The sequence below is a fragment of the Cyclopterus lumpus genome, chromosome 10 (assembly GCF_009769545.1).
Source record: "Cyclopterus lumpus isolate fCycLum1 chromosome 10, fCycLum1.pri, whole genome shotgun sequence".
NCBI classification, from domain to species: Eukaryota; Metazoa; Chordata; class Actinopteri; order Perciformes; family Cyclopteridae; genus Cyclopterus; species Cyclopterus lumpus.
This window is the reverse complement of record NC_046975.1, coordinates 9033378-9177556: the sequence shown is the minus strand read 5'-3', so window position 1 is coordinate 9177556 and position 144179 is coordinate 9033378. Positions and strand designations below refer to the sequence as shown.

The 144179-nt window shown below is 41.0% G+C and overlaps 3 protein-coding genes across 5 annotated transcripts; 1 reads left to right on the top strand and 2 right to left on the bottom strand.

Moving 5' to 3' along the window:
- Positions 1 to 328: 328 nt before the first annotated feature.
- LOC117737922 (melanin-concentrating hormone receptor 2) lies at positions 329 to 3503 on the bottom strand. Its single transcript, XM_034544170.1, has 2 exons — positions 3106 to 3503; positions 329 to 968 (listed from the first exon to the last, which is right to left on the bottom strand). Exons 1-2 carry the CDS (start codon positions 3501 to 3503, stop codon positions 329 to 331), a joined length of 1038 nt encoding a protein of 345 aa, XP_034400061.1.
- A 29938-nt stretch (positions 3504 to 33441) lies between these two features.
- On the top strand, positions 33442 to 102544 carry ctnna1 (catenin (cadherin-associated protein), alpha 1). Of its 3 annotated transcripts, none has more exons than XM_034542903.1 (18): positions 33442 to 33537; positions 35491 to 35600; positions 35832 to 36027; positions 41127 to 41293; positions 41776 to 41895; positions 43353 to 43622; positions 47229 to 47432; positions 67722 to 67802; positions 68202 to 68354; positions 74889 to 74981; positions 76032 to 76188; positions 77095 to 77295; positions 79648 to 79799; positions 83687 to 83797; positions 85633 to 85814; positions 90474 to 90579; positions 100753 to 100887; positions 101582 to 102544. In XM_034542903.1, the coding sequence occupies exons 2-18, from the start codon at positions 35496 to 35498 to the stop codon at positions 101870 to 101872; spliced, it is 2724 nt and encodes a 907-aa protein (XP_034398794.1). In that variant the 5' UTR covers positions 33442 to 33537; positions 35491 to 35495; the 3' UTR covers positions 101873 to 102544. The 3 variants fall into 3 exon arrangements, with proteins under 3 accessions (XP_034398794.1, XP_034398795.1, XP_034398796.1); XM_034542904.1 differs by lacking the exon at positions 33442 to 33537 and adding an exon at positions 33544 to 33759; XM_034542905.1 differs by lacking the exon at positions 33442 to 33537 and adding an exon at positions 34454 to 34574.
- lrrtm2 (leucine rich repeat transmembrane neuronal 2) lies at positions 61031 to 63482 on the bottom strand. The gene is made up of 2 exons (XM_034542906.1): positions 63413 to 63482; positions 61031 to 62712 (listed from the first exon to the last, which is right to left on the bottom strand). Exons 1-2 carry the CDS (start codon positions 63414 to 63416, stop codon positions 61082 to 61084), a joined length of 1635 nt encoding a protein of 544 aa, XP_034398797.1. The 5' UTR covers positions 63417 to 63482; the 3' UTR covers positions 61031 to 61081.
- Positions 102545 to 144179: the final 41635 nt, after the last annotated feature.

Sequence of the window (144179 nt, the reverse complement as noted above, 5' to 3'; positions counted from 1 at the left end):
TGATCATGAGGGAAGGTTTACACATGTCATCAGGCAAGTGTGTGACATGGAGGTTCATCCTGCAAGGATAAGTAAAGAAAGATAAAGATCAGCTTTAATAATAATCTTTTTATGTGACAGTGAGTGGGTGTTACACTGCATCTTTGACCTTACTTGTACTTTACCTACTACTTACTTCTGCTCAAGCATACACTGTTTTTTGTATGGTATCAATTTGAAATGTGAAAAAGCTGCAGAGCATGACTTCAGAGGCAACACCATTCATCAAACTACTTCCTTTGGGGGCGACCAGCAAAACACATTTACATATAAAAAGACATCTCTTCGCTTAGATGACAGTACAGCGGTAGTTGGGATCATTGGTCCCATTGGAACCATCCGTTTTGACCACCGTGGCCTTGGATGAGTGCTGGGAGCTGTGCTGAGTGTTCCTGGAGCAAAGACGCTCCCGGTAATTCTGGGCAAAAATGAGCAACATAAGCGGGTTGATGCAGCTGTGGGAGTAGCTGAGGCAGATACTGACGTTGTAGGCATAGACGAATGCGATAGTCGGGGTGTTGTTGGTCAGGTTGACCACCTGAATGACGTGGTAGGGCGACCAGCAGATCAGGAACAGGGCGATAACCATTAGGACCATCTTGGTGGCTCTTTTAGCACAAGAGGACTGCTTCCGCTTGACGCGACGGATGGAGCTGAAGACGTGGTAGAGGGTGAGTGAGTAGAAGGTGCTGATGATGATGAGGGGGAGGATGAAGCCCAGGATAGACTGGTAGAGTGTGTACCAGTACATGTCCTCAGGCCCGTCCAGGTACATCATGCACACCTCAAATTCCTGTCTGCGCACAACCTTAGCGTACAGCATGACGGGGACTGTGAGGAGGAAGCTGCCCAGCCACACCAGCAAGTTGATGATGATGGTCCACTGGATGGTCCTCCTGTCTGAGGTGGGGTGAACGACAGCTATGTACCTAAGAAGAAGAGGTCACTTGTTTAAAGTTGAACTGTAGTCAGAAACAATGAACGACGAAAGCAGCTTTGCTGAAATGCATGTGAAGAACTTTAGTTTTGCTTTTAGAGGTCATTTTCATCCTTTACAAGTTCAGGGAGTCAAAGTAAGCACAGGGGGAATGATGAAATCCGGTACCATGTCACAGATGCACTCTCAATGTATTACGTGCTCAGTAGAGTGTTGAAGGCAGTTAGACAAGGTGACAGCGGTAGAGAAGGAACACATGTACATTTGGATCTTTGCATTTTATTGTGTTTCAATTTGAGGAGCTGCTCAGCGAGACAACTGACCATCTTTAGTACATTGAAAGGAAACGAATGACCACTTCATCATCATTTACACTAAGTGCCATATAAGTGGAGCAAAATACGTATTTCCAGTTGCTGTCGACGTGGTACATGTTACTCTGTGCACTCAGCCGACCGGTCTGGTTAGCTATAGCAGCCGTGTAAACTATGAAGAATCTATCTTTTGTTTGCAATTCTCTTCAAGACATCCTCTATCTTAAACTATGAATCACTTGTTTGGTATTGTGGTCAGCAACATAAGCTTATTAAAAGTGATTGGATTTGGGGGGGGGGCAGTCAAAGAGATACTTTGAATGCCTCCACAGTCAAAGTATCTCTTTTTAATATTGAAATACCTCTTGCATTTATATATATATATATATATATATATATATATATATATATATATATATATATATATATATTGTATATGTACTTCCTTCTATTAAGGTGCTTCTCAACAAATTTGTATACTTTTATTTTACATAGCTGCTGTGATTTGGAAACAAGAACATGTTGATATCTACATAAAGATATATACCGGTAAGTGAAATAATATTAAACAGCATCCTGAGTTAAAGTGGAACAAGCACAAATCAGGTTTTCCGATGATGATTTAAACAACACGGTCTTTGTTGGTGCCACCAGGAGAATAAAGAAGATTGTGAAGTAAGATCATAATGCCAGTTTGGGACGTGTCTAACAGCTAAGAAGGAGGAGGAGAATTTGAGTTGTCATGGATGGACATTCATGTTTTTAACAGATATAACTTGGTAATAATAAAGTTACACTTTTCATTGTGATATACGTTGCTCCTAAACTCAGAAAACTGTTAAGAAATGTTATTTTGATCGTATGGGACAAGGGGTATCATTGCAGCTGTCAAACAGAACAATCTAATCACAATTTCTTTGAATTACTTAATAACAACACTGAAAATCAGCCATGGCTGAGATTGTAAACCCCATAATTATGTTGATTTTCGTGTTATTTCTTTTGAGGTGGCATGCAATATAGTTTTTTGTTTGTTTCATCAGAGTTTATAATTAGTTTGATCTCCTTTTAACTATTTTTTACAATTACTCATATTGAAGGGCTTGAGGTTTAGTTTCTTTTTTTATCTCTTTTATTTTGTATTTGCCACAGCAATCCTTTATAACTTAATAATTCATTGTTTTATTTGAAAGGATAGTGTTGAATCATTGTGTTGTCAAGGATACAAATTAGTATTGCTGAAAAAATATAATTGTCACTGCAGGTGGTGCTGCCCATCATAAGACAATTAGCTGTTCCAGTGGCCCTAGAGAAACGCATTATGCATATTATTTCTGAACGTGTGCGACATGATAGCCCTGAGAGCAACTCCTGCCCCGGTGATTACCATCAAACGGAGATGTTTATCAGTCTAACACTTGGCACCCAGGCTCATTTAAATGTACTCGATGTGTCCAGATCATAAACATGGCACATCCATCATTCATAGAGAACATTGCACAGATTACCCTCCTCAAATGATATATTTTTAGATGGACTGTGAAGCTCTTTCTAAATGATAGCACCTGTAAATACACTTGATAAAAGGGGTAAATGAAATACTTGTGCATTGTATTAGTATGATGATTATTCAAACGTGTATTATATATGTATGTAAAGCATGTATATAAATGCTGTATTTTGTTGTCAAAGTGTGGTACTCTGATGCTTTTGACTAGCTCTTACATTTTCTCCCCAGCACTTCCTGAAATTATTATAATCAACATTGGCAAAAATAGTCATCACACCTGTGCTACGGCTGGATTAAACACTTACCGATCAATGCACAACACAGTAACAATTCCCACTGTGGTGAACTGGTTGCTGACATCCACCACCACAACCGCTTTGCACATAAAGTTTCCGAAAGCCCACTGCCTGTCTCTGACCAGCTGGTGGATGTTGAAGGGCATCACAAGCAGGAACAGCATGTCGGCTATTGCCAAGTTCATCACGTAGATGTCTGACACCATTTTCTTCTTGCATGTCTTCACCGCGTAGATGACCAGTCCGTTGGCGATGACTCCCACTGAACACAGGATGCCGTAAATTGAAGGGAAGATGTGCATGAACGTGGTGATGTCGATGTAGTTGTACGACGAGGGAGTTGAATTCAGACATGTCAAGTCCGTCCAGTTTTCAGTTTGGTTGTTTTTGCAAGAAATGTTGATCATCTTCAAACCCCTCTTAATAATCGCCTCAGTGCTGTTGTAGTTTAACGCGCGCGCACCGTGCGTCCGGTCTCCAAACTTGGGCAGCCAACTCTCCAAGAGTACACGTATCCTCTCCTTGAGTTCGTCCGTGGATACCCCCGAACAAAGACGATATGATTTAAAACAGGAACACGTGAAATCTAATCAAGGCTGACTGCTCCCTGGAACATCTTTATCTCGGGAGGCAGAGCGTTTCCTGCGCGCATCCGACGTGCGCTTTACCAAACACAGAGTGCGCCTCGGGGGACACTAGTTCCCTCCCATAAAAGTATAAATCGCTGTTATGTCAAAACAAGCAAATGAAAAGAAGGCACTTTAAAGGCCAGAAGTCTTGGTTTGCTTTACGCCTCCGACAACACGTGTAAATTAGGGAGCAGAGTGAACTCTTTAGTGATGCACTGTCAGGCCGTTTCTCCAGCCGTTGGCATCTTGTATACTTTGATAAGTGTTATTTCTGCAGTGTGGTAAATACACAGGCCTGGATGACAACGGCTTTCATGTTTAAACTTTAAGATACAAAAATGGTGAGTGAATTATTAAAGAGTTAGAGGAGGAAGATAAAACAGGGACCCATAAGAGAAAGAATATATTACAATTAAGACACCTGGTCCAACTAATATGACACAAAAGGAGATGTGTGTTGCTTTTTGCATTTCAACTCCACAGCACATTTCCGGACAGCTTTTAAACTTTCCTTTTTTGTATGGACATTCAATTAAAATTCTCCCAGCAAAGGTCCGATTCCCAACCTCATAATGTCTACATTGTGTCCTGTACCATATGTCAACAACATTTCAATAATATTTATTGTCAATTTTCAAAGTTGGATATTACCATACAGACACATTAAACTTGTATGGAAAACCAATAACTTAATTATCTTCACCATGAATAAAATGAATCTATTAGTCTATCCAAACATGGTCACGCTTCCCTGGTATTGTAGCTTTGAGTCTGGAATCACAGTATGTTACAGGCCCACAAGTTTGAAACACAGGACGGTAATTAACATTGAATAGCCTGTTATGGTTTGTCTCTGACCCCAAGCGCACGACAACAGCAAGGTTTAGTTCTAGCCGAACACACGGCGTAGTTTATTGAGCACAACAAGTCGCTTAGAAAAGAAACACAAAAAACTCAAAGTGTCCCCTTAGTCCACGGGTGATCGAACATCAAACCCCAAAAAATCCAAGAAAATACTCCACACAAAAAAAGTCAGCAAAGACACGAGGGAAAGTTCAGTGACGACACAAGGAGGAAAGTCCACGGACATCATGGCACGAACTCGCAACGTCAACACAGACAGTCCTGATCTTTATCCCCCCGAATACAACGAGCTGACGAGCTGCAGCCGTGGGACGAGCTGAGTGGCTTCAGGTGTGAGTTGGAGCGCCCCTGGCTTGTCCCCGCCTCCAAGCCCGTAGCTCCCTGGCAGCGCTCTGAGGTACCGGGTGTCACTGTGTGAACGGGCTGAGGAGGGAGTCCGGCTGGCTGAGTCCTGACATAGCCATCCTTATACTAACATTTTTCTTTTCTTTGGAGCTTTGTTCTGACATCATTGGGAACGAGCTTTAAAGGACAGTAACTGAGCCACAGTGTGATCCAGCACTGTGAGGCCTCGGCTAGGATCCGGCCACAGGTCACTGATACACGTGAGCTTTCCTAAGTTGGAAAACCCATGATGCTTTCTTTCAAAGTGCATAATGTAATTATTTTAACTCAGGTTTATAATACACCTAGAGTGGCAGACCTGCTCCAATGAGCTATATGAACTCAGCTGTCAGTTACGGACCCCCCCCCCCCCCCCCCCCCCTAATTGAATGCACTTTATTATTTCTAATTATATTATGTTGATCTCTTCAATTTAAATCTGTGACTATAAATTCCCCTTAGCCAGAGGAGTTATCCAGTGTGTCAATGTGTATCAAAAGTCAAAAAAGGGTGTCAAAACGTCAGCATGAATGTGAGCATAAAACCGTTTGTTCCAGTTGTTTTGACTTTTCAGAGACCTTTCAACTCGAGGATCCAGGATGGACGTCATCTGCTTTGCTAAAGGGCTCTTGGGTGTGTTTTGTCTTTTTAAGTGCTGCATGGTATTTGTCATCAGCTCTGTACGACCCCTCAGGATGAAGTAGCGTCAGATCAGAGTTTTCACACATTCTGTGAAATGTCTCAACATCTACTTGATGAATGGGTTCAAGATTTTGGACATGTATGGTTCCCAGACGGTGTATTTCAATTACTTTTGGTGATACTCTGACTTTTCATCTAGAGCCACCATCAGGTCATCATTTTAATTTGTCCAATATTTTGTTTTGTGACCAAATACCTCCAACGTTAAGGCCACGCCTATCAGCCTGTGTTTTTCTTTGTGTTTCGTGCTAATTTGTTAGCATACTTAAATGCTAAACTAAAGTGGCGAGCATCCTACATTATACTTGCTATACCATGTTAACACAGATGTTGTTATTTACCTCAAAGCACTGCTGTGCCGATAAGTGCATCCTCACAGGGTCACGAGCATTTCTCAACACAAATTATTATATTGTTCAGTTGGTGCTGGTGCCATCCTCAAACTATTGTGAGTTTTGGATGCTGTTGCTGTGAAAAGAAAAAAACTGAATGATTTTAAATGACCCCTTTAAAGGAGGCGAGGGGGTTGAATCATTATGTCAGTTTAAAAGTCAGGATGAGTGACTGCGTGTTCATCCAAGAAAAGGTTAATTTCTCAGCGAGGTATATAATGATGTTGTCGGAATAATGATGCAACACTCCTCCACAAAAGGGACTGAAATGTTTGATTCCATTAACTGCTGATTATACCTTCTCTGGTGTGCATCACATTCAGCCTGTCAGATTTACACATATTAAAGGCTTACAGCCTCCACAGCTATCTGTCTGGTAAATGTGACATAATTGCACAAAATGCTTAAGTCAAGATTTAACCTATAACGACCCAAAACTAGCTTAAAAGGTTCCCCGTGGCTATTATTCCTACTAACACACACACACACACACACACACAAACACAGACACACACACACACATATATATATATATATATATAGGTTATTTTAACATTTAGTTTTTCTTCAAAGAAATACATTACTCCAGATCCATCGATGTGTCACATTATTTGTTAGAAGGTGCTCATACGTCACCTCTCCGTGTCCCTAAGACATGATAATTGATTTTAGAAACATGGAATGTGGGAAATCCTACAAATATCTTGGCACAATTATTGACCCAAAACTGAATTTTGATGCAAACTGTGAAGCCGTGTGCAAAAAGGGGCGCCAGTATTTGTTTTGTTTGTGGAAACTGTCCATTTCCACATTGACAAAACCATGATGACTTTATTTTATCGTGCTTTTATTGAATCAATTGTATCTTTTTCTTTGGTGTCATGGTTTTGGAGGCCTGTCTTTAAAGAACAGAATCTCTCTACATCAGATTGTGAAATGGTCTAGCAGGCTGATTGGTGAGGCACAGCTGAGCCCAGAGTCCCTGAACACCACACAGTTACAACAGATAGCCGGCCCCATCTTAAAGGACGACTCCCACCCGTTGCACAGGGAGCTTCAGCTTCTTCTTTGTTCCTTCTCGACGGAGGTATTTAGAACCACGGTGTAGAACAAAGCGGTATAAAAACAGCTTTGTTCCCGCAGCCATTATTCAGGTGAACACATTGGAATAATAACAGTGCACTGATTTGTGGCTTTGTGTACTTTTAGCATCATGTCTGTCTTGTTGTCTGTGTAGATTGTAATGTGTGTCGAGATGAATGCCTCTTTTTCCACTGAGAAACAAGTCTACCTACGGGTACAAATAAAGTAACCTGAACCTGCTATATATATATATATATATATATATATATATATATATATATATATATATATATATATATATATATATATATATATATATATATATATATATATATATATATATATATATTAGGTGTGTGTGTGTTATTTTAACATTTAGTTTTTCTTCAAAGAAATACATTGCTCCAGATCCACCCATGCGTCACGTTATTTGTTAGAAGGCACTCATACGTCTCACTCTGCCTCTCCGTGTCCCTCTTCAGACACTTCTCCCACGTCCTCAAAACTATGTATTGCCATAGATGCCCTCGTACCTTTTCACCAGACTTCCTCAAATACAAGCCCAGTTCCTTTGTTTCTTTTCGCCAGTTCAACCTAGTTGCCACGTGCATTGTCATCTGGATTTAACAACCTGAACTCTAACTCTGAATGTGCTTGTCGACAAAGACCTGTATTCCTGCCTGCCTACCAACAGCTGCCTAAACCTCCAATCCTAACACATGAATTGGGTATTCACAGCTAAAGTATGTAGATAAAACATTATAAATAAATAAATAATAATATAAATAACCACAATTGCAAATGTTTGGTTTTGTACGAGTGCAAAGACAAACCTGAAGTCTTTGCAACTGGCCCTGTTGGCACTAGTATGAACTGCAGTGTGCTTTGGTTACCCAAAGCTTGAAGATTTGGCCTTGTGGCTGCAACAAATCTCCTGAGGTCGGTCCTTTCCTTAAACAGCTGCCGCTGCGAGTGCTGGGCTCGTAGGGTCGTACCCCCCATCTGCTCAGTGGAGAACGGTGCTCGCCCTGGTCAGCTCCTGAGTGTGCAGGTGCACACCTGCGTGAATGTGAAGCAGGACATTGCTGAAAAAGAGCACAAGCGGTCAATAAAACCCCAACCGGGATCAAGTGAGGAATAAACACGACTGCTTGTTCAAGTGTATCGCCTTTTATGGCCAATTCAGGTTATAAATGAATCCCAAGTGGGTATTAATTGGGAATAGTTAACTCTAGCTTGAAAAGATTTTAAAAGCCATCTTAAATATGGGTTAGTGACTTCTTGACAGTGAAGTCCTGGACTACTTAATTGTAACCACCTACTATATCATAGTCCTCATCAATGAGATAATGTGCTTACGGCACAAGCTGGAGGCGGCTCATAAAAGCTGGAACAGATCACATGAAGCCCACAGTATGGCAGCATCGGAGGAGTAAAAACAGACAACCGGAGCAGATACAATAAGAACAGTCATCAACACACAACCATTCAAGTGATCAGCACGTGGAGAGGGAATACTGGCTTTATTCTTTGTGATGATGATGTTATTACAATTCACTGCTTTGTGATAACTATTCACAAAGCAGTGGTTCAGTGACCGATTTCTTTTATCTGCATATAAAAACAGTGCCATCAGCAACATGTTTAAGTGCTGTTCCTGTCAGTAATTAGTTTTCGGGCACAGATCTCCTAATGTACATTAACTAAGTATAGGTATAGAGATGTACATATTTGTAATTGGAAGAAAGGATCATAGACTGTAGAGATTTATGGACATGTGTGCATCATCACCATCTTTCCTATGAAGTTTCTATGTGGAAAATGATGCAAAAAAGGTATAAAATTCAGATGAAAATACCTCAACGTTGAGGTTTCTGAAGAGCCAAAGTGAAGCTCAAAGTGGGGGGGCCCTGGGTGTCACTAGCTAGCATATTTGGATGAGAGGGTGGAGCTGGGGATGAGCGAGCCTCGTGGAGGCGAGTCCCGCTAGCTAGTTGGCAATCTGTAATCTGTGTTTAAAACTGCAATATAAATTTCTGCTTGTGAAAAACAGGCTTTTTTAAATTGACCTTTACCAGAAAAAAATGACCAGCTGACTCCTGTCTGTTTAGTATAATGAGCAAACACTCCAGGTATGGTGAGCACAAACACCAATACCTGCTAATTAGTGCTGTCACGTTATCTTACCAAAAGCTTCACATTTTCTAACCATCTGTTGGCTCAAGCTACATATTTAACGTACAGACGCAAGAGGGTTATCGATCTTGAAACCCAACTCTCAGCCAGAGATTGATCACGTTTATTTCCTAAAATTCCTAACTAATCCTTTAAATGACTAAATCCAATTTCCCCCCGAGACCCAAAAGGCGCTACCTGTTTTGCTTTATTCCAGTGGTGATTCAACGAGGCGTAAATGTCAAACATTTTGAAAAAGTCTATCTCAAAATGTCAAAATGGTTAAAATACTGAAGAGTACACGTAATTGCTTGTGACAGGAAGTTATTTGACAGCATTAAGGAGTTTGCACTGATTTTCTAGTTTCTTTCTTTATAGGGAGAGAGAACATGCTGTTGCTCAGCTCAGGTAAAGAAGGAAAGGGCGGCTTAGAGCTGCTTCATGTATTTTACAGTTCTTGTGCCGGTTCCATCTGTGCAGGGAGTATTTAGTGAGAAGTGTTTTCATGGTAAAGAGGATGTTCTGTCACTGGGTGTCAAAGGTGCACGCAAACAAGAAAACCTAAACACACCGGTGTGTGTGTTTTTCATTGACTTTTTTTGTGTCACTTCAAGGATGATGGGATAACAGAGCTCTCTTGGTATATACACGTTTATTTTCACTTGGTTGACTGCCCAAATTATTCATGTGCACAAATAGAAAGCCACACATCTCCAGCAAGACTGTGTGGCACACAGTGTGCACAGTCACGTATGAATACGTGCGCTCATATATTGTGTATGCATTTCCGTCACCGCATTTCCTTTGGATGATTTAATAAACTCCACATCCAAAAAGTTCCCTTTGATAGACAGACTCGTAATACTGATCAGCGACTTGCCAAAGCGAATTATTTCCTATCATATCCAGGAGCACAGACCTGAGAACATCCTGTCCCTCGTGTACATGAATAAAGTCTACAGACATGGGGCTGAAAACAGTGAGTGATAAGTGCTGTCTGCTAATGAGTGGTAAAACCTGGACATAGCGGAGCGTCTAGCTAAGTAAGACCATCTTCAATAGTGATGCGCTGGTATGCCTGAGGCCTATAACTGAATTAGGAAAATGTGAACTGAAATGCCAGTTGCCAGAGAGTGTCTGTATGCATCATAGACTTTGACATAATTTTAATGATTATTTATCGTGGTAATTAGTGCAATTTGCTATACATTGGCTGATGCTGCACATTCAACAGAGTCAAAAGTGTCTGTTGATGTTACATGAGTAACAACACACAGTTGTTAGCTACAAACAGAAGCCTGCCCTGTCTGGTTCCCAGTCACATGCCTCATAGGATGTTTTGTCAAGATAAGATAACATCTCTAAATCCTCGAGATCGTTGCTCTATAGATAATTGCATGCTCTGGTCAATGTTAAAGAGGAGCTAACCCCCCCCCCAACCCCATACCATTTTATTCAGCTGAAAAACAATGAACAAGGGCATTTAGAGATGTTGTTCATGGATCCAGGTCCTACACATAATGCATGTCAGTTTATACTCCTATGCACCTAACCATAATCATAACAATAGCCAGCATGCCAGCTATTTGCATAAGCTAATTAAAAGGGCAACAGCCATTATGGCCATTTTTCCTTCATATATGACTAATACGATTAATTTATTATTCAAATTACAATACATTTTTTGTCAATTAACTAATCAGTTATTTTCAAGTAATAGAGTTCTTTATAAAATATATGTTGTGCAGTCAACTGTGATAGTATTGCAAGGTATAATGCAATAAGAAACTGTAGATATATAATCAACAGAAATCCAAACATCAAAGGTCCCATAGCAGACACCTCTACAGTAGCTGCATCAGTTGGATTTGGTCCTGATAGACATCACTGGGTTATTTAGTTGTTGACATTTATTGAATATTCATATAACAAAGTAGATACCGTTATAGATACCCGTTCATCTTGAATTCGGTGTGCTTTAAGCAACTCTGTGCTGGCCTTCAAGTGGAATTAGGATTATCAGTCACTAAGCCTGCTGAATCCTTGGCTAGATGCTCTAAGGTCAGAAATAAACAACTGAACTATAATATATGCTTATCCAAATATTTAGCTATCAGTGCTCGCAATAGTTATACTGAAAGGTTACACTGAGCTGGTAATCATAGTTAGCTTATTACATTGTTACTAACAAGTCTGGTAGCATCATAGCATAAGTAAAAAATATACAAAATATATATATATTTTTTAAAACACAATTTAAGTCGATTTTGCCTACTTCAGCTATAAAAACAGCAAAGTCTGGCTACATGCTAAAGTAATGTAGGCCAAGCCAGATCCAGCTGGCCATTTTTCAATTGCAGGGTGTCGAGGCACAGCAGCCACAACTCTGGGGTTTAGTTCCTCTTTAATAAGTGTGTATTTCACACTTGGAGAAAAATAATGCAATAAACTGGATGCATCCTAAGTCTCTTAAATTGCACCCACATTTTCCTCGCTTGCGTCTTTACCTCACCTTCAAGCACGGAGAAACCATGCGAATAGAGAGGAAACAAGGACATAACCCATGCTACCATACTATTTATAAAGCCAGAAAAAAGATCTATTATGTCCAATGCAGTTTGCCAAAAGTACGTGATGTCCTCCTCCATACGCTCTCTTTGCAGTATGCAAGCCAGCATGTTCTTCTGGATAATCCTCTACACAATCCTCTACACAGCCATATGTGCAATAGGGTCAAAGTTCAGGGTGCAATATGATGACGAAGTACTCCCAATGGAATGTATCTGTATGCAACAATCTGCACTTTGCAAGGGCACCTGCAGTATGTCCTAAGAGTAAATAAAAATCCGGAGCGCAGAATGTTTCCTTTCCTCTGAAGCGTTGTGTAAGATTTGTGTTCAAAGCTCCGGGTCCCGTGGCCGCAGGAAATTCAGGATTCGAGTTAAAGTTTAACAATATTTAATGGCAAAGATAATACTCATGTAGCGTTCACGATCGTGGGGCCAGAAAGGAGGAACTCTCCACAGACGGAGTGCAGCTCCCAGGGAGCCACAGACCGGGGCTGTCTCGAGTCTCCAGACCAGTAGAACCATGTCTCCAGACCAGTAGAACCATGTCTCCAGACCAGTAGAACCATGTCTCCCCAGAACAAATGCTCGGTCGTTAGTATGGTCATGCAAATGAATTCACACCTAAAGGTTAGTTCCATTGGTCAGTTCAAAGGATGCAGCAGTTCTGTTCGCTACGCCAATTAGTAAAACTAGCGGGGTCAAAGCTCACTCTTCCGGTCAAGGACAGGAAGTTCCCCTTCACAATAAAACCCTATTATCCTGCCTTCCGAATAAAAGCAACACATTAGGTTTCAATCGGCATCCATTTTAACTATTGTCTAAACAATAAAACATTCATTCATTCCCATGCATCATACAGTTAATCATTACATTTGTCATTAAAACAGAATAATAAAACAGTGATCCTCTCTTATGTTTCACAATACATTCCTCCAGAATATTCCTCATAATATCCCAAATTAATTATCATATCTTTCTTTATGTATTAATTTAAAACATAAACTTCTCTTATCTACATGTGCAAATATATATAAAATCCACTACAACCTAACAGTTGTGTGAAACCAGTCGGCCTTAACAGCTGTAGAGACTTCTGCACACATGTGCATTGTACTAATATTAATAAAGGCACGCAGTTATCACTGCGCGTTTCCTCTCTGTAGCCTGTTATTTGCTTGAAGTCCTGCTTAAAAAGACATCAACCATTTATTTTTTGTTCTTCTATTTTGTCTGGCTTCAGTGATATCTGATTGTGAAATCATTATTCATGAACCCAGAACATGATAATGGTGTCTGTTGAACACTGGCAATAATTTATTAGGCTAAATGTGTAGAGGAAAATTACAGTTATATAACTCACATCAAAGCCGGCACTCTGGAATTATCAACCCTCACGTCATGATGAATGATGTAAAAAGTGTTTTGCGGACAAACACTCCCGCTCTCGTTGGCTTTATTGTGTCCCGAAGAAAAGTTAATGGGGGAAATAACAGATCGTGAAAAGACATATTGCTCAACTTCGGAGAGATGCGCTTGAGTATAATCTGTGATCTGTCTTCTCACCATTAGGAAGCTTTGGTGATACTGAGATGAATCAAATCAGCCCGATCAGCTGCAGCTCGTTCACGGCTCCTCAGAGATCCCTCCTCGCTCCTCGCTCCTCTCTCCTCAAACCAGAAATATGAGATTTGAGACGTCTTTCACGAGAACGACCTCCCGTTCAATAAGAGATTTGGGAAGCACCCATTATGTCCAGACGCATCCGACATGTGACGGACACAATGGGAAAGGTCAAGGCGAGCAGAGGAGAGTTCAGGGTCACGATGAAGTCCTACAGTGTTGTTTGGGGGATTCCCATTGGTGTGCATATCTCCTCTGGCTATGAAAGCCAAGTTTACCTGAGAATGTTTATTGTGTCTTTTCACATATATATATGTCTGAAAATGTGAAGGAAATAATAAAGAATACAATTAACTGAATGTGACAGAAAAATGTATTAGTCACCATGGCCTTGAGGTAGTTTTCTTCTGTCATAACATATAGAATTAACATCCTCCGTGTGTGCCCTCTCACACAAGTTGCCATTGAAGCGCAGTTTCCTCTGATAAGGCGGTCGATCGGATTATGACTCACTCCCAGCGGGACAGTTCTGTCAATGTTCTCTTCATCTCGATACAGTCATGTGTATTATCAGATTTGTTGAATTATGTAACTCACGTTCAGGTCAAATTAGATTACTTCATGTTTGTTTGAATGGAAAAACAGATGAGCTTTGACAGGGGCCCCCCCTGGAATCTGGGGAGTCTGAGCAGGAGCCTCCTCCGTTTGGGCTTGTTTTGTCCCTCCCTTGACTGCTGGATTACACAGATCTTGTGGACAATCATATGATCTTCATCTGCAGCCCCTGCGGGGGATCGAGCAGGTCCAATTCACACAATGCGGTGAATCCAATCTTTTGTGAAGTTACCGCAAACCTACTCACAAATACCACGTTTCACCAGAGACTTACTTTCTGAGAATTAACGATCATAACAACATTGTGTTCTCTCAGAGGCTTTTAACAAAGTAGGGAATTGCCCACAGTTTATCTGTGCTTCTTTCGTGTCAATAGCCTGTTGATTTAGACCACAAAGTACTGCATGTTCTTAGAAGGCAAAGAGACACGGAGGACATGATGGGATAAAGTCAAATTCAGAAAACAAAAGATTGCCTGTACTGCGTCTCAAAACCTTTTTTAGTTCTGGTTGAAGCCTGGCTCTCGCATGCCGACAATAGTGTCTCAGCTTGCTCTGAAAGTGCACAGATTAGACAGCAGATTGATTCTGATCTTGTTTGATTTGACTCGTTTTTTTTACCACATTGGTTAAGGAAGCGCAGAGTTGTCCCTGTGAGACAAGAACTAGTTGTTTTTACTTAGTTGTGAATAGTGAAAGCTCTGTCTCCTAACACTGGTGACATACAGAGAATGTACTGTGGGAGAGAAAATGCCCTTTAGCCGCATATTCTTCCTCATGTATTTTTATTGATGAACACATCAATAGTCATCACTTTGAGTCAAACGCATTTCATTCTACCGGATATGGAAAGAGAAATATGACATCTGAATTCTTCCTGGTCTCAACAGCCATGTCAAGCAGGTAACCTTGTTTTTGATGTCTTTATGGCAACAAAAACTTGGAGCTCAGCTTATTTTGTAATATTTGTACAGGAACAATATGCATTAAAAACAAAGTGTCTGATGCCAACAAAGCTCCTCTGAGCTGTTTTTGACTCTTATCGGTGATAAATCCGTTGATTGATATTCCTCGGTTTATTTTAAAAACCTTATAAGATGGATTCTTGTTTTCCTTGAACCAAGGTTTTATGTTGGAAGGAAAACAATGTTAATGATTTTACTCAACCTTTTTGACCCTCTGCAGCTATTTCTGTGCCCACCATGAGTCTCACTCTAAACGCATGAGAGATGGATTTCACTTTAGATGTGCTTTGTGGAGCATCTAAAAAAATATTGTGTCAATTGTGTATTTATATTTAGAATACTGTAAACAGTTTAGACTGTTGTTAGGATGATTGTTAAGCAGGAAATAACTTAAATACTATACAAGAAGGACTAAAGACTACAAGGCACCACTAGCAAATAACAAATGTTTTTTGTTTGTTTGTTTGTTTGTTTGTTTGTTTGGGGGGGCTGGAGCCGATCCCAGCTGACATTCAGCGTGAGGCAATGCACATCTCGGACAGCTCGCAATTCAATCACAGGACTGGCACATATAGAGATCGACGATCATTCACACTCACACTCAGCAATCTAGAAGCACCCATTTAGCTAATCAGCACCCTGATTCTAAAACATGAAGCAATAAACTGAGCTCCGAAAGAAGCCACATAATTTGTGCCCAAACAGCAGATGTCTGTCAAACACAGAGTCAAGAGAATCAAGATGGTACTACAACTTGGCCATCATGCTCTTTTTCACTAAGGGTTTATGGTTTATGTTGTGTATCTCACATCAGTGGTATTGTTAACGCTAGTATCTTATGTGATAACTTCATTAACCCCAGGGCCTACTCTCTCTCCCTGGTGGCACTCTGCCTTTATTCCTTGTAAATATCAAGAAGGAGTTGATCATGAGTGAATTTTTTCATCAATCTTTTGTTTGTTCCATTATTTCACGTTGATGAAAACCCTGAAAGCTCTTCCTTTCTGCTCGAAGAACAGTGCTCTCTTTCGCATCTGTGTGGTAATGACTGAGCACTGATAGCACATGCTGATGAAAGCTTAACCCTGGATCACAATTGTGACACCAACAAGTAGATTTAAAAGGCTGAACAAGGCTGATAAAAAAACAAACATCTTAAAGGAGGAATGGCAGGCAACAAGGACATCATGTGGCATCAGAGTGCTGCTCTCTATAAGAACTGAGTAGATGAGGAGCGACACGTCTGCAGCAGCAGGAGACTCCCACAACATCCCCTTTTCCCAGAAGATATCCTGGCTATGTTCAGTCTGCAGTCACATCCGATGTGATTATCAAATCAGATCTTTAGACCGTCCACACTGGGTTTTTGCAAGCGATCAGATTTTATGTGCGTGACCTTACATTCCCTACCTAGCTATCTGCATGGGTTGCCGTGGTAACGGCGTATGCGTCAGTAACTACATAGCGACAATGGGGATGCCAGGAAGCATTCGCCCAGTCAGAATAATCGCGCTGTCAAGTCGTTGAACTAAAAAGAAAGAGGTTATTGACAAAAGTGCTGAGCCGAATCCATACTGCTACTAGCGGAACTCTGTGGAGGACAACAGAGGGAAACAGCTGTTCGTGGACAGACGCCAGACTAAAGTGTGTACATACTGTATACCAGCTTGCACAGTCATGATTCAACCTTGCTCAGCGTTTACACAGTATTCCAATTTTAGCTTCTCTTCTCACAGCAGACATTGAGCTAATCAGAGCAGGAGAAGCACAAGTACACATTTATGTATATGTGGCTGTGCTATATTGTTATGGTGCATGTGTTGAATTAGTTTCACCTGTGCTTTTCCTCCTGTGACAAGTCAACATATCTGCCATTGAAAAGGCCTTTTGACTCACTTTTACTTATCGGATCCATTTAAAACTTTACTCTTGACACACAAGGCAATAAATCTGAAAACCTATTGGGTTCCAATTTCTTTGGCTGTTGATTGTATATCTTGAATCGTCACTTAACTCAGGCACTGTGGTGGGAACGCACACCCTCAGTCTTCATATGAGCGTAAAGAGAGCGAATCAACTGAAAGGGAAGGCCTCCATTCAGTATGGAAGCAGCTGAGTGGAGATATGCTGACGTAGATATTTATCCATAGTGTGCCTTCCTGTCAATATTACCAGCCGGGACAGCAACACTGGTATTGTTTTCACTTGCGTGCATGTGTGAGTCATTGTAGCAATATCTGGTCGTGGGGACTGTAGTGAGAACTACCACAGAGGCGGTTATTGAGTACTTTGCTGCCATATCTGTCCATCAGATGTTGTCAACGCGATAGGGTCTTTACAGGTGTGAAGATGAGACCAGAGTTTGAGGGAGCGCATGCAGTCGGGAGTGGGGAAGGGGCCATTCCCCACCCTCATTTTATGCCCTTGGCCTTCACACTGCATGTAGACATCAGTGGAGAAATGCTGAATTAGATGATTATCTAGAGCTAGAGTGCATTCCTGGTATTATTACCTTTCCAGTCCATTTCGTATGTTTACCATATGAATATATAAATCAAGCAAACCAAAATATTTATAAATATTTTTGAAAGAGGCCTATATCCATGTGTTTTCTGTATAGCACAGATAAAGGGAGTGCAGTACACTACATTGTGTTCTTCTTAACCGATGTGGTTTTGTTGCCTAAACCTAACTTTGTTTTTAATGTAGTGTCCCAGACAAGAACTGACTATTCATGTACCTGGAAACGAAACCAATAGTTTTATTGCATTTTGTGACTAACAAACTTCAGTGATGTAATATAGCATCTGGATATAGCGGAATGATGTCTCAAATTACAGTCCATTTACCATTTACCATTTACCATCCTTGCATTGTAGACTGAGTCTACTGAACGTGGTTAATTTAGTGAAGCTAGATAACCAGGTGATCCTGTAACTAAACCCAACTGTTACATTGTTGTAAGATATGTTGGAGAACCCCAGGTATTGATATCTTAGAAACTAAACCAGAATCAGAAGCATAGTTTCCCAACCGAAGGTCATCATCATTTATCTTTGCCTTTCAAAACAGTTACAAATAATTGTTGTAAGTAAATCGCTTTTGTTTTTATGATGTGACAACGCAACGGGTGAGGTGACACAACTTGCTTAGGACTGGGAACATTTTTCTTTTTTTGTTTTCATGGTTACATTAGGTGTGAATGTGAGAGTGAATGGTTGTATGTCCCTACATGTGCCCTCGATGGACTGGCGGCCTGTCCAGGGTGTCCCCTGCCTTCGCCCTATGTCAGCTGGGATAGGCTCCAGCGCCCCCGCGACCCTAATGAGGATAAGCGGTATTGAAAATGGATGGATGGATGGATGGTTACATTTTAATAACCACTTGGTTAAGGTCAGGGGGCGATTGTGATCACGATAAAAAAGAAAAGAAAAACAATGTTGACTGTCGGTTTGGAAAATGGGAAATGAAAACAGCCTTTTGCTACAAGCACGAACACTGAATCCCTGGGATTGTTTATCCTACGGATCACGCAATCTACAGCCGGCCACAGCACAGTGAACTTTATTACCCATAATCTAATTTAGATAAGCATATATATATATATATATATATATATATATATATATATATATATATATATATATATATATATGGGGGGACAATATGTATGTGTGGGTGTGAGAAGACATTCCAGTGTAAGGAAAGAGCAGAATGAGGTGAAAAAAACTGCTTGTGGCAATCTGCCAAACTTGTGTAAGAAAAATAAAGATATTTTCTGAAAACAAATGATTTCACTCCTGCCTGACTCACTTTGACACTACTCTGTAATGACATCTGTGTCACTAGGCAAATGATGGAGAACTTTGATTCATTCCTCTTTAATCACTGCTCCAGAGCATACCTCTTTCATCTCTATTTATTCCTCCTGTCTGGGCTCCTATTCATGTCCTGGCTCCTGAGGACCCATAAATGCACCAAGGAGTGACTGATTTTTTTTTCAGATTTTCAAAAACAATATCTTTGATTAGGTCTGCCAAATTTGCGGGATTTGGCAAATACATCAGTAAAACTGTGTAATAGTGTGCGTAACATTTGGTTACAGAGTACAATTAAATTTAAGAACCCCAATTTGTCTTTCTGCTGTTTGTTTCACCATGTGCAGTGCCAAACCCAACATTATGGAAGTGACACATTTCAAGTGCTCTTCTTTTTATGTCACTTTTTAATGGTATAATTAATATATTCTTCATGCTTCAGGGGAGGGTACATTTTATTTTTTTTCCTGACAGTCTTCAAAGTGCTTTTATTCAAAAGTATAAAATGTCTCCATGCGGTTCATCCCCTAGCAGGTCTTTTGATGGTTGTGTAAAGAGTGCGAGTGCCCATCAGTCAGTTTTTGGGAAATAAACAAAATTCAAACAGCTTATTTTTACCTCGAAGATGGAAAAATAAATCTGTATGCTGTATTGATCGTGCTGTGCCCAGTGGGCTTTATGAATTAGTGCTCACCGTCTCCACAGCGAGAGCTCTCACCTCACTGAAGCGTCTGGGGATTCATGCAGTGTCTGTGGGCTTTCAGCATTATCAGTATGCAGCACGCATGCCTACAGGTCTGCAAATAACTCTGTGACATGCCCCCCATACACACAGCCGCCCCTTTGTTGATCTATACTTTATTGCTATATTTATGAGTAATACACAGGCTCCAACACTGTCGTTCCAATCAACCGGTGGTTGTGCAAATATTTTTTTCCTACTAGCCATAAAATAGTCATTTGAATAGGAGCTGGTGGTCAAGTGGGATAATCTGATTAGTTTTAAAATATAGTGTGCTGATAACATGACCACTACTTGAATCGGTTGAACAAAAGATACAATCTTGTTTGTCTGAAACTGCCCAACTGTCAGCTTGTGAGATTGCAATTACCCAAAACTTACAGCAAAACTCCTGAATCATGTTTACCAGAAACAACACTGTTGTGTTTTGGCATTGTGAATATATTTTGTGTATTAGTAGTCCATACATATCAAACCATTCTAGACTCAATACCTGTTTTTTAATAATTGATCTTGTTTGTAATTAGTATGTGTTTGCCTTAAAACTTTAAAGGTTGCTCTTCCTACTCCTGGCACTGCAGTAAAAGCTCTTTGGCAATGACTCAGCCACTTAATATGCATATATTTCCACCTACTGGTCAACAGATAACACTGCACGCCCTCCTGGTCCTTTTTATTTCCCAGTTTGTGATACAAATCTAAATGACTGCTGCAAAATAGAGATTTGGGCAGATAGTAGGCATGCATGTGACATTTTAGCATATTTATATAATAGATTGCAGTCAGTGGAGCATATCACTGGCAGCCTCGGGGGTTTATAGCTGTTATCAAAACAGGCTGAGACAGGCCTGCGTTGATTTGTGTCTCTGTTCTCTGGTGTATCTGCATGTAATTTGTCCGGTCTGTCCTGTTTTGATCCATATTGCAAATTTCCTTTTAAATAGGGGATTTTGTCACCCTGCTCCGATGTTCTGCTATTGGGAATAGAATAGGTGGTGCCTCCCCCTCTTGTGGTTTGATGCAATATTACATTGGTTTGAAGTTGTTGCAGATCTTAACTGTGCCGGGTCATTAAAGCTTTTGATAACAATAGTGAGGCTGATGCTGAGCTTGAGCTCTGCATCGCAATCTACAATTCCTGAGAAGAATGCTAAGTGCATCGACAGAACCGCGTTTAATCTGAGCAAAAAATCATAGACACTCACATTTCCGTGCGTATATGTGACCACTGTGATCACATAGACAATGTTTGAAAGGAGAGAGAAGGAAATCAATGTCAGGATTGAAGCGGTTGCCTTATTTCCTTTGGAGTGCAGTATATTGCTGATTGAGCGTTCAGACCCATTCAGAACCAAGATTGCCTCTCCTCTTTATAGGCAGCTCCAGCTTGGATTGACTCTGAGTCTCACGATGCTGGTAAAAATAGCTTTATTCTCAACAGGCTGGATTTAATTTAGCAGGCCCGTGTCTTCGCACTGATAGCTGAAGGGAAAGAACTGTATTCGTAGCAGAGGAGTGGACGAATCAGTTTTGTGTCGTTTATCATGAAAAAACATCGACATTGCAGCAGCATCGTTTGCACATTTGTGCATGCAAACAATTTCCTCTGCCTTCATGTGTCAGTGTGCCTGTGTTTTGAGGGTAAAGACAAGTGTTCAGGGTGGTGAATGTTTCTCCATGCGTTCTGAATTTTCCTCCTTCCGAGGAAGCTCCTGGGCTTGACTGAGAAGCATGGGTGGCTGTGTGACTTATGGCATGCAAGCTCTTCAGGAAGGTTTCGAAGAAAGAATGGATTTCACCGAATAGCGTGTCCTCTCAGATACTTACTGGCTATAAAAAAAGCTACAATATAGGACAGACAGTACCGTGCACAAGGGAGCATCGGTCCCTCAGGGTGACAGTAAAGAAAAACTGGGTTTTTTTCTCTGACAATGAAATGGTGAGCAAGGAAGCCTGGGTTCATTCTTCTTCGCCCTCCTACGGGCACCAAATTCATGCCTATCTTTCTTTTTCTCTCCCTCCTCTTGTGTGTTTACGTGAACGTGCATGATACACTCTCGTCTGTGTTGGTGTGTGCATCAGGTGAGTGTGCCGGGGCTTCATTGGGTTGAAGCTACGTCGAAAGGAAGTTATCAAAGTCAGTGGAGCATTGTGATGATGAGAGCTTTGTGAGGAAATGTCAAGCATGACTATAGCCATGGTCCATTATATAGCGGTTAGCTTTCTCTTGCTTTTTAATGAAAATTCTCCCCCGCTATTTTGGTTCACAGGGTCTCAATATAGCTTTAACCTTTGCTGTTTGTACTATTAGCTGAATTGGCGGGTGCCATCCATCCGTCCAAGTTGTTTCGCATGCTCCGAACTTGACCAGACGTCTATCTATCTGCTGGGTCCCCGAGACAGATTCTCCATTTTCAATTTGTATTTTGAAAGTTCCAATTTGAAAGCTGATTGACTCAGTGCCTCCCCATCCACCATAATCACCAAATAATTGACCTTGTTGTCAACAGGCAGATAATGGAAATGAAAATAAATCCCAATCTAAACTTTGTTCGCTCAGAACATTACAAGCAAATGCTTGAGTTGTTTGTTAGGAAACAAGAAAGGAAAAAGGAGCACAATACTCTCCATGTAACAGTTATTTGTGTGATTGCTTTTGAGGTTTCTCACCTGTGCTTTGTGTCCAAATGACTTCCCATACCTAAGGCCAGTCATTTATTTATAACCCAGCACATTACTGTAAATGGTACGACTGAGACCAGCTATGATGTCCTGTGCTTCTCAGCGAATGAACACAGCCCATTGCCCATGCATTTACCACCTCCAGGTAGAGCAAATGATATACAATTGGAATTAACTCACTGCCCCTGTAAATGGACCACAGTAAACACGTTTATGATTGCACCACCAATAGCACTGCGTTGGAGCATAATTGATGCTTCGCCATAAATATATTTATCCGATGATAGTTTTGCTCTAACAGTTTTTCATGTGTCAGTCAACATAATTTTCTTATTTCTTTTCATCTTGTGTGCGCTGATGTGGAATTTAATTTTTTGCTGTGAAAGTTTTCAACAGTCAATAGTTATTTTCAGATTGGATAATGTAATTCGCACCATGCCTACAGATACATTATGATTATATGTAATATAACTGCAGTTTCATCAGCTGCACAGAGACAGAAACACAGCTTTAGGTTTCTACTCTTTTCTTTAGCAAGCACACACACACACACACACACACACACACACACACACACACACACACACACACACACCAGAACAGCAGGGTTTTCTTGCCACATACTTATAAGTTTACATTGACACATTCATGCCAGGCTCCAGACAGATTTCACAACACAACATTGACTGCTGTCTAAAAAACTATATTTATATATTTATATATATGTATAATAGACTTGCATAAAAAGATGGATAGCATTATTATTTTTTTAAATACATCATTACTTTTATAACAATAGAACATGCCAATCATTTAGTTATCACCTCATGCTATCTCTTATCCTCTTTCTCATACAACAGATTATTGCAATCCATTAGCAGAAATTGTAACGCCATTAGCTAACAAGCACTGAAAATGCTGGCAATGCTTTCTCCCACTCATACCTCTGGCAACCATATCTGTATTTCAACTCTGCTACTCAACATTCCTGACCACTCTGCTCTTGCTATCTTATGCATTTCAGTGCAGTGTAGGGAGGAAGGTCATACAAAGAACATACTGTAATCCTATCAGTGAGCAAACCGGTGTCAAAGACACAGAATTTGTTCCGTTCCTTCTGATTCTGATTCATAGTTATGATGGAGTAAAATGCAAAAGAATTATCTGAAATGTTCAAATGTAAAGATAACACTCAGTTTACGGTGTTTAGACACGCTCAGATTCACAACTGCAAAATAGCAACTCTATCTTTAGGTGGAATATCTGCACAGTATATCATGTTCCGAGTCAAAACACGTATTACCTTTGTTTACTCAATCATTACAACTTGTATTTTTAATCATGCCTCGTTTCCAACAGCACTGGCCAACTTAATAGCACTGCAACACAATTTATACATGATGAGTTCGGAGACACACAGCTTAGCTTCATGTTTTACCCTCAGTCTCAAAAAGAGATGTATAAATTGTAATCAACAGAAACACACAGAACTGGAAAACAGAAAAGGCAAAATCAATTTCAATCAGCAGGAACCCGGCCTAATGCTATAACTATGAGGTACTGAGTCAAATGCAGTAACTGTAAAGCACAGGCTGACCACATTAGAGGTGAAATAAATACCATTTTCAGTCCTGCTTTCAGGAGATCTACACAATTTCCCTCCCTTATCTCAACAGACAGACCATTCTGATGCAAGGGAGTGTTGTTAAGGCCACCTGGTGGCATTGATTGATAGCAATGACCCTGCGTGGCAGTGTATATGATCCAAAGACCGAATGATGTTATTAGTATGCTAGCTGCCCCTGAATGTCACCTCCCAACAAAGATTGGACAGGAATAGTCGCCAGTGTCCTATCAAGCTAAGCTGAATGTCTCTGAACTGTGGGAAGGAAACAAAGCATCTTGAGGAACACTAATAATGGAGAATATGGAGAATATGCAAACTCTGTGACGAAAAGGATCGGTTCCCAAATTGAAACCGCCTTCCGTTTGAATTTAGTGCATCTCTAGGATTAGACGTCGCAAAGAAGATAGTCCGTATTAAAGCGGAGATGAAGTTGAGTCATCTGCATAGCAGAGTAAAAGATTGAAGGCAGAATTTACAAATGATTACTCAAAGTGAAAGATAGAGAACAGGAATCAGGTTTATTGTGATTTAAGGTCATATACTATTTTATACTTAAAACCTCCTTCTTATTTGAAAAAACATTTCAATATGTTTGCTGTTCAACACTAGAATGTGGGCATGGCCCTATTCTCTTAAGCCTGTTGCATTAATAGCATCACATTTTGTTTTAAAGTTTAGAGAGTAATGAAGGACAAAATGGAATAACACTGGAATCTGTCAAGCGTATTAACTGTCCTACTTTTTTTTCATCAAGAGATTAAGAAAGTGGCTCATATTTCTGTATAGAATGGCATCTGATGACGTGTGAAGGGCACTTATTATGAAAAATGTGTTGACTCAATCTACCAGCTCAGAACACTCCCACACTCACCGACACACACTACCAACATTGTCATCGAAGCAAGTCATCATTTTTAAAGAATAAGTGATTAAATGTCTGGATTTTTTTGTACACCATCTCCACATGGATTGTCATAGTGTGCAACCTACACTTGACATTGAAGTGAATCATACTACAATGCCAGGAATGCATTTAAACTGCACAAATTGGCCGATAGGGAGCAGCCACACAGCCACTATTATGTTATAGCATTATAAAGTTGGAGAAGTTAACCTATTAACAAACAATTGCCACTTACACAGAAGTAGACATTGAGCAAAATTAGCAGTAGAGTTGTTCCAATATCCTTTTTCATTACCTGCACTTGTGTACCGGCCCATACTGAGTACCGATCCAACACCAGTGTGGATGATATGATAACATGATAACGGATCACATACTCACATACAATTATTTTAATTTTGGAGATTGTTTGTGTATAACTTGTGTAGTAACTCTCCCTGTAGCTCTGTTTCTGGGCTTTTAACCAATAGGAGCTCCTTTTTCTCTGTGTTTAATGACAGTGACTCCTTCTCAACTTTAGAGTAAGTCTGTGGACCATAAAACCAAAACAATGAGCGAAAACAGTCTAAAAAGATATGAAGCTGAGACCTGGATATGAATGGATATTATTCTTCTATCTGAGTGAAGAAGTATTAAAAAGAATACGTACGCAAATGTTCAACTTCGTGGCTCAATAACTTTGATATTAAGGATTTGTAATGTTCCTTTTCAAATGCAACTGGATGCAAGGCAGCATTTGAAGGATGTGTCCACACTGTGAACATAGTTAGCTTTCTAATCAATTCTCTGTTGGCTTAGATGAGCATTGCGTGGCAGTGGAGGCAGACCTAGACATCTGTTGGGATACATTTTTCATAAGGAAGCCCTTCTTGTGGGCATATCCTCTCCAATAGTGTATGAAACATTTACCACAATCAGTAAAAATGAAGCTGAGCAATCAGCAAGAAATGAGTGGAAGGTGCATGTCTGTGGTCCTGCATGTGAGAGAAGGGCCAAGCAAAGCTCATTGACATGCAGGGCTGATACAGCAAAACACTCAGGCCGGCCGCAGATCTCTTACATATTCCTGCGCTTTGATCCCTGCCTCCTCTTAAAGCTCGGGTTGGTAACCTTCTTCAAAAACTGTTTTTCGTTGTATTAGTTGAAGTTACCATGACATCCCAACAACAATCAATGAATCCAATGCTCTGGCAAAAAAAAAGAAAGAAAAAAAGATAAGAAAACCTGTGTCTCTGGCTGTCCCAGGACTGGAATAAGCTCATCCAATCATTTCATTCGGCCTGACTGAAATGATTGGACGGGCTACCTACCTGCCTGTCGACCTGACACAGCTGGGTCATTCTTCTCATTGCACTTGTTTTTCTCATCTTTTCATGCTTCATAAGTTAATAACTTCATTATATTATATAGACACATCATTATTGAATCATTTGTATTCATCACAGGCTGGTTGTATTATTTCCCAATGCTTGTCTCCCGTCACTAGATAACCTTGGCATGTTAAATGGAGCAACAATAGTTCTTTCCGAGATGAAATTGCAATGCGACAGTGTCTTTTGTTATCGCTTTGTCTTTCTTCAAAGACATGTCAGTGCCACACTCAACTGTGGTTTAACCCTGGGATTAGTTTTGCTGCCATGTACTTTACTGTGGATGAGCGGCTACACGGTGGCTGTCAGCTCCGTCACACAATTTGTAAACTGACAGGCTTTCTTTTTTTGGACATTAAAACCTGTATTTCAGTTTAGGTTGTTTGTACACATCCAAGTGTAGCTAAGATACTTTTCAATGAAAGGTCATAAAATGAAATGTCATTTTGCAACACCTCTAATTACTGAACAAATGATTACAGTTATTCAGTGTTTGGACATTGGCAGTTAGCATCAATTTGGAGTATTGTTTCTGGTCAGTCAAGCAAGTAACATTGTTTTCACATTGATCAGCTTGTAAGTGTCTCAGTACATTACTGAACCTACTCTGTGCAGTATGCTCTCGAGCTGAATCAATTAGTTCATTGTCAAAAAGTTTTACTACAGATTTAAAAGATGAAATAGAATAGAAACATACAATTACTAATTTAAAGTATTGTAAACTGAAGAGGCAATCTGATCCAGTTTGAAGGCGACAGATTTTCTTCTTCCAGATTACACGAATTCCGTAAGTATTATTGTTTTGTGAAGAAATATGTTCACACTATGATGGTTGTTGCTTACAGTAGTTTCTTCTTGGGGTCCCGGTAGTCCTTGTATGTTCAATATTTTTGTTTGGATGAGAGTTAAGTCTTCATCGGCTCTTTCTTTCTGCATAGACTAAATACTTAATAAAAAAAGAAGATTAATCGATAATAAAATTGTTTGTTGCAGCACGTGTAATGTGTACAATAGGAGTAAAAAAGTACAAAAACTATCGATTTAAACGGTTGAATACAGCAATCTTGTGGTCAAAATCAGTGAATCAAAATTACCCATTAGTTGTTTGATTTTCTGCCACAGCAGAATTGATCTCCTCCTATGAAAGTTTGATAATAGACGCATGGGAATCCCTGTTATTGACAACATTGACGTGTCAAAATAGGAATCCATAAACCTCCCGTGACAGTGCATTAAAGTGGACTCATCCCCATGATTGATTGGACATCCAGCTGACACATACCCTACAATTGTTTACTGTGGTGGACCCTCACAACGACTGGGCGTTTATTGCTGTCTGGTCCAGCAGTATTTTAACATTAAATCTCACTCCTCAGAGCCGTCAGACACACACATCCAAGGGAGCGGTGCTAGTTTGTTACCAAACCGCTTCTTTCACTTGCAGGTGAATCGCATTAACAGAGAGAGTAAATGAATGTCACTCTGGATAATTTATGAGTAATTATGCATCACACTTTGACGATCAACATCGTTGCTGAATTCCCTTCAGGTTTGTAAGCACTCTTAGAGGAATAAAGAAGCGCTGTATGCCATGTTAGTATTGGGAGATGGTAGGCACATAAAACATTCAATGGATAATCACTTCAGTTGTAGCTGGTGTATTTTTTATTCCGTACAAGATTCCTGCATAAGCGTGGCTCAGCTTTTCTTCAACCTCGTATTCATTATTCAAATCGTAGCTATCTTTTGCAAGAAATGCTTCTTGAATTGTAAAGCCCTGAAGAGGGAGGGGTGTGTGTGGGCGGTTGCATCTCTCAGGTGCTGCTAAAAACGTGTGCACCTCATTATCGAATCAAATCACAGCAGCACATCAGGTGAAAGTGACTCAGCAGCAGCTCAAGATGGAAAACCCCAAATAAACGACGCCAGGAGTCCTTCCATCGGATAGAATCAACGTCAGACTGACAGAGCATCACTTTCCCTCGCTGCAGTTTCTGTGATGTGTGAGAATTTCTTTGCTTTCAATGACCCATGTTTTTTCCTGTATCAGAAATGAGCAAAGTTACCCTTTTCCGCTGGTTCTGTGCCTGGAGGAAATGTACGTGGTCATGCGAAGGTGATTGCATATGTCATGTTGAGAGAGAATTTTATTTTACAATACATTGAGGGAAGTATAGTTTCAAAGCAGGCCAGTAAACAAACAAATGTTTGTGGGTATCAGTTCTGCCTGAGAGAGTGAGAGCGAGAGAGCTAGAGAGAGAGAGAGAGAGAGAGAAAAAACATTTATAAATATGCTGCATTTCAAAAAGACATCATCAGCTGCGGGGAGAGTGGGAGGATGTTCTCATTGAATTACTACATTTCTGATGCTGCATTCAATAAAAAGTGACCCAACCTTAAAGCGTGGTAGTTGCTTTGATACATCTTTATTAAAGTAAAAATGGCATAAATGGTGCCGTGGATGAGCTGGCTCTATAGTCACATCTATTCATTGCCCATGCATCACATGGCCCCAAACAGGTTCTGATGATGTCATGGTGCTCTGCATCATTGAGAGGTCATTTCCCCTACTTGGAAATCGTGTCGATCACATGCTGGGTTCAATTTCCAATTTGCCACAAGACTGCCTGGGTTATTCCTACTATTTATTTGGGAAAAGACTACCTAACAGTGTTATAAAATTCCCCTGGATACCAACTGACTACTTCTTTCATTGTTTCCTATGGCACAGGCAGCACAATGTACCACCCACTGTTTTCCTGCTACTCTGACACAAGTCAATTTTCAACAAAAGAGATTTTGATGCCCAAAAATTCTGACAATGTCACACATATTATCAAAAGGAAACTAAAGCAGAAATATCCTGAGCTAGTGCATAAAACAACAACACACCATATGCACTAATGTTAGTTTCACGCTTCAGTAGTGTTTGAGTCATTATGAGCACAGATTTGTTGCCACTTCTGACATGTGTCACCTATTTTGGCACAGGGCAAAGTAACTAGCAACAACACACTGACAGGTTTTTTTTCTCACAAATTCAAAACTCAAAAACTATATTTTTTTGTATTGGCTGCTTTGGAGAGTTTAGAAACCTGAGGTACAACGTTACTTTTATAGGCATCCTTTGAAACCCCAGAGAAGTCTCACTTTCTATCATCCCATATCTTTAAGGTATACGCTATACTCTACAAAAGTCTGATGACATATCAATTGACAAATGGTACATTTGTATCTACATACTGACACAATCAAAAAATGTTTTTTCTTCCAAAAGTCACAGATTCAATTCTATTTTTAAAGCCTATGGATGGCAGATGTTCTCAGGTGTCCTGATTAATAAATACAATCTATACCGCAAAGTATCGTCTGATTTTATACACACTCTCCTCAGCTCTTCAGTAATATTATGACCTTGTGCATGTTTAGTGATGACAATAACACTGTGTATATCTGAAGCATCTTGTTTAAAAGCTGTTTGAAAAGCATTCTTTTTCATTTTGTGGCTTCCTCCACATTATTCACCTTCCTTTTAATTTGAATCCCATTTGAAAAGCATGAAATTAGGGCAGTAGCTCCCTGGAGAACTTTGGAATAAAACAAGGTTTCTGGATTAGTGCGTGCACTGTGAGTGACGAGTGAGTGTTCAGTCGCTGGTCTGCTGGTAAATGCACTTCAATCAGTATTCATTGACCAGTAAAAAATTATTATAAACATGTTATTTATTGTTTCCCCGCCTGTGGAACACATCTGGAAACAGAGGTAATAGGATCCATAAACAATGTCAGGGAGAGACATTTTGTCAGCAACACGGTTTCCTGTGAAAGTCAACATCACCTCTTCAGGCAGAACTCGCTCTGCAACAAAAACTTGTTTGATTTTGAAGCCCCCTCTCAGACTAAATACAGCTTGAGATGGGCACTTACAGATCTCAGTTTTATAAGTAAAAAGAGACCATCTGAGGGAGAGGATTCACTATCTAAAGATTACTCAGTGCTCCCATGACAGACGTGTCATTCAGTTTGTTGCTCAGGCTCAATAGTTACAGAACTAGAATGCACTCTTATGTGCTCCGAGACTTGATGTAAATAATGATGCCTGAGACCGATGATCAGTTTAATGCAATACACATTTGCCAGGAATGCAAACATCGGATCAACTGCCAATAATGTGTGGCACATCAGCCCCAAGCAGATAAATAAAATTACGCTGCTCCCTCTCGCGCCAATAACTTCTTGTGAAATCACTGTGATAATGTATGTTTCTTTTCACCTCTGCAAGAAAGTCACAGTGAACGACTGCTCGGGAGGATAATCATTAGTGTGGCTGTCCTGTTGACATTCCTGTCCAACCCTTGGGTATGTTGCCATGGGAGAGTGACGCCTCCATCGCCGACACACTCATTTCCAATCACGGCAGTATGGGTCTCACTCGGGGAGGGAGAGCCTGCAGATGACATCATGCAGCTCCATGGACAGCTGTCAGGATGAGTCAGGTGAATGTGGGCAGACTGAAAGTCGCTGTAAAGTCGTTATGTCAGGGAACAAAATCCTCCTTCAGTGAGGGAGCTTCCATTTCAGTCAGTGTCAAAAGTATGAGTAACTGCAGGAAGCCATAATGTACAGTAACTCACATGCCTGCAAAACAATAGATAGCACAATTATGAAAGAAGCTTACCTGTGGCTGCAATCCCGAGTGTTCCTCTTATCAGCCTGGAGCAGTGCCATTCGATAAGACACTGTGTTTCCTGAATAGGAATGCAAAACTAATCTATAGTACGACTGAGCAGAAAGCTTAACACAAAAAAGCTAATAAACATTTCACAACATAAAACATTATTTATATATTTTAGAACACAAAATTATGCTTTCAAACACAAAATGTATAGATTTTCCGGCCCTTCTACTTTAGCTATGCACCACAGTGGGCCACATGCAACAGATTTGCATGCACTCAATTATACATTCAGTGTGTGACAAACATGTGCACTTCCCCATAATGAGAAGGAATTATTTATAGCATGCTGTCCTCTTATCATTTGTCGGGCCCAAAAGGTACAATAAGATTGAAGTTCAAGGACACCCAAACTTGTCCTCCCAGCAAGCTGTTACTTGGACAAACATTCATCATTCAAGCACACAACTTCATCACATCCAGTCCCTCTTCACTGCAGAGTATTAATTGGATGAACAAATCTCTGCTACATTATGTAAGTGGCAGGTCCTCCTGCGTCTGACTGAAATGAATATTGCACACGGCATAGTCACTGATATATTTCAGTTTGCAGGAGTTTAGTATACCTATTTAATGCATGACCCTTCAGCATAAGCATGGTCAAAGCTCTGTGGAGAAAACAATTACTTGGAAAATTATTATTGCATGAAAAAAAGGAAAAGATTCAGCAGTGTCTTTGCATGAGATTCTGAGGCCTTCATTATTTTTTCAGGACTATAATTTGTGCTGCACTGGTGGAGCTTCTTAATTAACACCTACTCCAGCCAACAAATAGAAGTGTGTTAGTTGTACTAGCCCGCAGAACAAAACACCATTGTTGTCTGTAGTGTTCTTTGTGGCCACCTCTTTGAATTGCTGATGACTGTGTCTCCTTTTTTCCCATCTCTCTCTCTCTATATATAATTGGAATTATGACCTACCTGCTTGCATTCCTTTGCCATATTTTATTATATATTTTCGGATATGTTTTAATTAAGCACCACCCTACCAAATGTCAGACTCTTTCCAGTAACTTTATGCAATCATGAGGTGAACTCTATATGTTACCTTAACATATATCAGTTATCAGTCACAGCTGCAACAAACCATTCAGGGAGTGACAATTGCATACTGATCACAGTGTGTGTAGTTTTTCTTGACCTTGATGTTGTAAAATGTGTGGCATCTGCAAGTCGTCTGAAACTACCGTACTAAAAAGGCTTATCTGAAATGTCAGTGCTGCTGTAGTTGGATGTTCGTTACATATTAATAAAATATGAGAAACCGAAGCTCCAGCCAGCTCATTATGTGTGTGAACCTGATGCTGCATCAGCTGACTTTGGAACCCTATCTTTTTCTGGGGTCTTCTGTTGAATTTGTTCATCCAACACTTGAACCCAATGATTAAAAAATATATAATTGTAAAGTTAAAGATGGGCATGGGATTATTCCATACTATTTATTAGCAAACTAAAAGGGAAGAAGGACAGGTAACAGAATGGGTCCTATGGAGGTGGAAGATGGACTATAAACCACGACTATCTGACACTTCAGCAGCGACAGACAAAGGGCTCTGTTTTGCATCCTTTGAGTTAAGACTCTAAATAGACAAACAAGAAAATAACTGAACTTCCAAAAGAAGTTTATAATATAGATATAAATTATGTGTTTTGTATTAGCCACATAACTGTATGTGGATGGGAAATACATTGGAGATTAGAGTCATGTGACTTGAAAAGATTTAGTACTAGACCAAAGGTAAGATTTCCCCCAAGTGGATACATATAAATCCTTAACCTACATCCTTTTTTCCATTGTTGTGAACAAATTAAGTGTAATGGGGACTAAAAGCATATTATGTATGATCCCATTATTCGAGACTGGAATAATGGGATCATTTTTTGATTAATTTGGGTTATGAGTTTTAACATGGTACAGCTGGGCAGTATTAGAAAACTGACAGTGACAAAGAAACAATTACATTTCCTCACAGCAGAAAATAATTTAAATATCGTATCCGTGAAATTATTAACAAGGTGACAATATGGTACTTTGTGTTTCCCTGTTGACCGTAAATGAGTTATGGATCAAACACCAGCTTCCTCTATAGTAACTCAAGGAGGACTAGAGGCCATGTGAACTGCTGCGATCACGATTAAAAGAGATCCTCACTTTTGTCTGCGGGGATCAAAAAGACAGAAAAACCTTTCGGGGGGAAAACAAATGGATACATTTTTCATGAACATATTCCAAGGTTGCCAGATATTTTTGTAACGCTCCGACGTTGTTACTTCAAGATGTGTCATTCCTTCAAGACTCCACGTTAACTAAAAGGTACTACTGGTTTGCGGCAGCTTGGCCTGGTCGTGCACTAGATTTATGGAAGCAACAATTAATCCATATATGGGTACATGCAGTTAGCGACACGCCCAAAACACCTCCTCGCTCATGTGTCCTGTGGTTGCCCTGCCCCGCTGCCAGGAAGTTCAGGAACTCGGTCACCGCCCCAGCCCCCCCCCCTCTCGACCCCGTCCATTGTTGGGCAATAATCTGCGACATCGAATCACTCTTGACCGAAACTTTCCAGGTAACTAACTGCTGAAGATCAGTTTAAGCCGCCCATTGTTGCTTCTTCCCGAATATTTCGTTTCTCGAGGAGAAGTAGCTTGTACACGGTTAGGATCCCAACTCAACGGAGTCAGTGAGGGGAGCAAAAAGGGAGGAAAAGTTTTGAAGCAAGGAACTCCGTGATTCCCATTCCTCCATTTTGAACTTTTAAACTACAGTTTCTGCCTGTGGATTGTTTTCAGTAAGTTTTAACAGCGTCGCCTTTCTACTCTTGTCGTGTAGCACGTGTCTCACTCCGCGCATTGAGGCGACGGCTTACGGGTTCCGCAGCGTTAAATAAGCTAATCGTTAATGTCTGTTGTGTCGGCTAGCGTTAGCATTAGCAAGGTGCCGTGTTTGGACCGCTGTAAGTCAGCAGGTAACGTAACGTACGTTAGAGCTACACGGTCTCGAGCGTCCTCGGTGACATTAATAAGAAAACGCCCGTTTAAAATTGATTATTTTTGTCTACGCTGACTTAACCCGCACAGTCCCATTGTTTACTTTGTTTGTGTGTCAGTTAAAGTCAACATCCCCTTTAGTTACGTGTGGTGAAACCGACGTTTATATTATGAAAAGTTAGCTCGCGCTGCAGCAGGTGCAGCTTAAGCTACTTAACGTCGGTATTAGTGGCCAGCTAACGTTCGGTAGGAGCTGGACCTGCACTGTAGCCTCTCCACGAGTAATTAGTGTTGGCTTTAACGTGTTGTACTATTCAGGGCGTTACTATTTTTGGAAATGACATATCTGTTTATCATAAACTACACATTGTTTCTGTTTCCACTTCGTACAACTGGGTTTATGTTAATTTCTCGAGATATTTAAGGGTTGTTTTAAACTCAAATCACATGCGAGTATCGTAACCCCCACCAGTGGTGTCTGGCCTTGCACACAGTTTTGGTTTCATCGGAATAGATTTTGAGATCTCTGGCCCTGAGACTTCTGCCACACCCCGCTCAGAGGACGTGGGCGGAATTTCACATGCATCGTCCCAGTTAACGTCCGTTGACAAACCAGGTATATGCAGCCGTTTCTCAGCAAGAAGCAGTTTCGGTTGAAAGAGATACCAACACGGTCGGCGTGGTTGGATTGCGATTTGTGTGAAGTGACCTTTTGAATTGTAGTGGATGAGAAACCTGGCTGAGGTTGTAAGTACTGATAGTTTAAAGTCTCTGAGTTGTAGGAAGTGCTTCTAGATTTATGTCCACGGTGAAATGAGTTGTAACTTTGCAAGACAATCTGCAGCCAGATTTTGGGCATTTTGGAATTAACATTATCCATGCAAATGTAACATTACCTTGTTTTTAGGCCTAATTGAAAAGCACACACACCGTATAAATGAATGGCAGTTCAATATAACATTATTCACATTATGTTGTCACGTTATGATGTTTTTAATATCTTAGCCTCTTTGTTGACTACTTTGGTTAGTGGCCATCTACAACATCCTTCTCATAATGCAGCTGACCAACTTTTCAGTTGAGGCACCGCATCCCTCAGGGCTTGCTGAGTATCCAACCCCTCCCTTTTTAGACAGCTAATCAATGGAAATGCACTCGCTGCCTCAAAAGAAAAGACAAAAATCGAAATTTGGGCCACAGTATAACTTTTGGCATTCATTCTGCGAGGGATGGAGCATTGCTTTCCCAAAGAAAGAAAGACCTTTTATATTTTGATGAGACACTTTTTCAGACTAGTCTGAGAATCATAAAGAAAGCTTCATTTAGTAAACAAACATCTCTGTTTTCTTGGCAAACTATACATCTGCCCTCTAACATACAGCTACAATCATCTTAGATATATATATATATATATATATATATATGTGTTCTCGAAGACAACGATGTTTGGTGCAGTGTACTCTTTATTTCATCTGAAGAATGAAATTGACTTTTTTTCTGACTTTGCCAATATTTTATGTCCCGAATTCCAGACACCATGACAAACATCAACACAGCCAACATCAACTTCAAATGGGACCCAAAGAGTCTAGAGATTCGTACTCTGGCAGTGGAGAGGCTGCTGGAGCCTCTGGTCACACAGGTAATGTAAACACAGTCTGCATTATTATATTTAGAATAATAGGACAGGGCCAGCTAGCTCAAAGGTGGAATGTCTTCGTTACAATAAGTACTCTAAAATACAATAATTTAAACGTGATGCTAAAACAAAGTTGATAAACTTTGAATAAAAAACGTTTTCTGAAACACTAGTGACATGTTTTCACCAGAGCTTCTGTTTCAGTTGTTGAACCATTTTGTACCCCTGACACAGGTCACCACGTTGGTGAACTCCAGCAACAAAGGCCCATCTAACAAGAAGAAAGGACGCTCCAAGAAGGCTCATGTTTTGGCGGCGTCTGTGGAGAATGCCACCCAGAACTTCCTGGAGAAAGGAGAAAAAATTGCAAAGGAAAGTCAGTTCCTAAAGGATGAGCTTACTGCTGCCGTGGAAGACGTCCGCAAGCAAGGTATAGCATGTGTGGGTGTGATTTCCTGCTTGTACAGAGTGCTTCTAGGAGGAATGATAAATAAATCATACGCTATGTACATATTCTCTGCCCCTGTGGAAGACCTTAAAATAAGAATATGCTTTGAGCCTGATAGATTTATTTTTCCTATGGGGATATTTAGGGGGGCTATTAATATACATTTAATAAAGACATGCAAATGGTTATCATTCATATCCACAATACACAGTCATTACCCGTCCCTCTCCAATAAATCACAATTTTAAATGGCAATGTTAAGCCTCAACCTAAACCCGGTAATAAGCCACCTTTTTGTTTTACAAAAGCAAACAAGTTAAAACTAAAGCTGTCTGTATGTAGTCGAAAAATGTAGCTTAGTTTGCCATGTATCTTCTGATGCTGGCTGAGACCAAGCAGCCCTCCTCTGTCTACCAACGGTCCCTTCTGGCATTGAATCAGCAGAGGGAGGACAGGATGAATGACTGATACTCACTAATGTCTGTTTTTCAATATTTCTAAACTTCACTCAGTATTGTGTTGTCAGACATTTTATTGACATATTCAATCTGTTTTCGCAAGATGGTATTTAAGTTGATATTGTAACATCGCTGCAGTAAACATTACTGTTGCTTCTCTAGAAACAGATGCACATATTCAGTCCCGAAAAAGGATCGATAAGAGTATCCATTAAGAACCAGACCGAATGAGAGCTATCAATAACAGTAGTAGTGTTTATAAAATCTTAATGATACCCAGCATCATCTTAAGTCATAACAATAGGATTTAATAATGTAGAATTAAAATGACATGGACAGTTTTTTTATAGCGATTATTTATCTTAAAACATGTATAATGCATGATTTGATGTGAATCTAAAATGTCAATGAAACTGAGTGAAGTTTAGAAAGATTGAAAGTTGGACTTCATACGGAGCACTTTTGTTTTAGCTTGTTAGGAACAGTCTGCTTTTAGCCGGACAACCGCGCTGTGCTTGTGTAAAACATGGCAGCGGCAGCGCACTTAAATGAGTGAATGTAGTCGTCATAGTTATCTTAACTTGACCTGCTTCACTTCATTGTGTGTGTGGTTTGTAAGGAAGTGTGCGCTGCAGCATGATTTTAAAAGAAATGCAGAAAAAAGTATTGATAACTTTAGAGCCTATCAATATTCTGGTTTTACATAATTTAGCACTGCTGCCCATTTAATCCCGGGTGTATGTTCCCTTCCCATTTTTATCTTGATGATGAGGCGGCGTGGTGGTGGAGGAGATTTGTCTCACATTCTATGAAGGTTATCTGTTGGGCTGCTTTGTGCAGTACCAGTTCATTGTGTGACAGAATGAACAACTTGTGCACCGCAAGACCAAAATCTACCATCAAATCATCAGCCAATTACCCAATTAAATTACAAATTGTCTTGCAAAAGCTCATTCCGTCGTCTAACGGCTGCGATTGCACATTTAATTTATTCCTCTCTGCTCCAGATAGCTGGCTGTCTTTTGACACACTCGCAGAGACTAGGGAGCTATGACTCGAGGGTGGCGGTTATCACCTTTTTGAAGACGCATCTGTGTCACTGTGTTGTTTCTCCCCAGATGCCCAGCGAGTTAGATGTCCCCTACTCGAGCTCCGCTCTGAGTAGTTAGGAGGTAGATGACATGTGGCCAGATAGCCTGTGCAGTGCTCAGTGCCCAGGAATGTTACTGTAGTTGTGCTAAGCTGTCACTGGGCTGGAATTCACTGACTGTTGTTAGCTGGTGCCTCGGCCTGGCTGTCAGCTATGCCACGCTGCTCAGTGGAGCGTGCCCAGACTGATAATACGGCCATTGAGTGGAGTAACACCCTCCCACCCCCTAGATTCAGAAAGCATTTTCCACCCAGCTGTGACTTACCAGCTGTTTATAACTGCAGAAAAAAAATTCTGACATTATCATTAAGATTGCCAACAATGCATGTTGAAGTGGCTACTGGATCAAGTTCTCTTTCATTCTCAAATCATTTGAAATTAAATAATGTTTTCCCAGAGCAAATATTTTCTCTGAATATTTCAAATGATATTTGATTTGCCACATGCATCAGTATAATCAGTAGATATTTCTTTCCCCTCGTTACAGACTTTTTTTCCTTTAACGCAGCCGCTGCTGTTGCTCTTGTCCTTGTTCTCTCTGCCTTGCCCTTCCCTTGTGTCTTTGTGGCCCGGTTGGGCAGGGTTATTGTGTGATGTACATTTTAATCATTTCATCATGCACTTAGTCAGCCGCAGGTGAACGTTGGATGGATGGAAATTTATTAAAGGAGCTCTGATCACTATCTGCCCCTGAAAATGGCCATATTGACTTTGTTCACGGGAGGGGGGGATATAACAGCCTGAAGGGGCGGGACTGTGTTTGAGGTCCATGTTGTCGATCATTCCCACAAACTGCTTTCGCTCTGTCGGTGATCTCTGTTCCACAGGTTTGACGGTGCAACTTTTTTCCTCCCAAGTTATTGCTTTACTGAATTTGAAAATTAACTGTGAAATGCCCATTTGAAAAACACATTTTCTTCACTGGAATAATGATTGTTGAGTAAAACAGAATTGACAAGTTAATAATCATTCAGTCATTTGAAGTAATTTCACTTGAATCTTTGTGTCTCATTGTTATTATCAGGTGCTTTACTCTTTTTCATATCGCTGTAAATCAAATATCAAAGTTCCATTGTGGATTAGTCAATTGTCAAACAAATAATATGCAGCTACTCGCCGGGTTGATAATGATAATAATTGTTAGTTGCAGCCCTGTTGGTTGACTGTCCTGGGTGGATTTCTATATATTTTTTTTTAGTTGCAGCTGATGTGGACCGTAGAAATTGTTATTTCGTTGTATTAATGAGGATTTGGAATGGCACTGAAATGGCTATCAAACTTTTTTTATAACTGCATTCAAAACGTGTTAGTTATTGTTTTTGTGACATGGTGATGTCCCCTGAGATTTAACATCTTGTCATCGATGGATTATTTGAAGTGCAACACTGCGATATAGTTAGTTTTTCTCTGGTTGGTAGCGGTGCTTGTACACATCTAAACCTCTGATTGTTGAGTAAGTGACTTTAGAGTTTCAGTAAGTAATTGTTGAAGTGCACATATTGAGCTGAACGTGCTCGTGGGCATGCGTGATGGGGGGTGTATTAGCAAAGCAAACGACATTTATCAGGGGTTCTCGCAGTTTGTCAGTTTACCTACCCTAGGGGGGAGGAGGGGAGCAGCTGATGGCTTGTTATTGATGTTTCATTTACTAAGCTGAGTAGCTTCTATTTGTTTTCCTGTCCAGTCAAGCCTGTACCATTAGCTAAGACTTACACTGATCAGTCAGGTTGCATTTTAGAGTTTTTCTTTACAGCAGCATTGCAGCATCTCTGTGTGACAGGGACTATAGACAAAGACGCAGATTTGCTTTTAGAAGCTGCAAATTATTTCTGCTGAAGTTTAAAATGTTTCTACTCAAGGGAAAATATGTAGTTATTCATGAGATGCATGACTCAATGAATGTTAAAACACTGGAGCAGAAGAGAGATAAGGAAATGAGGAAACTGAAGTTACCGTTAAATTAGAAAATCTGTCAATGCGAGTTGTCACGCATACAGTCACAGCAAACTTCAGTCGGAGGACTCATCCAGTGACTGCTTGTGGCCGGAGCACACGGAAAACATTCCAGAGGTCAAAGCCAGAAAGTCACTTGACATTGTATCTAAATACAGAATCCTCGTTATCTTGGAGCGATAAAGTTCACTGAAACTTTGAAGTTGAATTGAAGAAAACAAAACAGACACTACTGCATTCGCATCCTACTCTGCACCGCTTGCATTTCCAGTTTATAAGATTAGGTTGGTATTGGGATTTTGCGGCGTCGCCTTTTTTTGTTTCAGGAAATACTATGGCGCGACATTCTGTCAACATATTTTCTTTGAAAGCATCCATAAATGTCTACACGGCTTACCCTGTTTGTCGTTGTGGTTGGACTCATTTCCAGCACACATTGGGGAAAAGGGATGACGTACACCCTCTATCATAGCACGTCTTTGTTATCAGGGAGCTCCTCTGCATACATGATTGTCATAGAAACAGTATTTAGCCAGATGACAACAACTGTTTAGAAGTGTGGCTGCAACCAACGGCAATTTTGATTATCAAAACGAGCATTTGACCATGAATAGCTATCGGCTTTTGAATTTAGCTCGAGGTGGTTTTAAACGTGTGCAAACTAACGGCAAAGCCAAAAAGTATTTTCACAAACTTTCCTGTTAGAAAACAGTTTGTGTTGCTGCCTGTAAACTTGTATTTGTTGTTCCAGTCTCTGTAAACTCTGGACCACATCATAGGAAAGTGGACAAGAAAAGTACTTGTCTCTTTTTCTTCTTTCTTTTTTCGGCTTTTGATCTCCAGTACACACAAAGGTGTTATAAGGCAATTCTTCGTGTTTGAATTTGGCTGTCCCTCCACTGGAGTAAACTATTTACGGATTTACTGTCCTGTTCATAATGTGAGCTTACAAAGTCTATTTGTGTGCCCAGTCAACTGTGCAGGCCCATCCAATGTGGGACAAAGCGTGGCGCTGGACCAACCAGACAGTGAGCCCTTTGTCGTGGCTTTGACCTCTTTTTTTCCCCCTTCTTTTTTAGAGGGCTGTGTGTGCAAGCAGAAATTATTACTGGACATTGAAGAGGTGTCCGAGAGTCTGTGTATGTCTTTGTTGCTCTGTGTGAAATGTGTCACAATGTTGCTTCTCTCCCGCACACTCCTCTTTGTCTCAAATGACGACTTTGACGCAATTAACTTGTAGCCTGGAACGGACGGTGACTCCTGTCAGTTCCAGGAGACCACCTCTACAACTTCTACAAGTGTAGCCTGCTACTACTGCTACGACTGCTAGTAAAACAGATTTAAGCAGGAATAATTTCTTATTTATTTATTTCAAAACACACACTTTGAAATCTAGTTCATAGTGCAGTTTTGAACAGTTGCCAGGTTTAAAAAGTGTGTTTTTGAACCCCTTTTCATTTGAAGTTTCAGTTTAAAACTTGAAGTTACATCAGATGTTTTGTCTTGTCACTCCTTGTCAGGTGAGTCAATGCGGCAGGCTTCTGGAGAGTTTGCAGAAGACCCTTGCTCATCTGTGAAGAGGGGCAATATGGTCCGTGCTGCCAGAGCCCTCCTGTCGGCAGTCACACATCTGTTGGTGCTGGCAGACATGTCTGATGTCTACAAACTTCTGCTGCAGCTTAAACTGGTGAGATGGTTATATTCCTCTGGATAATAGACATTACATAGAAGCCTACTTCCACTTAATGGAAACATGGCATACTATATCCCCTCTATCAAGAAACAGTGTTTTGAACAGTTGTTTGAGCCCTGACATTGCTTTGAATTGTCTATTTGCACATACCGCAGTCTGATGCCAACGATGACTACATTCTGCTGTTCATTTGATTTTAGTACCCATGAGTTTGAGTAACTCCTTTTTAAAAATGTATTAATACATAAACCTACATTTTTGATTTTCTCTCTGGTATCACCTCAACTGTTCACCTCTTGAAACATAAGATGAAAATTAAAACTGTGCAAACATTTTCTTAAGTTGTATATCATGAGTTCTAGGTTACCGTTGTCCAAATTGACCATTCATTCTGTTTTAATTATTCTAATCTGCAGTAAAGGACTGTGCTATTATTCCCTTAGTATTGTCTAACTTTTTCCACCTACTCGGCTCAGGTGGAAGAGAATCTTGTGAAAGTGCGTAATGCCGGAACAGAGCAGGACCTTGGGATCCAATATAAGGCCTTAAAACCAGAGGTGGATAAGCTGAACATCATGTCCGCCAAGAGACAGCAGGTAATGTACAGTTTGTTCAAAAAAAAAGAAGACATTGTGGGAGCAGAGGAGTCAGATGGATTTAATTGGGTTGAGAGGTTATCGAGTACCTGAATGGGTGTTGGTGGTCTTTTCACTCAATATGCTCTCGCAGAGCAAATGGAAAGTAAACCAGCTGGAGTAAGCATGAAGAAGGGCGCCTCATGCTTCAGCTGGACGATTAGATGCAGTAAGCATGAACAATCTACTTATTACCAATTGCAGTGAAGTAGGCCAGGGGTGCTAGAAAACAGCATAAAGACGTGACTCCAAATGCGACAAAAGAATTCCTCGTGAAATCACTGCTAATAAATTAAAATTAAGAATGCTTTGTGAATACAGCTTTTATATACATATACCTTTCTTTTTCATAATTTGTCAGAATTATCATTAAACTCGAAGTGCGAAGGATTTAGTGTATGTTTTAGTAATTTCTTTAACCTGTCCTGTGGAAAACATCATGTATCGATGTTTACGGCATATAACAACCACAGTGAATAGTGGCAGGACTTAAATGTTTAACTGCTAGTTTTACACAATGCTGTCAGAAACGTCATGAACTTCAACCACAATGTTTAGAACATTTTGTCATCTTTCTATGGTGTGCACATTTGTGGACCATCTAAAATCGAGTCAAAAATGTTTTTTGCACCGCCTCTCCTTGGTTCAACCATGATCCATTGCATGCACACAGGCAGTGTTACAATACAGTAATACAGTTTGTGGTGCCAGTGGCAGTACTACAAACAACGGTTGTGGTGTTTGGTTGAAAATAGTTGACGCAGTGATGAATACCAGCTTCATGCTTCAATAACATGGTATCTGCTAAATCCACCTTAAGACCAGACAGTTCTTGTTCTTCATATCCTCCTCCTTTCAATGGAATGCCAAAATAATCACAGATTATCTTGGGATGAAATTGCTTTTTTTATGGATAGCAAAATCATTTTTTTAACCAAATTGAATTCCAGAAAGTAATGGGGCCTAAAGACCATTGCTTTTTTTTTTTTTTAGAGCGTCACACGCACTAGGGAAAAAAATCCCTGGAAGTGTTCCATTTGGAGAAGCTTTTTTTTTTTCTGTATGCAAGCTGGTTTTTTTCACGCCAATAAGTCTATGCCAGTGATCTCTATCTCCTCTCCTCTCTTCCATGAATATATATTTGCAATATAATGCTGAGGTCTGAATAGAAATGCATTAATTTGCAAAGGCGTATTATAATGGCCTGATTATGACTGTTGTGTTAGAGCAGGAGACATAAATAAATCTGGGTCATCCAGAGCAAACTCTGTCACACTTAGTGTCTCCATAAGGGCATGTCAGGCCCATTTTGGATCCAAAGTACATTACCAACCAGCCCCCTGTATGTACTCCATCTCCCAGTTAACCCTGTCTGTTTTTTGTCCTTTTCCACTTGCTTTTTAAACTCCTTCTGCTAGGAGCTAAAAGACAACCACCACAAGGACCAAATGGCTGCTGCTCGCGGTGTGCTGCAGAGGAACATCCCCATGTTGTATACAGCGTCTCGTGCCTGCCTCCAGCACCCTGACGTGGCAGCCTACAAGGCTAACCGTGACCTGATCTACAAGCAGCTGCAGCATGCCGTCTCCGGCATCTCCAACGCCGCTCAGGCCACGGCCTCTGAGGACTCGGCACTCAATCAGCCAGCAGGCGGTGGAGAGCTTGCCTACGCCCTCAACAATTTTGATGTAAGTCAAGTGGCTTACTTTTTTGTCTTTTTGAGTTAGTTTTTTTTGCGAGTCCACACGGACATCCAGGTATCTGGCAGATTAATGAAAACGGGAACTTTCATATTGTTTCCCTACAACAGTATGGCTCAATATGTGTGGTACCCAAAGGTATGATACTACTATTTATTAACTGAGATGGATGAGGGCGTTTACAGAAAGTTAAGTTAGATCAGAGTTTCTGTTTGTAGAACCTACCAACTGAATCATAAAATGACAAAAACCCTTGAAGGGTTTGAGGTGGAAATAAGGACAAGATATGTGGACAAATTGGGACATGGCTTTGGGGTACATTGAATATGTTCTTGAGTCACTACTACTTCATTCCTTGGTTTTGCTTCTATGTCAAATGAAGGAGGTTTGCACAGATCTTGTAAATAACTTGACCATTTCTCTGCTGGTAGATGCTGACCTTTGCTCTACTGGTTGTTTTTAAAGAATGAAGCTGATGTATATTGTATTCTCATTGTTATTGGAAATAGATGGCAATCTGAAATGGGAGCTTTTCAAAAAATATATTTTTACTTAAGCAAGATTCTAGAAATGCACTATATGGTCCTCAAGGTGTCCTTCATTTTGACATTTAGTACAAGGGTGAGCCTGGAAACAACCCGCCAAAAATAACAGTTTAATATTGCTGTCTGGTCTCTCATATTCATGCTTAAAATATTCATACCTCTGAAAAGCGGTGTCATCCAGAATTTACTCCATATCCAGCGTACCTCTAAAATCCACAGTTGACTCACACAAACTAAATTTAGTTTTGTAATAATTTATATTGCTCTATTTCTGTGCACTTGCTCTCTAATTATGAAGATAGCTGTGATGGCGTTAAAACTGTACTCAGCCTCAACCTTAAATTAAATGATGTTTTAAATGTATTTATTAAAATATATCTTAGTATTAATAAGAACGTGAAACTGAACGGGTATATGAAACATAGGACCTACTAGTCATCATAATATTGACATTAAACAACATCAAGATAGCAGCTGGATAAAACATTGAGCTAATCATCTCAATGCTGCCCGGAGTGATAAATGCAAAGAGGATTCACTTTATTCCTTTTTTACATTTCTTTATTTCTGCGTCTGACTTTTTTTTACAGGAGATTTGTTCACATTCAAGACGGCTTCCAACGATTTTGAACACCACAATTATCCATAATGACAAATTAAATCTTGATCAGTGAGCCATAGAAGTCCACGCTTTCATTGTGCCCTCTCCTTTGCTAGACTCACTCTTTAGTCATTGACAACTAGCAGTGTATAACTTGATGTGTTAATCCTGCTGTGACTGACTGATGCAATCTGCATAAGCATATTTTACGTGCCCATGGTCATATGATGCACCGTTTAATTATTTACTTGTGACCTTTTGCATGCATCTTAAAGGTGGTTATTGCAAATCAAGGGCTTTCTTTTAGTGAAGCCTGGGTTGGAAGTTTGTATTTGTTTGCTATAGCCAAAAGGAGAGCGACCTTTGTAGTAAAGGGATGTTTATAATAATTATGTAATGATTGGATCTCTGGCAATTTACTGGATGCCCAGGTTCACATGTGTAAATCCTCTGTTCACATTGACAGCAAGACTTTCACTTTCCAATTTAATTATTGTATACTTTCTATTAATGCAGTATACTTATCTAGGATCCTAACATTTGTTTAAAGTATTCTTGCCTCTGACTTCAAAGTGCCTATATGATCTTTAAAAAAAAAAAATCTTCTAAAAGAAATGGCATAGTTCAATACTTCATGTTCATTCCAAAATGCTTTGCCCTGTTACCGTCAGTAAAAATGCTTAGGTCTTTTATTTGAGTCAGTAGCTCTGAGAAAGACCATTACAAAATTTACTTAAACTAAGCTTCTTTTTTTTTAGTGCCACAAGTGGTATTTAGGCATTCCGCTTAAAGCATCCTTCATCAAGTGAACATTCATTTTATATACTTAGCACTGAGTATATAAAAGAAGGACATTATAGCTTCCTACAAATTTAGTGAAATGATATCCTAATGGGTGGAGGAAGGGAAAGTTGACAGCAGTAAGTTGCGAACAGCAATTTGTGTGTTTTTGTAATGGGCTGACCATTCGGGCTGAGTGGATTACAGTCATGGAAATTTATGTGACTCATAAATTATGAAAGCATTTCTCTCTGACACATGGCATGTCAAAGGAATAACTTACATAAAACATGTGTCAACAATGCACTCTCTCAGAGCGGTTGCACCATTAATTGTCACAGGTAGCCAAGCAAAAAGTCACTCCCCAAAAACTTGAGGCAAATGAGTAAAAAAAGAAAAGAAACTACATTTCTCTTTCTTCTACATCTTTCTATGTGCCTGTTTCCATGGCGATATGACACGAAGTGAAGGAGGTCAGATGAGGGGGGCTGGAGGTGGCTTTGATAGAGGGCGGGCTGCCTAATAAACCGTGTTTCTAACAGATGAATTGTTTAATATTTTCTAGCAACACGGCATCTGAGGAAGCGCCGAGTTTGTCTGCCATGACTTTCTTTCTTCCAGCTGCCACAAGCGCCATGGTCATACCGTAACTCTCTGCAGTGCCTCTCCAGCATGTCAACTAGTTGCCTCTCAGCAGACTTGCTCTGTGAAATCAGACATTTAAGTGTTCTCTCTCATCCTGCAGACATAAAAGAGAAGACAGCGGATTTACGACAGCACTTCTGTGCCTCAAAAGAAACCTAGTGAAGACGATAAAGTCCAAATCCTTTAACAAAAAAGGGCATATATATTTATACAAGTACATCTTCATAGGCACATCTTTTGCCTAAAATTAATCTTGTAGTCTACATTGCAGACACGGGGCTACTGCTTCCTTGTTGATTAATGTGTCAGGTCCTTGGAGGAACTTTTCTCTCGCTGTCAAGCAAGTGATTAATAGGACAAATATTTGATCTGTGCACTCTTTTGTACTTTGTGACTGAATAAGGTTTTTGGATAAGCCATTGTCTTTTTGTCTGCATGACACAGATAAACAAAGGGCACTCCTGAGTTCAATTTAGAGGAGCCAGTTATTTTTGCACAAGCAATTAAAATATTTTTGCAATGGGGTATGTACATTGTAGTACTCTTGGATAGTTAAAAAAAAACTTCTGACAACAGCATTTGAATTTAGACATGTTTGTTTTCTGTTTTCATGCTTAGAACGGGTTAGAACGTTTTGGATAAATAGACATTTTTCCCAGCACAGTTTTCTTTTTTTTTGTCAGAGCAGTCCCTCGGGATCAGACTGCCGGCTCTGAGGTTTGCACTGGCTGAAATTGAGTCGCTACACCTGCTAACTGGGTCTACTGAAGGATATCGCTGCAGCACGATGCATAGATGTCTTCGACATAGTGTCAACACTGTTACTACTTCATATTCTGTTGATTGCTTTTTCTCATTGTTTTAAACAAAAATTCTGGCCGAATAATACACATTGCACCGTTAACACATTCTTCCCTTCAGGTTTTTCAGATTTCTCTCTTCGGTCTCGTAGGGAGAGTTGCATTTTGACTTTTAGCATTTTTTGCTCCCTGTGTAATTTCCCCTCTGACCTTTTCCTTACAGAAACAAATCATCGTGGACCCCCTGGCGTTTAGCGAGGAGCGCTTTCGTCCCTCCCTGGAGGAGCGCCTTGAGAGCATTATCAGTGGTGCTGCCCTCATGGCCGACTCTTCTTGCACACGTGATGACCGCAGGGAGCGCATAGTGGCCGAATGCAATTCTGTGCGCCAGGCTCTTCAGGACCTTCTGTCTGAGTACATGGGCAATGTAAGTGTCTTACCTTTCCATTTCCTACCTCTTGCCACCACACCCACTCTGTATGCGCAACACAACCGCTCTCTTAATTTAGTTTTGCCTTAATTGGACAGTTGGACAGAAAGATTTATAAGGTCAAAAGACGCATATAAACAAAAACATTTGAGTTCTTAATTTCAGCCAAGATAAACATAGAAGCACATATAAGAGTTACCTCCATGTTGAACCTAATGAATAAATAGTTTTTGATGAAGTTAATCTGCTTTACAAATACTGTCATACTTGGATCTGGGATCCAAGTAAATCCATACTTATCTGTTCAACGCCCTTTGGGAAAATCCTAGTCCTAGGATTCTTTTTCATCCACTTTACATCTTACCTTACTTTATGTCCTAAATAGAAATATCAAGAGTCCTCTAATTCTTAACAGATTCTTTTCCCAATATTTATTTGTGTGCAGTAATACTTCCAGCATCTTACTTAACTTGTGTTGAGAGAAAGAGTTAATTGAGAACAAATGAAAATCCCTCTCTCATTGTCTCCATAAAAGCGCCATCCTGTCCATTAAATTACATAATTAATCTATGGAAATTAACACTGTCACTGCTTTAAATGGTTCTCAATACAGGACTGCAACCAACCGTCTCTCTTGGTAATCAAGTCTTTGTAGACGACATCAAAATGTGAAATCGATCTTTTGTTAAGTTGTATAATGCGCAAACTGTAATGAGCCATACATTAAAATACAAAAGTCACTGGTGTATTTATGGAGGGGACTCTAAGTATGGAGAGAAAGTATTTGTATTTATATTTATATTTAATTTCAGGCAAATGGCCGTGGGTCTATTTATGTGCATACTGTGGATGGAGGTTTGGATGTTGCTTGAATATCTTTAAGATAAAATGTCAGTGATTTGGTTATTACACTGCATACTTATTGTTAATATTCTAATAATCACATAAGTGCTGTTTGTGTTCTTAACTGGAGGTTTGGAAGTGGACTGTTGGCGTGTGTGATCTAGTTGGATTTTAAGCCATTATGTGGTGTCAGATGCCCCAAGTGCGATGTTTTGCACTATGTCTTTGTGTTTACATTCAAATCAGGGTCCACCCTTTCCAGTGTAATACACCTCAAGCTGTTTGGTAACTGCCAAAAATCCAGAACGAGAACATCTCCTGAATTTGAGCAGTTTGGTTACCATAATGGATTAGTTAGCATTAGCTAACTATCTAAACCCAACACTAACGCATAATTGAATCCAATTAATAAACTATTGAGTCCAACATTTTATTGTCTTTGCAGACCCAAACTCACTGCTGCCTCATCCACACCTATCAGTCAGTGGTTGAACTGAGCAGCTCAGAGCACCTTGTATTTGATCATGTCAGTAATTAAGTAGGTATTTCGATGGACTGTTCACACTGACATAGTTACGCTATGGGGGCGATGAAACAGGGCATATGTGCCTTGGAGAGATGGGCACTTTTACAACTTTTTAAAATGTATTATCTGACCAGAATGTATCAGATTTCCTTGGATTTCAATCAGTCTTGAGTGCTTCTCGGATACCTTTTATACATAGCTTTTTTGAGATCAGATGGCTATCCAATCCGCATGAAGCGACTAGGTTCAAATGAGGTTACACAAATGGTTTATCCTATTTTTATCTTATTAATCAAACAATAAGCTATTATCTCACTGAAATGTACTGAAATGTCTTTTTTGACTGACTGTTTCTATCGAGGCAGACACTTTTAACCACCCCAGGTAACAAGGAAAAGCACTGGATTTTGGCTTTTTGTTTCCCATCTGCATTTGCCCATTTATTCATAAGAGACAATTTGATTTTGATAATGTCTGTTTGGTCTGCGTCTCTTCCTATAACTTTCCCAAGAGATAATTTCAGGCGAACATCTTGCTGTGGCGAGGACCTTTAGTTAAGGAAGGAAACCCTTTCTTGCTCCGATTCTTCTTTTCTCTTTTTTGGAAACAGTTCTGTTAAACCACTCCTGAATATCCTCTCTGTAACAGCAGAATTTCAGTGTGAGCCATTCACCCAGTGGTAATGACTTATTTATTACTATCTATGAGCTTGAACGTTATCTGTTTTCTGCAGTTCTTGCAGCCTTTTTCGATGTACAATCGTGAAGGGCACATCTTTCCCATTTCATGTGTAGACAGTGGTTCTGTGGCTGTTATGGATGTCTGGCCATACAGGGTGTGATCGTAGTACAGATTCTAACTTTCACACACACACTGCAGCCTACCAGAGCACAAATGTCTGAATGATGCAAATGCTGCAAATTGATCTCCAATTTGTTCAATGACCTGCTATAGGCTTAAATGGTGGCTGCTAATTTTGGCGTGCCTGGCTAACTTGCTTACTTCCTAATAGTAATAAGCCTTCTAAGTCAAGAGTAACCTCACATTATCGAAATACAGTATTTTGTAGGTCTTTCGGTTATATTATAAATAGGGCAATTTAGGAATAGCACATCTGCTGCATGGCTGCTGAGCCAGGTTATTTACTATAGGAGAGAATTGGGCAATGTCCTACGCCTGCCTGCTTTATAAGAGGGCAGATCTGCACCCACAAGTCTTATGTCTCTTCTTGGCCCTTGAACAAATTCGCCATGGAATGTCACTGAAATATTTTTATGCCACTTGTTTTTATAAACAAAAATGACAGTTGCAATCACTCTGTAGTTTGACAAAATTGGCTTTGTTTCAATGTTTCAAAAAAATAATATTTTGTATTAGAACGGTGTTAGTTTTGCTTAGTTTGGTAGTACTTGGGGGCAAGTATTTGATAGGCATGAATGTAGCCTTTCACTAACTCCGTGTTTTTGCCTTTTGCTGCATATGGAAATAGTTTACATTTGCCCTCAATGGTGTCTTGTGATTTTATTAAATTGAATGCATTGAGCATAAATGGCACATATTTAATTCCGTCGCCAATAGAATCTTGTGGAGAGTTATCACATAAACCAGCTTTGAAGTACAATTGTAAACAGTTTCGGAGCTGTTAAATAAAACATTTGTAACCTGATAAATATTCAGTCAGTGTCCTGTTGTCAAGAACGTTTGATTTGATAGCTGCTCAACTTACAAAACTCTGTTTTTGTGTGTCTTTCACTGGACATTGACAGACAAAATGACAAGCAGTCAGATGTCAACTAAGTTTACATGTCACTTTCTCTCAATACCTTTCCTGCCCATGCTCGGTTATCACCGCCATGTTTTGCTCTCATTGCTCATCCAGAACACTGCCAGTTTATTTTAAGGTTCAGGCCATTCATGCGCCATCTCTGGTTCGGTTCAAAACATGTTTTCTCCTTGACTGGACTCCTCCATGCCCCTCCTGTAGCCCTGTATGACTTACGATCTCAGATTCACAGAGGAACACATCTCATCCCCACAGTGATGGTGAGTGGACATGACAGGGATTTGGCCAGATGGAAGGAAACCAATGAGAAGCATAATATCTGTGTCCACCTTCTGCATTTAATGGCCTCTTTGAACTGCGCCTGTCATGCAGTTACAGGACTCCAGACTGCAACCAAAATGGTCACACATGCAATACATTTTTTAGTTCAATTCTAACATGGCCCCATCTGTGCAATGCAAGTGCTTGACTATCATTGTAAATGGGAGACATCAGCACATCAGCGATTGTTTATGCCATTCTTGCCCCGCCTCCAAAGACGCAAAGGTTAACTTGACAAGCCAGTGTTTAGCAGTTAAGAGGCAGGGTCGCGCCCTTGTGCTGGTCGCAGTCTCATGTTCGCGGGGTAGAAGTGCTCCCTCTCGAGGACGCTTTGCTCCTCGCATCACGTGCATGTGCCCGTTTTTGTGTGCGCATCTTAAGACTTATTAAATGCAATACGCATGTATGTGGGGCTTGAAAGCTTTTACGAAGCAAATCCATCTAGCTGTTACCGTGTTCCAAAAATGAAATGGTCTGAAGCTGTTATTTAAAATCCAAATGAAGAGGCTGGTGGGGCGGGAGAGCCAATGATAAGTTCTGACTGAGACGCCACTCATGTTGAAAATACAGGCAGTTAGTGTCATTGATTAATACCAGTGGTGGAATAAGTACAAATACCCTGATTTTAAATAAGTGTGTTGAAGTAAAATATTTCTCTCAGAAATGTAGTGTAGTAAAAATTGTACATGATTATAATATTACTTGAGTAAGTGTAGTTGTTACGCTCCACCACACAAAAAGGGTGTGAACAAATCATGGGTTGGTGCGACCAACTGAGACCGTTGGTAGCTCCCAGTGGAAAAGTTAGTCCTGAGTACACCTAATGAGATAGCTGGTCCCTTAAAACAACAGTAGACCGTGTGATGGGTAACTCGATTGTATCTGTGATAAACCTTGGCAGACCAATCAAACCTCACATTGGTTAAACGAGGATGTGTGTGTGTGTGTGCTCCCATTCTAAAGCCGAGCTTTAGAGGTGCGATGATATATGTAATTCATGCAGGAAAGGAAATGCCTTCCTTGAGCAGAGATGCACTATCGGGCCATACGTCCTGATTTGGCTATATGTGTTTTGATGGCCACAGTTCCGTCCGCATCTATTCTTATCATTGTAGATGGGGCAGTGCAAGTCATTAAACCGTATGTTGCCATTACAGCATATGGGTTTACGCTCACAGCCGAGGCTGTTGGATGGACTCCCAACTCATTCTCTTTCTCTCTTGTCCCTTCTGCTTCTTCAAGCCCTCCAGCTACAAGTTGTGTTTCCCTATCTCAAATTTCCTTCCTCTCCTTTAGACTCTTTGACAAATATTCTGTTGGACATCCTTACCTCATATTTTTATGAAAACATTTCAAGGATTTAAACTTGTGATTTGTTCAAATTAATTCACGAATGTAGCCTGCCAGTGTGTCAGTCATAATTTAGTCTTTATCTTTTTTTACAGGTAAAACCAAATCTATATACTGAACTTGAAGTACTTTGATCTGAGCTCTCAGTAGACTCTAACAGAGCTAAGTATGGAATAAGTTATTTGCTTGTTAAATGACGCAAATTTGTTGCCATGGCTAAGGCAATGTCAAGAGTGATTTTTAAATAAGACACACACACACATTCACTTGCTCACACAGCTACAGTCTCTTAAAGAAGACTAGTGGAAAAATCAACGAGTATAAACAAAGTGTTCTTACTACATCTGTTCGTTGAAAAGGAGAGATTAGACTCTGAGGGATTGAACATTTTAAAATATGCTTTTTTACAGCTAAGTTATCTTAGAATGTCTTTTCATATTCATGCAAACTTTGTATTGTAAAGGAAAAATACTTAATTGGATCTGTATTCGATTAATCAGAATTGGGGCCTTGTGAATCGGAATCAATTTTGGGAAACTACTGGTGAAACCCAGCCCGATTGGCAAATGTCTAAATAGATAGAGCACATTATGTCGTTCTATTACTGGGGTAAGGCTAAGGTTCCTGAAGTGGAAATTGTGTCCTGTGTGATAATGATCATTTAACAAGATTAAAGCTTGTCTGTTCAGCCAGCGAAGGGGCAAGGCAGGGTGGGGGTGATGAAGACCCGGCCGGCACTGTCACATAGCGTGGCCTCAATTATCCTATATTGTCATGGCAGTTTGGCACGGCCCGTGTAAAATGTAACCGTTTCTGCCACTTTTTTATTATTAATGCATCACTGGTTCCCGGCATCTGTCAGGGTTTTGTGTAGCACAAAATGCAGATTCTGTGTTGCGTTGACATATGGAGCGACTGACATTTACATTCCTTTTAACTTGAAGTGATACAATATAATTTTGACCTGTATGAAAAAGACTAGTGCAGTGGGACCCCTCTGTCCCCCCTCACTGACCCTCTTTCTGTGAGACTCAATATATCCCCCCTATTCTGAGCACTTAAACATATCTTTGCGTTCCCGTTTGGGGTCCTTTTCCTCTCGACAGCGCACCTTGACTCGCGCTGTCTTTTAGCCTTGGGCATCTACATTGAGTGTCAGACTTTTGCTTTAGCCTTATTCCTCTGCCTGCCGCTCCCTTTTTTCTTTTTTTTAAACGTGGGTTGATTTGATCTGAGACCATTCACTTTGCCTAACTGAGCCTTTTATATTATATTTAGCCTGTGTAACCTAGCCATAGAAAACCATGACTAATTTCAAGTTCAAAAGAACTGTGCACAAAGTTACCTCCTAAAGGGCACAGATGTGTAAAAAAATCAATAAAATATTTACACATTCTTTTGGAAGAAGGTTCGAGACCAGCGTGAAAGCAGTTCAATTTATACATTCGTAATCTCATCTAAATGCATAATTAAAACGAATTGCACTCCACAAAATGTAACGGGGACAAGATTTAGTGTCCCCAAGGCTTTTTGTATATTTGCATCCTCCATAAAGCACTGGTCTGTCAGTAACAGCCTGTCAGGCAAGGTTTCCCAGATCTAGCCACTTGATCTTTTGCTGGTGAATTCTAGGCTTTGCGATGGGCTTTGCTGTCATATTAGCGAAGATGTGGCATCACCTCCCCCCCTCCCCCTGCTGTTACACACTAAAGAATGACACAGCCTCATGAATTGATATGTTGTGATGCTACAACTGAATTTTAACTTCCCCTTTTTCAAAGTTGTATGTGCGAATGAACTTAATGCAAAATGCTTGCTGTTCTTATAAACTTGTTTGCAGCTTTTGGTAATGGATGGTTTTATTAGCGATTATGGCAACATATGTATTTCTTCAGATCATTTTATTAGTTTGCCTGTATGATCTTTTCTTCCTTTATTATATAGTCAGCGGCAGACTGTTTTGTCACCACTTACAGCTGCAGTACTGCTTTAAGTATACAACTTGCCTACCATCCTAAAAAGCTCTCTGTTTGGTCTTTTCGGATAACTTAATTCCCCACATATTCCTTTTATGCACACACAGCAGATATGTTGCTGCAGAGCAGTCTAGTTCTTCTCGCATTCTTGTTTTTTTCATCCTGAGAAGTAAGGAAAAGTAGTTCAGAAGTTTTCAAAGGACACCCTTTGTTCACCCAATAATCGTCTCTGGTTTTACGACATCATTCCAGCTACGTGTCTCAACTTTATTATATTTTCTAAAATAATTACATAACAAGCAATTTAGAAAACACTGACAACTACCATTTAACTGGCCCATGATGCATGATACAACACCTCAAGCCCCTGACATAACCCCTCTTTGTTATCCTCAAATTTCAAAAATGTATTTACTTTCAATCTATTCCACATCTACTGAGAACCCATTAACATCTTATTTCTGGTTCAAAGGCCAAATTTTAATCTGAATTGCAATTGTTCAAAACCTGTAGCTACAAGTGTGAATTTGAGATATACAGAATGTATTATGACCAAACATATTTCATTAACATAATAAACCCATTGACATAGAACATTTTGCACACATTTATTTGCACTTTAGCATTAACTGCAGACTTTTTAGCATTTCAGTGGTCGTAGGGCTGCAGCAGTTCAGTAAAGGAGTATTAAATGGTTTACATTAATCTTGCAGCTATATTCAACATACATTTTAACATAATTTTTCAGCACATTAAATCAAATGCGCTGAAAGAAATCTTATCTGTGGCTGTCACAGGACTATAATAAGCTTGTCTACCTGCGCACACTTTGCCTGTGCACTCATTGCGCATCACTGGAGTCTACTGCTAGCTTGACAGCTGCGAGTACTAATAGCCATGTTTGTTGATTTACAGTTTTTATGATAATTTTGGCAGAGTGTATTTAGACGAAGGCCTGAATGGACAGCTGTCAGTGTTACTGACTTAGTGACTTCCTCGCCACCTGACATTTCCCATTGGTCATATGCTGGAATAAGCCCTCATATCACTTTTTCATAGTTGCGCTGGCCATCTTGCTAGATTGGACGTGTCAACATTTCCAGCTGTAATAAGTTTTAATCACGAAACTGCCTTATCACCGTTTTAACTTTTATGTATGGCGAACTTATTAGCAGTCTATTTACACACATCACACTCTGGGTGTTTAGAGCTATTACATGCTGATGAGTGGTGAGAGTAAACCCTAAATGGTGAGCTAGAAAACCAAAACGACATGACCTGCTCCACAGCTCCGTAGAGCTGAGGGAACTGCAGAATTACATTGAAGGTCAGGTAGACTGAATTGAGCTTTGATGGACATCTCTGAATAGTAAACCAACCACATCTACGCATGTTTTAACACATTCACACTCATTCAGACAGATGCACAGCTGTAGCGAGTCCCCTTTTATTATCATCAGACATACCACTGACCTTAGCAGCAGGACATTACTGTTCAAAACTCGATTAAATTAATTGTATTAAATTAATCAACAAAGGAGAATGGCGATTTTTCTTATATATTTAAACGAATAACCCTAGAAATTCAAAATAAACTGAGTATATTGAGTGTAACAATATCCATCCAGCCATAACCTATATCCTGTTCAGGGTCCAGGGGACTGCACCTTATCCAAGCATACATTTAGAGAGATGTAGTGTACACTATGGACACGTCACCAATCTATCGCAGGGCTAGCACGCATCCTTACAGACAAACGCATTATGCAGGAGACGCCAGCAGACATAGGGAGAGCATATAGATTCCACACAGAAAAGTCCCAGTCTGCATTGAAATTGATGGTGAGTAAATGCTACAATTCCTCTCGATATAAGGGCCAAGCCCAGTTGTCTTCAATGCTTATTTTCTCCCTTGGTCTTTTTTCCTACCCTTGACATGAGGAACGATTTGATTATATATTGGAAATCAATCAAAATAAGCTTGATTTGGACTTTCGAATTCAAAAGCAGAATTGGCAATTCTCCCTGTATATCTTTCTTTACCCCCGCTTTATTGTGGGCGTGCAACAAAGAAATCACTGCAGCATCCTTACCAGGTGAATCTGAGATGAAAAAGAAACGGAAATGGAAATTTCTCCTGCTTCCCAGAATTCTTCTGTTTTCCAACATTTAGCCTTCCCTTTGAGTTATGTGAATCTGAGTAACTCTACTTAAGTACCCTCCTGCCTATTGTAGGGGATCTTCTTGTTGTTCAACAGTCTGTTCCCAATTAACTGGTCAATTATTTTATTTGACTTTTTTTAGTGTGGTGCATTCCCCAAAAGGATCCGTTATGGTAGCATGTAGCATCTCTTTTGAAAGAAGAATTTGAAAATGTAAATGACAGTGCTTGAAAACCCCCTCTTACTTAGTAAGCACTTTCTCAAATTATTGGAGGCCTCGTACTGATTGTGTGAAGCATACATGGGCCGGAGTCCTTGAACCCTGAAAACTACTGATGCCATTTAGTCAGCCTTAGGTTTAGGGCCTCCCCCACCTGGGTACTCTGCAGGTTAATTACTGAAGCCTGCTTTCTGTAGGCCTCATCAAGAAAGAGCAGATAGAATTGAAGTGGTTCTTACAGATGGATAGGCCTGTCAGTCTATATTCCTATATTCATTAGGATTGTTATAGGAAGTTTCTGACAAATCAGAAAAAAGCTATTTCGGGATGTCTTGGCAGTCCTTGCGTTTTGGTCCCCAGTCTGATCAGTCATGAAATACTAAGTATTTGCCTGAGCTGATATAATTCTAAACTTATACAGATGCGTAATGCATATCTGTCTATGCTTGATGCAACAATATCATAGCACCAGGGCAAGTTTAACAGTATTATGTTAAATATCATAATCCAAATCATATCCATAATGTTAACAACTCCCGTGGCGCACAGAGAAAAGTTGGTGAGCTGGTATATAGAAAACCGAGATACAAGGTCTCAGATTTAATAGAAAAGAGACTGAAAACTGGTATCTAATTAGGGATTTAAAAATTAACTTGCGCTGATTATCAATGCTCAGCGGGAGGACATGCAGCTCCACAAGAAACAACTCTAAATTCATCCTTTTAGTTCTGATGGTGAGTTAGTTTAAAAATGGCCTTAATATCAACGTAGGAAAGACTTGGCCAAACATCCCCACAAACGTCAATATATGATCTGATCCGAAAAAGGGATTTCTGAGAGAAGTGGACAGAAAGGTCTTCAGTATGCGAGTGAAGGATTTATTGATTATGTCAAACGTATTAGACTGAGAAAATGGGCTGAAAAGATAACCTTTAGCCTTCAGACCACTGTGTAGAAGTGACGCATCAACTGGTTAGCGTAGCATGGTAGTGTTTACGCTAGTTGATGCTGTGCTAAAGTACTCGGCTGATGTTAGCGCAGCAGGTTTTTACGTAGAAACGGAACCGTTAATAACCGTATATCTTACTTTGACATTCACCCCAAAGCTTATACCAGGGTAAACATATAATATTGGTTATCAATTATTAATCTTGTATAGATTGTTCCCAAATTCATATACAATTTCCACATTGCAATACACCTGATAATTTACTTTTCAAGCTGTAGGTTTTCAAGCTTCTTCACATTGTGAATCCCAGAAACATGAGTTATGCACAGCGGAGTAATTATAATTTTGACCTCATCAAGTAGATGATCTGATCATTATGTTGAGATGCATTGATGGAAGGGAATTGGATCGCATGAACACATACTGTTTTACAATATACTGATGCATGTATCAACGTCGTCAAGGGTTTGATTTTGTTTGTCTTAGGATTGCTTCAGATTTATTCATTGAGCCATACTGTAATGAAAGACCACACCAAGTTGTGAGTATCCACCAGTTAGCAAACATTCTTTAAATTATAACCATTTTATTTAAAAAATATATGTTTTGAGGGGAAAATGTTTTTTTTCTTCAGTTTGGCACATCTTATCCACTATACAGATATGAAATTGTACATATTACAATACAAAAGGAAAATGGAAAGAGAAAAAGCATTCGTTTTGCACAAAGAGTTGGGTAAGAGAGAGGGGATTGGTTCACTTGTTTTTTTTTTCCTTTTTTTTTATTTTTAGGCAGGGTGGGGACCAGGGCTAGAGGGTGACAAGAGGAAACAAAAACAGTTTACAAAGAGCCAGAGTGCAAAGGGATGCATATTTCTACAAATTGTGGATTTTCAGTCACTTAGTACAACCGCAGTCTTAAACAGTGAAATGTCAAATGATTGACAGAACTTTATAGGAATTCCACATACATCCCCATTATTGGTGTTATCAAAAAAGAGGTCTCTTCATAATGTTTGCTGAATGACATTAAGAAATATTCAACTCAACTGACTTTTGAACATGCAAGACATATTTGAAGGGCAGTAGTAAAAGCAGTGCGAAGCTGGAAGAAAACAAAATTAGAAACGAAGTGGAGTTGCTTGACTTTGGAAATCAGTACTATCCGTGTATGCAATTTTTTCCATTGTATTCAAATGTGAAGTGTAGCAATTGTAGGTTACACAAACACTTCTTATGATCATGTGAACAACGCAATTGACACAAGCATTCAGTTAGAAGATTGAAAGAGAGAAAGCCACAAATGGCACCTCCTTGCTACCTCGATGGAGCACCAGCCAAAGAACTGCATCCTCCTTGCTCAAAGCCAGATAACCCGTTTCTATCGGAAGCCTTTTGCTGTCGTAATCACTGATTTGGTTAAACATATCCAAAAGGTGAAATGTTGATGAAATGTCATATGCGAATTTCCTGGGCAATTAATTCACGAAAATGGCATATTGTGATTCAAATATTTAGGAATGGTACTTGGTCTACTGTTCAAACATTCGATAGTTCCGTTACTTGTAATTAAATAATTGTTGCTCTGTGGTCATAATTTATCGTTTCATTCTTAACCCCCTTCACTAATAAACCAAGACATTGGCCCATCGTTGCCCCTCTTCATCGTCCCATCAATTCCTCTCAATCCCTCTCTTTCACCCTGCCCCCACCACCAAACTGAACACAAAGAAGTGCGGAGCTGCGGCAGCAGCTTTAGTTTGATGCTAATGCACATCCTCTCCCCTGCATACCAATGTGTCCTGACCCTGGCTTGCTGTTTGCTTATCACTGGATCTCCATTTGCTTTCAGGCTATTGACTGCAATTGAACTTGACACTTGTGACTGCTAACCAAGGAACTGTTATAATATGCATTATTCAACTTAATCCCATTTATAATACAGTAAATGACAACCAAGTATCCCTAACAAGAAGAATGTCCTAAAGTAAAATGTTCAATGATGTTTTTATGTAGTATGGAGGAGGATTCTATTTTTGAGTGGAGGAACAAGCCTAATGTTGCTGGATCACTGGTGTGGGTGACAGCATATTAGATTATTTTTGCCTTGCCTTAATTGGTTCAATCTTGAGCCTGTCAGTCCTGATTAGTGTGTAAGCAGTAAAGAGCCTTGGCTACTTTGGGAATGTTTTATTTTCCGAATAAAATGCTCTTCTATCTGGCATTTGCGCTGGTCATGACTCTTTCTCTTGCTTCCCTCACACCTAACATGTCTGTATATTGATCCTAGTATAATAGCAAATCAGCAAACTGTACTTACTGAGTTACACTGTTAAACTGGAAATATTGTGGTTATGGTGTTTGGGGGCTAAAATCCATATACTGGTCATTGTACATTTAAAGGTTGAATCATTAGGTTCTTGATGTCCAAGATGAGGAAGACATCTGTGTACTTTGCTAAGCGGTGTGGTATATTGGAGATTGACCAGAGAGGAAAAAAAGCTTTGTGTGTCCCACAGGTTGAGAATTTATATCTGATGGTTGGCCCTTGTGGGCAGGAGATCCTACCACCTGCAAAACATAATTTCATTTACGAGCTAATGTCTGATTTTTTTAATATATATATATATATATATATATATATATATATATATATATATATATATATATATATATATATAAATAAATAAATAAAAAAATGTAAGCAAAAATAATCCCTTTTTCGCTGTTCTTTTTTGGAGGTGGGCCACCCAAATGAATTGTGTAAACAGGAAACCCTGAGAAGCCTTTGATCTGATAGCAGTTCATAGACTTGCCTAATTAACCCATGTCTGAATTGGTAAATGTAAGAAAATGTGTGTAGACTGAATATAATTTCAGGGCTTTTCTTTCCTCGAGAGGATATATTTCTATTTGTAACACAACAATAATGACATTTACTTTTCGGTTATAATTCCGAACTAGATTTTGGTCTTAGTGGTCCTTAATGTATAATAGTTCTCTTAACATAATGAAACTGCAAAACAAAAATATTCTGATAATTGGTCCAATTAATTTGCCCCAGTGATTGGTTTACAGTGCCTGTGGTGCAGTTAGAAACATGATTTCAAATACTTACTTTTTAAAAGAAATAAGACATAAATCACATTTCTCCACTTAATGTATTCGGTTAGCAGAGGGCCATTTGGCTAAGTATATTCTCTGTGCTGCAGAATATAGAGACAATGTGGCGACAAATCTCACAGTTTACAATTTTCTTGTTTAAAATGATTGCCCCTGCCTGATATGAACAGCCTTGCATTCATAGAAAAATAAATTTGTGACTATCTCTACATCATCCCTAAACTGTCAGGTCCAACCTCTGGCATTGTAGCATTCAACATTTCTCACATTGTCCAATCTCACTTGTAGAAATTATGCTTTTTACATAAACTGGAAAAAAAGCAAAAAAAAGCAAACCCTGTATCATCTGAAATGGTCAAATTGCAAACCATATGCTCTAGGAATAAATAAGAGTTCATACTTCACACTCTTTGTAAGGCAGTTGCTGACACTTGCACTGCCCATAGCCATTTATGATCACGAGTGCCCCTTCTTCATGGCTGGGCTCGTACTCATTATAGGGTACTTGTGTAGCTAGATCTGCCATAGGCTGCCGCTGCTGGGTCCTCATCTGTCTGCGGTTCTGAATAGCCGAACAGTGGCGTATCCGGCGCAGGGTGGGAGGGCAGCACTTCCGTGAGATATACACAACGAAAATGATGAAGAAGAATGAAAATAGAAGGGCCATAGTTCCGATGATAACCCTATGAGTCATTACAGTGTTGTCCATTGCAGAGGAGTCCTCTGTTACAGCTGCCTCTTCCAATGTAGCAGTAGTTGCTTGAGCAGTGCGTTGTGTTGTGGTTGTCGTGGTAGTGACTGTGGTAAAGCTCCCAAAATCCTCTGCATAGTCCTGCGTGGGGGTTGGCTGCATAATTCCAAACAAGGAGCTTGTGATCTCTGCAGCAATAGTAGCGTCTGTGGTTGTGCTAATGGTCTGAACAACCGGCGCTGAAAAATTCTGGCAAAGCTGGAATCCATAAACGGCATCAAGTATCTCCTCACCTTGGGCATATTCAGGACTGTGGCAGAGGATGGAATGTTCCCACCTTCCCTTAAAGGTGCTTAGCCAAGTGGCCAGAGAGCAAATCCTTTTGGTACATTCCCAATAGTTGCTGGACAGCCCAATGGTACCCAGTGACTGCCACATATCCATGACTTGGGAGTCCAGACTGCTTAGTTTGTTGTTATCCAGCAGCAAAATCTTTAAATTTGGCAGCGTTTGAAACACATCAGATGTCAGGACACGAATTTCATTCCCTGTGAGGTCTAGCTTCTCTAAAGTGGTCCAGGTCCACTCCATGCCGCATGTTAAGTTGCTGATTTTATTCCACTGCAGATAGAGAAACTGGAGAGCGACAAGACGAGGGAAATGGGCCAAGTTGATCTTGGTCAGCTGATTGTGCTCCAAGTGGAGCTCTTTAAGCTTAATGAGCCCAGCAAATCCATTGCGGGCCAGGCTGCGTAGACGGTTGCTGCTTAGACCCAAATATTCCAGGCTGCGGCAGTCCCAGAATGCACGAACAGGTGTGGTGCGAAGTAAATTGGAGCGCAGGTGGAGTATCTGGAGCTTTCTCAGTCCATGAAACAGTTCTGGTTCCAATGCAGTCATCTGATTGAAGGACAGGTCTAGTATCTGGAGGTTGATGAGGTGGATGAAGGTTGTGTTGGGCAACTTGGTGATACGATTGGAGCTCAGATTGAGGTCCTTCAGCTTGTAGAGCCCTTGAAAGGCATCCTCTTGTACTGTTGTAATCTGGTTGTGGTCTAGATGTAGCCAGGTGAGCTGGCTGAAGCCATAGAACTGATCAGGGCTGAGCTCAGTGATGCTATTGTGGCGTAGTGACAACCCCAGGGCCCCCTTGTCCACACCATCTGGGGGCGCCTGAAGCCCCTGGGTGTCGCAGTAGAACTGCAGGTCCTCACAGCGGCATTTTTGAGGGCAGGTTGTGCACGATGCAGGAGGCAGCAGGCACACTAGGAGCATGCTGATCAGACACAGAGCCGCTGGTGCAGGTCCCACCAATGGCCACCTTGAATGGAAACCTGGGTGGGTTCAAAGATAACAAAATGAACTGTGGGGCGGGAAAGCTTATCTCTGCAGAGCAGTTATTACTAATTCATGGTGACGATTGTGCTTTTCCAGTGAGCTCTCATTCTTACCCATACACACTGCAGTTTAGACATTTTATAATGTACATAAACTGGATTTCTTTGAGCTTAGCTTGAATGGAGATGTTATATAATTTGGCATTTAATAATCAATTACACACATGAGCTGGACTTTATTTCGGCATCCTTGCTATTTATATATATATATATATATATATATATATATATCCCCTATTTACTTCACAATTAGTGCTGTCATTTGTCTTCAGTACATATCTTTCTGCTGATTTGTCTCCCCCCCCCCCCTCCCGTTTAGCTGCTCAAATATGCAGATTTCCTTTTGAATTCTTAGTTTTTTCTGGAGTCATCTTCTGGAGTCATCACTTAGGTCTACCATACAATACAAATGGTATTTATATATATATATATATATATATATATATATATATATATATATATATACACACACACACACACATATACACCTTTTCCCAACTAGTGTGTCGGTGTAGAAGGAAAAATGAGGGGCAATTGCAGTAAATAGACTCGGCTGAAGAGCTTTTAGTCCTTAGCCTGTCTCTTACTTGTATTCTTTATTCATGTCCAGACCTACCATATAAAGGGACTAACTTACCCATTCTTTTGTGCACATCGGAGGCTGCATTCAACTGTCCTTTTCCGCAGACTCTTGGAGCAACCAGATGGAAGAAAAATCCAAAGGGAAAAAACCCTTTTGAGTAAGCACAAAAGGAATCAGCCTCTTTGGAAATAAAGCAATTCTGAGCCCACCCAATTGAAACAAAATATGAAATTCCATGTCCCGAGATGACGTTTATTCCTGTGATTTTGTCCTTTTTAAAATCCAAGTTCAAAAAAAGGGTTGAATCTTTTCCTTCATCCTCCGAATCCGTGAAATAAATATTTAGATTTTTTTTTTTTAAGTTGGTCAGTTGCACCCAGAGCGACTCCGGTGAACAGAACCCCCCCCACCTCTCCCTTTTTTTTTTTCTTTTCTTTTTTTTACCCTTTTGTTTCCCTTCCACCGCAATGATGTCAGCTCAGATGGTTAAATGAAGATCACGCGTTCCCTTTCATGGCCGTGGTCTCCAAACCCTAACTTGTTGATGGCAGCCAGAGATCCTGCTTCCGACGCCGGCTCAGTCTCGGCATAGCCTCTGCAGAGCTGTGAGCGGAGCCCTCGTCTGCTAGCTGAGACGCAGGGAGAGAAAAAAGCAGAGCAGGGAGTCAGGGATGTTATTCTGTGCTTTTTGTTGCAGCCACTCACTGCTACAGAGTGGTGGCAGCCTGGCGTCGATCATCACTACTGTTTCTCTCTCTCTCTCTCGCTCGCTCTCCTCTTTCTCTCTCTCTTCTCTCTTTCTCTCTCTCTCTCTCTCTCTCTCTCTCTCTCTCTCTCTCTCTCTCTAACACACACACACTCTCTTGCTCAGTCATTTGCTCTCTGCCTCATACGCACTGCCTGTGCACCTCAGTCTTCCTCCACTTCCCTCCCACTGGCTCGTCACCATCAGAATATTGATATCTTGAACGTGTTGCGGCAGCTTGCTGTTGAAATTAAACACAGCTGTAAATCTCCGCCTCGCCTTGCTACTGCTCTAGATGCGCCTGTATGAATGCATGTCGGACTAGACATGTACTGTAAAACCCACAAAGCTCAATATAGTTTGTACCATGTAGCTCCAGACAGCACAAACGTGTGCATGGGTGAGCAAAGATGTGCTGCATTCCCATATCTCTGCACAAGAGCGATTATGCTATAGCAATGCTAACATAGGATGTCTGGCACATATTCATAATTTACATATCCGGAGCACCGTGCTAACGTGATGCATGGCGAGCTGCTCTGAAGATAAATTAAGCTATCTTTTAATATGTAATAGACAAAACCGAGTACTTGCTTCATTATGTTAAGCACAAGGTTATATCAACAACAATAATGCCGTTAAAATGTTAGTTTTTTTTAAATTTTTTCAAATTCATTTTATTTGTGGTAGTGTTTAAAGGACATATTTCAGCACCAGCTAGAGTGCAAAAAACAGAATGAGATAGCTGTACTCCAGTGCATGAAATTGCTGACTTTTCTTTAATTATTTATTGTGGGTGGAGATGGGTGTGATGGTAATTTCAATGAACTACATCTGATGCAGCCAAAGATGACACACAAGAGACAATATGAAGCACTGATACTGATATCTTGTCCTTGGGCACTTTAAGACCTCTTTCACTCAAGCATATTTTCCTTAATCATGACCCCATATTGCCCAAGCCCGCCACCACTCCATGTTTTATACTTGTATATTACTTTGATTAGCCGGACGTTTTATGGATTTTAACTCTTGAAGCCCCTGTTTCATGCAATACATTGTACTTAATGGAAGCAAAAACAAAACTACGTTTCCACTGTCCTCTTTGGCAGTAGATGATAAAGAACGACTGCGCTTTCTATCTTTCAAATCCGTATTTGTTTGGATAACTTGGAAAGGACAATTCTACTTCCTTAATATTTTTATTTCATAATTCTCAGGTCTTAAGACAAAACATGCATCTTACTGTGACTTTCCAGGTCACTTGACCAGCATGCTGATGTAATTTTTCACATTTACTGTGGTAGATTTCATTTTCCGCTGGGACTCAGAGAATGTGAGCATGGAAAACATGGAGAAAACCTCAAGGGGTATGAGGAATATTCCTTCCATTCAATGTGTACTGGCTTCCCATTTGATCTTTAACAAGCATCTTTGTTTTAAATAAAGTGAACGTGTTGAATTATCACAGAACAACGTCATGGAACTCTGTGATCGTTTGCCGCTTGGAGCAGACTTTGTTTTCATTTGAATTTTTCCATAATCCAGTGGACCAGTGGTTTTGTAGAAAAGGGATGTTCCTAAATCTGTCCTAAAGGAGATGGATAGAGACTCACTTGAGTATCATAAAAGATGCCGTAGAGAAAGAGCCTCCATAATAAGCACCTGAAGAAGTGCTTTAGAACCCTCTTGCGTGGAAATGAAATATAGGCTAGGCGTGAATAAAATAGGATTGTGAGAGTAGGGGCTGAGCCGACTAAAGCCCCACCATAGCACTGCATCCAACGAGCACAAAATCACGGGATTAGTGCCGTCAGAGCTCCCGGCCCCTAACTATGTACACAACCCCCCGATGGGCGAAGGGCAGTGGGGGATGGGGCAGGTCAATGCCGCCACCATCCAGTTGATTTGAGCATTATTAGGGGGATGAACAGCCCAGAGTCCTACTGGTTATTTGCCTTTTCTCTGTTGCCCTTTGCTCTTCATCTAATTTTGCTCTAATTTTATTATTCTCCAGTGTCTGCCCATCTATCTGTCGCTTACCCGCTCTATCATTTCTCTCTCTCTCTCTCCCTCTCTCTCTCCCTCTCCCTCCATCTTTCCTGAAAGTTTTAGATTTTTCCGTCTTCCGCTTGACCAGTTTGCAGAATGTGACTGAACATCTCTCTGCTCTCAGTGGGTGCCAGTAGTTTGGGCTTTGACTGCTGCATAATGTTAAACAGTGTGACTACTGCCAATGGTGTTGCCATGTGTAGTAAATTGTAACCTTTTAATCCACACGCACTTCTCATTGAGTATGAGAAAGATGCTCCTCTGGGGAAGCGATTAGATATTTTATTTTCAGTGTTAAATTATTAGTGCTTATGGTAATTAACCTTTTTACAGCTGCATTTTATACATGAACAATGAATAGAGCTATGGTGTTTCTACTAGAGGCTGACCGATTAATCGCTTTGGCCAATTAATCTGGCGGTTACGATGTTTTGCAAACCGTCTATCATTGGAGCTGGGCTCCAATAGCGGCTAATGGCTTTGCGCTCGCATCTACTCATGCAGGGACATGCATCCCTGTTTTACATGGAGGCTCCATACACTTAATGTGGGCTACCTTTGCTGAAATATCTGTGTGCACCTGATTAACTCCCAATAATGATCTTAACAACTGTTAAACACACCATGATAATAGCACAGCCATTATTTTAAACAATTCTTGTGAGTGATATTGAGCTAATACAAATCGTTTCTTACACAGAAATGATTTTGGCAACAGTGGATAATCCATTTATGAAAAACACCAAGACAAACCGCGAATAAGAATCGGTTATTAGAATAAAGGACTCTAGTAGCTATCTCATTCGGAAACTGGAGCCTGCATCACAGGTTGACTTTGTTGGTTTACTGTAACAAATTGTACAGTCTTTTGTACACTTTTCATCTATCTGGTGGCAGGAAGGCTTGAACAGGAATTAGAAAAAACAATTTTCTTTTTTTGCAATTAAAAGGGTGTGGTGCCCATGAATTATTGCACTGATATAATGTGTGTGTGTGTGTGTGTGTAAACTGAAACTGTTGGTCGCTATTTGTTTGTGTGCTCCATGGTTTGCTCATAATGCAATCATTCAGGAAAATATTCCGGTGTATAAACAAAGAGCAAAACGCCGCTTTTGACAGCTGGTCTACGGTGACGGTTTAAAATGAATAAAAGGATCACAAATGGATCAGGATGGGTTTCTGCAAAATTCTAGGTGCACGATAATGTGTGGATCACTTTTGAGCTCTTAATGGAACTTTTAACATATGAAATGTATATTCTCCAGCAAGCACCTTGAAGCATAATATATTGACCGTGTGTTCTTGAAACATTTTCTTTCTTTTACATCTGACAGCAAATCTTTGCAAAAAACACAAACATGGCCACAAATTGCAGTTCTTAAAAAAAACAAGTAAAAGGTTGAGGTTGTCCAACTACCCTAATAGTATTTTTTTTAAAAGAAGCTAAATTAAAAGACAGAACACAAGAATATATATATATAAAAGCATCCACAACCAATATGTTGCAAAGTAGTTATCACTGCGGCATGCTAGTCACTAATTCCTCTCTCATTGTTCATGTTTCAGGCTGGAAGGAAGGACAGGAGTGATGCTCTGAACACTGCCATCGACAGGATGACCAAGAAGACCAGAGACCTCCGCAGACAGGTTTTTTTTCCTTCGTTTTTTCACGTCACATCTAGCACATAACCTGCTCACTGAGCCTTATTGTAAAACAAAAAAATGTATGTACATTTTAGGTGGTCAACAAAGCCCTGTAACAAGCTACTAGCCGTGTTGACGTGATCTACTATCGGTTTAACATTAGGCGGCAAATGGTGGCAGCAGAACGTGGATGATCAAGTTACCCGACCATATTAATAGTCATGGCAAAGCCACACTCTGTGAACTAGTGTGGCAAACAAACAATCCCTCATCTTTTTTCAAAAGAACTGCAATCAATTGAAGTCAGTTATTTATGGCTGTGTGCGCGTGTGTAAATGTATACACAGGGGACTATAATATTTTAACAGTGCCTTTTCTGTTTTTTAATTTCTTACCTCACAGCTGCGTAAAGCTGTAATGGACCATGTCTCTGACTCTTTCTTGGAGACCAATGTCCCCCTCCTGGTCCTGATCGAAGCTGCCAAGAATGGCAACGAGAAGGAAGTCAAGGAATATGCACAGGTGTTCCGTGAGCACGCCAACAAGCTGATCGAGGTAATGTAGGATTTTGAATGCCTTCCCAGTCAAATCCTAGTGTGACCCAAATACAGAACATTCATATTTTTCTTTCCACCAGTTATGGGCATTTTAGCTTAGCTTGTAGTAAACATCACCCAGCTTCTCTGTTTTTCTCTGAGTTTGTTCTTAGATATCCCCTTGTGATATAACTTAAGGATCACAGCGCCTCAGAAAACAGCAATCTGGGATCTTTTTTACCCTAATGAAAACAAAGATGTAAACATTGAAGTTATTTTCACTGGTTGCTGTCTTTGTCTTTCACCGTGTGTGTTTGTGTGTGTGTCTCTCTTTTTCACACACACACACACACACACACACACACACTTAGTAAATAGAAAGTGATGCTGATTCTGATCTGATGCTGTAGTGAGCACACAAGCCAAACATTGCTGTGTGGTCACAGCAACAGATCACATTTTTAAGCAGAACCAAAGGAATAAAATAAACTGTGCTACCTCTGGGAAAATGTTGTCCTTGCCACAACAGATTGATGTACTGCTTCTTATTGGACTACGCCACATGTGTGATGATACTGACTAAGATAAATATCTTAAAAGGAGACCAATGCATCCTGCTTCTCGCCCCTCTCTGTGGTTGGTCTCATGTCCTAACTGAGGTGCTTGTTGACTTGGAATGACTGGGATTTGTACGTTTCCAGCGTTGCATACATAGCAACGAGAACATAGATACAAGGGGGAAGGCAAAGTGTTGGACTTTGATAGCTAACCAGCTGACAGTAACCTGAGTGATTCTCAGTAATGGTATTTCCTTCAATTTCTTGAATGTCTGTGTCAGAGCATGATATGCTGACATTTGAAAGTGACTTCTTCCCATGGGCAGATGACCCTGAGTGTTGCTGGATCGGTTGGCGAGTATAAGCATTCACTTGGGAAACCGCTGAAGCATCAGAGGGAAAAGGGGACCACTCTGTGGAGTAGAGCCTGAAGGCCCGAGTGTCAGAAGTGGCATTAGGGCATGACATTGGTGGACTCCCCTAATGCTGAGGCACTATAGCTTGTATCGGCTTATAACACTTGGATGGGACACACAAAGAAGCACAGCTTTGATTTAAAAATGACTCATGTTAAGTATGAATGGCATTGAATTGAAAATATAAAAAATTGGTAGTTCTCTATTGAAGTGTTGTGTGGTGTCAATCTAAGCAGAGAAGATACAATCCTTAAATGTGTTTTTCAGAACAAGCAAACTGTCCTCAACAAACAAGTTAAAAATAATTTTGTACAGTTATACTACTGAATGGTATTGATAGTTTTCACTATCCATGAAAAGTGTTAAACTGCTAGTTCGGTCTAATTCTTACTAAAATACCCATCAGCAAAAGTAACTTTTGTCTCGCATAAATTTGGACGGGTGGTTACATATTTATTTTTAACAGTTTCAGTTTATGCAATCAGGATTGTTCAGTCTGCAACTGTTTCATCCATTCTGATTTTCAAATAATTTGTCCTAATATACTCTGTACACCTGACTGTAGAGTAAGACACCATACGCTTATATAAAGGCCCAGTAATGCTAAAAAAAAATAGAAAATACTGTGATAAACCGGGAAACTGCCAGTGGGCTAACTGGCAGTGCAGTGAAACAGATGTTTGGTCACACTTTCCAGCACCATCCCAAGTTATGTTCAGATGCTGTGTGAATTGTTGTAAGCAATGTAGAGGACCCGAGCACATGCTACCAGGCTGTGAGTCAGTCTTGTGGTAGTAAATTGAGGAGAAGGTGCGTCAGTGTGGCTTAAATGTTGTGATTACGTCATCAGCAAACTGGCAAATGTGTGCTTTTTGAGAAATAGGAATCCTGTTTCATGGTTTTAGTAACAAATTTCAACTTCCCCACGTCCTTAACTAATTCAGTAGTTCTAATTACTTGGGTCGTATTTTATTGTTCACATGTGAATATTCAGTATATGCATTTTAAGGAGCAGCTAATGTTGCATTTCATAATTTTTAAATTAACTGATAGCTTCTTTTTTTTTGCACAAGCTGATATAATTGCCAAAGTATGCAGTCGTGCATTGTATATTTCTTTCTGGAAAGAACATTCCTGTACAGAGCAAGCCAACATTAACGATGTTGTCTTAGCAATAAATATGTCAAAGTAGGTCTTCGCCTCTCACTGAAACGATTGGAGTGAGACAATGTTTGGTTGTTTATCACATGTCACATTATTATAAGGAAGGAAAGTGTTGTAAATGTAACGTGTCCCTTACTCAGACAAATCGGGAACAGCAACTGCCACGAATCTGTTTGCATGACATCATGAGTCGTGTATGTGAAGGCTGCCTTAAGGCAAATGGTCCATCAGTTCACACACACACGTTTGTTTGAAAGCTACATTATTACTGACCCACATTTATAAGTAGGCCCCTTTTTTTTTTAAGCAGCTTCTCTACCCTTGTTTATCAGAACATCATGAAGCCTGGTATTTATATTTTGTAATGCATAATTAGAGGTTTTATTTGATGGGTTTCATTTACTTGAAGTGTCAACTCATGCTTAAATACAGGTTGAGTAAGCTATCAGACAACAGCCTGTAATGTGTTATGACAAAGTTCACTTCATCTCAAATTAATTAATTTGATATTATTTGACCTGAGAAGACACTGTAGCCCTTTGCTCTTTGGACTTAGGTGGGGGGAAAAAATATTCCCCATTGCATTTATAATCCATTCACTTTTTTTATCCTCAGGGATGGTCATGCAATTTGTCACAAGTGCGTGTGTGTGCGCCCGTGAGTGAGTGTGCACCTCGGTGTCTGTCCACGGCTAATCTTGCATTACTGTGGGCACCCCAAATGCTGTGCAGCAAACTGCACAGTATTTGGGGTGCCCGCGCACTGCTGCATGCTCAAGGAGCTCTGGTGGTTGCGTTCACTCACTATCAGCTGTAACCATGCTGTATGAGAGCAGTGCACTGCAGTGGATGTGAGCTAGCCAGTGGAAACTTGATAAAAGTCGTGTTTACATCCAACACAGATTCAGCTTATAGTTGTTATTAATGCAGGAGGCTTTAGACTTGAACATTGAGTTATTTATCAAATGAAATGATGAAATATGGAAACATCTTATTATTTTAGGGCATTTGTCTCTTTCAGCTTTCTATGCATTAAAAAAAATGTCTTTACATTTATTTTGCAAGGTTGTGTGACATGTCTTACACGACAACTTCAAGCCGCTCCCCTGTGTTCAATACTGCTCGTCTTTGAGTTTGAATGAAGTGTGTTTTGCGAAGCCTTACAGCCCATTGTTGTCAAGACTGGGGCTTTCGCCATTTGTGGGTTGTTTTAATTTAATCCCACAATATATCAGTGGTCGTTGCAGACCGACCTGGCGGAGATCAGCACTCTACTGAGGGCACCTTTCTAGTTCGTACTGTTATCAGGCTGTGTTCAAATGTAGTCGCATCTGAAAGCAGTACGGACATTTATAGCCATAGTTTCCTATTTGTCGCAAACTCCAATGGTTTATTGTTTTTTTTTTATCATGTTACTTGGCATTTTTAAGCAGAGAAATTCATCATATTTAGAGCAGGACGAAAATGGACTGAGCTTAGTACTGTTGCCTGGGTGCTCAGGACGATGCGGAGATTTGAGCACACAGTTGGCAGAGGAAGAATGTAGCCTAGAAAAACATAGATAGATAGATAGATAGATAGATAGATAGATATCCTTCTCTGAGCCTCTCAACCAGGCAAAGGGATGGTAGTGACATTAAATGGGGGATTAGTTGCATTATTTAGATATGTTGATGTTTCTTCTGAGTGCACATTCTGTTTTGATTATGAGCTTTGGAGTGAAAAGCCACCATAAGTCAGAGATTTGCAACATGACAAGCCAAGATGCAATGATGCCTCCGTTGAGGTGTGACCAGTGATCCAATGGAAATATGTAATCATGATACTGTGCCAAAAGCTTGTTTTTTAATGCATCGGAAGCAGACAAATAACTTAATATAATAAGATGAGTTTACATTTCTTTATTTAATTCTTAGATAGCTCAATGTTCAAGTCTAGTGCCTCCTGCATTCATAACATATATTCAGCTAAGCTGAATCCCTGTCAGTTTTTATACGCGACTTTTCCAACCTTTTTTATGTAGAGCTACTAAAAAAGAAATGCAGATACAGATGTTTACCTCTGATTTTATATAATATAATGATAACATTGCATCTTCCAAAACATATTGTCCTCTCCTGCCGCCCTCTCTCCTCTACTGACATGCCAAGAGGAAATATTTACGATCGGGTGTCTCACTCTGTTTGTCTATACATCCTTGAGTGTTCTGCCTGCATTTTTCTCAGCGTTGCAAAGTTGGTTCATTAAGAATGATACGTGTTACCTATTATTAATACTCGTGACACACCGATTCATTGAACCTGCTTCTGATTATATAAAACTGGAATAATGAGATGGTAGTGGTAAACGTGTTTGTCATCTCGTCCTTTTTAAGTCTAATATCCATAAACCTAATATTCAATATCATCCCGTTGTACATAGACTCGCACACATAGATTTCTAGGCCGTCTGCACGGAATGGTCATAAAACGGTACACTGTGATAAAGCCATGGGGATGGAGTTTATAGGATTGTCCTTCCTTCGTGTATTTGCCTAGACGGCATAATTGAATCACTCGTCCTTACCCATTTCCAGTCATTGTCATTGTATAGGGTCGTATAACTTTGTAGCCTAATATAGCGGTTATTGTTTTTATTTTCTCTGTGGAAAGAAAGTACTAATTAAAATGTGGTGCATTTAGATAATTGTATGGTATGGCTCCAGGATGGCTAGTGGGAATGCATTACTTTGACTTTAGGGTAGAATCTTCTTGTTTGGCTTCCTCCACAGTGTCTTCAGGCTGAAATGGCTGCTTTCCCAGTAGTATCGTGGTGAGAGTGAGAGAAGGCTTATTTGAAAGATCATGAAAGTGAAAAATGCAGGTCTCCCCATAAATTGCCAGTTTGTCTTTATATAACTGCTCTCTCAACCTTCCTCTCGGGGTACTGAATCCTCTCCCTGTGCTCCCTGCATGTGTTTGCATAGTGATGTATGATGTTTATATCAATGTTTCAGTGCTTCACCCTCGCAGTGGAATAAGTGCTTCTCATCATCAACATTGTGAGGGTGGGCAGGTGGGTGGTCATCTTCTAGAACTGAAGAGGTTCGGTGAGGTGGCGGCGAGCGTTCACGTTCATTCACACTGCCATGCATTCCATCACCAGTGCTTTCATGGAATTTGTTTCCTCCTTATTATTTTCCTAGCTTTGCCCCACATTTCTATCCTATAATATAATTTGATCTCTTTCTATCTGAAGATGCCAGACCCCAGTAGAGATCATTCGAGCAACCATGAGCAGATCACGCAGGTTCAAGATGAACCTCATTGAACCTATTGAGATGAATACCCAAGCTGTGCATTATAAACATTCATATGCACAAACACATCTTTCAGCGTTTGTGTGAATGCATGTAATGTTTAAATCCAGTATATCATAACTGGCAGTTCTGTTGCACTCAGCTTTATAATATTATGGTAAAACTTGTTTACAACCTATGTAAGAGTCTCACTGCTGCTGTTGTTGCTGCGTGACCCAGATCTCAGGAATTTGATTGAGTAAAATCTGACAGATTCATTCCTGCAACTACCAAAATAAAATGTTCCGCCCTTGTTCCTGCTGTAGTGCAATCCAGAGTTTGTTTTTGTAGTCGATTATGTTTCAGCATATTTTCTGTCCATTGGATAATCCCAGTTTGGCATTGTTCCTGACGTCCCAGGCATTCTGTTTCCGCATTATTGCCAGAATATCCCTACCAACAAATGGGAATATTCAAAGTCTCTGACCTACATTCTGTGAATATGACTAGCTGCATAATTATACTCCGGAAGTTGCTAGAATATTTAGAAATGTTTAGAAACGGGAGCAAGACTTGTTGGTCAATACAAGAAAATATACTCCCAAACCATAAATGTGTGCAGCTGGAAGGAAGATTTGCCCGAGCTCAGCGCTCCACTTCTCCCTCCTTTTTTGAAAGTGTCAGGAATCTTTTCCTCTCTGATCCATGAGCGTAATGGCAATCTGGCAGCCTTGTGATTAGGTCACAAAATAACCAGGTCTTTTGAGTCTCCAGCTGCAACTTGCATTCAAATTTGACTAATTTTTGGAAAACAAATACAAAAGTTGTACACCCCCCCCCCCCCCCCCCCCCCCACCCCCCCCCACCCCCACCCCCCCAATTCTCTCTGCTATCATATTGTGTCATTTTGCAGCTTCATAAATTAATCCTTAGCTTTGTGTTTGTATTCCACCGGGATCGGTTGTACTGCATGCTTCATTTCTGATAGCTAAATTCATTATGGTAGCCTGGGTTTGGGATTGTTCTAATGGATTAAATAGGTTTTCTTTGTTGCCCTCTAAATAAGACTCAAGAGTCCTTGTTTTTGGCTAACAAAGGGATGTGTGTGTGTGTGTGTGTGTGTGTGTGTTGTCTGTTTAGGTGGCCAACCTGGCATGCTCCATCTCCAACAATGAAGAGGGAGTGAAGCTGGTCCGCATGGCAGCATCTCAACTGGAAACTCTTTGCCCCCAGGTACGTGGTTTGTTTGCCCCCCAAATTCCACCCACCTCATTGATTTTGAAAGGCTTCCACATTGCCTTTTAATACAAGCACGGGGAGTTGCACTAATTGAAAACTATAATTTAAATTGCAGCACTGATTATGTTTTTCCAACTCCATGATTTTGATATCGAGACTTAAGAAGATATTAAACTGTTACATGCAGTTAAGTATTTTATGAGCAGATTAGGACAATATTCTTCCGCAAGTAACAGGACCCAGCTTTCTACTCGGGGTGGTATGAATACACTGTAGTCTAATTTCTTTCAGTGTTCTGCATTTGTGCTAGAAAGGAGGTGGAGTGAACTGGACACAGAACTGTGTGTAGGTGTTGTCTTCCAACACTGTATCCGTTAACAATTAGAATGTGGAAAATAGTCACAAAAGTGGCATACATAGTGGTAATGATGAGTTGCCAGTGCAGCGACGAGGGCTTGGACAGGAAATTGTGCATGATACAAATATAAGCAGTCAGTTTACATTTTGCAACACACTTTGTTAAACTGTGAGCTGGAAACAAGCATAGTACAGCTGAAATACAATAACAGTTTTCCTTATGTGGGCATTCACATACAATGACAATGTGTTGGGGTTCATTTGAGTCTGTTGATTCTGCCCCCTCCTCAACTCTCTCACCTGTGGATCTGTAATTGATTGATTCATCCCCATTCCTTTTTAACCATCAGTCTCTCATCTGCTCCCCGCAGTCTTACCAGCTCTCTCCACTATGGTGCCACTGCTCCTTTTAATCTCATCTAATGACTCCTATTCATCCTGAGCTTTGAAATTCACAGATGTTTCTTCCCCCCAAAACAAGCAGCTCTTAGTTTTATTTCATTCAATCCTTCAAAACACTCGGCGTCTATAATCATTCCCTGGAATGAATTGGCTTCACGCTGCAGTCCCAACAGTGAGGCGGGAGCGTGGGTGGTGGGGGGGCTTCGTGCAATCAACCTATGCTAATGTTGTGGCTGAGGGTTGTGCTGTAATGGAGCTTTAATGGCTGTAATTGGGTGATTACAGGTGATTAATGCAGCGTTAGCCCTTGCTGCCAAGCCCAACAGTAAGGTGGCCCAGGACAATATGGATTTGTTCAAGGAGCAGTGGGAGAAGCAGGTCCGTGTCCTCACCGATGCCGTTGATGACATAACATCCATTGATGACTTCCTCTGCGTGTCTGGTGAGTTGTATTTCATTGCATGTCATGGCCATGCAAAGGCAAGATAAATGATTCATACTGTTGGAATGGTCATTGATGTTTTAGGAGGTTTTTTTATATTAAAAACCTGTGAAAAGAAATTGTGAAACCTGACCGTGCACAAAGCACTTCTCTGTGGTATTAGTCCTTTCTGATGAGGGCATACATACAGTGGTTGATTGGGCTCTACAGAGGAAAGCACTGAAGCAGCATCAGCTGCACTATGTTTGAAATTGACATCCTGTCATTACATTACATTACATGTCATTTAGCTGACGCTTTTATCCAAAGCGACTTACAATAAGTGCATTCAACCATGAGTCCAAACTCAGAACAACAAGAATCAAGCAAGTACAATTTCTTCAATAACGTTAAACTACAGAGTACTATCCGTAAGTGCCATTTAAGTGCTACTAAAGTGCTAAACTACAAAGTGCTGTCACGTGTGTTAAAGCGCACAAATGGTTTGTCGCTCATACACTCAAAGCGTTCTCGTTAAGCATGAAGCAGAGTGACTTCTCTCACCTCCAGCCAAGGACAGACTGTAATTTACACCGTGGACATTTGCATTTTACAGGCTCCCCATCAATAAGCAGTCTCAACATTTGTCTCCTCATGCTATACTTCCCAGTGGCCCTCTTAATTTGAGGACTATGCAAACACAGAACGAAGGCTGACGATTTCCTGACTCAAGGCATTTTGTAATTATTACTAGTATACACACGTTCCATCTTTGAAGCATATCGTGGGTGAAAACAAATCAAAACACAGTTTTAACTTCCTCGCTAACCACTTTGCATCCAAGCAATCTGATGGAATGTTTGGATTCAAGTGTTTGAGTAATACAAAGAATACGCGACTGACTGCTACAATGTTTTATGTCCCCAGAGAACCACATCCTGGAGGATGTGAATAAGTGTGTCATCGCTCTGCAGGAGAAAGATGTTGATGGTTTGGATCGCACTGCTGGGGCAATTCGAGGCCGCGCCGCCAGAGTCGTCCACGTGGTCACTTCTGAAATGGACAATTATGAACCTGGAATCTACACAGAGAAGGTCTTGGAGGCCACCAAGCTTCTCACCAACACAGGTACCACAGAAACTGAATTATGTCACAAGCCGTGTTTATTTCTGCTAAAAGACCACATTCACACACGTAAATTATTTGTCTCTTAGAGTGCAATGAGACGATTACAAACGTCATGACTCAGACTTGGACACTCACGGATTTCTCTCTCTTTTGAATTATTTTAGCAAGTTTTGCGTCAGTCTGAGTTATTTTATTGCTTTAATTCGGAACATGCACAAGAGGGAGATGCTATGCTTTACATGAATGCAACTATTCACAGTAAATGAAACTAGCGTGATGGAGCGCATGGCGAGCGTTGAGGTGAGGGATGAGTGTGTCGCTGTGTCCACTGTATGCCTGATGCCCTTTTGTGTTTTAGCCAAAGCCACACCCAGATCTGTCTACTCAGTGTATTCATAATGAATGCTGCATTGTGAGATCCAACCACAGACTGGGACTCTACTGACACCACTGATGTGCACAGCCAGAACCATTCAGTTGTCAGAGTGCCCCGAATATCTCAACCCGAGTTCTATCAGAGAAGTTGTTTTTGTCCATATTCTGTGCCATTTCATCATCAGCCTGTACGTGTGAGCTGTGTTAGCTTCCATCACTAGCAAGCTAACAAGATGGCAGAAAGATTGGTTGGTTGTCAGATTTGGAAACAGCTTGGCCCTCTTGAGGGTGAGCCAAAAATCTGGATATGCAGGATGTAGCTTAAGTTAGATTTCTTCTGTGGCTGAGCTCTGGAGACATAGACTGTCGTGAGACCTTTTGTCATATTTTCTCGTCGGCTCTACACAAAATGTGATGGAATTCAGCTTCAAACTCAACAGTCGCTCTTTAATGTAGAATCTCTGCACTGACATGCACTGTCAACTGTGTGACAAATATAGGCACGTATTTGTGAATGTAACCAAGCAAGAATGTTAAGTTTTTCACAGGTTGATTTGGGGTTTAAGAAACTTGCATTAGAATAAGTTGTCTTTCATCAGTACATGATGTCATTGGTTTGAGAATTGGCTCTCACTCAAAGTTACAATATCCTGTAATTTAATTAATCATACATTTTTTAATTAACAGTAACTTGTAATTTAGGTGTGTAAATGTCTGATTATGCCTTGTTCATTTATTAAGAATCCTAGTGGCAAAAAGCTAATTACGTTAACTAATCCAGTATGACTGTATTATATCACACTATAATAATAAAAATGGCAATATTTGTCTTCGTTAGATGGCTGACTGAGTACCAAATGTTAAAAGCGGTAAAAAAAAAAAAAAGCGATTACAAGGTGTCTACAGGCATCGATTTGAAAAACATTGTGTGTGCTGATGTATATTTTGATGGGATTGGGCCACTGAGAAAAGGGGTGCGACTAAAAGGAAGTTGCAGCCCTGGAGTTCATGAAAGACGATGCATTTTGTCTGCTTTTTGTCTTTTGAATGTGAAGACTCATCAGTAATAGGTTGAGGGAAATGATCGTTGTGACTAACAATCAAAGTGCTGCCAGATTTACAATTTTAACATCCTTTCCCCACAGAAGCCTGCCGGTTACAAACGCTCTGCAAGCACAGAACCAAATGCTCTTTCTTTCTTTTAAAAAAAAAAAAAATATTTTGTGCTCCTGCTGCTCTCTGCTTCCACATCTGCATCCTGGCATCCATGCCTCCCATGAAGGCCCAGCTGAATCCTTCATACTGAATTTAAAATAGTATTATTAAGCAGATGTGCTGGAGAGCCCTCTGGAGATGTTTTGATATTGTCAATGGGGCAGAATACATGCCTACTGGGAGAGCTTTGTGAAACCTAACCTTTCTATTGAAAAAACTTTATTATGCCAAATCTGGGATATATTTATTCCCTCAGCATTTCGTTCCCTATTTTTCATGCAACCCAAGAAAGCAGTAAGTGAGCAGACCAAAATTCCATCTGTCAAAGCTGAATGCAATGACTGCACTTTATAATTGAGCATTTAGAGGTCGCTATCTTTATTGGCACAGTTGTGTTTTTTTCTCCAAGAAGAGGCCTTACTAGTATCTTGTGAGGGGATCATTTATAATAATAATTCATGTCGAGTAGCTTTTGATACCCGCAATCTCAGCAAATGCAAGTGCTTTCACACACGCATTCACTCCGAGTTGGTTTTGGTGATGGACGTACAGTTTGGGTTTTGCAAAATCTGTATGTTAATTTAGTCTTTTCAAATGTTCTTGGGGTATAACTCATGCACTCAATGTATGTGTAGGTTGTCTGTTCTTTTATGATGTGCTCACTCACTGGTCACTGACCTTTCTCTTTTTTGGAGTGAATCTTCATCAATATTGTTTTTCTTTTCCCCCTCTTCCACCCATCCTGCATCTCACCTTCGTCAGTCATGCCACGGTTCACAGAGCAAGTCGAGTCTGCAGTGGAGGCCTTGAGTGCAAACCCCTCACTTCCTGTGGATGAGAATGAGTTCATCGACGCATCCCGTCTGGTATATGATGGAATTCGCGACATTCGCAAGGCTGTCCTCATGATCAGAGTAAGTCGCACTGTTTCCCCCTCCCCAGCTTCTGCAGCATACGACTTGATTTCCACCCACCCAAGAGTTTTAAACACATTGTTGGGTTCTTTTCCTGATCTGTATTCACAAAAAGAGAAACATTTTGAGGGTCATTGGCTGTTTTAGTGTAATGTAATGATATATACATGTTGTGGAAAGCTGTTTTAATGGATGTTAATTTCTAGACTTGAATATGTTGCATATATGCGTAATTCAACCCTTGCTAGTGAAAATGAACATTTCAGATATCCACAGCGTTACTTTTGCCATTGATGTGTATTGGGCTTTCAATTTCAGATATCCACAATTACACTTTTGGTATCTAGAATGAATATTCTGCATATCTGCAATATAATTCTTACTAGGAAAAACTTTAATTTCAGATAGCTACAATCCAATTATTAATGTTCCTAATTTTGATTTCATGTATCCAAAATGAAGAAGATATCCATGATGCCATTTTGAATATTCAAAGCACATTTACGGATATCCAAAAAGTTGATAATATAATGTATATCTGAAATTGAAAGGCCAATGCACATCAATGGCACAAGTGACGCCATTTTCCGTAGAAATAATGACATTGTGGATATCTAAAATGACAGTTGTCGATAAGGAAAATGTAATTGTGGATATCTGTAATGTTCTTTTGGATAGGAATAATGAGATAACAGTCATCTGCAATGTACGCCAAGCTATTAATTGTCAAACTGGCCACTTACACTTTTTAAGGATTTAAAGATATCCTACATTTAGCTGTAGATATTTTGACCTCCAAGTAAAAGTTATTTTGAATATATTTAATTACCATTCTGACTAGTAAGAATATAATGTAGACTCTGACTAGTTCTTATGGATATCTAAATGTAATTAGATATAGGAGTTGTTCATATAGGAGTGTGGTTCATGTGGTTTGATTAAACGTTAATAAGTATCTGGCCTTTGCTCCGTGCACCAGATGCTGCTTTTAATAGAATGTTAGAATCTGTATCTGCGTGCCGTCCTAGAAGCCAATGATTAACTTGTCTCATGCAAGAGCAGACCTAATTGACCAGACTTGCAATCTAGTGCAACAACAGCCGTAGTTGTCTGTGGGCTAATGGCCTTTGCTTGAGTAGAACTATAACTGAGACAGATGGTAGTTGGGTACCTAATTGACTGACAATGCGCTAACACAAAAAAACCACTCCCGTTCTACGTATAAAAAAAGAAGAAATGGATAGTTCTTGAGTCTTTATAGTATAACTAGTTTGACTACACAGCACTGCCAAATTAGATTTTGTATATATTAAGAAGTGGATTGAAATTGTTTAAACATCTCATGTGTAACGGTACCTAATTATGTGTTTACGACAGTGAGATTCAATGTGCTGGTTGGCTGTATTGTGCCATCCTCCATTATTTTCAACACTTGAATCTTTTGAATTGGAATCATTAGTCTTGACAGCACATTTTGTGTGGACAATGGTGCTCCAAAACTGTGCCTGGGCTTTCATGAATAATGCTGCTTAGACAGACAAGAACCAAAGGAGAGGGGGACCATTATGCGGCATTTGCATTATAATAAGCAATTGATTTAAGATGGAGGTTTTAATTAGCGCTCTTGAGTTGGACTGCGAGCCAGAGAACTACATTCACTTTCTATCTGCCCCGGCTTCACTCTTGTTATCCATATTGATTAAGCTGTTAATATTGGGCCTGTGGGGCGGGCTGTACACTACCGTGAGTGTGTGTGTGTGTAGGTGTGTTGAAACTAACAGAGGATTTATCACAAATCTTGCTAACTTATAATTAATTCTGCCATTCTTAACTATAAGCCGGAGATAGGGATGAGATTCAACTCGAAAATATTTCCATTATCTTAAAAAAAGATGCCGTTCCTCATGGATTTGCCAGGATTTCTTGGTCAGGTGTGCGAGATAATCCTCAACGGCGTTAATTCAGCGGAAAGTGTCTCAGCCGGGGAGTTACGGAATTTCCAGGAGCATCTGCACAGCGAGCTACTTAAGCATACTCTTAATTGCTGTTGTTTGTAATGAGATTAGACAAGTGTATCAAACGATAATTTCTCTAGCAGAACCCTTTGCTTGGCTGAACTGCCCTACGGTGGCACAGTGTACATGTGAAACTGACCATGAGTCCAAAGAAATGTGAAATGAGTTGAGCGCTGAGAGACAACTTCTCCAGAGGGCATGTCTACACACACACACACACACACACACACACACACACAGACAGACCTGCGCGCTCGCTCTCCAGCCACCATCTCTTCTGTGAACCCTCACATGCATGCGCGACACAGTGGGCCACTCTTTAAATCAGAACAGACAAGTGTGCGGTCGGGGCTGCTCAAGACAGACAAGTCTTTAACCTCTGTAAGTGGTGCCCAGGCAGCCTCTGTTGTATGTCCCTTGGATATTTGACAGGCAGACAGAGCCCTCTCCCCACCTACAGCAGCATCAGAGAATGTGCCTCCCAGACATCAAACTGTCTCAAAGTCAGGGCGCTGCTGACAGCGAGATACAGGGGGCAGCTGTCGTTACCTTATGATTTGTGCAGTGCGTCACGGCCCAAGGTGATTTTGCCAGCTCTGACCTTAAAAAAAATAAAAATGAAAGAAAGAAATCCGCTCTCCTCACAGAGGCTATGAGAAGAATGTCACAAAAAGTAAATTGGCATTTTACATTTGGACTGCCATGTCCACATCAAAAACACTAGATATACTGTCACAATATTGTAATTTGAGCTCTGTCCCTGTCTTCTCACGATATCATGGGGTGGTCGTAGTCGACACAGCTGGAACTGAATATTTCAGCCTATTTCAGACGGTGGAGGATCGGGACATTACAACAATTCAATCTTGAACAACATATTTTGCCACAGCATGAAAGACAGCATTAAAATGTAACTTACTGTGCCACAGTACTACCTTGACGAAAACCCATAATTAATCTGCAGGCTATTGTTGTCACATATCTACAGTAGTGTCCCATTGCTCCCACGGTGAGCTTTCATTTCTGAGCATCCCACATTCACAGGTTATCTGTTGCACAGGCCACAGCAGGTGATATCGCTGCCCCACTGAGCAGCATTGTCTGGGTTGAAAGAGATGCCTCTGAGTCACTACAGCTTTGTATCTGAAACTATACCCCCTATTCCCTCGAGAACAAGAGCATCTCTACATTTCATAGAGCAGTGTAAGGTTGTTCAGAGACCTTCAGCTATTTTTAGATGCGAGGGCTCCAAATCCATTACAGAAGGGAGGTATTGAGACAGCTGGATAAACACAAGTAGCGGCACAGGCGTGATAATGCACTTTTATCTGTCCACTTCATCTTCCCCCATCAATCAGTATTGTGTGTGTGACCCGTTGACATGGACATTCTTTTGAACATTAATAGTTATGGGAAAATGCTTGGGTAATACTCAAAGCTAGGGAAGTGGTGAATTGGCAACTCTCTTGAAGAACACAACTCACGCCTCACCCGCCTTTCTACAGATAGCAGCAACAAATGGGAAGCATTTTCCTCCCAATATTTTTCACGCCAGCTTGCGCCTTCATTTTCCGTCTCTAAATGCACAGGCAGCACTTTACACTTGATTTACAAATTCATTTTGAGTTTACGGTTTCTTGTACCAAGCCGCGGACCAAAAGACATTTATCTGAGGCTGCCCTGGCTGGCAGCATCGAGGCATTTCTCATAGATAGTAAGCAGGTTGGTTATTTGATAGTGCTTAAATGGCTGTAGTGTGCCAATATTATTTTATGTTCTCCACATACAACTAACAGCTTTTTCTGACCCTGTTTCCCTGGTTTCTTCTCTCCTCCTTTGCCCCCTTTCTCCCTTTCGGTGCATCCATTGCAGACTCCAGAGGAGTTGGACGACTCTGACTTTGAGACCGAAGACTTTGATGTTCGCAGCAGGACCAGCGTGCAGACAGAGGATGACCAGCTTATTGCCGGCCAGAGTGCACGGGTAAGATGTCCGTCGCCTCTTCTAGTATTTACAGACATTCCTGAGTCTGATCTCTTGCTTTTTTTAAAAATCTTTATTTGTCAAATAGCATCATGTGGGATTTGTGCAAATTAACAGACGTATGCACATTAAAAGTATACATATTCTTTACGCTTTCCTGAGCATAAGAGGCATACATGAAGATTGTTAAATATTCACTAACAAGCTTGTGTTTCATGCTTCTGTTATGAAGTTGAATATTGCCATGGAACTTAAATACATTTTATTTCATACGGCGAGTTTGACAATCCATTAGAGGAAAACAAAAATCACTTGCTTTGTTCATCAAATGTAGTTCAGAACACAACATAGTCAAAAGGGCAATTTGATACCTCATTAACAAGGCTGTAGTGGCAGATAATATTAGTACACATGCTTTTGTAATTGTACGCTCATGTTAATGTTGTAAGAGCCACTGTTGTTCTTTCGCCCCCAATCTTTTTTTCCTCATACAACTCTTGATTACAGCTGGGCCTCATTTATGGTGTTGAAAATAGTTGTTGGGTACAAACCAAAGATGTTACATGAGTTCAAGATTTAAAGCATACCTTCATCTTATTACATACTTATAGTACAGAGTTATAGTTGCTCTGTGAGTAGCCAGTTGTGTATTTCATCCTCCAAATTTTTTGAATTATGTGAGACGTCTGTTTTTCAAATATCGTGACCACGTCTGAAGCAGCGAATTTGTGTTGGCTGTTGATATGTTGAATGTTCAACTTAGACCTGAAAAGACTCAACAGATAATAAGTCTGCTATTGTTTGGGCTCTTTATAAGAGATGCATTTAAGTGTTTAAAAGTACAAAGTAATAAATGAATTTAAAAATAAATCCCTATTGGCCGAGTGATCCACCAGTAAATTGCCGTGCCGGCTGTTTTGTTAGGCAGGGCTTTTCATCTTTGCAGAGGCTCAAACTGCTTTATTCAAGCTTAGGTGACTCTGGAGAGCGAGTCCTATTTACCGGTAATGGAATCCACGCTCTCGCGATGATATTCGATTTCCTGCTCTTAAGTGTCTGCCCACTTCTGCCTCACAGGCTCATTCATTGAATGTCTGATTTGGAAACTGCCCTTTAACCGTTAAGCCCAAGAGGATGGATAGAAATGGTGCTAAACACATTTACACTTGATATTAAGTAGCGCAAGAGAAATGTCCTTGTATTGATCTTCTTCAATGACCAGAGGCATAGAGTTCAATAAATGTATATTTATTTCCAGAAGATGTCACATACTATCACTTAGTGGCTGTGAACCCTCTTTTGAACCCAGCTTTTGTAGTTGAAACCTCAAAAATAAATCACAGTCCCCACTTAACCTGGACCAATCAACAAAATGACCATTTTAGAGCAATGGTGGTGATGGCGACGTCTATTTACAGAAAAGATAGTTGTCATTTTTCAGTCTTAAGACTTCACTCCATAATGCCTGTTGACATGCATTTTGATTACTAAAATTCTGCAATAAGAGTGAAATATACAATTGAGTGTTCTAATAAATAGAAGGTTTAATAAAACAACTCAACATTATTAGCTTTTTGGCAGAGCTGTACTGGAGTATAGCGATACTTTAAGCACGTGTAAAATATGTAAGAATGTATGAAAGAAGTACCATAGTACCACAGTGGTCTTCAACGTTGAACACAAACAACACCAATGCTCCTGTCTGCCAAGAAATGACATGTGCATCCATAGAAACCATGTCAAACCAAATGCCCCGGGGACCGAAATGGCTTTGGTAACAGTAAGCCGAGGTCTTGTGGACTAACCCTCTCCACTTTCCGTAATTCCTCCTCCAGGCTATCATGGCCCAGTTGCCCCAGGAGCAGAGGGCGATTATTGCCGAACAGGTGGCTAGCTTCCAGGAAGAGAAGAGCAAGCTGGATGCTGAGGTATCCAAGTGGGATGACAGCGGCAATGACATCATTGTGCTGGCTAAGCAGATGTGCATGATCATGATGGAGATGACAGACTTCACCAGGTGAGTTTGAACTAACAGCCATTTTTCTCCCCAAGCAAATGATGTCTGCATTTAGTAATTGTAGACATTCTTCTGGCCCCAGAAGACGTGTGAATGAATGGTTTGTAGTCTGCCTGTACATTTTAGTTTGCAGTCTGTGTCACAGGGCCGATGCGCATCTGTCACCTTACCATTCTCCCATTAATATTTCAAGTTGTGCAATTCAAGCAGAATGCCCCCGAGACAAAATGCATGTTTAAGTTGAGCCAAATACAATTGCCCAATAAGCCCACATTTGTTTCCCAACATTTGCCCATATCTGCACACTACTATGCACCCAGTTTAACACTACTGTTCATGCATCAACGTTCTTAATTTTCCTTAAGCAGCACTGTAGGTAGGATTTTCTTCTTGATTATTTTTCCGTCTTCCCCTAATCTTAATATGCTGGTACACGAATAAAGCTGGGTGTGCACTGTAAATCGTAAATCGTCTGTCAGCAGAGCTGCTATAAGGTGGCCGCATTCACCCTCGTCTGGGGTTTGTCGAGACCATTAAGACGGTAGAAAAATGGCTGAAACAAAAAACATTTTGTGAATCACAGTTTGTACTTCAATAGTATGAAACATATTTTCGGTAAATAGAAAACCATTAAGTGTGTCTGAAATCTGAGGTTACAAGCAGGATATTTGCTGGAATCTTGTTTCATGTCCGAAGTATTGATTCCTGCAGAAGTGCTGTTTGGCAAATCTCAACAGTGTAAACAACTACTTGACAGAGATGAAAAATGTTTTTGAATTTAATCAACATCTCCAGAGGTTTTAAAAACACCAGAGATCCAGATGTAAGCGAAAGGATGGCACCGCCACCCAAATAACAAACAGAAGATTGAAACAGATTTGTCACTCCCAAAGGAATCAATACTCTTGTATGACAACATTTATGTAATCATTTCTGGTATCGTCACCTTCCTAAAATAATGGCCTAAATCCTTTTTTGACAAAAAGGATTTTGTTTGCGTAAATCATCTCCCCATGATGCTGGCCACCTCTGGTAACATCGCCTCCATCCTCAGTTGAACAGGTCATGCGATGCTATCCTGTAGTATCATGTCAAGAGTGTGACTCTGGCTCTTTTTTATTTTTATTTTGTGGACAGCATTTCTATGTCTGTGTGACGGTCTAGCTCTGTGTGAGTGCGTTAATGTGCGTGTGTGTGTGATGTGAGGAGTCATTTTGATTAGCTGACATATTTGTATGACTGCCTTTTTTTAAATGTTCAAGTGAGTTACTCAGAGGACATTTTGTGCCTAACTGAGTCACATCCGTAATGATGAAATGCTGCCTCTCTATCTTAGTCTTCTGAATGGGTCAAATATCCCGTCTCCTCGGCCAAATAAGTACAATACCGGAATGCTGTGGCAGAGATTTAAATACTAGCACAGCCAGTGATCTGACTGAGGTCACACAGAACCCTGCAATTCTTTATTTGCGGTTCATTCATCCAAAGGACCATGAAAAAGAATACAAATAATTGCTGCCTTTTGCATGACATAAATTGGATGCAAATGATGCTGCTTCCATCTCAAGAGTGCCCTCCGTGTTTCTTTATTGGATGCCGTCAGCTGTGTGTATATACTTTTTAAGAGGTTATTGATGGCAGTGACACCATTTTATCAACGCTAAGGCTCCGTCTTTCTCAGTTTTCCAGTATAAAGCAGACCCAAGGAATTCAAACGATAATAAGGAAAACAGCCCGTTTAGCTGCATTTACGGGAACACATGTTCTCCTATGAAACACCATTCCAGGCCCAACAACACTATTTACTCTTAATCATGTTTTTATATTTCAAATTCAAATACGTTTCAACCAAAAACAACAATGCTAGATTGGCAGAAGAAAAAAACTATTTTGAACACATTCTTAAAAATACAGCATGGTTTCCCAGCCTTGTGTTGTCAGACATGTTGCCGTTTATACTAATCAAAAAGGTATTGTAAATCACAGTTCATGTATGAGCCAGTTAAGCTCAGGAGAATGAGAATGTGTCAATTACTTCACAGTAGCTCACGCTCGAGCGATACAAGTAGAGAAATGCTGATTTCTTTTGGATGCCCCACAAGGCATTTTCATAGGCTGTGGCTGGAGTTTAAACCATTAAAAAAAACTGAGCCTCTTATCTTCTGCATACAGCATCTCAGATTTAATAACGAACCCTCTCGGAAGTTTTTATTTTGGACTGCCGTTTCATAGTTTAATATCATAAGCGGCTACGGTTTTCTAAATTAAATGTGTTTCTTTGGGGTCGACAGCCGACCCCAAAGAAACAAGTTCAATTTAGAAAACCGCAGCCACTTATGATGTTGTCCCGCAACCACAAGGTACCCGGTTCGGTCCCCGCTCTCCCCATAGTTGCATGTCAAAGTGTCCTTAATATCTAAGGATGGGTCAAATGCAGAGTAGAATGTCCCCACTGTGTACATTATTCATATTCTAAATGAAATGTGTTTTGGAAGTGCACCATTACATGTGCCACTGTCATAGCAACAGTGTTATTTACATTAGAAAAAGGAGTTAATAAAAGAAAGCTGTGGGAATGGCTTTGGTTCCTGTGTTTTTAATAGTCCAGTTACTGTCATTTATGGGCTAATACCAGCATTTAGTATTGTGACTTTTCTTATTTGGCACTGTGAGGCTTTGGATAGACATTGGTCTATGCCAGTGAGTGTCTGCATAACCGCACATGGATGTTGGTCGGGGTGAATATATGTCTTCACATTCGGCCTTGACTCTCTTGGGCGGCCGCAGCACATAGAAGGTAATTCAGCCAGGCCCAAATTATTGCACCCTTAACCTTGAGCTGGCACAAAGCCCTGCCAAGGTTAATGCTGTGTGGGGTAATTGTTCTGGACCTCTCTCTTGACAAATCTGCAGAGAGTGAGAGAGATTCCTTGCGACTCCTGCACTGCTTAGGGCTCTTTGGCGGCACTCATGAATAAGGCATGTGTGGCTCGGAAACATGCAACATATTTGAGAGCCACCTGTCTTAAAGCGGCATTCTGTGCTGTGGCGCGCTCGAGCCGATGTGGCTTACACCCATCTGGACGCCGGCAGCTGTCACCAGACCTGAAGTCCCGTTTATTCTCCATGTACAAATCCACTATGAAACTCCTACAAGGTGTCCTCCTGTCAGGTGTTTGCGTGTCTATCTCCCGTGGCCTCTTTGTGCTTTTGCCCATCGTCACTTACTCGGCCACCTAGGCAGAGCTGGAGACGGTGAAGAAACTCAGCAGCTGGCTCTTTATTTATTTTTAAGGGCTAAAGAGAGGCTTTTTTTTTTTGGAAGGAAAACCGTGGTTGCTGTATTCATGCTTTGTGATATGTATTTTATTTGGGAAAACTAAACAAGAACAACACACTTTTTTTTAACTCACTCCATGCAGGCTTCCCTGCATCACAATGCCTGCAGCTCTGTCTTCAGAACTTGACTTCCAGTCTGTGCTCTGATGCATGGCCTCTTCCACAAGGACTCTGACTCGCTTTACAGCAGAGTAGCAGAGGGAGAGCAAGACAGGGGAGGGGTCGGCAATGGGAGGGGAGGGGAAGGAGGGGAAAGCGAGAGAACAGAACATAAAAATCCATCTGTTCTGGGTTGGATGGCTCATTTTTTAGCCTGGAGAGAGCAGCTTTGAATCCAATTTGTGCCTCATGCCAACTGTGTCCCAGAGTCCCTTGTGGGGGCAGAAAACAAATGCAAATGGCTGACGAGCGTTACAGTGGGTCAGGTCAGGGCTAAACTGACCTGTACTCCCAACGGCTCTCGTTTGGCCCTAGACTGGTCAACAATGGATGCTCAACATTTGGACGATGACCAAAAGTTTTCAATTTGAATTGTTCTCTCTTCCCTCTTCTTCCCATACTTGGCTAAACATGACTGTGCAATTGACAAGCTGGTGTGCAACTGTGGGTTAGTGGTTAGCAGGTCCATCGGCGGTTCGATCCCCGCTCACTGTCGTTGTGTCCTTGAGAAAGACACTTAACCCCGAATTGCTCCCTGTAGCTGTGTCTACGGTGTATGATTGTAAGTCGCTTTGGATAAAAGCTCAGAAATGTAATGTAATGTCATTTGTGCGTGTAACGTTTTTGAAGTAAACCACATACATTTCTGTGCAGTCTGCCTTCTACTGCAGACAAGCTCGCTCCAAAAATAGGATGGACTCGACCTTTACTGATACGACTTCAATCCTGATGATCGGCGCGCTGAAAGTCACCAACATATATTATCTATCATGTGCTAAGTAATAGTGAAAAAAAAAATGTAATGCCTTAACTTTGTAAGTGGGTTGATGGTTCTTGAAAAGAGTGGTCGTACAAGCGCCGTGGTAAAGGACAGCACTGACAGGGAAGGCTGCCCCTCTGCATTTAACGGGTTATAAAACGTGCTCAGCTCTGACTGAACAATATGGCGCCAGACTGTGAGTGCTTTGTGTGCTGAGTGATCTGTGTGCCAGTTTACACGTATTTCTATTGCGTTTCCCTGAACTATTCCCAAAAGTCATGCTTCTCTATCCGTACTTTTTTCTCTATCAAAAGAAGAAGAGAAACCTTGCAAAACAATCAGAGGCTGCATATTAAATGAGATCAGAAACAGTGACGGAACTTTCCACTTTCTCTCCCCAGGGGTAAAGGGCCTCTGAAGAATACATCTGATGTCATCAGCGCCGCCAAGAAAATTGCAGAGGCGGGATCACGAATGGACAAGCTGGGCCGCACCATCGCCGACAATGTAAGTCTTTAATGAACCTCCACCCCAAAGGGGTTGATGTTGACTAAACCTTTTTGTGCTGGCGACCCCAGTAGATAATTAGTGCAGTGCCACATGGACACTGTCGGGGCATGACAGAAAACTAGTGCAGCGGGACACGGGACAAATGAGGGGAAATCACCCGTTTGTTTGTGTGTGCGGAGGAATCGTAGCACAAACTTTGACTCAACGCTAATGTCATGTCTAATGCAAATGCCATGCTTCAGGCACAGGGAAACTACATGAGATGTAGTTAAATGAGGAGCGACAAATTAATTAATGTCCTTAAACCCTGCTGCAGTATTATATTGACTTTATTTTCCCGTTGTGTATTGGTGATGACCTCAGAATGTGTAACTGGTGTATTGGGTGAAAAAGGCACATGCGTCGGGATCTTACTCCTTCCAGCTCACGTAAGGGGTGCGCTTTATCATTGTGATGGTCACTAATTGACCTCAGAAGCCACATTTACTCCTAAGTCGTGAATGTTCTGACTACGGCGAGCAAGTTGACACCATGTTTTTTCATTCCACCCGTTCTCTGCTCCTGGTATCGCTGCACGTTGTTGTGCTCGCGCAGAGTTCAGAGAAAAAAAGCATAGCCTCCGTACTTGGTGTATGTTGACACATCTTCCTTTTGTTTTTAAATGTTATCGAAACAGGGCTGTGTTTAAGCCAGATTTTAAAAGCAGGAGGCAAACTTTTCTCTCGGCATGTTCTGTCATCTTAATACTTAGAAAGCTGTATACAAAAAAAGTCAAATCACTCTCAGTACATGCAGTTTTTACTTTTGCACACACGCCTTTTCTTTTAAGTCACTACTTCTCATTTGCACACTTAGGAGCAAATTCAAGTAAAAGGCTTGCACAGCAGAGCGCTTCAGATGTTAACAACGGCGATGATTTGTGTTATTCATGAGACGCCCCTTACCAGTCTTTGCCAATTTCTTTCAGGATCAAACACTCCCTCCCTCTCTCTCATTTTTCCATCTCCATCTCCCCAATTCCCAATTCCATCATCCCCTCCACGTCTATACTTTACCCCACAGACTATGGTCCTTGACATTGGGAAACACACATTCAATTATCCATGGCTTCATATTTCACTTAAAGACTTGCACTGTACCACTCCTCAGGGAAACAATGTACATGATTTATCTGCCAACTTATTCATTTGCCATCTCTTAGGCAGGGGCTATCGTCTGGGTGTCTGCACCGTGGACACAGTTTAAATCATGGAAGAGTTTAGTTGTGATGTTTGCAACAAGCCATGGTTGTCGGATTGAGGTCTTATCCCGACATTGGTTACTCCTGTGGTTCAGATGTAGCAGCTGTGTGGGTTCCTTCCGTTTCTGTCCAAGCTCTCATACACACGCAGTCGCTCAGAAAGGCACACACTGGCTTTCGATGTTTGCTGTAAGATTTCAATTTCGATAACATTGGAGGCGTTGTCGGTCTCTCTTGCCCTGGTTTTGTTGACATCTTTGCTAATATGTTGGCAACACGTTGAAACAGCATTCAGCCTCTGAGTGATGGCGTTTCATGGCTAACTACAACACATGGATTTTGCTGCCATGCATCGGTCATTAACACTTCGCTTTGAATCTATTTAGCACAATGAATATTTGTCTGTCTCTAAATATCTCAGGTTTGCCTAAACACAGCAGTGGTTAATAATTTATTTCAGGATTATGTAGTTAAAGTTTTACATAGCTTTTTCTCTCCAATTTCTTTGTAATAAACAGCGACATACTGAGGCAGAAGTATATTCTGCATGTCGTGAGACTGGAAGGGCTGAAGCTGAAGCAGGATGGAGATAGCTTCAGGGCTAAGCTCAATACTCAAGAGATATTTGATGACTGGGCTCGCAAGGTATGAAGCTGATCGTAGACATTATTATAGTGTAGCATCTCAATATTAATCCCAGGTTTATAAACTATTTTTCCCCCCATAAATTGCGCTCTTACTCCAAGGGAATGTAAGACGTAGATTATTTCCCTCCTAGTCTAATATGAGCCGCTGACCTCCAAGAGCCCTGCGCGTCTGATATTTTATTTAAGGTAACCCCAGATCTTTGATATTACAGGCCCATGTCTATCACAAAGTGAAAATCTTATCTGTTCTGACCTAATTGCATCGGCATCATCTGAATGGGGAATAAGCCGTTTTTTTGTTATGCCTCACTGCCGCTTTTGAAGATGAGCATTCACTTTAATGAAAACAGTGTTATCCCCCAAAGAAAACAGATGGGCAACTGTGCAGGTGTGCGTGTATGCGTCTAAGCGTGTGTGTCTATGCCGACACATGAACACGTCTGGGCCTGCCTCTCCACTAACACATGTGTACGTCTGGATGTGTTAGATGAGTGTGGACCACTTCATTCTCTCATCCTCAACTATTTGTCAGTAACTTGTGTCTGTATCTTGTCCTTTGTGTTTATATGTTTGTGAGTGTGTGTGTGTGTGTGTACACTGTTAGGGGGTCTTGGGGTTTGAAGCACTCAAAGTATGAATAAATAAAGAGCTTTGGCTGTTGGAACAGAAGTCTTTGCCAAGAGTGAGGACCCCTCCAGCCTCTTAACCCATCCAGCTGACCCTCATAGCCTTTCCCTCTCAGCAGAGACCAAAACACTGGTGGATCAGGCGACACTCACCCGTAACACATCAGCCAGGGCTCCCAGGGATGGACATGGGGTGGGCAGGAGAATTGAAAAGGATGGGGGTGGGAGTTTTGTACGGAGTGAGGAACATCCCTCCTGAGAGATGAATCCATTAAGAGTGCTTCGCCTTTTAATTGGCAGTGTAATTGCCAGGTGGCAGTTTTTTAAAGTGTATTTATTTACGCAGGCAGTTTATTTTTAGGGCCGCAGCTCTAACAAAGCAGGAGATGCCACAGGCGCACTTACAGCAAATGCATAGCATGTTGGGATGGTCCAAATACTCTGGCAGCAGTAGTTGAGTGTGAACCAGCACCGAGATGTACACATACTGACAGTCAGAGGAGCAAAGGCAATGCTGGGACTGCTCATTAGCCTCGGCATATTAATCACTTGTGCTCTGTGCCTCTGGTCTGGAGGGCCTATGAGGGTTTACTTCACACATAAAACACATCAGCAGATGGTCCCAGACTGATACAGCATCGCACCACAGTTTCCCTTCGCAAGACGGTGTCGTCTCGTGTTTTCTTGCTTGTGCATTGTGTTCAACTGAGACGTGGAAGTGGTCTAGTTTGGTGTTTTCGGAAATACAGTCCAATATGTGTAATGGAGCCTTGTTAAAGTTTAAAGAAATGTGTGTAGTGTAGAGATGAGCTGCAGGATTTAGGTCAGTGCTGTACAAAGGTCTGCACTGCAGTTTATTAAGAATTTATGAACCTCCTCTGCAGGGCACCTTATGATAATTCCAGTCGAATAGGCTGGTAAACAAATAATGCTATGTAATTGAGATTTATAATGCAAATGTCTTTGCCACTATGTAGCCCATAAATCCCCTACTTTTCTGCTCAGGATATAAACACTTGCATTTACACATACAAAAATATGCTCATAAAATAAGACGTACATATTTAGAGAATAGGCATGTGCGTGTGTGCGTATGTTTGTTGTGCAAGCTTTATTCTCATGATGTATACTGACATACATAGTGCACTTTTCCAATTTGCATTCAATCAGTGGAGATTTATGGTGATACGTGGGCTCTGTTGCTGGTCACAGTCTATTCCCGGCTCTTGCCCTAGACGCTACAGCAGACAGGGTTGTAAATTACGACTACAGTGGGGAAGTAAACTCACCCAGAGAGCCCACACACCCTCAGCTCAGCAGTTCAAGGGTCAGCCCTAAGCCAACTGCAGTTCAGCCCAACCTAGTGAAGCCCACCTTATTTGCTGCTTGAGAAAATGTATCAACTCCCAATTGATTGTTTGAAAAAAAAAATGTGCCCACGATAATTCTATATTTCAATGCTTTATGTCGATCCTGACTGCTCAGTAAAAGGAGTCTGGCCTTGATGGAGCCATGTTTGGTAGCCAAAGAGCTCCCAGAGGTGGATAATCATTTGGGAAGAGCATAGAAAGAACAGCCAGACATCCATAAGTGATTGCCGTAGAACCAGGATTTGGGGAGTATACATCGTGTCTCGCTGTTGAATCATTCTTTTAAATCTTTGAGGCCTCACACCGGGTTCCGACGGGACACGCTGTGAAGCGCCAAGCATTGTCGATTGTCTGTCTGCTTGTCGCTCTCTCTGTTGAGACACTGGAATAAGCGTGCAGTGCATAGTTTATCATTTATCAGACTGAGATCGTTTATATCTGGTATAATATATCATTTGTATCGTTCATAGATTATCAGTGTGTTTTCGTGCCATATTTGCCTGTGGAATGCAGAGAAAATGGACGGAGGGACTATAGTTTAAGATTGTGAGCCGACTCCAGAGGTTAGCCCTGTACGCACCCCGTGTGAACACCCACATGAGTTTAGGCCACTCCGCGTTACTTTCTCATCCAGTCTTTGACTCTCAACCTGCATTTTGAAATCTGAGTTGTTTTTTGAGCCGTCCGGTTTTAAAGTGAGACAAAAGCAGTGAAGGGTCAGGGCAAATTAAATTCTGAATGTCAAACATTAGTTTGCAAATGTTTTAACGCACCTGTTCGTTCTTACCTATTCTGTAGCATCCGTGTTCATTTCTAAGTTTAGCTAACGAGTACTACAGTGACACTTCTGACTGACAGGTGCAGCACGAGCATTAAGAATTGACGAGAGCCATTTAATTGGTCCCTGTGGTTACCTCTAAAGCCTGTCTTTTTGGCTCGCCCCCAGCCAGATTTTCTCCTGTCATACCCAGACTCTGTCTGCCTCACTGTCACATTAACATTCCCAAATGCCAGTGTGACTGGATTTGCCACACACAAATGTAGAGCATCTTTTTAGCAGATGCAGAGAGGAGATCTGGCCATCATCAACCTGTTTGTAATCGATCTTGAGTGATATCGGGAGACCATGACAGATTTATATTTAGCAGTCAACGGTAACATAATCAGCACCAGACTTGACTAAATCTAATCTACAGCACATTAGTGTAAAGCCTATTAACAAGGCTGAGCACAGAAAACACCTTTCAGTCATTTTTCATCATTGTATTCTCTGAAACCGCTTTCCTGTTTTAAACTGTAATAGCTTAGAATACTGCTACGTTATTGTGTGTTCATCTTGAAGTGTCTCCGGACTACAGCTCGGAGTCGATCATTTCCTGCCTCGCCACAGCTTCCTCTTCAGTTGCCTGAAGCAACGGAATAATCTTTCCAGTGCTTTGTTTCCTGTATCTGCTTCAACTTTTCCTTGGGTTTCAGTCACACTATTTTCCCCAGTGGCGGCACACTGTAACACCTTAACGTGTATATCTCTGCAACCCTGCAAACCCCAATGGCAGTTTTGAAGTCTAATGGCGGATAACGGTTCCCCGTGGCTTCTTGTCCTGAAGGTCCTCCCTCAGCTTAGGCACAGTTAATTATCCACAACCCTCCACCACACAAATATGTCAGATGTCTCTCCCCCTGCTAGATGTTTTGTCAGAGCAGTAAAGCCACATGGTGAAACGATATGATATTGGCTGATTTATAGGGTTATCTTTGTACTTTTTGATAATAAAAACGTGTTCCTAATCGCTGTTCGACCGTACTGTTTGCCGCTAACAAGACCGAAGTCTATAGGACAAAGCAACCGGCAAAGTCCCTCCGATGGGAAACAATCACCTCACTGGTATATGAGGAAAGTGGAAATATCAATTTTCATTTAATGACAGGAAGTGACCAAAAAAAAAAAAACCATCAGTAAATACCTCTATATTCAGCGCACCGTGGCATCCCCCAACAGGTTGCTGGCTATGGCGGCATTATAATGCTGCCTTGTCAGTAAATATTGAAAATTGGCATTTCCTGTGGGTGATGCGTGCTGAAAGGTCAGTGCTGGGCAGCTGCAGCGCAGGGGCTCTGCCTCTTTCTCTATATAATGAAATTCAGCGGAGCTGCATGGCATTTCCAATGATGGGACCTGACCTTCCTGATCATCATTTATATCATGGACCTTACCCAACACGTAGCACAGTGAAATCCTTTTGTTCAACATCCCGCTCTTTCATTGTTATTGCCTCATTTCCTTTTTTTATTTTGTCGGCGGTGTTTTTTTTGCTTCGGTTTACTCAGTCGTCTGAACCCTCTCTCAAGCCGTGGCTTAAATGCAACGCCGTGCTTCAACAAAGTACGAGCTACCTACACACGCTTTGGAAGTAAAGCCCTCGTGAATATGGAACGTAGGCGGTACAATTAGAACATTCAAATAATGATCCGTTACCTTTTTGACCCGACTTTGATGCGTCGCCTCTATTTTTACGGGAAGGCACTGAAAGCCAGCCGTGAAGAGGCAAGGACAACTCCACCAGAACCACGGACATTTCTACCTCTACTGCTGATGCCTTTTGAAAGATGGTGACTCACCTCTTCTATTAGTTTGCCTTGTAAAGAAACCCAGAGTCTTGCGACGAAGTCTCTTGTGCCTCTCTGCCTGCTTTGCCATCTCTCAACAATAGCTGACCAAGCAAGGTTAACTATCCCAGTACATAACTGACCACTCCGCATGTGGGAAAAGCAGGAGGCCATATTCAGGCCTGAGGAACATTTTACAGCAGCACTCCAACGATAGTGTCTCATGGTTGAAGATTAGAGGAGAGCATCACTCAGTGGGAACAAGAGCGACGATTAGTGGTGCAACGGATCATAAAGCTCAAGGTTCGGATCACGGATCGGATGAGCACAAAAGAAAAACGGGCGCAAATATAATGATGAATGAATATATATGATGATCCGTATTGAGAGATACCGATCCCTTTCTTGTTTGATTATAGCAGCTTGTCTACAAGGCTCTTTTATTTGCCATCATCTGAAGTTGGTTTGCACCATCAACAATGTTTTACTTTTTTATTACATACATGTTTTTTTGTCTTCATAAAAAACACACAATTAAAATGATAAGCAAATAAAATATTGCATTTTTCATAGATTGAAACAAATAACATCACTAGTAGTGTTAATGAAGTAGTTGCTTAGATGTTTTGTAAACTGCTCATAAATCATCGCTAATATTGATCTATGTTAATGTGAAAATATCTCCTTAAAATAACTGGATTCATTCAAGTTTGTCACCACCACCACATTTCATGAGATTACATTTGAACACATTACGTTATAATTTACCTTTGCTCAATTCTCATTGTCACTGAACAGAGCCTGAACGCATCATAATGTAACCGAACTGATTACCAATCTGTGCGGATCACTAGTCCGTTACGCCGCTAGCGACTAACGATCCTTTTGTTCTTTTTTTGAACAAATACGTCTACCCAACGTGCCCCATTTGTTATGTGCAATATCATTATTAATCTTCATACCGTGGGGTGTTTTTGGATGCTCCTGGTTTGTGGAAACTGTCGCAAGCACAGCGCAGGCAGTCAGTGAGGTACCTGAGTTCCTGCAATGGTGATTGCAACGCCACGCGCAAATTAATCACACGCAGTGCTTCTATTCGCATTAACCGAAAAAAACAAAAAACAATCCAAGGTGTTCTTGTCTCTTCTCTGTGCAGCTCCTGTATTCACATGTCACACTCAGAGCAGCCTTGCAGAGTTTGCTGAGTGAAGCCAGCAGCTGAGCTGAGTACGAGCACAAATGATGCTTTCACAGTGCCCTGCTCTCCGCCGTCTGAATACTACCCCGAGCCCTCATTAGCATGGCTGCTGCATTCAGCCTCATCCCAGGTCTTTGCTATTGCATGTGTGTGGCTGTGCGTACACACACACACACACTCTGTTACTTACTACCCCCTCCCAACTCCAGTTGAGTCCGCCTGTCTACGTCCCGTTTCCCCAGTTAGATTTCTCCCCTTATTTACTCCTGCATACTGTTACCCCTCTGGCTCCCTCTTCATCATCTTCTTCCCAACTACTTTTATTTTCTCTGGTTCTTTCCCATTTATTCTTTTTCTTGTTTTATTTAACCTTCCTGCCTCAACCATTTTCTCTAGTCTCTCAGCCATGTATGATGATCAACATCCCCTCCAGCTCTCTTCCCCCTTGTCTCCTCTTGCATACCTTTCTTTAATAGAATGTCAACTCTTGCATTTCCCTCCTCTCCACTTAGCCCATCTTTCTATTAATCAGGAGAGGATGATTGATGTTGTCCAAAGACCGCTATAGAGCTCTCGATAAGGAACGAGATAATTGTACCGGGTTAAGTTGCATTGGCATCTGCGACCTCGCGTATGAAGATGGGGTGGGTTTCTGTGAAGAACGTTGCTTGTGGTTTTTCCATGTTCTTATTATACTATAGCGCGCCATCCCTCTGATGAATGATGTGTATGAAGGGGCACAGCTGGCCGGGGCGGTGTGTAAATGCATGGCTGTATGTCTGGGAGTGAGTGTGATATATTCAGCAGAGCGCTCGACACTCCCACCAGGGATACTGACTCGCTCGGCAGGATCAGAGGCATCAAGTCCTAGTCTGTTTGAAGTGTCAAAAGAAATCTTTATCGAGGATGTTTTTCCTTGTCTGCTCTTTTCCACGTCAAAGGGAAAACGTGGAAATGTGGATTAAGTGCCCTTAATTAGTGGCCATGGCCATTATTCAGAGACATCCGTTCTGTCATTTGCTCACTTTCAGCCAGACACAAAATGGCTCTTCAGTTGGTCCAGACGCATGCAAACACTCATGCACACTCGTCAGCCCTGACCTCCCCAACTCCTTCCTGCAGAGAATCCATCAATTAAAAGATTGCCTGCCATTACATCCCTTTCACCTTTTCCCTGCACTCAGAATTAACAGCTGCCAAAGGACTGCCAAGCACCTGCAAACACTGGTGTCAGCCAGTATTTTTTCCTGGCTTGCACGCACACACACGCACAAGCACGTACACGCACACACACACACACGCGCGGTCACCTCCGGTGCCTTTCACAGGTAAAGTTAGCTTAGCATGGGATTACCCTCTGATTATCGGTCACAGTTTGTCTCGCCACGTCCCGATCGCCGCTGACGTCCCGCCAGTGTGTCGGGTCACTCTGCTAAGATCGGCGAGGGAAGCCCCAGAGCCCCGTCAGGGTGTTTACGGCTCTCTCTTGACGAGCAGCTAACGAGAACTGTGGCCTAATTACTTTGCTGGCATGCGGCTTGTTTAGCAAACTAGGAAAGAGATTGGAAGTGGTGTTTGAAGGTGCACCCCAGTCTAATTATGATGAGATGAAATAATTCAAAAAGATTGCCAAACGCTAAATGGCAGGCATTTCTGGAGCTCTTCGCATACTTCTACTCTCAAGTGGGTTTTATGATAATTTATTGGTTTTCTTGCAGTTGATGGATTTTGTTTTACCTCCAACATATTTAGTTTCGTGTCCCCAGCTGACTTTCGACAATCTTATAATTCCTTGTTGTGAACAAGAATAGATGCTTTTTCAACTTTGTATTGATTCCACTGACATATTTTAAGCTTCCTCTCATCCACTGCGTGTTTCCTCTGAGAAGTAATTGTATTTATTGAAGCCTGTTCAAGTGCCCCTCCAAACCCTGAGCAGTTTATTTGCACCCTCACACCTAAAGTCAGGCCGGACCGACCTGCAGTTTGTTACATTTGAAACACATTTCTTATCTATGGACCGGGCTGCTGTTTGCATTTTGTGTTTTGGAAGTGTTTGGTTTGCTAAACGGACTTCACACCAGATGATTACCAACACCTACAAGTTTTTGATTGACAGCCGTGTTTACCTCCTAATAGAATTTGCATTCTGTGAGACTTGATCGTGCTTAACCCTGTGAAAATGAGTTATCAATCTACACGGTTTGTGGGCGTTAGTTTGTCATTTTGGCTCTGTGCACGGCCCTAATGTGGGTGTCTACCTCACCTGTCACACTGCTACTAACTCATCTTGATAAAGTGAGAGATCATGGCGCCTGCAGGAGCACATAAATATTCACATTGAGTAGTACCAGCAAGTTACAAAAATTGATTCATGATGCAGCCTAGTGTTATAAGAACTGATACGAACTGATGTGCACATTCGTAAACACGCATTTGTCTCTCTCTCTCTCTCTCTCTCTCTCTCCCCCTCTCCCCGCAGTGCCCCGACTCCACCTGTAAGCAGGACCTGCTCGCCTACCTGCAGCGCATCGCCTTGTATTGCCACCAGCTCAACATCTGCAGCAAAGTCAAGGCCGAGGTGCAGAACCTGGGAGGAGAGCTTGTTGTCTCTGGGGTAAGTTCACCATCGCTTTAACCGCGGACACCTTGTCTACCGTTTGCAGTCTGCATTGTGCCAAAGGCAACCAAGAGTAGTGCAGCAGTTGACATGTGATATTTAATCAAACTGTTTTCAGCAGCTTCAAAATGCAGGTTTAAAAGCATTCAAACAAAGACGTAAACGTGTAAAGTGAGGTTCATATTTGGGTGAGAGACGTAAACCCATTTTTATTTGTTCCCAATTAAATCTGTAGCAAGAAAGATAATGAAATCAATAGACTGCATCGGGTACTTTCTGAAGTTGTATTATCTGCCCACATGAATACAAAATATAGGCGGTTTGTTGTGATTAGTTAATTATTCATTATTTGCCCTGTAATCATTAATTAACCACTTACATTCAAAGTAATTAAAATAGGTTCTCTCTGTCAAGAAATAATGAATTCCTCCATCTGTGTGTTGAAACGAGCCGATGCTTCCCACCCTTCAGTCAAGTGCGACCAGTGTTTCTGAGGCTATTAAATTGTGAAGCTTAAATTAGTTTGACCTTTTTCTCTATTCTCAAATTTTCTCACTTCTGTTTCTATGCCAGCCGAAAAATGTTGTCAATTCTTGCGTGTATATGTAAATGCAAAAATAACAGGCTTTGCTTTCACCCCTTCACAAAGCTAACCGTGCCTCTGGCGTCCTCCCCTTTCTCCTTTACCCAGTTGGACAGCGCCATGTCCCTCATTCAGGCCGCGAAGAACCTGATGAACACAGTGGTGTCCACTGTCAAGGCGTCCTACGTTGCATCCACCAAGTACCAGAAGAACAAAAACATGGAGGCCCTGAATATGCCGGCGATCTCCTGGAGGATGAAAGCTCCCGAGAAGAAGCCGTTGGTGAAGAGGGAGAAGCAGGACGACGGCCAAACCAACAAGGTCAAGAGGTCCTCTCAGAAGAAGCACATCAACCCCGTGCAGGCTTTGAGCGAGTTCAAGGCCATGGATAGCATCTAGAATACCCCGTTCTTGATTTACAGAGGACACAACATATTGACCAATGAGTTTATATATAGATGAAGCTTGTCATTCTACTAAAAGAAACCGGTTTTATCGTATAGTTTCCACCTTTTGCGTAGACGACTTGTCTGTATGACCTATTATATTCCTACAATGCCTCGTTTCTATTCCATAAATTCAGATTTGCTCTACTCTGAAGCATTAACTGTCTCTTCTCTGGAAAATGCAGTTAGGGGGAAATCAACTGGACAAATGCAGTTTTTATTATATATTTCCCATGTTTTTCTTTCATGTTTATGGGAGGAAGGGGAGCAGATTTCATAGGTATTATGAGAACTAATTCCAAGAGGCTTTTGGTTATTTTGTATTCTAACCAGTTTTATAGTAATACTGTGGGGTCGCTGGTGTTTTCCACTACAATGTTTGATTATGGCAAAATACCTTCAATACTGCGAACTATGCAAAATCTGTCTGTCTTCTTTTGACTTGAGCAATAACTGTAGTTCATTTGGATGTGCTGGGCTAACTGGTAAGATTTTAATTATGTTTTGCTTCCTTAAGGAACAAAAGTCAAAATATTTCCATGTGTGCCTGCCTTTTTCTAACTTTGTACTTTTTTGTTATGCCACTATAAACCGTTCAAAAAGGTTTTAACTGACCTAAACACTATGTTCAGTGCTGAATGACTAATGATTTGTACCCATTTCATTTCGGACTGATTCTTCATCATTTGAGCATCTCAATTCTTTCCATATTCTGTTTTCCTGGTACATACGCACACCGATCCACCCGTTTCAGTCACACTTTGTAACTCAGCCCGACTCCTCTGAGTCTGGGAGAACCCCGCGGGCTCAGCAACGAGCAGCCGACGCCGACGAGCTTCATTAACTGTCAATGAGACCAAACGCCTCCACAATCTCAGAATGTGTCCAAATTGAGGGATCAATATTCATTTTTTTTTTTTTTCAGAGGTAGGCGAGGAAAGGAGATTTCTCTGACTTAAAACTCTGTTTATCTATTTTTTTAAATATATATTCCTCGTCCTTAAGCTTGAACACTAATCAAAATGTTATGTCGGGCACAAACTTTATAGAAAACTAGTAACGAGTTGCCTGGAGTTGGAGCTTTAAGATGAAACGGGAGACGGCTTGTTGTTGTTTTGTTTAACTTTAGGTAACAACTGTTAGTTCAGTCATAAATGGTGTCCTGCTGCATCGAGGTGCATCGGTATACAGCTCGGCTCTGAATCTCTAAACTGTAGCTGCATGGGCAGGTATGATTCTCTGACAGGTGGATTATTATTATTATTATTATTATTATTATTATTATTATTTTTCTGTACTGTAGAAGCGTTTCAGCAGTTTGGATTTTAATCTCGAGTGATATGAAACTACTTTTGCTGTGGATTTTCTTTTTTTCGTTATTGAGAGCTGACTTATTAGTGCACATGTTTCTTATACTCATGTGCCCGCTTTATATCTTAATAAACATTTAAAAATGAAACCGCTGTTCTCCTCTTTCTTGCCTGCAGACTGAAGTCATGTTTTTTTTTCTCCTCTCCCGTGATCCTTTATTTCACTTGTATGCTTTGTTTTTACTATTCCACCAGTTGTGGTAACGAGAAAAGTCGAAGCCATAAATGATTTTAGCCCTCAACGGTAAAATGAGTTTTAGCCCCAACATCCTGCTGTGTGTAATTAATGCATGATATTATGTACACACATCTCCCCGTACAGTCTGCATCACTGACTTGAGGGCTATATGCAGTATGCGCTTGTAACTTCTGTAATTGGATTGTTCTGTTGTGGCCTATTTTCTCTTAAAAAGAAAAGTGTGGCTTTTAACATCAAACGCCTTCCTCCGTCTTCTGGTGGCGCCTCTCTAACAAACAATAGCCTGTGAAAGAAATGCAGCAAGTGAACCAAGTGTGATAAATGTGTCTGAAGAGAGGACGTATTCGGAATGAATTGTCTATCCTTCCCAAAGTGCTGAAGTAATGGCACGTCGGAGTCGGTCTGACTCATCACTTGAGACGAGACCGAGAAGACAAATCCACTTTTTCATATTCCTTCATAGGTCAATTTCAGTATGACTTTGTTTGGTTTTTAGTTTAGTTTTTTAATGATTGTTCTTAATTGACTTACCCTTCTACAGCCACTTATGATGTTGCGTACTGAGAGAGGGGCTTTCCAGACTCCCGCCTGACGACTTTGGCATTCGAACGCTTCAGTTACAGATTGTTTTATCACATCAGATGTAAATACATTGGCACCGATAAAGAAGGCCAAGTTGTTCAAAGCCAGAGCCGCTGACCCCGTATGTCACTCCTGTCAGAGAGATGGGTGCTGTTGGCACCTTGTTCCACGTGGTGTAGGATTGCACAATGATAAAAGTTCCAATCCCTGGGTAATATTACAGGTCACATCCCTTGCAACCCATTGCCGTGTTAAAATTACAAATGAGGTATTTTATCTCGATTCATCAAACGAGAAACGACATGAAACGAAACATAAAAATGGGCGATGGAATTGCAAGGAAGCGGGAGCACCCAAAAACACCATTGCTCTATATATTTATACATAACTTGTGGAATCACATGGATTGAGAAATTGTCACATTACATCTCACAATTTGTTCAAATATTAAGAGATGCCCAATAAAAAACATTGAAACTAACATGCCCTGTTACTTTTTCTTCATTAAACAAGCCGCTATGAGTCAATTCATGAGAGCTATTGAATTGATATAAGTTTTTTTCCCATGAGCCTAAAGTTTTAAAAAGCAGCACAGACTTTTATGTGATTTAGTTTTAAAAACTTTCAGCAAGTCGAGCTTCACACAGAAGGACCGGTTAGTTGCATAACTGGGGTTCCTGCTGCCCTTTGAGAAGCGCTACAGACTGGAGGGATGCAAAGCTAGTCCTGAGATGGCTCAACACCTACGCTCGCTGCCCTTCAGCAGATTCAATGGTGAGAGGAACAAGTTATTTTCTACCACTGGTAATATTGTGCTTCTATTGTTGTAGGTTTTATTAATTTATGTTGTGCACATTGCACACATCAGCTGCTGTTTGCATGTGTTGTGTTTCTCATTTGATTGTTGCTCCGCCTGTACACCTTGTTGCTCCATCCATACACCTTGTTGCTCCGCCTGTACACCTTGTTGCTCCGCCTGTACACCTTGTTGCTCCATCCGTACACCTTGTTGCTCCACCTGTACACCTTGTTGCTCCACCTGTACACCTTGTTGCTCCGCCTGTACACCTTGTTGCTCCATCCGTACACCTTGTTGCTCCACCTGTACACCTTGTTGCTCCATCCGTACACCTTGTTGCTCCACCTGTACACCTTGTTGCTCCGCCTGTACACCTTGTTGCTCCATCCGTACACCTTGTTGCTCCACCTGTACACCTTGTTGCTCCACCTGTACATCTTGTTGCTCCGCCTGTACACCTTGTTGCTCCATCCGTACACCTTATTGCTCCACCTGTACACCTTGTTGCTCCGCCTGTACACCTTGTTGCTCCATCCGTACACCTTGTTGCTCCATCCGTATACCTTGTTGCTCCATCGGTACACCTTGTTGCTCTGCCTGTACACCTTGTTGCTCCGCCTGTACACCTTGGTGCTCCATCCGTACACCTTGTTGCTCCACCTGTACACCTTGTTGCTCCGCCTGTACACCTTGTTGCTCCACCTGTACACCTTGTTGCTCCGCCTGTACACCTCGTTGCTCCACCTGTACACCTTGTTGCGCGTGCCTGGTGTCTTGGAGATTCTTCTTTTTATCTTTTTGTGTAGCTTCAACTGAAAGTTTGAACACTGGACTTTTTGGATTGTTGTGTTGCAAATTTTTTCCAAGAAGAGGATCTGAACACGACTTGCACCGCATGCATAAAGTTGGATCTCACTCCAGAAATATCACTGACACCAAGCCCTGAACTTTATACTTTACACGAGCAATCATTGAGTTGTGCCGTGCACGCTGAGGAGAAAATATATATACCTGGGAAGACCGAGTCAGCATTAGCCGTACTTGTCTCAGTGGTATTCATGGTTATACCCTAAATTCATTAGGCCCTGAGTTCAATAATGAACCCATTCCCATATACCCATACTCACTATGATGTATAGAACTTTAAAATATAAACCGTCCACTTCATCTCCGTGTAAAGTAGGCCCTCGCTGACTATTAGGAGGAGCCACGTCAGGAGTAAATCTGCCCCCTACAATGTTAATATCCAGGCTGGTTTAATTTAGTCTGCCTGTTGGAAAGAAGCTGTGAAGTCTGAAACTGCACGTCAGTGAAAGGTGACGATTACTCTCCCACGTGTGTCAGTGAGTCCTATTTGTTGGTGTAGCCTTTTGACTTTTGGGTTGCCGTGCGTGAAGAAAATGAAACGACAACAAAAAACAAGTAGCCTGCTCTGTCTACAGTTGTGATTACTTTCACTCAACCATGCAGGTAGACCCTATACACACTTCATAGGACAATGGAAATGGACTTATAATTGTACACAAAGTACAGACACCAGTGTTGTAAAGCAAAGGCTTCCAGCAACGTGATTGATTTCTGTCGCGCCCCAGAGCGCTCTTTGCCGCTGTGATCTTCCGCCCCATCAGTGCCTGATTTATTTATTAAAGGAAAAGTGTTCAACCCTTGGAGTTCACAGTGGGACTGTTTAAATGTGACTTTACACTTAATTGCAATAACTTTCAACTTTTCTTTATAACTGCTTGCATAGACTTAATACTTTGCAGTGTTGCCCTCGTTTTATGGAGTCCCTAAAGGGCCATATGACAATTTAAAGTTGTCTGCCCTCCAACAATGTAGCATTCCTCCAGCAGCTATGCGGTGTTTGTCTCTTTACACATACTGTAGGTTATTTTACATGTGAGCATGCTCGTATAGGGCTGCCTTCAATCCCAGACCCATGGAGCTCTGTTGGTTCTATTTAATCGTAGGCTGATGGTGAACCTTGCTTTGCTTAAAGGGGAGCTGTCCACTCTACTGTGGTGCTGATTCAGTCAGAAGTCTGGCCACCTGCATTCAGCTACATCTGAAATGATCAGTGAGGTCATTCAGCGATCAGCCTAATCAATAAATTACCAGAATAAAACCAGTCATCAACTATTTCTCTAATCGATTATAAATGTTTTGCATTAGTGATATTTGAATAATGTTAATACTCTATAACCAGACCAGTCATCTCCAGTCGAGACCGAATCCCACCAATTCCGTTAAACAAATGGTCAATTTGATATTTTTCTCAAATTGGGCTGGAAAAACAAAATATGTGAGAGAGAGAACGGATCAACAAGAAACCACTGACTTGCTTCTGCAAACTCTAAAGTTTCATAAAACTCAAACTACAAACACGTTTTTGTCTTTTCTGCAATAACGTTTTTATTCCTTGAGTTTCTGATAAAAATGACTCCTTTTCAGGGCATTGCTACAGAATGGTTTATGCTTTGTTTCTCCCATCACAGCTGTTCACAGGGAACACATACGTGGTAGGAAAGACTTCCAGTCATTTTAGCAAAATGGTACTCCCTACAAAACAAAACTGGCAATAAAGATGTGTCTTATAGGGTTTATAGTTTCTCAACCTGATTTAGCATGTCATTCTTCTCACCTCACCTCCCCCATCTTGAAGCCAGAACCCACAACAGTTGTCCCCAGACGAATACATCTCTGTAAATATGGCTGGCCCCCAGAGACTATCGCTGAGTGTTGACGGATAATAATAGAACGGGTTCTCCTCTGCTGTGAGACAGGAGACCTACATCTTCCAAGGCCTTTTTAGAGTGAAACCCCCGCAATGCTAGTTTCCTCCCATCTGTCGTCGCATGACATGTTTGAAAGAAGTTTTATCAATCACAGTGGTCAAGTGTGACAGTGTAATCGATAGACTAAGTTTTCCCAGAGATCCCATTATTTAAGAAACATAGGCAAAGTGGAGGGAGAGCAGGTTCTTAAAGAAAGGGAGGGTGGGCTTTAGGCTGTCAAGGTTTGCTGTACATAAACACAGGGACTTCAGTATTATTAGGCCTGATCCTAGCGAGAAAGAATTGGCAATAAACAACACAGGCTGCTGGACTGGCGGATCTGTCAGTGGACGTCTCGGATAGATAAACTTGGCTCTGTCGGAGGATAAATGTTAAATATGACTGGTTGAAAGGACCAGTGAACCACACCGCATGCAGGAGTGCAATCATGCCAAATAAGGCAGTCCTTACTAGAATGTCAATAGCTTACTCAGGATCCAAGTGTCCAGTGAGCGAGTTCAGCAGGACGCCCGGGGAGGGTGCGTTGCTGCTGCTCTCCTCCAAGCACATCAGAGCGCCTCTTTTAGTTCTTGTCCTGAGCGGCTTTGTAGCAGAATCGTTTCACAGGTGAAGGTATTAGAAGTAAACCTCAAACCAAACGAGTGTGTTTAGTCTGATGAGTGACTTAACAGTCACAGCACAGGCAATGAAATGTCCTCTCTATTCAACAAACACTTGAGGTAACTGGGAGGTGTAGGAACTTAGACCTAAATGGGTTGTAGTTAATTCAATTTGAAGGTCTTCCGTCAGTTCCCCTGACCATTTGAGTGTAACCTTTCCAGGGCGTCATTCATAATGACATCTTCAGATTAAAAAAAACAACTAAACAATTGCCAGGAGCTGTCTGGAGGAAAAGGGTTTCCAGAAGTCCCCTAAAGCAACTGCTTGAGGCGGAGAGCTGGGAATTTTAGAGAACATTAATAACCTGAGGGCCAGCGGGAGGAACGGTAACTGTTGCAGGGTACTGAATTGTATATTGGCCTGCCTGTGTCAGGTTTATAGTGGCACGGTAACGCACTTATCATGTTTAATGGAAGTGTTGTCCTTTTGGAGGATTTGGTTTTGCTTTTCTTCGTGGAAGTGCAATTAGTGATGTGGCATGTGGCTTTCAATCTGCTCAGCGTTCATCTCGTAAAGTTTAGAACTCCTCTCCCGTTGGATCTTTATGGTGACTGCTGAGTCTTATGGCCAGTCTTTTTATAGGCACGTGTCTGCCAATGGCATGTTAGTTAAAGACGAGAAGGAGCTCTGCATTACATGCAGCCCTACTACTCAGCACTGCTTATGGTGGTAAACAAGTCACTGAGTGCTCCAGCAATGACATTACATTTAGAGTCGTGCATTATAAAATGTGTATTTGTGATGATGTTGGAAGTGAAACATTGATTTCAGGTTGAAAAAGTAAATTACTGGTGGAAATGCCTCATCTCGCCATACAATCCATCCTTTTTGTTTTCCTCATAAAGACCTCTCACACACATGGGAACACCATTTAATATCTTTTCCTTTTCATTGCATGGCTTCTGAGACTAGTTACATAACAATCTATATCCTAAAACAACCTCTTTCTCATGTGAGTGCAGGCCTAGGGTACTTATCCCTGAGTCTGAAAACATTGTAGAGTTGGATGGTTTGTAATCCAGTGAAACGGTGGCAGTAAAAAAAAAAAGACCACTATCTTTTCATTTAAAGTCACTTTTTATAATCAGCTCCCAAGGAATAAAAAAAAAAAAAAAAGAAGTCAGTGCAAAGTAATACGATCAGCAGCGGCACAGACATAGGTAATTTTGTTAAGAACTCCTTTTACAACTCAAGCTCGAGGAGAAGGAAAAAAAAAAGGCCTAATACTGTAATCCGCGCAGTGAGGGCTGCTGTCATTGTATCACAAATAAATGGCCTTGGTGAACGTGTGTGTGTGTGCGTGCGCGCGTGTGCTGCCGGGACGATTTGAGTGATGTAATTAGATGTAAAATGCTTTTTAGCAGGCTCTTTAATTGACTTTTGGCGAACGTGATTTGTGGCCATCGGTGTTGTCTCCACTCAAGGCCAGTGGATTATTTGCGAACACGTAAATCCAGTTTCTTGAGCTGGCCTTGTTCGATCTTCTTGTGTGAAGGTGATTTCTATAACCTGAATGGGCAACAGCTTCATACATGTATTCCTTTGGTGTTCAAATTCCCTCAATGACACTCTCCTTTGTGTTTCCTTGAAATGCATCCTGGCAGCTATTTAAACACATTTGATATTCGGTTGAACATCTTTTGCATACGATAATCCGGTGGTGTCACACAGCATCGCTGACTACCAATCATCTCATATGTATTCCGGCTACCCAGCACCGCATTTTAATGGATGACATTTCAGGGCTGCGAGTCAAGTGTGATTTATATCTCTTCAAGTCATCAGCTACAATCAGATCCCCGGATTGGACTCTGTGCTTTCCAGACGTGCACAGCTAACGCGGAGGCAAAATAAGAACAGCTGCGTCACGTTCAAATCTGTAAAAGTTTTGAATCAAAGGGGCCGCAGGAGGGGATGGAGAAGGTTAGATAGACGGAGTAAAAGAGGGGAGACGGGGGCTCCACATTGTCACGCAAGCCTGGGTCTCATCCTTAAACCAATTTCCTTCCTCAATACTCTGGGGAGTGGTCTGATTTGCACCGTTTCCTTTCTCTGAGTGAGTGTTTATCCTGCTTTCACAATTAGATCTGGCTCCCAGCTGCAGCATTAATCAAATACCCAGACATATTGTCTCTGCTTTTGAAGATTGAGGGAATGTGTCCTAAATGCCTTTCCGCTGTGGTAACAGGCTGTGAAGCAGCACCGTTATTTGTTCAGTAAGCGTCTCACACACTGTACACAGATTTGACCGATCAAGAGAATTGCAGAGAGCTCTGGAAGTGAGCCAGAGTGGAGACTATTTAGATAAATGGCACTGGGAAACGTGCTCGTGATCTATTGATTATATTCATATTGCTCTTATTTATCTTTGGCTTTGTTTTTCAGACTGTACAGAAAAGCTTTAAAAACATTGTCATTAGACATTGTTCAAACCCACATATTATTTTGTCGAGTTTTGAATCATGTTTTGTACTTTTTTTTCTGGACCTTGGGAATTAAAAAGGAAGGAATACTTTGAAGTGTGAGTTGTTTTTGAGAGCCCAGCACTACATGATGGAGTAATTTAGCCGAGAAACCACAGACCTCATAGTCCACGGTTGCAGTAGTGTGTGGGTGTGTGTGCATTTCACTCTTTTCATAGCATTGTGTCAATAGAAATCCACTACAATCACGTAATGTACTCCACTTCCCCACTCTACATATGGGCTTTGAATGCATTAATCGAAGACCTTCTCATTTTTATTGGTGTTCTTTATAGGTAAGGTTAGCGGTGATTCTCAAATGCACTCAGTGATTTGTTGCTAATTAGAGCGAGAGTCAGACCACAAAAATGAATGTTTGTTTGAGGGCAGTGAGTTGGCCCGTGGTGAGTGGCCACAATGCACAGTGGGAGCAGGGCTGCGCTCCACAAGTCCTAAAATGACCTCCTAACGTCTATTCCTAACCACTTCTCCTTCACACCTTTCCTTGACCCAATTACTTTTTTCCATCGAGGTGAAGGAGAAGTCATGAGGAATTAGGAAAACAATCAACACGGCCTCCAGTAAAAACTGACAATTCAATGATTATCAATGAAACTGTTCAATATCAATATTTACTTTGTTTTATTTAGCTTTTTAACAGTTTAATAATCTATCATAGGCCTTGTTTGTGATGGCTTGTTTGTTTGTTTTTTACTGATGCTTCTTGTTATTGAGAATAATAATTTGTTCTTTTGACAGTTTGCTGTATTTACTGTTCATTTTGTTTTTGTATTTATATTGTAGTTATTTGTTTGAAGTAAATAAAATATAAAATGGAACGAAATGTATAAATGTTATTGCAAGTTATTTATCACGTTTGTTTTCATGAACGGACGAATTCTGCGTCACTTTAAATGTTGCCGCCGCAAGGCATTGTGGGGCGGCATTATCTTCTTTCCTTTGGTAAAGGAAAGTCGAGTGTATCCTTTGCTAAAGGAGCTAAGAGAAGGACCATTGAAGCACTTTTCCTCAGCATTTAGAGAATTCGAACAGCTCTAATCATGGCGGCCACTTAGAGACTTCCGGGTCAGTGAGGAACCCTCCGAAGCGAAATGGACTTTTTGACCGCAGCCCGGATCTCTTTTTTTTCGCGGCCGCAAAGCGAAGCCTCTAATGTGGCCCTGCAGACGAAAAGACGAGTAGGAAGTGTAATTATTACTATGAAAGAGGGGTAAGCAGCATTGTGGCAACACTCGGAAATAGATGATTTCCCAAATCGAACAGTTGCCTCTGTCACCATGGTTACGTGTGGAATTCGTGACACGCGACTAGGAACACGCATGACAACCAGTTTATTAGTCCGGAATTGTTTCTGATGGAGCCAAAATTAGGAGTGATAGAGTGTGATAACGAAGGTCTGCATCACAAATTGGTCTGCTGCTTTTCCTATGATGCCGTGTACTGCTGGTGTCACATGCTAATTATCATAAGCGAGACCTGCAACAACAACAACAACGCATCCAGCAGCAGAGCACGCAGTTTATTATTCCCTCATTAATTCCTCCTCAGTTCTCAACTTTATCTGCTGTGAAACCTGTCCCTCCACACTGCATTTGTTTATTCTGTGTTTTCCCCTCTAAGAGGGCTTTTTCTGCCAACTATATACGGCAGGCAGCTATTTTGCTGTGTTGGCCTAAATTTTCTGCATCCAAATGGAAGTGGCTAAGGTGGGGAGTCAACACTTTGTGTATTTCAATATTTAATGAGCTAAACGCCAATGCTTGCCAAAGAGTCCTCAAGTAACTCCGTGATGTAAATTAGTTCTGGTGGACAGGCGATATGCGAAGATGATGACGTTCCTCAACCCCAAATTGGATTATGTCAAGAACACAAATTGGAAAAATAATTTCTGTCTGTGCGTCATGTGGAAACTTTATTACACCGACATTGGTGGTAAAACTGCAAAGCTCAGGTTAACATTATTCAGCGCGATCCTTTATGGTTTAGCATTTACAACAGTTTGGCCATAAAAATATTCAGCTTGAGGCATAATTATGGTGCAAGTTGCAAGTTCATATCTCTTGGCGTTTCATAGCTCTAACTACATCGCCCTTTCCTCTGCATTGTTCCCTGTGTCAACCAACAGCACTCATCTGAGAACGGTTTCTCACTTGTGGCACGATTTTTCCTTTTTTCCTCAACAACGTTTTTGGACGACCAGGCTGACGCATTCGGAAACCAAACGAATTCCACGAAGGGCAAGTTCAACCCTCAGAAAGAAAAAAAGCAACAATGCACTCACAAGACGCCGGTGGTGCAGTTCCTCGGCATCTCTTTGTGTGTCATAGACCAATGCATCATAAAGACCAGCGCTATTCTCAGTCTGCTGTCGGCTCCCATATTACTGCCATCATGTTATGCGTGTGGGCCTGCAGTGACTCCACGGCGAGCTCCGAACGGATGCGGACGGAAAACGCCTCTCAACCCGAGCTCTCCGAATAGCTCAGCCTTTTCATTGTAATGAGCTGACTTAATTAAAAGTGATGGTAAATAATTTCTCTGTGGCGGTGGCGCCGTGAACTCTGCTCGACCTCGCAGCGCGACCTGGTACTCGTCTTCACGCCTGATTTCAGTCATCATGCACACTTGAGAAGCTGTATTTATCAGAATGGGAGTTTTAGTAAATTCACCCCCTCCCCTCCCCCCCACCACCACCTCCAGTAACTCTCGACAGGGTGAGGGAATCAGGGTGATTGTCCGTCTGTATTTCTGTACTTCTGATGAAGTGGGAGACGGAAGAAAAATGAGGCTGTGCCTCCGGAGTGTCTGCTTTCCTGCCTTGATTTCTCTGTGTTCCTCGAAGGCTGTGTAATATGGACGACCGCGTAATATGAAAGTAGAGAGAGGGAGTACTATTACATTTGTCTTTGGTTGAGTACTCTTGTCATGGCATCGTTCTCTCACTCACACTCACACACACACTCACACTCACACACACACTCACACACACACACACACACACGGTCCATTTTTTGTGGAGATTGATTCCGTCGCACAAAAACGGGCTCAGGATGAAGTCATATTTTACAACATGATTCAGCCTCATTAGAACTACTTCTCACCGCTCCGTGGACGATTCATGGCGTCACTTTAAAAGCAACCGATGGGATTTCTTTAGTCTTTCAGGTCATGCAGGACGATCAGTAAATGTCTGGGGTGCTTTCATAGTAGCAACTTAAACCTGTATGACATATGGATTGTTTTTATTTTGGTCAACTGACATTTTTTTTAATTATTTTTTAACAGAGAAAAGAGAAGTATGTTTTCCCAAGAAGAGAATCATTTAAAAAAAATGACATCACTCTTAATACGTAGATTTCTAATTTGAAATGTAATTACGGTTGTAAGTGTGTCATTGTACTGTTCTTTATCTTGTCACATCCTCAGTCAGCTGGTTCCCCCAACAGCCCCCAGTCCCCGTCAGCCAGTAGAACATCGCAGAGTGCTGACAATGCAGCCGCCGTCACGCTGCCTTTATAATGGCATACATCAAGCCTTAAACGCTTCGGAGAAACACTCAAACATCTGCGTGCGGGTAATTTTTGTTGCCCTATAGATTTTGCCAAGACAGACGGTCGTACAAAGTAATAGGTGTGGAGCACAAATAAACAGCGCACACACGGTTTATAGTGGCAGCGGTGTTATTGGACATCAGTGAGTCGGTGGCATCTGCAGAGGCCTCCTGCTTTTGCTCTTGCCCCAGGCGGTGCAACTAACTTGAAGTGCTCCAGTATGTAGAAGGCTTTTCAAAGGGCCTTAATCTAAATACTTCATAGGACGCTGAGTGTCCCTATGAATATGTGATAAGGATACAGGCACCGATTTGAATTAAACGTTACACGGGCCACTATTTGCATAAATGTGTACTGTATTTCAGACACAAAGTCCCGCCCCTGTGACAGGATGTGAAGAGCAACAAACGAATGGCTTCCTTGATTTGCATTTGGTTTTATGCCACCTGGTTTTATCTATTTTTAAATGAGGTTTTAGTGAGGTGTGGTCGTGTTGTTTGTAAAACGTAATGTGCCACTGGCCGGCCATAGGCCAGTGGCCACCTGAACTGCACTGGTGTTCAGTGTGACGGCTGCACTGGCATGCAGCCGTCACTGCGCATCACAACTGATGTTGAGCTGAACTCAGTGCCCATGACTGCAAAAAGCTCTGGTTAATTGACCTGCAATAACTCCGGTCAACGGACCATTTTTGTCTCCCTGCATGGACAAACAAGTCCAAATATATTCTGCCGTAGACACACACACGCATCTAAATTTACTTTTCGGCATACTTTTTTCTTCCCCACTTCTGCTCAAGAAGTCTTGAAAAAGAACCTCTACTTGGGAACATCGACGCAGTGTAACCCAAAAGCGTATTACTTTGCCCCTCAATAAGCGTCTGTCTGAAAAGTGAAATGAATGATTTCCTTTGAGCTCTGTCGGTTGACATGACAACTGTCTCCTGAAATAAGAATACATATCTGTTCAGTCAATAATTGGACCTGAGCTCCTTGTCTAAAGGCCTCTCAATGTTCAGTGTTTCCCACAGGATGTTTTTGAGACTGGTGGGTGGACCTCGGACCCTCTTGGAGGGCATGCCTCCTCCCTCCTAGAAGAAAATGTGTTACATTTGAAAGTGAAATGCATCATTCTGGTGCACTTCGAGAGCACCGTTAAGAGACTCGCTCTATGAAGAACTTTGTGCTCTTGTTATAGCTGTTGGTGGAATTTAGGTATATTTAGGATATTTAAGTACTTGAGTACAACTTGTATGTGCTTGTGCTCTACTTGAGTATGTATGTGACTGTATACTTCTAGTCCACTACAGCTCAGCTACTACTATTCTTAATACAAAATGCTTCGAGCTAGTATCAGGAAGTTAAATAGGTCATTGTTCTCTTTCTAATATCTGTTTTCTGTCGCTGTGAAAACATCTTAAAAAAAAATAACATTAACATTTGAACATGTCATTGTGACGTTATAATTCACCTATTCCCAATACTCACTATTACTGAATAGAGGCTGAACACACTGTTATTTTACTCAATTGAACCTCTCGCGTTTAACTCAAAGATGTGTGGTTCTAACCGCTGCATAAAGCATAAATGCCGATCTCTTATAGCATATATTTACTGAACATTTCCAAGCCGATCTAGAGCCGGTCGATGTGCACCTGGAGACAGACAGCCAGCCCACACGTTGAAGTGTGTCTATATTTCCAGTTCATAATGAAACCTAATCGGGACATAATAGACTTTGACGGGCTGCCACAGGCCAGGTAATTAATGGGAAACACGGATGCAGAAGGCTGGTTGTTCCATCTCTGCAGACAATTCACCCCCCCCCCCAAAAAAAAATGATTAAATCTGTGCTCCTTTTTTAAAATGTAGTGTGTCCAAACGCACCGCACAATGCAGTTCTGCGGATGATACACACATGAAAGCACCAATTGACAAAGCAGTTAAATTAGACCTACAAAACACTACTGGCCAATTATCATCTCCACCTCGGTAAGATCCGAGGCTTCGCCGAGCACCGCCTCTGGCATCTCACCCCATGTGCTCTGGAACTGGCTGAGTCTTACTCTTTTGTAGCCTTCCATTGCAGGCTGACAGTGACTCATTGGTTGCTGCCGGCAGAATTAGATAGATAAATACACAGAAATCTGTAACAACAGAACCTAGAGTCCGTGTCTCACTTATTGATCGGGACATGCACCAGCAGATCTCCATTTGCCTCGACCGAAGTATGTCATATGCTTCTCTTGAGGATGACCCTGAGGATTCACAGATATGAACAAACAACCTCAACACTTCAGAGCTTATGCTGTTTACATGACAGGAACACAGGAAAGACTCAACAACTGTCACATATCATCGCCCAGAAAATGTCTCGTGAAAAGCTGTTCATATATTTACAGTGCTTATTCATATTTATCCCTCTTGTGCTGAGCTTGCACAGAACGCCTATTGTAGGCATGGAATCATATGACAATGTCAAGTTTCTTTTTATTACGGCTTTGCTGCCGAAGCCCAGTAGTATTTAAACTGGATCATAGCAGAGCAGGGAGTGATGGATGTTTGGAGCTGCTGTTTTTTTCCTTTTTTTAACTGTGTGGTTATTACATAGCCCTTGTGTGAAAAAAGCCCGTAGGGACATCACTTCTCACTTCGCCATTAAATTAAATGTAATGTAAGGCAGGATATTCATGCTAAAATGATAAGGGTATAATTTACAGAGGATTTAGCATAGGAATTGAAGGTCTGGCTCCACACACATGTATTATGAGACTATAATGTCCATCCTAAAGTGTGGAATAGAAAAGGTGAGGGAAAAGTTGTGAGAGAAAGTTGACGTAGGGACGTGCTGAATGAGTCATCTTTTGATGTTTACCTTCCAACTGTGTAGAAACGACTTGTCCTCTTTTTCAATGAATCATACACGCATAGAAAATCACACAAAAGTGCATCTTTCAACCATTTGTGTTGCTGTTGCATCACATGGCTCTTTAATCTCTGCTAAATATATCAACGCTGTGAACAGATCACTGCGTTCTCACAGCTCAAAGCACAAACCTCTGCATGGGATCTGGAGGGCATACACACTTTTTTTCACAGATTTCAGGACTCTGGACTCCTCATCAGCATTTAAATAAGCGACCATAAAAGCTGGTTTCTGGTCTGGTTGATTCCCTCTTCCTTGGACAGTCTTAGAAAACAGGAGTATAATTGAGATGCTGGCGTAGGCTACTTACTTACGGAGGCAGCAGCTGCATAAACAATGCTTTATTTCACATCCTCTTAATGTTTATTCACTGGCTCCCATTCGTACACTGATAGTGCTGAGTCACACCCTCATGTGCAGACCCTCTAATTATTCTGTACCATAGCAACCGTAACTTAGCAATTGCTAAACCTCTTCCATTTGAGAGGTTCAGAAAAATGTAATTATTTCTTTTTCTATTTATCCTTTCAAACTCAGGAAAGTATGAAGTAAACCCAGAATTGGCCTCTTTATTATGAAACCTATCCAGCCCTCTCTCCAAGAACCCGAACTCACACAATCCCTTCTGTGATATGCTGATCTGAGGTCTTTAGAGATCGAGTGAAGTCATTTAAATTGACTTTGACTGAATTGTAAATTACCTGTAATTTCATGTAAAATATGGAAAGAACATTGTTTCATTAAGGTGTAGGCTATTTAAATGAAGTCAGAGACTTCTATCTGATGTCCTATCTGCACACAGTGTCTGGAGAAGAGCCACTATCAATTCTGGGCTTCCTGACAACTCATGACACTCTCACAGCGGATGTGTCTTGTACCACTTTGACACACAGAACTGCGAATAACACAGAATATTAGACACTCATTCATACCAACATGATAGTAAAAGGTTTAAAACAAGATGTTGGGATCTTAGCCTTTAACTGTCATCATACATGTATCTGCTACATGAGGTACTACATGCTGAATTGTTTGAATGTCTGTAAAGTAAAAAAAGGAAATCTAATAAAACGTCTTTATTTTCGCCTTTTTATTGCTTTCCAGCTGCGAGTTAAATCTCTGGTTGAGGCAACGATTTGCTAAAACTATCTGCAACATTCATACCGTTTTCCCAGAGGGTTTTGAGAGACTGGTGGGTGCAGATTCAGGTTTGTATTACAAAATATAATTCAACTAATGAACTACAATGTAATTTTAAGTAGTATACAGCCAAATAAAAGTAGTTATAATTTGTTCCACCACTTGCCAGCTGCAAGTGATGAACGAGGGCTGGGAGACATGGACAAAATCAAATATGACAATATTTTTCATACCTCAATATTGATATTGCGCCAATACTGTATGGTTGGGTGCTGGTGCTCACAAAATGTTAACACAATTATGTTTTTTTTTAAATAAAAATCAGCAGTAATGTGAATATAATAACAAAGAGGGTAAAGGCAAATATTTTCGGTTCATTTTGAAGCTGTGGCGAGACAAAATTATCTTTGGCAGGCCACCAGAGTCTAGATAATTAATGGAAACACTGTTTATATTTACTCCAGACATGTGAATTAAAATTTTTTTATTATTCATGTTTTTCCACAGCTGGTATTTAACCACAGCCAAACCAGAACCCATAGATGACGTGGCTTTGTTTGGTTCCTGTTTTATTGCAGCTACTTACTAAAGCATAATAAGCACCAGAACTGTCAGTAGCTCTGAAGTATTGGGCTCTCGCAGATAACACCAGCTCAGCTGACAGAGCTGTTATGGATGGGCCGTCGCTTCCAATGCACAAGCCAGCCATTGCTAACCTGGACACGGCTCATTTACAAAGCCTTCTTTTTTTTTGGGAAGTTGACTCTTATAATAATAATAATGCACTTTATATTTAGCAATCTCAAAGTGCTACAGAGCAGAAAGTTTACTCTCATGAAGCAGACGTTGTTAAACGAATGGCCGTTCATTCATAATGTTACAATTTCTATTATTATTGTAACCCGTGGTCATCTTTTTAATAGGAATCCAAGAAGTGTCCTGTGATGTGAGTAAAATGCGACTTTGGTGGAGGTTTGCAGACCTTCTATAGATCAGATAACCTGAGCTGACCTTGTTGTTTTGAACAAATCATAACGGAAAGGTTTTAATTTTTGTATTTAGTTAATTTAGGTTTCCATTGACCCCTGCCTGTGATACTGGTGTAACATGTTGTCTTCTTGGTTAAAATGGAACTTTACCAATGTACCATCTCTGTAGTCCCCATAAATAAAGAATCAGTCGAGGCTGTTTTCATTTGAGTAAGAGTAACTCAAAACAAAATGTCAAGGTCTTTATACCCTTTGTTGCAAGTAGTTTTGTGCCTGCGATTTGCTTTTGACGACTCTCTGGCTGGTAATGGAATGCACCACAGGAGACTGATCTTCAGGCAGACCTAGTGCAGGTATTTGGCTCACACTAAATAATACCATTGTTGACACCTGCTCAAACAGCCAATTAAAAGGAATAAACTCCCCAGATTAAACCGAAGACGGCCACAAAAGTGCTCGGTGTGAACATGCCCTCACGCCTTATGGCTTAGGGTATCACCTTTCTCACTCTTTCTCAAGAGCTCACTCTTGTTGAAGATCCCCTGGAAATGTCTCCTCTTTTCCTTGACTCACTGTCTTATCTTGTTTGTTCCTGCCCAGTCTCCAAGCTCGGCTTCTGGATGCATTCTACGCACACGCATGCACATACATACACACACACACACACACACACACACACACGCACACACACACACACAGACTCTGAGTCAGTCACGTAACACCACGCTTTTCCTTTCCTGCCCTCGCCCAAGGGTTTGGTTTGATTCATGCCCTTTGTCAGAGTTTGAGTGAGTCTCAAAGAAATAATGGTGTGAGTTCTCTGGGAGTGTGTTGGCTTCCTTAATTGGTGTCTTTTCTCGCATATACATCCCATTCGCCCTTGTTCACTTGAAATCACACATCAAAGGACCTAAAAACTTCCCTCCTGCAGTGTCAACTTGAAGTTCAGGCCACTGACATCCTGAGAGGATTTGTACAATATATTTCATGTGAATGTTAAACCGTTCTTATTCAATTCTATCAATGTAGGAATACAAAAAAAATAAAGAACACCACACATAACGAGGGCTGTCCACCGACTAAGAATTGGCCGCATCGGATTGGTCAAGTCTTGCCTATCGTCAAATCATGACTTGTGTGTATATGAGTGTGTGTATGTGTGTGGAGTACAGAATATGTAAATGTACAGATTGCTCTGTGTGTGTGTGTATGTGTGTGTGTGTGTGTGTGTGTGTGTGTGTGTGTGCGTGTGTGTGTGTGTGTGTGAGAGAAAGTCATAGTACTGAAGCATAGCAGGGATTAATAGAGATGCAGAAAGACAACACTGTTTCTTATTCTGCTTACATGGTCGTAAATACAACTTTCACTCCTAATTCTATTATATTCTATTTTATTGTGTTCTATTCTATATTCCATTATATTCTATTTTCCACATTGTAGCATTCCACAGACAGAATGAAACGACAAAGAAGGGAGAGTCAGAGAATCGGTAATAAATTAAAATATATCTGTCCGTTTGATAGTACATTCTTATTCGAGTGTGCATCTTGTGTTCTCTGATTGTGGAACCGTAGCCTTATGTTGTTATGGGGCCTTTCTGAGGCTGTCGCCAAGATGCTGATCTGGATTTGGATAGGGCAACTTAGTTCACTTGGTGTTTTGTTCAGCCACACTTTACAGCATTATTATGTGAGTGATATTTATACAATTTGATATTTATTAATTTCTAATTCAAGATCAGCCCTACGTAACTTAAGATATATTCTGATTACAATTGCTGTTTGACTACAATCATGAATGAATAATCTCTTTGTTTTCCACCCGCCCACACTTCAGACGTGGCCAAAAGAGTTAGTCATACAAAGAAAAGGATGTCATGTGATCACACTAAACTGGGAAATGTGAAACACAGCAGAAGAAGAAAAGAAACCGCAGAAAATAATTAAATAGAGAATTCTAATTAAATAAATGTAATGCCTGCCCCAGCTGCTGCAATCGCTCTCTTGAATGTCTGGGAACATGTCTCATACGCTTTGGTTGAATTTAAGCCACAAGGTTTTCCCTGTCACCAGAAAAAAAAAAGGTCATGTTTTTATCCACTCAGGTGTGAAATTGCTGCTGTATTTGGCAGATCTGTGCGGATTAATGTACTCTCTGAGGTCCTACTTCCCATCCCATCCCTTTGCGCCGCCCTGGCTAGCATGAGCCGTCCACATCACGCAACGTGTAGTTGGTTTCGCAGCGGCCACTTTGGCGATAATAAAAGATTTGTGAGGGTGCTTGTGTGCAGGAACGTGTTCAAATGTGGAAACATGGCCGCAAACTGCTCTCACCAATCCGCCCAAATGGCCGTAACTCCTCAATGGTCACCCCGGCTCATATGCTGGTCCTCCCAAAATGAGGGCAAGAATTGAGTTTTCCTCCTACAGTCAGAGTGATAGAAGTGGCCTTTTAATATCTGGTTGTTTTTCTTAGCGGGAAAGGGGGGCAGGGAGCCATCGAAAATAGCTCTGCACCTGCCCATTCTGCTGTGCACTCAAACGCCCAGGTTGGAGTCGCTGTGCAGCCGGTCTCATCTGTGCATTGATCGCTCTGTTTTGGATCCTCTTTGATCTATAAATAATGTAGTCATCGGCCGAGTGTGCTCCCTCTGTAGTCATCGGCAGAGTGTGCTCCCTCTGAAACACCCCAGTTACCAGCACCGGGGAGGCAATCAGCCCTACCAGGCATGTCACGCCTGATCATTCTTTTCTGGATGCTACACTCTCTCTCGCTCTCTCTCTCTTCCTCTCTCTCTGGCAGATTATTACACGTAGACCTACCGTTCAGGTGCGCTTTTTCCTCTCCATCTACCCCATGACGGTGGCTCATAAGATCACTAACGCTGCATCAAATGGCTGCAGCACAAAGGTGACTGCTGATGGCCAACTGCTCTACAGAGGTAAATAGAAACAAGAGTAGAGTCTCTCGCCTCCTACTTGCCTGCCCACGTTTCTCCCCTCTCACTCACTCCCTCATTATCAATGCTTGGCTGCGTGTCTTACCCAGTGTACTGTAAATGCTTTCAATGGCAATCTGGGCGAGCTGAGAGTGTTGTGATTTCCATTCTGTTGCACATTTCTCTCTGCTGGTCTCCAGAGAGAGTCGGGGGATTGCTGAGCGTCCCCTGAGGTTGGACACCAAGCCCCCAGGCGCTGTGACAGATTAAGTCCAAGTTGAAAATTCCTATTTATATATATATTTTCCAACTAGATATAATCCATACTGTTGTTTGTGTGCCATGGGGCAGGATGGGCAATTGCTTTGTCAACTTACAGCATATCGTAAGTAACTGTAAATATAAATGCTGTCATTCATGATGTATGTTCACATGCAATGTGTTGTGGAGTTTTTCCTCAGAAAAGCAAATGTTACATAATGGTCAAGGTTATGTTTCTTCTTTGTACTTGTATGTTGCACTACTTCCCATCAAAGTATGCAAATGACTCAGGAGTAGCAGAGCGAGATGCCGCCGCGCCCCGCTGGAAGCTGTGGCGAGCCTTTCCAAAGCACCTGGCAAATGTGGAATAGCACCGTTTGTTCTATTTCTCCAGAAGCCCGATGCTCGTTTCCAATCAAGAAGCAGGATTTATCCTTTTAATCTTTCCCCTTTGTTGCCGCGCCATTTGACATGGGCCATGTCCCGTTATGTGTTTGTTTAAGTCCTGGGCTCTTTCTTATGATTTATGATGTATTGAGTCAGAATAAGTACAATAATGAATGAAGCAATAGGAAGAACAGCTTTGAGTCACCTCAGTTTGTATCAGCAAGTGATGGATTAATTCTGTTAAAATGTAAGTCACTGCCAGATAAGTTTACATATTATTGCCAGAAAAGAAATTAGAATATTTTTAGAAATAAGTTCATAGGGCTGACACACACACCCACACACACACACACACACACACACACCCACACACACACACACACACACACACACACCCACACAGACTAAAAATCCCCTGACTTTTCTCCTGCCAGTAGGTTTACTTGCTCTGGTGCGTCTCTCCGTGAGAATACTGCTGCATAATACAAACTGATGAATAATTCCGTTGAGGTTTTGAAGACACGCTTGGCTAAATAGTTGCCAATAAACAAGACTCTGTGGAACCGAATCACCCTTGCAATCATCCTGCTGCAGTTACAGTTCTTAAAGACAGGTAGGAATCAGTAGCATTTGTTTCCTGCACAGCTGAGTAGGAAAACCAGCAAGGAGTGGCTGCTGTTAAAATGTCTGACTTACAAGTGGCTTCATTTACATTTTATTTCTCTCACTGACACACATGAAGACTGATAGCATGAGATGTGATGAATAATATATCTTATTTTGACAAGCCTATGTGTGCTGCATGGCTGGAAACACACACATTCTTTCAAAGTAAAAACTAACACATTGGTCTGGAGCATTAAACTTTATAGACACAATAGGTGTTGACACACAGCACCTACAGCTTCAGTTTAGTTCTGAAATGGTTTAATCAAAGGGTCAGGGCCAAGCTTTGCAGATAAATGGTTTCAGTTTATGTGCTGAGATTTTGAGATATTTCCCTCTGAATTCCAAATACTTCATTTCATTAATTCCTTGAGGGTAAATTACATTTTTGAGCTATTTCGAGGTTCTGGGCCCCGGGAGGTGAACAAGCACCTCTCCAGCTATCCGTCCACACTTGGTACAAGCTGGACTTGAACCACAACCCAGCAAGCCCAAGCCCTGAGCCACTGCCTCACCCAGCTATTTCAGGCAACACCATACACATAACATAACATAAACTATTCATTCAAACACATACAAAAAGTTGAAATACGTAATGCTTAATGGCAATGGTGAGTCAGTAACTGACCACTACGAAAGCACATGCGTCAAAAGGTTTTCACACGCAGGCAATCGGAAGTACGTTATGGCATTGGTTCAAAGACGTCATGGAGGACCTTTGTAGGGGTCATCGATGGTCGTGTACGGCTTTGTGAGGTTTAATTGATGTTAAGAATATTGCACAAGAACCAACAGGTATCAATTGTCAATGTTCTTCAATCTACTCCGTCCTTTTTTTCAGGTCTCCACAGTATATTCTGAATACTTGTGTGTGTGTGTATATACTGTATATATATATATATATATATTGTATTTATTCAGTTATTTTTGCAGAAACAGAAACAAAGAAAGAGAGAAGGAAAGATGTAATAGCCGCTGGATACATTTTGTTTAATAGTGTAAAAACCTTTAAAATTAATTGAGCAGCCAAATGTTACTTCATCCTGCTCATGCATGCTTGCAGCTATGGAGAATCTTAATGCAGACGGAAATTGTCTCCGAGCCGGGCAAAAGTGTGGACGTCGTATTCACCACATTACTCTTTTTTATTAGGGCCTGTGATGTTAATGTTGCGAAATGCATTGTAAGTTATGGTAGACAATAGGTTTTATATCCTGTGCACTTGTTAAACACCAACAATTGGTAATAGCGCAGCAATCAGCAGCTATTAAATGGATGTGGATTTGCATAACCAGCAGATCATTTACATGATCAGACTATACCACAATTCATCACCCGAGGCAGGAGGTTCTGACCCTTTTACATCATGAACCGTTTAAGGAATGCAGAGACATGCAAGACGAATCCTTTTTAAGGGGCAGTCCGGCTGCCAGTTCCACAAATAATTTCAAAGGGAAACGTTTCCTTAACATATATTAAAAACCAAAGAGAAGACAACGGCGTCACCGGTGTGGCGTTCAGCCACAACATGGATTTTTGCATTAACACGTGGTTGGTTTTAGCACACATACGAGGAGGAGGTGAGATGTAGCACCCCATGAACTACATCACTCCCACACAGTTTATACTCTCTAAGGTTACGTACTGGCAACCTTTGTTACGCTTCTCTGCTGAACCTCTTGCTATTCATTTTCGCGCCCGTGTTAAAAGGTTAAAGCGACCACACAGGCCGAGAGCAGTGAAGCTGCGGCTTGTGTTCATAGTGTCCACACAGACAGCCTTGCTACTGCCAGACCTCAACACTTTTAACACTTTTTGCTATTTTTGATGAGAACAAGAGGCAAAGCACGGCAAACCTCGAGATGAGCCTCCGGCAGCCGAGCCGCGCTGCTCCTGGTCCGATGCGTCTGATGTACAGCCTTCGTCCAACAGTGTCCACGCTGCGTGTTCTCTTCATATGGGTGAGGATGTAAAAGGTTATGTCAGTTTTCGGTTTCCGCGAAAATCTAAGTGTTATACAGATCCAATTTTGGCTGTAATGAAAAGAGACTTTGAATACTAAACTTTTGAATACTAAAACAACAGTAAATATGAGGCTCAACTCAAAAGCAACAGCATGGCTGTTACCACTAACTCTGAATTAATCACAATTACATTTACAGGTTATGACTCTCAAAATGTTAAAGTAATAAAATAATTGTTCTTAATGCATTTTCCTCCACATTGCCAATCAAGTTAAAATGGTTAGAGTAATATTTTGAGTGGAGTATCTCCTTTTTTGATTTTATAATGCATTATAAGGTCGCTGCAAACCCCTCTAAAAATACCGTCATGTCGCCCACACCTACTTTGAGGTCATCTTTCAGGAGCAGTTTGGAGTCACATAAAGCTTCAGTCCAATGTTTTCAATCATAGCTCATCTCAGTTGGCTAGGTGTGGGCCAATATGTAGCCCAGGCTACTGTATCTATGTGCTCTGGGATTGTTAACTGACCCAGTCTTCAGCCAGAGCATCATGCTTCACCGATTGCCTCTCTGCAATCTACTCCATAGCACCCAAGAAATTAGGGACGGGAGGGAGCATTGATACATTTCATCTTTGCCTAGAGAGCTGCCTTTCTCATGCAATCAAAAAGCTGGAGCCTAGCAGCCAGTGCCCTGCAAAAAAAAAAAAGAGCCATGAATCCTTGCTAAGCCATTGGGGTTTATAGGCTATTCCCCTGGAAGCAACAATTATTCCATTGTAATGAATGCATGCACAACTGTGGTGTGGAGCACCACATGACCCTCTTCCAGATTATGAACATATCTAATGCCGACGGCAAACATTTCAATCTCTCTAAAAATGATTGTCTGCCCTGCTGTCAGAAAGGCTCTGCTGCAGTCACCGCCTCACCTTGTAATGTCTCAGGGGGGGAAAGGATAATGTTGTACCCGAAAGCCACAAATGGCCCTTAAAGGACATGATAAAAAGCTCAGCTCTGATGAAACATCTTACAGTCAGAGTCATAAGGATGATGTGTATTTGTCAAACGGCAGAACAGAAACTAGAGCAGATCTACATGTTCTGTCCCCAGAGGCTCCCGGATTCGTCCTCTTCCAGCTTAACTCAACGAGTTGGTATCGTGGATCCAGCCAAAGATAAATCATATTGGTTTAAATTGAGCAATGATCTCATTTTTGAAGTGCTGAGGGACAAGAGAGGAGGAGAAAACACTGATCCGACAAAATGCAATTTTATGACTCCTCCTGTCACATCTACTTGCTTTGTCAATTTAGCGCTAACCCTGCCGCCTTGGGGCCTCAGCATGGAGACGTGGTGTGTCGATGTACCGGCCCCGGTTGCCTCAACCGCCGCAGCATGCAAGAGTGCACTTCACATCGCTTACAGTATACAATTAGTTCAGAAGGTCAATCATGGTGGGAAATAAATATTCAGTATTGTTTTTAAGCTGAGCCGGATTTGAATTAATAACTGTGAATCCCCTGACAATATGGTTTCTCACAAAGTGTTTACAGGACTTAGAACCTGAATCTACAACCTTATCTTCGCCTCCCAATGAGAAGAAATGGCCCAACATTTTCCAGCAGGTCACTCGGTCGCTCGCGGGACACAAGCGGAAGCTGACAGTGTGTGAGGACAGTGTGTGAGGACAGTGTGTGAGGACAGTGTGTGAGGACAGTGTGTGAGGACAGTGTGTGAGGACAGTGTGTGAGCAGCTCTTTTCTTTGGCGCTTTAATTTACATATGCCTTTTTTTTTTTACTACAGATTTGCTGATACTGTAGCTGTTGCCAAGTAACAAACAAATCAAAACCTGCCAAACCACCAATTGTTGCAATATAGAATTATGATCACCGAGCAAGAATGTGTAAAATCACAAATTAGCTTGCATATTAATGGTTTCACCCTGCTGGAACATTTTCTGACAGAAGAGACTTTTCCCTGTCAATTCATGAATGTGTCAGGATCTGGAGTTGTGTGTTGTGTTTCCTGTTTTATTTTGAAGTCCCCGTCTCTCGTGTCCTCTGTTTCCCTGCACTTCCTGTCCCTGTGATTGTCTGCCATGTCCCTGATTGTTTCCTCCTGTGTCTAATCACCTGCACCAGCCCTGTGTATTTAAACCCCCTTTGTCTGTTCGTCTTGTTAAGATCACTATAGATCACGTGTGTGAGTCCGTCTTCTTGAGTCTTCTGCTTGGAATTATTCTTGGAGAGAGCAATAAAGTTGCCTTTTTTCAAAGATGTCGCCATTTGTGTTCAGTTCCTGTGGCTACACATAACAGAATGTTTCTGAGATTTTTATTTCAAAAGATTACGATGGAGTACGCAGTGTCTTCACACTAAAATTGACAAAATGCAGAGACACCTAAAGATGTCCGTATTTGCACTATAATTTGCAACAATGTACGTGGCTGCTTTATAAATCTGTTGTTACGAAAAGTTATGGAGTGAGAGGTCTGAAGACAAAAAACAACCTATTTTTATACCCTCTCGTTAAACGTTTGTGTGAAACTTTATTTTAAGGCCGTATTTGCATGGCTGGATGTCAGAGACTTTTCACTGTGAAAATGCCATGTGGTGTTAGTGGGAGTGTCCTCGAGCTTCTGGGCTTGGAGCAGCCACTCAACCTCCAAGCTGAAGATGCGTGTAGCTACCTAGTTTCTTCTTTCTAGTGTCATTCATGTGAAGATGACTACTGCGATAGTCTAAACCTGCAGGCGGGGTTACATCCATAATGCCTGGGTCTGTCTGAGCTCCAGGCTTGATGTAACAAAAGTGTCTCCACCAGATTCAGCTGTGGCCACGGGATAGCTTTTAATATTGACTGTGACATTTCAACCTTTTGTGATGCATTTTCCAGATCAACATTACTCGCAGCCTGCGTTTTGTGTACCGGTGGTGGGCTCAACAAGCGCACAGGAAGAGTTCAATACCGAGGAGAAATAATCTGCTTAGGGAAAGGCGGATGAGACGTGTCAGCCTTCATCTCTCTCTTTGGAGGTGTCTGTCTGTGGCTTTGACAACAATATTACATGCTCGCCAGGTGAGGTGTCTGACCCCCACCATCATCACCCACCTCCTCCTCACACAAACGCACACACACACACTGTGCATATCCCGCCATGCAAAGGCTTATCCTCACAAGTGTTATCTCTACAGAAGCCTTTGGAGAATCTAATCACGAGAGCTCTGTGTGGAAACCTGAGTGCGGTTTATTCTGCTGAGCTGTCCTCCTCCAATACACTCCACCTCACGCGGGCCACATGCCGCACGTGCAAACATTAAGTCCTCACTTCAAACAGGCGACGCCCGTCAAACGGCGAAACACAACGCGCCGCGGGCGCCGCGCCGAGATAACATGGTATTGTCAAACTTTTTGTAATGGAATCACTGCTCTTGCGGCTGCGACTCTGATTGCTGCCTCACAGAGCAGAGAATCTCCAGTGGATGAGTATTACAGCAGCAGGAGGTGCCTTGTATCCCCTGGGGAAAGGCAGAGCCTAGCCATGCTTACAGATCCGGAACCCTCTGGGAGGCAGAGAGGCTGGGAAACCTCTTGGGGGAGCGACGTACACGGGGTCACATGCCCTACAGACGTTGTTTTTGCCCTTGGATGTTTCTACAAATACTTTTCTGAGAACTTGTCGCTCAGCCTCTGTCCCCCGTAGAAAGAGACTGAGACAAGGTGTCTGCATGCTAAATTGGTTGCTCCTCTGTGACGGTGACATTTGAGCTGCTAATTATTATGTTCTCTCATGCACAGTTCCTCCGCTGACTCTCAATGCCTCTTTAAACATCTCGGGTCAGGAACGAGCCTACAAATAGAAATCTGACTGTATTATGAATCTGAATGCAGTAATCCTGAACATGTTATTACCTGCCCATTGTATCACCAGACAGGACGTTTGGGAACTTGTAATCTTTTTCTTTTTTTTCTTTGGATATATAGAATTTTGTACTGGAACTTACGCTTTTTTAAACAATATTCTCAACACTACAGTTGAATATAACTCGTTAGGGAGATTTGGACAACGTCAGCAGAAACTCCCCCTTTGAGCCTCTTTTACCGCGGAGCAGGTAAAAAGAACATGAGGAGAGCACATGAAACAACCTTGGTCCTGCAGAGAGCTCTTTACCTTCCAGAAGCATTCGTGGTCAGATTGAGATGGAGACTCCAGCCTGACAGAGCCCTGTCATCAGTATCCACTTATATAGCTGATCCTGTGTGTACATGCTGGACCCAGCGTTGCTGTCGGACCACGGGCAATCCCTGTAGTGCACCCTGCCACGCATATCCACCCATTTCAAATGTAAGAGGATTTTCATTTTCATTTGATTTCATCTTCAAAGGATGCTAATTTTAAATCCAATTGTGTCAGACATGTTTCACTGCACAGAATAGAGAGCTTGGTGAAAAATATTCATTTCGAAAGAACTAACTACAGAAATAATGCGGACAAACTCACTACATTTCCATCATTTATCACCTGGACAAGAGCTTTCCTTTTGTGTTCATCATTTAGAGCATTACCAGGGTTTCTGTCGGAGCTTAGGGTCGGGGCAATGTGTCGCAATCAAGGGAACGACGGACATTTCATTGTCTTATCCTAACGTTCTCTTACTTTATTAGCTAGGACGAGTGTGTCACGTCCGATTAAGAAAACGCCCCAACTCCAGATAACTGTAAATAAATCTGCACACATGATGAATGTCACATGTGCGTCAATGGGCGTGCGTTGAGCATAAAGAACTTCATCGGAGAACCAATGAAGGAAAATATTTTGAACTCTGTCAGCAGCGGAATTAAGAAACTTGCTGAAGCCAAGGAATGAGGAAAAAAAAAAACGAGTCTCACCTGAGGGTCGTAGTGTCACTGAAGTAAAGAAGGCATAGTTTGATACAAAATGAAGGGGGGAGGGAAGGGGGGGGGGGGGGGGGGTTGCGGTCAATGACTCCAACGGGAGGGGGTCAAGGGGAAGTCTCCATCACGGAGATGGACCAAAGAATAATAGGTGATGTTGCACTGCTTCAACGCCGCCTAAAAACACGCTCTCTTCCAATTAAGTAAGTATGTCGCTCCCCAGAATCCCCAGTTTCTCACTATTATTTTACAAATATCATTAGGAGTTGTACACAGTTATACGGTGGTCTTAATCATTTAAAAATGTATAATGTTTGACTGAGGCAGGAAGACACTGTCTTTATACATCAAAGTGTCCTGTGATTCAAATTAGAGTATGCTTAAATGAACATTGGGAAGGATGTAAAAGATGATGGACTCCAGCTCTTTGATGGATTCCTGCTGTCTGCAGGATTTGTCACAGAAGTGCTTCACCTCCTTGATGTATGTCAGGACTGTAGGTGTAAGCTTCTTGGCCAGCTCTCAGAAGTGTGGGAGGAATTATTCCTTCCCATCTCCACGTGAGTCCCTGCTTCTGTGACTGGCCGGTTTGGTCCCTGCTATTTAGGGCTGGCAACTGTCCCTCCAAGGTGGGAAGGAATCATCACGTCTCTCCAGACTGTGGAGGAGCACTGTAGAGACATCATGTTGGTCTCTATAAGCTTAAAGAGATAAAGCCAGATGCTTGTCCTTGTTCGGCCTCCAGCATGACACAAAGCCATGATCATGTAAAGACATGCTGCGCTGGCCCCCCAACCAAGGTCATCCCAACTCTGAAGGCAAATCTTTGTCAAAATCCGTGTGTAGAGGTCCCGCACGTGCAACTCAAACAGGATTAAAAAACAACAACACCTTTACACCGCCACCTAGCGTCTGTGTCAGGAGTGATATCCGGCCAATGCAAACACAGATTGTAACTCATTAAATTTAGTTGATACAATGGTGACCGGGTCCGTCCACTTACTGCCAAAAAGAAAGAATAGGTGAAAGCTTCGTGAGCGAGCAGGCTGGTGTTGTCGTACGACTGGTCGTAGTTCAGTACTTTTGTCGAGACACATTGTTTCCTCCCATTACAATTAACAGTTGTAATTAAACTAAATTCAGAAGCAGTGTACCTCGACCAAAGACTTGCATGGGTCTCACTTTTAAAATGCTTTTACAGAAGACAATCTAATACTCTTGTTTGACTCAGTCAGTTCTTAAACAGGCCCAAACCGGAAGTTCACACATGTAAATATTAGATCACTCCTCTCAGTTTTTCAATAATGATTTTTATCTCCCTGGATGGACTTGCTTAATATTTAAAACTCAATGTTGGCTTTCTTTTACTGCCTCAGTCACATCGTTGGAGTCTTGTCCAAATTATAGCTTTTTGTACTATAGAAAAGAGGAGACAGAATTGCCACCGTTTTCTCTTTTAATTTCACCTCCCCTTTTGTGACTGTCCCCCCTTTTTAATACTTAGCTGGGGACATCAGCACAGTTTAAACTCAGTGTGACTGCATTTGTTTATTTCTGCTTTAATTACATCTCTTTTTACATCTGACATTGAAGCTGCAGCTATACATGTTCACATGTGCTTTATACTCCTGTATAAACAGTTGATTAGCTGCTGACCGTGTAGATTTTAATAATATATTACATTTCTCAGGAGACACAGTTGGTTCTGTACAAATAGAAAAAGGTAAGAAAACTGTAAACCACCTTTTTCCCCCCACAATCAATAATAGTATTTTAAATAAATCAATGCCAATTGCTTTAAGTCTAAATAATCAAGCATCGACTGTTGAATGTGCAGAAATATAAAAAAAATTTAAAATGAAAATAAACATTTCTGCATTTAATATAACAAAAAAGCTGGGTAACAATTTCCACACAGAAATTTGTTGTAATCTTTACGAAGGAAATTCTTAAGTTGAATTTACTTACAAGTGAGAATAGTTTTTTTATCAAACATATCTAAGTAAATTTGACTTGCGACTTTCTTCCTTAGACATTATATACTCACCCTTTGCATCTAATTACAAATCCCCTGGAAAAAATACTTAATTTACGTTATCTAACCAGCTTTTCTCCTCTTTTTCTTTAAAAGAATATTAAGTAATATTATATACAAAACATGAAACAGCAGCTGCTTTTAAACTACAGCACCTTTATGTGCCAACACTTGGAAAGAGTTACTTACAGACACACAGCAATACCAACATGTGTAGTCTGGAGAGATTTCTTCAAGACATCAAGCTTCTGAAACATTTCAAATGTGTATTTCAACTTTGGTGGGCAACTCAAGTTCATTGCATGAAGCCCGTGTGCAGAAGGCAAGCCTTTTGCCACACTTTTACATTATCAATAACTTATTTTCCCTCAATGTACATTGACACATGGCCAGGGGTGAAGCCCGAAGGACACAGATCTTCAAGAGATGATGAGCATAGTATTCTTTGATGTTGTCTTTGCTGACATCCTGTCAAATATGACACATTATGTTCTCTAAAGTTCCTGATTATTCAAGAGAGTAATTCACTGAGTTGAAGTGGCCAATTAATACAGTCTACAGATGCAATAATAAAACAGGAATAAGATGCCCACATCAAGACTTTGGTCTTTTCATGTTTTACGTGAAAATTCAGATCAATGAGGTTCAATTCAATGTCAAAACAAATTCCAAAATGGATGATTGAGAAATAAATTAGGACACACTTGAATAAATAAAACGAGGTAAAATGTTTTAAACATTTAAGATACAGTACCAATTTAAAGTTGAGAAACCTTTTAATTGTGGGTGGTACTGTATCTGAAATTAAGTAAATTCCTTAATATTTTCTTTGTTTAAAAAATGTTTTCCCCACCCATAGTGGCATGAATAACCTAAAGTATCACTATACCACGGATACAATTAGATTATTAGGTTGGGGAACGGACACGTTTATTATGGTCAGAAAACCCAAATCCCGACTCCAAGGAACTCCATCAAGCAGCGGATGACGACGTCTCCCTCAACACGTTGCTGTTAAACATTTAGCTTGTCTGAATTGACGTTGTAGGATATCAGGAGGAAAGCCCACGTTTCAACTGGCATGTGGATTTACATGATGTTCTCTTTTATGAATACATTTCTTTAAAGCAGGGCTCATGTTACCAAACAGTTTTCAGAGAACACCACACACCTAGTTCTCAAACTAGGACAAAAAAATATTGAATGTGTTCAATTGTCTTATCAGTTATCTATTTTCTGTGAAGATGAGCCCCGTGTATCTGTGCAGTGGTTCGTTCCAGTCGTCATTCTTCTGAACTCCTCTTTGATCTGAAACAAAAGGCGATAAAAAGCAACATGGTTCAAAAGGATCCACCTTGCAGAAACAATGTACACAATGGTCCTCCCAGTATAACGTACTGGGAGCAGCAACACAAACTACAGCCTCCAAAAGGACAATTGATTTAAACCAATACCGCTAATTACGCTGACATCCAAAGCGACTTACAATCATTTTACAATCATACACCATAAACACAGCTACAGGGAGCAATTCAGGGTTAAGTGTCTTGCTCAAGGACACATCGACTAGGGCGGAGATTGAACCGCCAATCCCCTGATTGAAAGACGGACCTGCTAACCACTGACCACTGACCTGTGACGCCCACATCATGAAGGTATTACCGTTTCAGTTCCCGTTACCTCATCTGTGCATCTGTGTGTGTATTGGGGGATGCGCACGAGAGCGTTCTTTATGTGTGTGTGTGTGTGTGTGTATGTGTGTGTGTGTCTCGGCGCGTGTCAGCACAGAGCTCACTTCACCAAGGTGATTCTCCCCCAAAAGTCACCTTTTCCGGCGTAATGTGGCAGTAAGACGTCCCTGGTATCTCCACGTCCATGAACCTCCCCCTAGAATGTCATTCTGTATGATGATGACAGAAGATGTAATCAGTGTTGCAATTAGCAGGATGAAGTCATCCACTTGTGTTCTTGACCCTGTTCCACCCAAGCTGCTGAAAGCCAGTTTCCAGTGCCTCTCCCAGGAAACAACAATTATAGTAAAGTGTTCTCAAAGCTTTCAAAGTATCTGTGGTTCGGGATGAACCTACACTGATATGTTATTGCCTATGGAGCCGATACCGAGTCCAATAGCTGGGCTGGTATCGATGACACAACAAACTCTGACAACACTGGCGCTCTATCCAACTCACTGTTCACATTGTGGTCTTTCACCACATTGCACAATTACAAACAGAAAGTGAAAGGTAAGAAATACTTTATTTATTTCTCTGTAGGGTCATTTACATAATGTCGCCACACACTTATTAATAACAATCTGAGTAAAAAAAACAGCACTTATAGTGCGCAACTGCCCGATGTGATTATATTGCATCCTGTTTAGCAGCTGCCGCCTGCAACATTACCCCTCAATACTGGAAGGATTTCAAAATATGTTGTCCTCATTAGTCAATTAGACACAAAAACATGGAAAATGGGGTCTAGGTTGAAAAATGTGGAAGTAATTCTTAATAATATCAGCCCATCTCTAATCGTCCTGTCCCTATACTTCTTTTTACTACACATTCACCTGGAAATATAAAGGTATTTAAGAAAGGTCTGGTTACAAAGCTCCTAATGTTTCCTACAGTATTACTGGTGAGGCGGTCCTCTGTTGTATAATATCCAGCATTTTGAGAATAAATTAAGTATCTATTCTTAGTTTCCCTTTGAAGGGGTATGCATGCGACCGGCATAACTATGACATGACACCTGTCATGGACACAAAGGAGTCTTTAGAAATGTTTGACTGTTGTCATTTAGTGCCGTTCGGTCAATTAAGCCATAGCAGAGCTAATTATTTTTAGCTTCATGTGTTATTAACATTACATTAGAACTTCACACGTCATATGTGATTGGTTTTGACATTGGCTGTCATGAGATCATTATGGTTGTCTCTTGAATATTTTCCTTGACCTCGACGACGGTGGAAGTTCATGTTCATTACAGGTGTCATGCGATGGTTATGACTGTGTAGTGTCAGTCTTATGCATGTCTTATGAATAAAGATGTATCCCTCTTCGTAATGGTATGGTACGTTATCACTCTTTGTGCCACGGTGTTAACTTGCAGCGTTAATTTATTACAATTGACAGCAAGTTGTAGACAAACAACACAACATTGACTATCTGTGTGTAAAGTTGTTATGTTGAACATGCGATAGGGATGCACAGATATGACTTCTTCAGCCCTAATACTGGTACCAGGAGTCAGGGTGTCGGCGATGCCATGTACCGATCAGATGCCAGTGTTCAATTAATAAGATGTATGTAAAGCAATCATAAACAGTTTTTTAAAACAAATATATACATAGGTATAAATGTACTTAACTTGATCAAATGTATTCACATTTAACAGGTGTAAACCTTTTTAATGCAACACAAAATATTAGAACTTAAACAAGGGTAATATAACTTCCCATATAAAGTGTATAAACAGACCTAGACTTGACCTTGATTGTGCAAACATTTACAACTAGGCTAGATCATACAGATGAGTTGTGAATATGAGCCCTTTTGCTACTCACATTTCTGGTATATTCTTCGTAGTCCAAGAAGAGTGGGAAGTAGACCAACTAGAAAGTAGACTAAGCAAGTCCAGGGTCTTCAGACGTGGGCAGTCGTAGAATGTTCTCTTGTTAGAAATGCAATCCCCCCCCGATAAAAATCCAATTCATAATTTAATTTCATACATCGGCTAATGTGGAATTCTTGGCATTGGCTCGACTGACTCACATTTCCCAAAGCTGCATTTTGTTGTGATACTCAATCATATTAGCTTTGAATTCCAGTGATCATCAGACTCATTAAAATGTGTTCATATTGCAATCAATTGTTCCATGCTTCAGTAAAAAGGCAGCTGCACAATCTTAGTTATGTGCAGCCATATTCCCGTCCTCTGATGTCTGAACAGCCTTCTTATTAGGAAACAGTTCTGCTCAAACTCTGGCTCATAATTTACTTTCACTTGTTACTTGGTGAACATTTGATAGTCCAGTATTGTATGTAGCCCGTGTTAGTTTACCTTTGTAATTTAATGAAAGTCCACTGTGCTTTATAGAAAATAAAAACTCTTGATAGATGTGTGTACTTAGTGCAAATAATAATTCCAAAGCAGATATGTAATTCAATAAATGGGGATTACATTAGGAGAAATGCATCTCTAAGATTCAATTTAGGACTTATGAGGCTTGAATTATGAAAGACGATTACCGTCTGCCTTCTGCTATGACTGCACGGGAACTGAAACTGAGAGAAGCGTTTTATCAAAACCCTCCGACAGTTAATGTGCGTTGCTTTTATATATAAACTGCAGTTAAATGAACTATATGGGGAGATGAGCATTTTGGGGAGATGATGGTTTGCTTTTAAGACTTAAAAGCCCATTGAGGTCAGCATCACAGCGCATGTATTTCCATCACTGCAGAACAGTTGCAGCTGTTCTTTAGCGATTAGCTTGACACATCATGTGTGTACAAAGTGCTACCAGGCTAACAGCTGAGTCAAAAGAAGAGGGCCAGATCCTCCCAATGGGATTTTCAGTGCAAGACGTTTCACCCTTTTTTTTTAAATTCCCTGTAACTGTCTCAGTGGGTGTAAGTGAACAGTAAAGTGTCCTCCCTTAAAAGTCTCAAAGAAAAGTGATTTGCATTGTATTATTCAAATTTTGGTTAAGTGCATAATACACTCTAATTACATGGTACAGTATTGAGTGTGTTTCGAATTCATGCGTTCCCTTTTTCAGGCAGACTAACACAATGAATCACACAACATGAAGAATGAAGGAGGCTATTGTACAGATGTAAAGTGCAGTGAGAGTCAGGAGAAACATTGTATTTGCAAGTAAATATTTCAGGATCTGTGCATGCACATATATGTTTCTGCCTGTATACATGTTTCTGCCTGTTTCTGCCTGTGCATGCACATATATGTGCATGCACAGGCAGAAACAGGCAGAAACAGAGGTATACCTCTGTTTCTGCCTGTTTGTGTGCGAGAACCTGGTCAAGTACGATTTCCAATTTAATTCTCGCAAACCCGACAGTCGTTGTTTGTCTATTGGGTATTGAGGAAGGTACTGGATTTTCAATGATCAACTATGTTCTTATTTAGAGGCATAAACCCTCGATAGAGGTGCTACCTTCAGGTTCTACCCAAGGCCGTTGTGCAAATGATGGCAGGCAAGCAGAGTTAAGTGAGTTGAAGATTACGACTTTTTATATTTTGAATAGTTACATCAACTGATTGCAATAATGATAACAAACAAAGGCAAAAGTTAACATTTATTTAATATGCTAAACTTATACAAATAAACACTTTTTAAGTGTTAGTATTTCTCAATTCTCAGCAGCTTCAAGAATAACATGATCAAGTTGTACAACACATTACAAATGATGCCTCTTTTTTCAAACACGAAATGACACTGTAAAACTGGTATTGTCTATGATTTGTATCAACACAACACACTTGAGTGGGTCTGAATCCCCATTAATGTTGATGTGTGTAGCAGGGACAGCCTTTATGTGATGCTGTCATAGCTACAGTTAAAGCTGCTGCGAGTAAAAGGTTTACTGTCACATTTAACAGAATTACCATCATACCTGTAAGTGATGTGAGCTTGACGTTGCTGAAAATCAATGAGTCAGTTAGTATTTACTGTGCGTTCAGACTGAAAACAGCCCCGGGTTAGAGAAACACAGGGGTTACGTTGGTCGGGGAGTGTAGTTTCAGCTGGATAATTAAAAGCAGACCAGGAAAGCTGCTTGAGTGTGAGATTCACTTTTAGTTGCAAGGCTTATCAGACGCCACAACACTGCACAGCTTCCTATAACACCCTGTGGAAGGAATTTACAGCTCTGAAAAGTTGTCACGGCAACAATCAATTCATCCTGTGTTGCAACAATCACCAGGTGAACAGTAGAATTGAATATGGAAGTGGAACATTAGAACGTTGAGCTGAGATGGTCTAAACGACAAAGAAATTACGGATAACATAGGAAATCTTAAAGTGGCCACGAGAGCGGATGGCTTTCTTACTTTGTTGTGTATTATTCAAGATATACAAGATTATTATTGATGCATGTTTTTAATACAGTCGGGTTTACGATGTGGCTGGTCCAGAGAGCCGGCACCAGTGGGTTCCTTGTGCCGCCGTTTGTTTCGTTCACTGCCTGCTCGCTGGGTGGGAGTTGGGTTATGGCTGCTCTGTGCTCACATGAGGACGTGAGTTGAGACAAGACTTAAATGTCTCTTACTGATAGCACTTTGTAGTTTAACGTTATTGAAGAAATTGTACTTGCTTAATTCTTGTTGTTCTGAGTTTGGACTCATGGTTTAATGCACTTATTGTAAGTCGCTTTGGATCAAAGCTTCAGCTAAATGACATGTAATGTAACAAGACAGGCGTACACAGGCTTTACAAGAGGCAAAGGTGTGAGACAGCATTCACACTGCTGTTTACCAGCTTACTTCTCTGATCAGAGGGGATGTCAGGATAGTAAGGTGGAATACTGCGCCACCACCATGTTCAGCCACCACAATTCTTTTCATACTGTTGTACCAGAACACAATGATGCTTTTACAAGCCGCCGATGAATGTACCCTTTTCACAGATGTTGCTAATAACATTACCAAGGGCTCTTTTTTTTTATTCAAGTGTCACCGTGAGCCAAGGCACTGTGACATTGAGCACAATGCCAGGAAAATGGAGAGTCACATAAAATGAATAATGGAAGGAGGCTATTGTACAGATGTAAACAAGTTCTCTGAACCTGCATTTTACAAGGCGAATGAGGAGAAAATGCTCATTTTTACTTTCAAGTAAAAGGTAATAGAGCATGTGCATGCATATATACTGTGTGCACCTTGTACTGTACACCTCTCTTTCTGCCTGCAGTGTATGATTGCACGTACGTTGTTGCAGGAAGTTCCTTCTTTTTTTCCATTTTTTCTCTTCCTTGAGTGAATGAGATGTCAACCTTTTTTTTCTTCTAATGGTGGTCTGAACATAGCCTTTGACTATTGTGAATATGAAATGTACTCAAGCACTCGGGAATGTATTTTCTGCTGAGCCCATGTGCTCACACTTTCATATGTTTTTCAACATGCCAGTGAGCACAATGAAAGGACCCTGAAACCAAACTGGCTAAAGGAAATGAATGGAAATCATTATTATTGTACACATGTACTTTTCCTACTGTGACATTTAGTAACTGTCTTCTGTATAAAAAAAAATTAAAAAAGAAGCTTATTGTTCTGCTCTTTTCTTTTTTTTTACAGATTATATGAAAGACTCATTATTCAGTTTCACGCTGAACTAACAACTCTCGCACTGTAGAATTTTTCCGTTTTACCACTTATTTGAAATCTTGTTTAAATTTGCATTTATACAGAGGAGCTACATTCACAATAACCATAGCGCCATGAGCATTAATGTTATATCTTAAATTCAGAAAATCTAATGGAAGACATTTAAAGAAACAGGAGGAGTAGGCTTGTGCCTCAACGCATGCTCACACAGAAGCACGAATCAACTGAATGGAAATGCCAGTAACAACGTTAGTTACGGCTTGTTTCAAAACACAAATGCCACGTAAAGTAACAATTTATGTAAAGCTAATTCTGCTTCCCTTTGTGTATGTCGGCAAACTAGATCGGTCTTGCTCGAGTTTCCGAATTGGAATCCTGACTTGAACGATTGTTCAGAGTTCAGTGGATTTGTGCTGAGGTCCTCGCCATCAGTAACTCATAGGAAGTCATTAACAATGGCCTGAAAAGCACTATTGACAAGTTAATTAATTCTTGCAACAATAACCATGTGTGTTTGTGTGATATCTTCAGCTAGTTGGCATCACTTACATAACAAGTATATTAGCATACTGTATATAAAAAAATAATTCCACCATCTTTGCTTTTGAATTGACAACATTCAAGACGTTATACATCTCAATCAGCATTAAGCCCAGAAAGGCAGCAAGTTACTGCCAGGAAAGTGATTCACTTAGAGAAATGGCATTCTAGAAGTCCCCTAACATCAGCAGGAGTGTAAAGGAGGATGTGGGACGAGCCACCAGGATGTTACAGAGCTGTTTTCAGCTCAACAGTAATCCCCACCTATTCGACGCAGGCGTGTACATGGACTCCAACTGTGGATGGAAAAACAACGATATCACCGCACGCATGCACGGGGGCCCTGAAGTGCACGCGCACACCTACACATGCGCTCACTTAACTCTTAATAATCATGGGTGCTCTGTTCATCAATTATTAAGCACACTCGAGGCGTCGCTAATGGTATTTTGGGAGAGGAAGCTTTATCTACTGTAGGAAGGTAGATGTCGAGTTTGGGAGACTGTGAAATAATTTATCGTGGCCCCACAGGCGGTTTAAATGCTGTCTGTATTGAAATCAACTGCAATGCCTCAGCAAGTTTAGGTGGTTTTGTCTGACCCTAATTTTGTATCCATTTAGATTGCAATTACTTTCTAGCTGGCAAGAAAGACCCATTTCATACCATCGCACACACACATTTCAAACAGATGTTACAGTAACTAATCTGCACAGTCTGCTATATTACACCTTGATTTCATCAGTACTCTTGTCTTTTTTTGTCCTTTTCTAACACAAGAAAATTGAGATATTCTGAATCATGAGTTATGCAAATGCGATCTGGATTTGTACTGTAGGACTTGTTGCAATGATGACAATTTGATTGATTTGTGTTATAACAGATGGCTGCAGAGGCCAATGGCGGACATTTCGGGGAAAGAATATCTGTTTGAATTCACTGTAAGACATTGGCTTAAAACAAAATAAAACACCTCAATATCACGGTACTGTGGTAGGGGGGTTGACGTTCACCTCTCAGCTTTAAAACAAATGCTTTCAATTTGGGACAATTCAAGCATCACAAAAGTGAAACATTGCGCTGGGTGAAATAGGGATACTGTATTTCAGAAGGAGGAAGGGAGACAGTGAAAGGCGTCGGTGGTGAAATCAGCAGTGTTGCTTGTCAGCTTCTCCGTAATGGAAAATGTATTTAAAATGGGGTCTACTGGATCTCATTTTACGAATCATTAATAATAAATTGGTGCCATCAATCCTAATGATGACGGGTGCCCTATTATCAGGCCAGCGTTCGGGAAATTTCTGTTGGCTTGGAGCAATTAATTCCCCTTTTTTTCCCGATACATAAAACATATGTTTGGTTTCTGAAAAAGCTGTGTTGTATGAAACAATGGACCTTGGGGTCTTTGGCCTCACTGGTTGGATGAGTGACCTATTTAACCTCTGTTTGATGTTGCTGTTGACTAGAGATAGCGAGAGACAGAGAGCATGCTAAGCTCAAGGCGATGGCTACAGTATCGGAGGGAAACAAGGCTAAACCTACAATATCTGAGTTAAAGATCCATGACTGTACACGCTCCAGCCATATGACCGCACTGGGGGTATTATGGTTAGATGATCATGGACATGTCCTCGAACAACGGCCATCACTCATATTACCCCCTTCGCTTCATGCCATGTTTATGACCATGCCTTGATATACAGTCATTAGGAGGATTTACTTCCACATACACAGCATGCAGGTAAGTCACTGCACATAAACGGACACGATGTATAAAACGGGATACCATTTATTAACTGTAAACCATTTTCACAACAGCATTATTATTCTTTTATTGACAAACACTGGCGGGCTACCAACATTGGGAATGTTGAAAATAGTGTCTGTCAAGACATTTATCCAGCAGGATAGTTCATGGGAATGTTTACGGGCCTCCGTGTGACTAATGATGTATCACCGAGCTCCAAGTCGGAAAAGAAAGCCGCTGAAAGAGTGTTGATTTAATTGCAGTAAAGTAGCAATGCTGTCCACAGTCAAACATTGTGGGTGTGTTGAATGCTTGTTTTACATTTGCATTAGACAGAAAAATACAAATGATGTGAACTACAATCGTGATATCTATTTGTTCGTATAATCAATAGTAGACTTGTGCATTTTTAACGTGCCATTACTTCTGCTTAACGTCAAAAGTCCCAGTGCAGAGTGAGTTTGAATTCAACCAGGAGAGCTGGATGACTTGTTCTAATTGGAGCATGTAGAAGGCACAGCACTGACTGACGCTGCACACCTTGCTACACATTTAGGGATGCTAGATGTGGACACTGATTTTAATCAAATAATGCTAGCATTGGCAGCTTACTCTACACTAAGACCCTGAAGTCAATAACTGAAGTCATGAGCCGTTTTATTTGCAACACACGCTCATATATTATCGTTGAAAATAGAGGGAGGGCACTGACCTTGTAACCAAGGTAAATAATTCTTAGTCAGCAACATTTCAGTGACGGTCGTGTCCTTAGAGGACTACAAAATCACCCAGTGTACCGAATCATTGCCTGTGTTTACAGCTGGTGAAAACCTGTATTTTCTTTGGTTTTTCTGTTTGTGCTTGAAATCAAAACTGAAATATATTTTTCAATTTCTTTAAAACCAATGATTCATTTCATTATCTGGTATGAATACAAAATTCCTTTCAATCAGTACTGAATGAATTCATGATCGCAGCTGAATTCAAATATATAATTGTTGTATTGTATTGTGGGCCATGTGTGCTTCTAGTTCAGTTGTACTCATACTTCATTTAAACCACAGGAGCCTTTCATAGAGATAAATCCACACGCTTACTCCCACCAACACAACATACATCCACGCAACCTTTTTTTTGTAAAAATGACAACATTCAATGCATGAATACTCAATTCAATCAATATTAAAATCACTATGAAATAAAAGATTGTTTGCCTCTTAGCTTCCACTTTCAGTCTGGGAGGCAGACACAGTCACCTCATTTAAGAATAGACTTAAGACTTTCCTGTTTGATAGTGCTTATAGTTAGGGCTGAATCAGGTTTGCCCTGGTCGAGCCCCTTGATATGTTGCTATAGGCTTATAGGCTGCTGGGGGATGTTTTAGGATACACTGAGCACCTATCTCCTCTTCTCTCTCTCCTTATGGATGAATTTACATCTCTCCATTGCACATTATTAACTCTGCTATGAGTCTTTGTGACTTCACGTCTCATAGGGTCCATTGGACCTGGCGGTGTCTGATGCCTGGTGAGCCGGTCTCCTGCCCTGGCCCTGCTGATCACCCCGCCCCCACCTGCTCTCTGCCTCCTTCTGTTTCATGTCTTGAAGCTCCATTCATACATTGTCATATTCATGTAATGTGTTTATGTAACTTTGTAAATGCTGTTCATTCTGTACACATGACATATATTGCTTCTGTCCATCTGGGGAGAGGGATCCTCCTCTGTTGCTCTCCTGAAGGTTTCTTCCCTTTTTTCCCTGTGAAAGGTTATTTTTGGGGAGTTTTTCCTGATTCGATGTGAGGTCCTGGGACAGGGATGTCGTATGTGTACAGATTGTAAAGCCCTCTGACGCAAATTTGTGATATTGGGCTATACAAAATAAACTGAATTAAATTGAATTGAATAAAGAGCCCCCTTTGTTATCCGCTGTTCTTAGTGCAGATCCAAAAAGTCTGAGATCCCAGCGTGAACAGGTGCACATGGCACA

Excerpts from the sequence above, each read along its gene's own strand:
- ctnna1 (XM_034542903.1), top strand. The coding sequence starts at position 35,496 with ATGACAAACATCAACACAGCCAACATCAACTTCAAATGGGACCCAAAG. Across the intron at positions 47,433-67,721 it reads TGTCTGAGTACATGGGCAAT|GCTGGAAGGAAGGACAGGAG; the intron begins GTAAGTGTCTTA and ends TTCATGTTTCAG. Across the intron at positions 90,580-100,752 it reads GCCGCACCATCGCCGACAAT|TGCCCCGACTCCACCTGTAA; the intron begins GTAAGTCTTTAA and ends CTCTCCCCGCAG.
- LOC117737922 (XM_034544170.1), bottom strand. The coding sequence starts at position 3,503 with ATGATCAACATTTCTTGCAAAAACAACCAAACTGAAAACTGGACGGAC. Across the intron at positions 969-3,105 it reads ACTGTGTTGTGCATTGATCG|GTACATAGCTGTCGTTCACC; the intron begins GTAAGTGTTTAA and ends TCTTCTTCTTAG.